The sequence below is a fragment of the Anomaloglossus baeobatrachus genome, chromosome 3, assembly GCF_048569485.1.
Source record: "Anomaloglossus baeobatrachus isolate aAnoBae1 chromosome 3, aAnoBae1.hap1, whole genome shotgun sequence".
Classification (NCBI taxonomy): domain Eukaryota; kingdom Metazoa; phylum Chordata; class Amphibia; order Anura; family Aromobatidae; genus Anomaloglossus; species Anomaloglossus baeobatrachus.
Window position 1 is genome coordinate 29,818,285 of NC_134355.1, and position 144,179 is coordinate 29,962,463.

Consider the following 144,179-nt stretch of genomic DNA (forward strand, 5'->3'; position numbering starts at 1 on the left):
CCACAAATTCCAGCTTTTTCCAATCATTTATGTAATTGTGCTATAGTGAGTGATATAACAGATACACATTTGTTTAATATCGTCACCAGGTTCAGAAGCAGATTTGTATATTTCCTTCCATTGTTGCTAATTAAGTAGAAATGATTCGACCTCCGCTCCCTCCCCCAACCTCCGCACCGATCCTCCCCCATCCTCCACACCGATTCCTCCCCCATCCTCCACACCGATTCCTCCCCCCACCTCCACACCGATTCCTCCCCCCTGCCCTGTGATCACTCACCGCTGGTGCCCTGCTTCTGCCAGCCGGCTGGTATAAGACCCCCTGCTGATTGCTCTGAGGACCATTGCTGGTGATCAATCCCCTGCCCTGGTGATAACCCCCCGCCCCAGTAGTCACCCCCCTGCTGCTGCTGCTGGCTCCGGCAACTCCGCCTCCCCGCACCTGACAGCCCCTACCTCACCTCCCTTCACCTGACAGCCCCGCCTCCCCTCCCTGCACCTGACAGCCCCCGCCTCCCCTCCCTGCACCTGCCTCCCCTCCCTGCACCTGACAGCCCCCGCCTCCCCACCCCACACCTGCACATACACACCCACACTATAATTAAGTTTGTTTTTTTTACACACGCACACAGCACACACAAAATGTCCTGCTAGTCCCAGTCACAAGGGTGTACGCAACTGAGGAGGCATATGCCTTTGTTGCCTCCGAAGCTGATAGTGAGGAAAAGGACCCCACTTTTCTCTATTCCTCCTACTCTTCCTACTCTTCCTCCTTCAGTGACTATAACGCCTGCCTGGATCCACATACTCAGATGGGCTGTAATGGACAGAATAGAGGGAAGCCACTCACCAAGCAGGACCCCCAGAACCCTGAAACCCTTAACCCCTATACAGGGATTTGGAATTACACAGGGCCCTTGTGATCACTATGTGTGGAAGGCAGCAGTCCAAGAGAGTAGTCGATAGGCAGGGTCAAACCAGGAATAGCAGAAAAGGGACAGAATCGGTAGGCAAGGACATAATCAGAAAACGTAGCAGAGGTCAAATCCGGATCGGGCAGCGAGGTACAAAAACAGCAGGCATGAGAGGTAGTCAGAACACAAGCAAAAGTCAGAACACCAGAATCACAAAACAGAACAGGAGCCAGAATATCAGAACTATCTCTGGCAGTGGTCAGCAGACAGGAGGGGAATTAAGAAGGGTGTGGTGTCTTCCCATTGGCTATAGCTGAATGATGGTAATTTCAGCTGGAAGACACACGCCACCTATAGTCAGCCAGTGGTACTGCAGATCCCAAAATAACCCAGCCCAGTGGATAAGCGGAGCCTGCGCCCACCGGTGCCGCTGAAATCGACTCCTCTCCCATCACCAGCACCATCCACGGCAGGAACACGGCGTCGCCTGGCGATCGGCGTAGATGTCGCTAAAGCGGACTCCGGTGGTGACGTAACAGTGACACCTACTCGCAACCACAAAGACATTGCAGCAAAAGAGATTGTCCGGAGGCCGTGGAAGAAGAGCCAGAGGCCATGGAAGAAGAGCCAGAGGCCATGGAAGAAGAGCCAGAGGCCGTGGAAGACCATGCGCTTATTAGATGCATTATAGCCTCTGGTCTTTAAGCAACTTAAAATTTTTAAGTCTTGAAAAGATACCATAGAATGAAAATGTCACCTCTGCAAGATTTAGATTGCAATAAGAATGTATTTCAGAGGCTGTCATTAGTCACTTTACTCTGACAAGGCTGGAAATATTGTAATAATGGGCACTATATAAAAAAATATGCAGTAAAAAACAATGTGTTAGCTTAGTTTCCTTTCAGATCTTTTAGTTGTTAATCAATTCTTGAGTTATGTAAAGAGTAAATTTTTTAAGATTTAATTATTTTTCATGTTTTAAAATCCCTCAAAATATCCATCTTTTATATCCTACCTTAACATATGCACGTTTTTCTTCAGGGGAGGGAATACATAGCATGAAAACACGGTATACTGTATATTTTTTTGGCTTCAGTGTCCCAAATATCTATCTTCTGTACTTTGCCCAAAGTTTAGAGGTGTCAGTTCTCATATTGGAATATTCTATAATGTAAGGGACGTGCAAAATCCTAGACACATCTCTAGCGACTGCAATGGGAAGCCCATCTGTGCTCACTGATGCCAAGCTCTTGATTTGATTCCATAAAGATGCTGTATAATTCTCTGATCTAATGATAACTTGTGATTGTTATATATTATCCTAACATGAAGGGAAATTTTAGATTTGTTAAAATGTCAAGATTCTTTCTATACAATTTATTTATATTTTGTGTATAAATTATCATTGTTCACATTTTTTGAACAATTATCTGGTATTGCAATAGAGAGGATAGTAAGTAGCTTTATATTTTGTCAATATCAAATGGTTCAGATAGCTTTTTATATTCCAATCCACTGTAGTTAAAGCATGTAGAAGATTGGTTGCCATTGCAGGATTTGTAGGAATTGTCTAAGCATAATGTCCATCTCTGCAAGACTTGTAATGATAGTATTGCAGAGGATAAATCTGTAGTCATTAAACTATCTGGTAAGGAGGTAATCTTGTGTTAATGGATAGAAGTATGTCATGTTCTAAGTTATCTTTTGAGATCTTTTTGTGTAGCTTATCAATCCTTCAAAAAACTTTGTATAAAGAAGTAGTTATTTAAATTTTTTTTAAAAAAATCACAAATTCTCTCTACAAAAACGTATGTAGTTGTGCTATAGGGAGTGATAGGGCACGTACACATTTGTTTAATATAATCACCATGTTCAGAACAAGATTTGTATATCTCAATCCATTGTAGCTAAACAAGTAGAAATGATTCATGTTTCATGAATACCATTGGGTGATTGCTATTCCTATCACACATAAATTGAAGGAATGGTCAAAGAAAAATCAACACTCACACATGACATCCTGACGTATTCCCCAGATCTCACACAACACACACAACAAAGCACTCACATGCCAACCTGATGTTCCCTCCCATACTTGTATAATTCTCTGATCTTCTGATAACTTGGGATTGTTGTATATTATCATAACATCAAAAAGGAAATGTTTAAATTTGTTAATTTTAAGTTTCTTTCTATATCATTTATCTTATATATTTAAAAATAATCATTCTATGAACAATTTTCTGGTATCATTATAGAGAGGTATGTAGCTGTATATTTGGTCAATGTTACCAATTGGTTCAAAAATAGGTTTGAACATTACAATCCACTGCAACTAGAATTTATAAGTTTCTGGCATGCCGATGATTTGTCATTCCTGTTACACAGGATTTGCAGGAATAGTCCAAGCATAATGTCCAATCTCTGAAAGACTTGTATTGCAAAATAACCTTGCAGAGGATAAATCAGTATTCATTAAACTATCTGATAAGGGGTAGTATTGTATTAATGGATAGTAGCAAGTCATGTTCTAAGTTACCTTTGTAGATCTTTTTGTAGCTCATCAATTGTTCAAAAAGCTTTGTATAAAGAAGTAGTTATTTAAAATGTAAAAAAATCCACCAAATTCCAGCTTTTCCAAATTTATCTGGTATGGGTAGGGAGAGAACACCTACACATTTGTTTAATATCCACCCCCTGTTTGAGCAAAAGAATTGTATATCAATCCATTGCAGCTAAATAAGTAGAAATGATTCATGTTTCTTGAATACCATTGGATATTGCTACATAAATTCAAGAAATTGTCAAAGTATGAGGACTGTTCAATCGCTGCAAGACTTGTGTTGTAAATGAGTCTTGCAGAGGATTAATTCCTTAAACTATTTGATAAGGGATATGATACTGTATTAATGGATAGGGCCCTATGGGGAGGGGGCAATTGTCAATAACAGCAGTATAGTAGCATTAGAGAGTACAAGATGTCTCCAAATGTGTAGAGTTTTGTACATTACAATCCACTGTAGTTAAAGCATGTAAAAATTGTTTCATGAATGCTGATGATTGATTGTCATTCCTGATACACATGATTTACAGTATTATCCAAGGATAATGTCCAATTTCTGCAAGACTTGAAATGTAAAATAGTCTTGCAGAGGATAAATCAGTAGTCATTAAACTATCTGATAAGGGGTAATACTGTATTAATGGATTGTAGCAAGTCATGTTCTAAGTTATCTTTGGAGATCTTTTTGTAGCTTATCAATCAACCTTTGTATGGAGAAGTAGTTAAAAAGTAGTTATTTAAAAATTCACCACAAATTCCATCTTCAGAGGAAGATTTGTATTTCTTAATACCTGGTTGCTAAAGAAGTTGAACTGATTCATATTTCATAAATACCATTGGTTTATTGCTATTCTTAACGCACATAAATTATAGGAATTACCAAACTATGATTAATGTCCAATCTCTGCAAGACGTCTCTTGTAAATTTAGTGTTGCAGAGGATAAATATTTAATCATTAAACTATTTAATAAGGGATGTAATATAGTAGTAATAGATAAAAATAAGATATACAGAGAAATTGTCCAAATATAAGGAATGTCCAATCTCTTCAAGACTTGCCCTGCAAACTAGTCTTGCGAAGGATAAATCAGTAATCATTAAACTATCTGATAATGGAGTTTATCTGGATGGTTATAAATTGTATTCTAAGTTAGTTTGTTTGGTGATCTCTTAGTAACTTATCATTCCTTCAGAAAGCTTTGTATAGCAAGGTAGTTTATGTAAAATAATAAAATTCATCCAAAGATACAATTTTTTATATACAGTTATCTGGTGTTATGGGAAGCAATATGGAACGTACACATTTGTTCAATATCACTTGGTTTGGAGAAAGATTTGTAAATATCAATCTGTTGTAAAGTAGAAATTATTCATGTTTCACGAATACTATTGGGCAATTCCTTTTCCTAATGCACAAGATTTGAACTGGTATAGAGTCAGTGAATGAAAATTTAGGTGGATGAATTGTGTTCTGCAACCACTTGTTAATCGCATACTGGGATATCTACAGAACTGGTATGATGACCGTAACATATTACTAGAAGTGAAGTGGTCAGCAAATTGGTCTTGGATGACTCGAGCTGTTATTTCTCTCTATACCAATATTCCACACCAGCAATTAATTATCACATATCTAAATATAGTCCATATCCCTCTGATCTTCAAGCATTCATCAAATCTATATTATCTTTTCTACTGACACACTATTTTATGTTTCATAATATTTTTTTCCTCTATGGAAGTGGAGTTTCCATGGGAGCTAAATTCTCACCATCCATGGCAAATCTTGTCATGGTGTGATAGAAAGAATTCTTAATTTATGCATCAATTCCTTTCTTTCAGTTAATAAAGATTTTGCCAAACACATCCACAATGTGATCCTAATAGGAGATGGTCCTGTATTTGGTACACCACTTTTCCCAAACTGTGTTAACAATAATCAATTCAATTTCCCAGTTTTTCCCATCCCAAGAATGTTACTTTTTTGGATTTAGAACTGAGAAGTTGCCCAAAGGAATTTAATTTCACAAAAAAAAAAACCTTCTGACAACCGACATCATCCAACACTATTTTGCACGCAAAAAGCTTTCATCCAGTTCACACCATTAAATAGATTCCAGTACAAGAGGCTATAAAAACAACTGTAGCTATGCACCTATGTGACCAATAAAGGTCAAGGAATTTAAAAATCTGTAGAGTGCTACCTGCCAATGTTTATCTTATTCATGGAAAGTTATCTGAAGAAACCGCAAGGTAGGAATATTGCACCCTTAAAAGTTTTTTGTTTTTTGTGCTGTTTCAATTTTTTCTTTTAATATCAAATATATATTAAAATGTCTAACTGATTCTACCTGATCATTAAATTGCCCTTTTGACATTGTGAAGAAAAAAAAACCCAGAGCCAGTTTAGTTAAGAACAAAAAGTGTAATTGCACTAAATCCTCTACCAGATATATAAATCATAAATCCACTTTAGTCTTGACATATAACTGATTTTAAAGTCATTGCAAATATTGTCACACAATCTGTCATGGTTTTAGTTGCACGGGTCTGTGGTATAAATAAAAAATTAGAAAAAATATCTGTCATGGAACTCAATCTTACAGGATGACAGAATTCAGAGAGAGGTAGAGATGGGTTTCAAAGCCGCGCCAAAGACCACTGGATCATATTAGCTTAGGATTAATGTTTCTTCATTTCATGCACAGGTCAGGTCAACGCGTTTCAGGAGATACAACTCCCTTCTTCAGGACAAACCAGCAAAGAATCATCAAATCTGCTGTATAGAGAGCCCATACAGCATTATATACCTTAGAGATGACGTCAAGGCACGCCCCCAGAGAGAAAAAAATCGGCGGGAATCAATATCTTTCAAGTCACAAATGACGTAGTACATTGTAATAAAATCATAATACAGATTATTCTGTCATAAGCTCTCTTTTATCACAAGCATATAAACAATAAAGAAATATATTAAAAATTATAAATGAGTGATTTCTTTGTGTCCTAAACAAATATATCTTTATATAAATGTGACAATGCTTATATATATACTCAAATCAGTGTGTTGCATATTGCCTAGAACGCTATTGGGAGCGTCGGGCAATCACTGAACAAGGAACCAGGCACAGTGTGTGAAGAACGTGCAGCTGTAAGCGCCACTTGTAATATATGGATCCGTCTCATGTCGGATCTAATCAGGCATATTTATCCCTCCTATATGAGAAAAAATGGAGGAGGGGAGGAGGCGGAGTGGAAAAAAACCCATGAATTTGAGTGAAAAGGGTATAGGAAGAAATGCGCAATTAGCGGTAACATAATCCCCGCTAAGATACACCATTACATCAACAGATTATTGAAGGGACAGTGATCGTGTAAGAAATTAAAGACAACAATTGCTATATAGCCGTATGCGTGCCAAAAAATCCAAGAACATAAGCATATGGTAGCAAGGGTTCAAATAAGTGGGTGCAGTGACTGTATAAAAATATATTAATAGTATGTGTGAGTATAATTCCTTATAAAAAATATAAGTGCAGAACAGACAAAAACATGGTGAACAGATATTATTTAGAACTTGCATATATCCAGCTACGGCTCACAGGCCTTTGGAAATACAGGTTCACTAAAGGCCCCGTCACACTAAGCAACATCTCTAGCAACATCGCTGCTAACGAACAACTTTTGTGACGTAGCAGCGATGTTGCTAGTGATGTCGCTGTGTGTGACATCCAGCAACAACCTGGCCCCTGCTGTGAGGTCGTTGGTTGTTGCTGAATGTCCTGGGCCATTTTTTAGTTGTTGCTTTCCCGCTGTGAAGCACAGATTGCTGTGTGTGACAGCGAGACAGTAACAACTGAATGTGCAGGCAGCAGGAGCCGGCTTCTGCGGAGGCTGGTAACCACAGTAAACATCGGGTAACCAAGAAGCCCTGTCCTTGGTTACCCGATATTTACCTTTGTTACCAGCCTCCGCCGCTCTCACTGTCAGTGCCGACTCTTGCTCTGTGCACATGTAGCTGCAGGACACATCGGGTTAATTAACCCGATGTGTGCTGTAGCTAGGAGAGCAGGGAGCCAGCACTGTGCGCTGCTCCCTGCTCTGTGCACATGTAGCTGCAGGACACATCGGGTTAATTAACCCGATGTGTGCTGTAACTAGGAGAGCAGGGAGCCAGCGCTAAGCAGTGTGCGCTGCTCCCTGCTCTCTGCACATGGACCTGCAGCACACATCGGGTAATTAACCCGATGTGTGCTGTAACTAGGAGAGCAGGGAGCCAGCGCTCAGTGTGCGCTGCTCCCTGCACGTGTAGCTGCGAAGCGCTGGTAATCAAGGTAAATATCGGGTTGGTTACTATTGAATGCGCATGCTCAATTAAGAGATACGAAGCCAGTGCTCCATTGAGAACTTCAAAGAGACGGCTGGGTCAAATAAGTTCAGGAGCGTGGGAAAAACTACAGTGCGCATGCCCTAATAGACTAATCACCTTCTGTTATGTGAAAACGGAGTAGTCATAGTGTGGACAAGAGGAAAGAACAAGAGGGACAATCCCCCAAAAACAGGCCAAAGAAAGGGAGCTTCTTAGTTATGGTTCAAGCATCCCTGGAACAACAAAATCAGTATGAATGTCATAAAACCATTAATAAATATGTGTGAAAAAGTAATAACTACATGTATGTAATAATTATTAAAAAATAGTATAAAATAGTATAAAAACAATATAATAGGCATTAATCAAGACCTGGCATATAAATTATTACTCAATATAAACAGAATTTACAATAAAAATATATATATGTAAAATATATATATATATATAAAAATATATAAAAATACATATAAAAAAAACGGAGATAAAAACACTTTATAATGTAAATATGTAAATAATATGCAAAAAAACCATATCTTAATAAAATAGATCTGTAACCTCATTGAGCCCAAAGGGTTTAAGAGTATTTAATTTGTATATCCAATATGTTTCCTTTCGCTTTAATAAATCAATGCGGTTATGAGCAAACGGGGGTATTTGCTCAATGGGAGTAATCCTAAGGTTTGATTTCCCATCGTGGCATGAAGTTACATGTCTCGAGAGGCCATGTAGCATGAATCCTATTTTTATATTATGTCTTTGAGAGTTCAATCTCTTGTGTAGTGTCTGAGTCGTTCTTCCTATATATTGTTTGTTGCACTCACAATCAATCATATATAACAAAATCTGACTGACAGGTAAGGTGGGTATTGATAGAAAAAACATCTCCTACTGAGGAATTAAAATTAACCCTTTTGTGTTGTATGGATTTGCAGCACAAACAATTTCTTACTAGACATTTAAAAACCCCCACCATATTGTTAGTGGTTTCCTTGACAGTATTATTTCTCAATCTACTTGGGGCCAGTTGATTTTTTAGACTAGGGGCCCTACGGTAGGTAATCCCCGGTCTTTTCGGTATGGCATCCTTCAAGAACGGATCACTCTGAAGGATATTCCAGTGTTTGTAAATGATGTTCTTAATCAGATCCCCATCATTACTATAGGTAATTAATAGGTTAGAGGGAAAAAGTGTGATCAGATTTCTTATATGAAATTCTATCCTGTGAGATAAGATCTGTCTGTGTCAAGGTTTTATTTTCTCTGAAAGCTTTTCTTATCAATGAGGGGGGATAGTCTTTATCCAGGAATCTTTCCTTCAGGGTATTTGCCTGTATGAGAAATAAATGTAGCTGTTGTTATGGGCTCAATGTTAGGGGCCCGACTGTTAGGATGGGGGATAGATTTTGTTTTTGGATTATTATCAATAGATGTGTTTCTAGTAAAGGAGTCAGACCTCTTTTTATGGAACTTGCTATTAAAAAAACTTTTACTATGGCTTTTACTTTTACTATTAATTCTGTGTCTGTGATTTAGGGGTTCTCTAGTATTATCCCTATGAATGGGATCCTGTGTTCTATTGGGTATTAGGTAAGACCCTATTGCGCTTCTCTTTTCCACAGTTCCTCTCCAGGATGACAGAATTATCTCACGAAAAGCACTTAAACTAGGAACCTCTTATCAACCTAGTCTTTACAAAACGCATATGCGTAATCAGTCAAAAACATGGCTATTGGTGTTTTTTTTTTTTTAAAATATGGACAATCTCCATGTAAAACTTGCAATTTTTTTCAATAACTTTAATATTAGCAAAAATTATCCTTAAGAAAGTTTTTTAAATTGTAATTTATTCTCAAATACTGGAGAAACAGGAGTATATCATGCAATCATATAATAAAGTGCATGTGCTTAGATTCATAAGGACTCCTACATGCCTTTGCCCAATGTTAGACACACTTCCCAAAATAAAGACCTTGAAGTATGTTACGCTTTTTTTATTACCTCAATGATTAGTAAATCATCTGCTTTCTCGGGGGATCTGCCTCCTGTCAATACTGAAGATTTTATAGCTGGTCCTCAGTATAATCAGTTGGTACAGCTATGTGTCCGCGGTGCCAGTGTGTGTCAGATCAATTTGCGATTGTGGTGCACACCAACGGGGCCAGCTGACAGAAGCAACAGAGATCCGAGCGCAACAGCGCAGGTGCGGGGACACATCACCAAGGCACCTGCGCATGTGCCCTCCCTCATGTGGTCTCTGGCGGCACCAGCCAGAAAGGCTTGCAATGGCAGTGACAGGGGCCCTCAGCAAGGTGATCAGTGTATCTTCTTAGCAGACAAGTCAGCCTGTGTACACCACAGTATAATGGCATCCATTCAAGGCCTTTTGGCCACCTAGTCTTTGTCAAGGTGTAATATAACCAATATCTGCCGTGTGGAGGGTGCTGCAACCATTTACATGTACAGTACGTGATACTGTGCTATGTGGCTTAACTCAAAATCGTTGGGTAACATAATTGCCTTTGAAAATAATAATAAAGGACGGTTCTCTTCAGTGTTAAAAACTGGTTTCTTCCACCTGATTTACAATTTTAAATCGGTTTAGGAAACACTAAATAATGAACAGTGGATTATGACTTCACGGGTATAATAAAGAAAATTGCCTTATTTTTTGTGGGTTAAATTAGCATTATATTTAAAAAATATTCTTATCATTATGGGATTACGAATAATCATGAAATTATTACTTTGATCCTGTGAAACAGAACCTATAATGGGTGTATATGTACATGTCAATTTAAACTCACAAAGAGATTATGAACGTTAACTTCAAGACATGTCACTTGAAGCCAGTATCACCAAGCTGCAACTTGCCTACCTTGGACACATCATATGAAAGAGAGCAATCACTGAAGAAGGAGATCATGGTCAACAAATAGAAGAAACAAGGCAAAGAGGAAGACCAGCAACCCAATGGCTTGATACTATCAAGATAACGGCAAAGTCCTTGGTGGACCTATCTAAGCTGCACACGATTGATCTTCTTACCTGTCGTTCATCCATTTAGTCGCGATGTCTTGAGATCGAGCTTAAGGCAGTTAAAGAAATTAGCCACACAACAGCAATCACTGTCACCCATTAGGGCTGGTTCGTTCACATTTGCACATTTATCCTCTGCTTGGGGAGCGTTAAGTTGTGTTTCCTAACTAGATCCTCCCCTCATCCCTTCCCCAAAAAAAGAAAGAAAAGAAAATTCTGAGAGCAAGATCCATGAACAATGTACGGATTCCTGACAGGGCCATCTATTACGACAGGCTAAGTCACTGAACTCCATTGTGACTTTGTTCCTTATTTTTCGATAGTCACATCAGCTTTGTTCATTAAATGTATTTGAAGAATCTCAAATTATATAGAGGGATATTTAGGATAGAGATACATGATCCATGGTCGACCCAAAATAACAGAGGCAAAGAGATTAGCCACTAAACAAAAAATAATTGCAGAAAAGGAAAAAAAACATTGCACTCATTAACTTAGAGTTTTGAAAACGTTGGACACAACATAGAGAGAAAAACGTCTATAGTCAAACATAGTTTTACATTATGCAACAGACATAATTCCCAAAATAAAGACCTTGAAGTATGTTACGCTTTTTTTATTACCTCAATGATTAGTAAATCATCTGCTTTCTCGGGGGATCTGCCTCCTGTCAATACTGAAGATTTTATAGCTGGTCCTCAGTATAATCAGTTGGTACAGCTATGTGTCCGCGGTGCCAGTGTGTGTCAGATCAATTTGCGATTGTGGTGCACACCAACGGGGCCAGCTGACAGAAGCAACAGAGATCCGAGCGCAACAGCGCAGGTGCGGGGACACATCACCAAGGCACCTGCGCATGTGCCCTCCCTCATGTGGTCTCTGGCGGCACCAGCCAGAAAGGCTTGCAATGGCAGTGACAGGGGCCCTCAGCAAGGTGATCAGTGTATCTTCTTAGCAGACAAGTCAGCCTGTGTACACCACAGTATAATGGCATCCATTCAAGGCCTTTTGGCCACCTAGTCTTTGTCAAGGTGTAATATAACCAATATCTGCCGTGTGGAGGGTGCTGCAACCATTTACATGTACAGTACGTGATACTGTGCTATGTGGCTTAACTCAAAATCGTTGGGTAACATAATTGCCTTTGAAAATAATAATAAAGGACGGTTCTCTTCAGTGTTAAAAACTGGTTTCTTCCACCTGATTTACAATTTTAAATCGGTTTAGGAAACACTAAATAATGAACAGTGGATTATGACTTCACGGGTATAATAAAGAAAATTGCCTTATTTTTTGTGGGTTAAATTAGCATTATATTTAAAAAATATTCTTATCATTATGGGATTACGAATAATCATGAAATTATTACTTTGATCCTGTGAAACAGAACCTATAATGGGTGTATATGTACATGTCAATTTAAACTCACAAAGAGATTATGAACGTTAACTTCAAGACATGTCACTTGAAGCCAGTATCACCAAGCTGCAACTTGCCTACCTTGGACACATCATATGAAAGAGAGCAATCACTGAAGAAGGAGATCATGGTCAACAAATAGAAGAAACAAGGCAAAGAGGAAGACCAGCAACCCAATGGCTTGATACTATCAAGATAACGGCAAAGTCCTTGGTGGACCTATCTAAGCTGCACACGATTGATCTTCTTACCTGTCGTTCATCCATTTAGTCGCGATGTCTTGAGATCGAGCTTAAGGCAGTTAAAGAAATTAGCCACACAACAGCAATCACTGTCACCCATTAGGGCTGGTTCGTTCACATTTGCACATTTATCCTCTGCTTGGGGAGCGTTAAGTTGTGTTTCCTAACTAGATCCTCCCCTCATCCCTTCCCCAAAAAAAGAAAGAAAAGAAAATTCTGAGAGCAAGATCCATGAACAATGTACGGATTCCTGACAGGGCCATCTATTACGACAGGCTAAGTCACTGAACTCCATTGTGACTTTGTTCCTTATTTTTCGATAGTCACATCAGCTTTGTTCATTAAATGTATTTGAAGAATCTCAAATTATATAGAGGGATATTTAGGATAGAGATACATGATCCATGGTCGACCCAAAATAACAGAGGCAAAGAGATTAGCCACTAAACAAAAAATAATTGCAGAAAAGGAAAAAAAACATTGCACTCATTAACTTAGAGTTTTGAAAACGTTGGACACAACATAGAGAGAAAAACGTCTATAGTCAAACATAGTTTTACATTATGCAACCCACGGACATTTTACTTCGACACACTCACCTGGATACAAAGTGGATGCTGTGGACATACTGGTAAATATTACAGACTAAAATCAAATTATAAGAAATTGTAGGTAGACATTTAATAATTAAAATGCTTATAAATTTACAATTTGTATAAAACATGAAAATCAAAATTATTGTCACAGCAGTTTAAGGGCTTGTGCAGGCAACAGTGTTTTACAAAACATCAAATTGCACTTGGACCAATGTTGTATGGGTCGTATACGTCTGATTTTCTTTCGGACCAAGTCTGTCCAAAGAAAAAAATGCATCATGCGCAATTTGCATCCGTAAATAGGATTGTACTCAGCCATGTACGTCAATGAGTTTGTGGGAAAAATCGGGCATCAGTCAAGTGCAGTACTATTTTTCCTGACTGACAGAATACAGAATTTTTTTCCCCATCTCCTCATTCCAGAAAATCGGATCCCACTGATTAAACTCTGATCATAATTTGAACTGAGTGTGGTTAGTATAATTGGACCGATTTTCTTTAATGAGAAAAAACATGGTCATGTGACCCTAGCTTAAGACTTACTTATTGACACAACAAACCAAGTGCCCTATGAATGCACAATTGTAAATTGTTTTTAAAAATTATTCAGCTCTGTGTCGTTGAAGCGGTTGTCTATTAAAGATAGCCACTGTGTCTTATATAGACATCATTGGAGGGACGTCTAGACTATTGGCCATAGAGGAAAACCAGTGAGTGTCTATGTTGGTGCCGTTATGAAGTAATCCCTAGGGAATGGTGGAAGTAGAACGAAGATGTCCAAAAAAGACAAATTAACCACAATAAGTTGTAATTATAAAATAGAACATCAAAGGCCACAGAAAGGTGAAAACCCAGTCCATATGGCACTCCTAAGGCATCAATTCCTTCTCTTTAACAAGGTTCTTTTATATTATGTTACAGTCTTTTATGATCTTTCCATCTTTTGCTCAAAATGTATCCATCCTTTGGGAAACCCCATCGGCTCATGTTTGATGCAGCAGATCTTCTCTTCAGAAAGTAAATAGTTGGATTTTGCAAATAGATTTAATTGTCTGATCGAAGGCTCTCCAAGTCCAGCTGACACTTATCCCCGGATTTTGGGAGATTGTCCTGTATGCTTCCATACTCCATGCTCTGCATCTGTAAGTGATGTCCTTCATTAGGTGTATTTTTGTCCCTTGTTTTCTTCATGTTTTCACCTTCAGTTTCATCATCAAAATCACTGTCCTGTAAAATTGAAATCTTATTTATCAACAATTTTGCTGTAGTCTATTTTTTCTCTCTTGATTTTTTTTTTTTAACACAAATGGTTACATTAAAGTGGTACAGAGATTGGCGATCTCCATCAGAGAATGAATTAAACCGCAGCACACGTAAGCCACTCACACTCCATTCACACGTTCTGGTGCGATTGTCCCAGCTGCTGTAAGTCTCCTCAATCAGCCATTTTTCAACTCTCTTTGGTGCATGTGATAACTTTAGATTTTGGGACACTTACTTTGTATGCATATTTCTCTAGAATTAATTTATAGTCTTACCTCTTCTTGTGCTCTGTGGTATTCATCAATGGCGTACTGATATTTCGAAGCATTAAGACCGAAAAGTGTTGCCAGCTTTCCCCCGAGGTAGTCACAAGCTGAAATGAGAAGATAGGACCATCTAAAAAAATACTCACAAAAAATATATTGAAGTGTATGTCATTTCAGTTGATTTTTCAGAATAAGCTGTTGTGTGTACATGAGAATAAACACTACTGTGTGCAGAATTTTAGGCTAGTTGTATTTTAGAGGATTTTGTTTATTATTGATCAACAACTATGTTCTTAATTAACCCAAAAGACTCCTAAATATCAAAGCTTAATATTTTTGAAAGTTGGAGTGTTTTTTTTTTTTAGATTTGGCTATCTTAGGAGGATATCTGTTTGTGCAGGTAACGATTACTGTGCAGAATTATTAGGCCACTTAATAAAAACCAAAAACACATCTCACTTGTTTATTTTCACCAGGTAAACCAATATAACTGCACAAAATTTAGAAATAAATATTTCTGGCATGCAAAAACAAAACCCCAAAAAATTGGTGACCAATATAGCCCCCTTTCTTTCTGATGACACTCAGCAGCCGACCATCCATAGATTCTGTCATTGCTTGATCTGTTTACGATCCACATTGCGTGCAGCAGCCACCACAGCCTCCCAGACACTGTTTTCCCTCCCTGTAGATCTCATATTTTATGAGGGACCACAGGTTCTCTATGGGGTTCAGATCAGGAGAACAAGGGGGCCATTTCATTATTTTTTCATCTTTTAGATGTTTACTGGCCAGCCATGCTGTGGAGTAGTTGGATGCATGTGATGGAGCATTGTCCTGCATGAAAATCATGTTTTTCTTGAACGATACCTACTTTGTCCTGTACCACGGCTTGAAGAAGTTGTCTTCCAGAAATTGGCAGTAGGTCTGGGAGTTGAGCTTCACTCCATCCTCCACCCAAAAAGGTCCCACAAGTTGATCTTTGATGATCCCAGCCCATACCAGTGCCCAACTCCACCTTGCTGGCGTCTGAGTCGGAGTGGAGCTCTCTGCCCTTTACTGATCCAGCCTCTGGCCCATCCATCTGGCCCATCAAGAGTCACCCTCATTTCATCAGTCCATAAAACCTTTGAAAATTCAGTCTTAAGATATTTCTTGGCCCAGTCTTGATGTTTTATCTTATGTTTCTTGTTCAGAGGTGGTGGTTTTTCAGCCTTCCTTACCATGGCCATGTCCCTGAGTATGGCACACCTTGTGCTTTTTGATACTCCAGTAACGTTGCAGCTGTGAAATATGGCCAAACTGGTGGCAAATGGCATCTTGGCAGCTTCACGCTTGATTCTCCTCAATTCATGGGCAGTTATTTTGCGTCTTTTTTGCCCATCACGCTTCTTGCGACCCTGTTGGCTATTTGCCATGAAACGCTTGATTTTTCAGTGATCACGCTTCAAAAGTTTGGCAATTTCAAGACTTCTGCATCCCTCTGCAAGACATCTCACAATTTAGAACTTTTCAGAGCCCGTCAAATCTCTCTTCTGACCCATTTTGCCAAAGGAAAGGAAGTTGCCTAATAATTAAGCACCCCTTATATAGGGTGTTGATGTCATTACACCGCACTCCTCATTACAGAGATGCACATCACCTGATTTACTTAATTGGTAGTTGGCTCTCAAGAATATACAGCTTGGAGGACAACATGTATAAAAAGTATCATGTGAACAAAATACTCATTTGCCTAATTTTCTGCACACAGTGTATTTTTGGCCATTATATGATTTGTACCTTTCATTTTCTACCAGGTTACCGCTCTGCTGGTTATAGCCCTAATTTCCAGTTGTCTCTGAGCTAATTGGTGGACACTAGCTGCTATGATGTCTCCCATACACAGCACACACTGACATGAGGGATTCCTGGTCATCTGTCTTTAAGTAGCACATGTCCAGCAGCAGTATGGAGGACATTGTACAGCAGTAATGTGCAGTGTAGATGTGAATCCAGCTCTGGAGTGAAATAGAATCCTTACTAGAAAGCAGTAGCACCATCTGTGTTTCTCTTTGCTTATTTTCTCAGTTTGCTCCTCTCTCCAGAGATGCCAATAGGCTGCTGTAATCTGGTCACTCACTAAGCTGGTAGTCCTAACGAAGACAGATTTTAGCAATTTTTCACAGTGAATGATGAGTTCAGGAGGATGGAGAAGTTGCTCATTTCTATCATTTATCACTCCCATATGTCAGTACTGTGAACCTGTGTCATCTTACACACTTGCTTGATTGCCACTTTTGGTTCTAAGTCACCAGTTCTAGCCCATCATAATAAAAATAAATATATATATTTATGGATCATTTTAGACAGTGTTTTCCCATCTAATAAAACATGTAACATGGGAACTATCCCTGCACGTGTTTAACAATGGAGTCCAGTAGAGGAAGGATGTAGCTTATGATTTCCATCATCGATGGGGCTTAATTGTAAAATGAAAAAACAGCTTTCTTTCAAAGAAGCATTAGTTTTGATCAGAAGCTGATCCCAAAGACCGCTCAGTGATCAGATTGAATCTGAGTTGGAACAAAAAGTCTTGAATTTACCTTTAGTGTAACCAGGTGGAAAACTAAGTATTTAAGACCCTTATAATGCAAGGACACGGTTGTGCCACCAAAGCAGCTGTGGTTTCATAGTGCGACATTATATCTTGCAGGGTAGCCCTGGCCTAATTTAATTTCAAAATTATTTCAATTTAATTGTGGTCTTAGAACCTTGTGATCAACAGAGGCTCCCTGTCACTGGGCACCAGACCAATTATGCCTTTCTTTTATAATCTGGAGTGTCCTCTGCGTTCGAGTGTGAAGATCCACATTTTTCTACATGTCCTTAAAGACACAATGTTACCCCCTCTTAGCTCTCTTAACAACCTCTGATGTTAGTTCCTCCATTGTTACCCTCTCTTACCTCTCTAACAATCTCTGATGTTAGTTGCTCAAATTAGAAATTGGAGTATCATAAATGAAAACTCTTCCTCTCCTCTTCGACATATCAGACATTTATTTTGAATTTGAAAATATTTTTCTGAAGGATTCTCTGCCCGCACATACTGTGTCTTTTGTATAAGCTCTCTTAAGCCAAAGTGACAAAAATAAATAGATTAAGATATATCAAGAAATCGATAAAAGAATTGGAAGTTGATATCTCAGGAAATTATTGGAAAAATTATTTTTTTTTTATAGACAAATCTATAGTTTATAGTGCAAGCTTAAAGCGAGATTCTTACTCAATATCATTGCCCTACGTCTCTGCATTCCATATTTCCTTCTCTTTCTGATTAATGTTGGCGCTGTAAGAAGGAAAGGGGTATCATGCTACATTCTGTACTGTATATGGTAGTGTTGTGATAGCCTAATCCAATTTTGGGAATCTTTTTTTTTTATAGCTTTGTGTCCATTCTCTCAGGGTCTATCAAAGCTCAGTCTGGGTCTGTTGAGATTCTTTTTAACAGTCGCGTATCTACTATTATTCTGCACTGGAAATAGCCTCAATCTACGATTTAAGTAGATTGGTTCCACAAGATGATTCATCTTTGTAAAAGTGGAGACCTTGTGTGCCATTATAGAGTCCCCGAAATTTCATTTGCTATATGCTGTAACATAAGGAATAATTAATTTTCCTCTTTGTTATGTGTTCACCCTCCACCTCATTTTTTTTTTAATTTCTACACCTTCGCTTTTTTCCCTCATCACATAACTATCTCTCTTGCTTTCCTAATATCTTAAAATACAGATCACATCCTTCCAACCTTTTTTATGCTCCAAGGTGCAATGTCAGACCTATCAGTTCTAAACTCAGTTGTGTTCTTTGATTTCATAAGAATGTATATGGGTTTTTTTCCACTGTGTTCTGTATAATAATCTTTCTCAACTCTATCTATAGATTTTGAAAATCTTTAATAAAAACATTAAATTTAAAATTACTTAATTTCTATAATCTTCCCTTACTTATTGGGTGGTTTTCACCAGTTGACAAACATCGTAGTTTACTGACAACATTTGTACCAGAACTGTAAGATAAATACCTGTGATAACTTACTGAAAAAAGTGCTTGTTGCTATTCGAAGAATCCAAAATTGCACGTATGTTCTCCAGTTCATCTGCTTCTGCCGACAAGAACATCAAAGAGTAAGTCTATAAGAGCAGGATGCTTTTGCTACATTCAATAATTGTCTTGGTCATAATAAATGAAAATAGTTCCCTTTTCATGGGAGTTTTCAGTGAGTAGAAATTAATCTTGAAATATCTCAGACTGCAAAAACAAACAAAATACCCTCACCGCAGGTCCCATTTCAATACTCACCTGGGCCCTTTCTCCCCACTGCCCCCCCCCCTTCTCGACACACTCAGGTAATATGTGGTAGGGTAATCAATGGCTAAAGAGATCACCTCTGTGACCAGTGATAGGCGAAGTGTTATATCCCAACCTTTACTTGTCTGTCTTTAATTGAACTTTGACAACACTCCTAGCCTTGGAACAGGCTGTGTATCTATAGGAAATGCCATCAATGTCTCATAAACTCAAATCATAGATTTCTGTAACCTGTATCTATCTTCAAAACGGTGAATAGAAAGGTGGCCACAAATGCGTCTTTCTTCAGTCACTTGTAAAACAGTTTGAAAAGCAACCACACAAGAGCCCTACACTTCATCAGAAACCTCATGGAAGCCATTCATAGGGGCTGTGGCACGAGTTGGCTCATGGTACCTCTTATGCTGCTTGTCCCAGAGGTAGGAACTACATTTATCACACATTTATAGGCTATTCATGGAACATGTTATAAATGTATTTGATGAGATAACTATATTAGTTCTTCCCTTGCCCAGGCATAGGTCATAGTTTTTTCTTGGACTGGCACATACCTCATTCTGGGGATAGATTCTGGTTCCAGAGAGGTTAGACCTGCATCTATCTGTCATTTTTTACATTCTTTGGGTATGTCATCACTTTTTCCTAAGCCTGCGCACAGGTTGTCCATTGGTTTTTGCATGTACAAGATGCACAAATACCAGTCAATTTGTTGTCAATCATGGGTTAAATGATGTTTTTGCAACTAGTATACACTGCTCAAAAAAATAAAGGGAACACTACAAGACTACATCCTAGATAATAATTGTATTCACTTGTATAGCACCATTAATTCCAAATCACTTTACATATGGGAAAAGTAAATCTGAAAGTTCATGATGCCATCATTGAAATGGAACGAAACCAGCAGTGCTGATGCAGCCCAATGTAAAGACACTGCCACAAACATGTTTTACTGTAACCACAGTGTATTTTCTTTCTACTACTCACTTTTGTGACACCATATTTGAAGCTATCAATTCCAAAACCATTTATCTTGGTCTCATCGCTGCAGATTATAAAGTTCCAGTAGTTTTCATATTTTGCAGAATGGACCCTGGCAAATTGTAGGCAGGCTTTTTTTGTATTTGGGTTTTTAAGAGAGGTTTCTTCATGAATGACACCCACATTCCTCTGCAGTGTACGCTGTATTATGTCATAAGAAATACTCCAGTTTAACTTTCCACTTTAGTTAACAACAGTGAACTTGAATGTTGATTTTCTTTTCAAAATACGTTCCTGTTTAGGTGTTATCTTCCGTGGTCAGCCTATGGATGTCTCTGTGAGATGGTTGCAGTTTCATCCATGTTAAATTTTTGTATCACTTTTGCTACAATATTGTGACTGATAAGAAAAGCTTTGCTGCTCTTTTTATAGCATTCATCTTTGTAATGTAAAGTTTTCTTTCTTGGGTCTTATGACATTTTTCTTACATGTGGTGCTATTGCTCACTGCTTAACACTAGAACTACTGGACTCGTGACACCTATATAGGAATGCATGGTGCAAAGTAGTCAAAATGACTACCTCAGTAGTTCTAGTGTTAAATAGGAAGGGGTTGTCTTTCTTAAGTAACACACTTTTGACACCTTATTGGTTGACTTCTCTGACTGGAAGTGTCTCACCCCATTCTTCTTCAACTGGTCCAGATGCCATGATGACTTTAGGCATTCACAGCTAGAGTCCACAGACTTCCATCTTTTTGGGTTTTCAACAACATATCCTAAAATGATGTCCGGTCACGTGTCACCATCTCCTGATGCTTCCTGCTCGGCAAAACTCTGCGACTCCTGCCACACAGTCACATGATCATGACATCATTGCAGGTCCTGGCTGCACCACTAGGATGTGTTTTCTTTATTTGGGAAGTAGCTTCTGCTCTGCCCCTACAGCATCCGCAGCTCATAAGCTCTGGGTGTGCCCCTTCAGATAAGAGGCCCTGGGCGACCACCTCCCTCTGCCCCTCGCACACCCCGTAGCTATGCTACTGTCTATAGCTCATTGTTAATAAAAGTAGACGTTACCAGTGTGATATGACGGCCGCTCTCTGCTTTCCTTATCTCACTGCAGAACGAACTGTGAGTGATAACTACAGATCTGAATAAAGGAAATATTTCAGTTTAAAATCTTTATTCATTACATAGTGGAATGCACTGAGAAAAATAAAACATAAGAAGGATCAAGGAAAGGCAAAATTTGATGTCTCATGGATGTCTGGATTTGGAATACTACTCCAAATCAAAGTAGAAAATCAAATTACAGGCTGATCCAGCTTCAGTAGAAATTCTTCAAGACAAGGAAATGAGGCTCAGTAGTGTGTGGCCTCCAGGTGCCTGTATGACCTCCTGTGATACCAATGTGATATGACTGAAGACTGAATATGATTTAGATAGGGATCATAATCAAAAGAAAGGAGTGATCCCAGATATTATTTGACCTATCAATAATTCAGTATCAAAGAGATGTCCTCTGGATAACCAATTTCACTATGATGACCAAAGAATACATGTCAAACAGATTTTAAGATAATGAGGAAGTAACATTTATAGTTCCACTTACCGGAAACTTGTGGTTGGCTTAAAGACAGGTGTAAGGAAGCTTGCATATGAAATTTACGGCTCATTGCAATATTTCACTAACACTATGGTCAACTGTGGTCGGTCAGTTGTCAACTGGCAGGATGTACAAGTAAATGTGCAGGAAGCTGCTGGTGCCCACAGCAGTTTGTGGTCAAGTTACATGAACATGACTCAGCTGTCACATTGTTACGGGGGGCTGTCTGATAATAACCGAAAGGAGTATCAGACAGTCAGGGTCCACCGTGCAAAGACTTTGCTGCAGACTATGGCAGAGTGCAATACCTCTGTTAACTCACAGTAGGATATAATAAGAAAGTAAAGCAATTCCTCCCTTACTTGGAGGGTGTGTGGAATGATCTCTGTTAATAATCACAGAGACAAAGGCAATGTGTGCGAAATGACACCTACCTAGGTCCGCTCTTCTAGTGGTGCAAAAGAGACGAACAGCAGCGTAAGCCGCACAAAGCTCCTACCTGCGTTCGCTCCACTAGTGTGCGAGGACACGAACCACTAGATATGGCACCTGCCTAGGTCCGCTCTTCTAGTGGTGCAAAAGAGACGAACAGCAGCGTAAGCCGCACAAAGCTCCTACCTCTGTTCGCTCCCCTAGTGTGCGAGGATACGAACAACTGCCAGACGCAGTATAAGGAACGTTACCCTAGCGGCAACGTCCACCTACGAGTTGAATCACAAGGCCCAGCCAGACCATGTGCCTCAGGCACCTGCCTATGTCCGCTCCCCTAAGAGGTAAGGATACGGACAGCAGCCGAAGCTGTAAGGTATAAGAACGCTACCCTGCCGGTAGCGCTCACCTAGCATAGACAGAGGAATGCCTAGAGGAACGCGCACAGAGCGTCTACTCATATGCATGAACCAAGAGGACTGAGCACCATGCGGCGTGTGTCAGGGTCTTATATAGACTCTGTGCCTCATCCAAGATGGAGGACACCAGAGCCAATCCGCTGCCAGAATGACAGGAGTGACGTCATGCTGGCCTATCACCGAGCAAGACGTCACAAGCACATGACCAGCGACCAATCGGCATAGAAGGTGTCAGAGACATGTGACCTCGTGTCAGCGATGATGTCACCCGCACATGTGCAATGGCTCCAAGATTGGACTTAGTCTCCGGCGCTCGCACATGTGCAGTAGCAAGAAATCTGGACTTAGTCTCCAGCGCTCGCACATGTGCAGTAGCAAGAAATCTGGACTTAGTCTCCAGCGCTCGCACATGTGCAGTAGCAAGAAATCTGGACTTAGTCTCCAGTGCTCGCACATGTGCAGTAGCAAGAAATCTGGACTTAGTCTCCAGTGCTCGCAGCAACCGTAACAGTACCTCCCCCTCAAGGACCTCCCTCCCGGCGACGCAGATAATCGGCAACTAAGTTGGGAGCATGGACAGCCTCCTCAGGCTCCCAAGAGCGATGTTCCGGGCCATAGCCCTCCCAATCTATCAAGAAGAACCTGCGCCCTCTAACCATCTTAGAACCAACTATGGCTCGTACCTCATAGCTAGAGCGAGAGGAATCAGAGGCAGGAGAGTGCACTTCACGAGCGTGAGGTAAAATAGCCGGCTTTAGCAGTGAGACATGGAATTTGTCATGAATCCTAAGATGGACAGGTAACTTCAATTGATAGACTACAGGATTTACCTGTCGAAGAACCTCATAAGGACCCAGGAAGCGAGGAGCAAATTTGACAGAGCTCACTCTAAGTCTCACGTGTTTTGCAGAGAGCCACACAAAGTCCCCTGGAGAAAAGACAGGAGCCGGGCGACGAAACCGATCGGACACCGTCTTCATACGGTCCTTAGCTGCTTGGATCGACTCTTGAGTCCGATCCCAAACCTCTCTGGCATTAGTTGCCCAGTCGGCCACAAGAGGAGGAGGTGCAGCAGCGGGAAACGGTACCGGTACCCTAGGGTGTTGCCCATTATTGAGTACGAACGGTGTCTGCCCAGTGGCCTCAGCCAGCGAATTGTTAAGGGCAAATTCTGCCCAGGGTAGGAGGGAGGACCAGTTATCGTGGTTCTCAGCAACAAAGTGTCGAAGGTATATAATCATAGATTGATTGGTACGTTCAACCAAACCATTGGTCTCCGGATGGTATGCCGAAGAGAGATTCAACTCAATTTGCAGAAGGCTACAAAGATCTCGCCAGAAACGGGAAGTAAATTGCGGGCCTCTATCACAAATGATACGATCTGGCATCCCGTGAAGCCTAAAGACATGCTTGAGGAATAGTTTGGCTAGTACCCTGGAAGATGGGATTCTCGATAACGGTACGAGATGAACCATCCGGGAGAAATGGTCCGTAATGACCCACACAAATCTATGTCCCTGTGAACATGGAAGATCACCCACAAAGTCCATGCCTACCACCTCCCATGGTCTATCTGGCACTGGTAAAGGATGCAAGAGCCCAGCCGGTCTCTGCCGTAATGGACGGTTGCGAGCACACGAGTAGCAGGAACCGACATATCTCTTGACGTGGCTGGCTAAGTGTGGCCACCAATACCACCTCTCCAGTAACTCTCGTGTCCGCCTAATACCAAAATGCCCACCCACCTTTGAGGTGTGGGCCCATGACAGTATATCATTCTGTCGATCAGGCGGAACAAAGGTCTTGCCCGGTGGGATTTGGTCTAACGTCACAGGGGAGAGCGTATGAAAAACCCTGGAGGGAAGGATAAGACGAGGTTCGTCAATCTCTTCCTGGGTAGAAAGCATAGAGCGAGACAGGGCGTCTGCCTTGTTATTCTTACTCCCAGACAAATAGTTGATGGAGAAGTGAAAGCGGGAGAAAAACAAGGACCAGCGGGCTTGGCGAGGATTCAGACGCTGAGCGGTTTGTAAGTACGTCAGATTCTTATGGTCTGTATAGACCTGGAAAGGATGTTTCGCTCCTTCCAGCAAGTGACGCCACTCCTCCAAGGCTAATCTCAAGGCGAGCAGTTCCCTATCCCCAATGGTATAGTTTCTCTCTGCCGGTGAAAAGGTTTTAGCAAAGAAGAAACACGGCCTTTTTCTACCTGCACCGTTCTTTTGATACAAGACTGCACCAGCACCCACTGAAGAGGCATCAACCTCTAAGAGGAAGGGCTTACTCTCATCGGGTCTTTGAAGAACGGGAGCAGTTGAAAAGTGTCTTTTTACTGCCTCAAAAGCCTGAGATGTCTCAGTAGACCAGGCTTTGGGATTAGCACCTTTCTTAGTCAAGGCCACCAAAGGGGCCACCAAAGTAGAAAAATGGGGTATGAACTGCCTGTAATAATTTATGAATCCTAAGAAGCGTTGCACCGCCTTCAAGGAATGAGGTTCGGACCATTGCAGGACAGCAGAGAGCTTCGCAGGATCCATAGCCAGACCCTCTTGTGAGATAATGTAACCCAAAAAAGGCAATGAGGACTGCTCGAATACACATTTCTCGAGTTTAGCAAACAATGAGTGCTCCCTTAAACGGGAAAGGACACGAACGACATCCTGACGATGAGTCTCCAGATCAGGAGAAAAAATCAGGATGTCGTCCAGATACACCACTACTGAGGATAACAGTAAATCCCTGAACACATCATTTACGAAGTCCTGAAATACTGCGGGTGCATTACATAACCCAAAAGGCATGACGAGGTATTCATAGTGACCGTCTCGGGTGTTAAAAGCGGTCTTCCATTCGTCACCCTTTCGAATTCGTACCAAGTTATACGCACCCCGCAGATCCAACTTCGTAAAAACTTGAGCTCCTCTCAGTCTGTCAAAGAGCTCCGAAATTAAAGGTAATGGGTATTTGTTCTTTATTGTGATTGCGTTGAGACCCCTGTAATCTATGCAGGGACGCAAATCACCCTCTTTCTTCCGAACAAAGAAAAACCCAGCTCCCGCGGGAGAGACAGACTTACGAATGAACCCCTTCTCTAAGCTCTCTCTTATATAGGTCGACATGGCCTCCGACTCAGGTATCGACAGGGGGTAAACCCTGCCTTTAGGTGGAACCGAACCTGGGATAAGGTCTATGGCACAGTCATACGGCCTATGGGGTGGAAGAACCTCAGCACCCTGTTTGGAGAACACGTCAGCGAAATCCAAATAGGGTGTAGGTATGGGAGAGAGATCAGTTGATGCAACCGCAACGACCTTAGGTGGTAAGGGAAGACATTGGGACTGACATTTCGAACCCCAACTAATAATGCTGTCAGACTCCCAGTCAATGTGAGGAGCATGAGTCCGAAGCCATGGAAGACCCAGAAGGACGTCGTCTATACCCTCAGGTAAAACAAGAAAAGAAATCTCCTCTATGTGACCCTGAGACAGGGAAAGGCGCAAGGGAACTGTCCTCAATGTAATGGAGTCAGACAACATAGTTCCATTAACAACACGGACAGGAATAGGCGCCTCTAACATGATAGAGGGAATATTGTGTCCCTTTACAAATCCTGAGGACACAAAAATCCCGTCAGCTCCGGAATCCACAAAAGCCATAATAGGCCATGTATTCTCAGATAACGAGAGCTGACCTGGGATACAACACTTAGAGGGTGCAGAAGACGTCTCTAGTAACCCCCCTCTAATGGTTACTAGACCAGGGAGTTTCCCTGACGACTAGGACACTTGTTGGCATAGTGCCCAGCCTGACGACATACGTAACATATAGGAGGACCAGACTTGCGTAGTCTGGAGAACGTATGACCTAACTCCATAGGAGTGGGAGATGTTTCAGATGCTGAGGAAGATGGTAGTGGACCCTCAACAACTGGAATAGCCCGATGCTTAGGGCGTGAGGAAGAGACCTCGAGTCTACGTTCCTTGTGGCGTATATCGATCCTCGTTGCTACTGTGATCAAGTCCTCCAGAGAAGCAGGGACCTCACGAGTAGCAAGGGCATCCTTGACATAGCCTGCCAACCCTCTCCAGAAGATAGGAATCAACACCTTCTCTGGCCAATCTAGTTCTGCCACCAGAGTTCTAAAAGCAATGGCATAAGAACTAGTGGATAATGAACCCTGAGATAGATCTAACAGTCTCAGGGCCGCATCATGGGTAACCTGCGGACCCATGAATACCGCCTTAAGAGCATCAAGAAAGTCTTGATGTCTCAGAGTAACCACATCAGAGCGCTCCCATAGGGGAGTCGCCCATTCTAAGGCTTTGTCCTGAAGTAAGGAGATGATAAAGCCTACTCTGGACCTCTCCGTAGAGAAGCGAGAAGAGTTAACCTCTAGGTGTATCTGACACTGACTAATGAAACCACGACATGATCTGGCATCGCCAGAATATCTGTTTGGTAGAGCAAGTCGAGGATCATGTGCAGATGTCACCATGGTCTGAGGTTTATCCTCTATACTCTTGAGCCGTGACTCAAGTACTTGTATGTAACGGTGTAACTGCTGATATTCTGCCATAACTGCCAGACCCTTGGCTCAGTCCTAATGTTACGGGGGGCTGTCTGATAATAACCGAAAGGAGTATTAGACAGTCAGGGTCCACCGTGCAAAGACTTTGCTGCAGACTATGGCAGAGTGCAATACCTCTGTTAACTCACAGTAGGATATAATAAGAAAGTAAAGCAATTCCTCCCTTACTTGGAGGGTGTGTGGAATGATCTCTGTTAATAATCACAGAGACAAAGGCAATGTGTGCGAAATGACACCTACCTAGGTCCGCTCTTCTAGTGGTGCAAAAGAGACGAACAGCAGCGTAAGCCGCACAAAGCTCCTACCTGCGTTCGCTCCACTAGTGTGCGAGGACACGAACCACTAGATATGGCACCTGCCTAGGTCCGCTCTTCTAGTGGTGCAAAAGAGACGAACAGCAGCGTAAGCCGCACAAAGCTCCTACCTCTGTTCGCTCCCCTAGTGTGCGAGGATACGAACAACTGCCAGACGCAGTATAAGGAACGTTACCCTAGCGGCAACGTCCACCTACGAGTAGAATCACAAGGCCCAGCCAGACCATGTGCCTCAGGCACCTGCCTATGTCCGCTCCCCTAAGAGGTAAGGATACGGACAGCAGCCGAAGCTGTAAGGTATAAGAACGCTACCCTGCCGGTAGCGCTCACCTAGCATAGACAGAGGAATGCCTAGAGGAACGCGCACAGAGCGTCTACTCATATGCATGAACCAAGAGGACTGAGCACCATGCGGCGTGTGTCAGGGTCTTATATAGACTCTGTGCCTCATCCAAGATGGAGGACACCAGAGCCAATCCGCTGCCAGAATGACAGGAGTGACGTCATGCTGGCCTATCACCGAGCAAGACGTCACAAGCACATGACCAGCGACCAATCGGCATAGAAGGTGTCAGAGACATGTGACCTCGTGTCAGCGATGATGTCACCCGCACATGTGCAATGGCTCCAAGATTGGACTTAGTCTCCGGCGCTCGCACATGTGCAGTAGCAAGAAATCTGGACTTAGTCTCCAGCGCTCGCACATGTGCAGTAGCAAGAAATCTGGACTTAGTCTCCAGCGCTCGCACATGTGCAGTAGCAAGAAATCTGGACTTAGTCTCCAGTGCTCGCACATGTGCAGTAGCAAGAAATCTGGACTTAGTCTCCAGTGCTCGCAGCAACCGTAACACACATGCTGGTGACCATTTAAACACAACCTACAAAGTTTTCCTATAAAAATACACCGGACTCGCTTAATGTAAGGGAAAACCTTCCAGGACATTGAAGTGTACGCACTGGTCCTGTGATGCAAGATGCCATGTTGTTTCCTTATCATTAAATCGAGTTCCCTCCGATGTGAAAGGATTGCTAGAACAAACGGTAATGTTGATGCATATTTCTGTTATTGTATAAGATTCTATGACTATAGTTCTAAATGCCTATGTACCATTAACTATTCATGTGCTATTAAAATAAATAGTATCTTGCTATAAAGAATATTAGTATTGGTGCCTGATTAGGATATCAGTGAGCGCTTCGTAAGTACGGGCTTTCAGCCCCCTTTTTAGTAGAATTTAGCAAGACATAAATTGGCGTAGTCGGCAGGATTACTTCTATAAGAAGTAACGAATTTTTGTAATTTAGAAATTAAAAACATATATTTGGCAAATTTCTAGATATTTTTTTTCAATCTTTTTGCATAGTGTCAAAATGTTCAGAAAACGTAAGGATAATGTTAAGGAGGTTGTTGTGGAGATCCCCAGCTGGACTGAGGCTCCCTACAATCTTATAGCACATGAATTGGTCAATTGTGCATTGGCAGAACAATGGCAGGACAAGCTTAAGGGTAGTGAAGCTACTGATGTTGTGAATGTACTCAGTAGGGCCCCTGTGAAAGCAGGTGATGTAGTGTCTTTAGCACGGCGCAAACAATGGCAGGATAAGCTTAAGGGTAGTGAAGCTACTGATGTTGTGAATGTATTCGGTAGTGTCCCTGTGAAAGCAGGTAATGTAGTGTCTTTAGGACGGCACATCTGGATTTTGGCAAGTGCATATAGTGTAATGCATGAGCGTAATCTAAAGATACAGAAGAAAAGTTCCCAGATGGAACAAAAGTTGATAGAATTAGGTTGCCTGAAAACAGTTATGGAATGTAATACCAGACTGTTGAAGGATAAATTGGAACATTATCAGAATGTGGCAGAAAAAGCTGCCATAAAAATTGCTCAAAATAAGTACAAGAAAAGAAGAGGAAAAGTAAATAAAACCAAAGTACATAAAAGTATCGTCTCAGCTGCTATAAACTGGGATCCCGATACTTGGGATGGGGATGTGTGGGATTCATCTTCATCATCTGATGAGGAGGATTACCATAAAGGGAAGATTCAGGCTAATTCAGTAAGGAGGCGCCTAGAGAGGACAGAGAATAAGATCATCCGGGAACATGTCCGGGATGGTCAGGGAAATCTGCAATATGACGAAGATGGTAATGCCATCACAAATGAGAGAACGATTCCTCATGTAAAAAAATCGAGTAACCATTGAAGATTACTCTCAGGGAGAAGTTGATAGCATTTTAACACAGTTTAGACAAAAACCAGGAGAAGGAGAAATTCCCTGGTTGGTCAGGGTGCACGATCTCGGAGGAGGTGGAGTGCACTTTGATGCCGGAGACGTGGCAAAATTTGTCACCATGTCTCAGGACCCAGTAATTCAGAGATCAATAAAAAATTATTTTGTTAATCAAAATAAGCATGGTACTCAAAACTTAATCATGATCTTAGCCCATGCTTTTCTGGACAAATACCCATCAGAAGCAGCCTTTCCTATCAATGATAAACCTTGGTATACCTTAAAAGATGGTATGGAAAGGCTGAAAAAAGAAGCCATGAGGAATTCTCTTCCTCTTTTGAGAATGGATGATGATTATCTCCAGTACCCATTGACAGCCAGCATAAGAAATAAGCTGGTTAAACATGCTCCTCCAGCATACAAAACAGTTATTTTAACCTTAACTGTAGCGCTGACTGGAGAATCAAACGGTGTAGTTCTAGGGAGGATGAGGGAGTTACAGGATATGGGACAGTGGGATAAATCGTCCCCTGGAGGCCATGTTGGTAACAGTAAGCCAAACAATCCTGATTGGAAAGAGAAATCAGTAGGGGAGGCCCCACGAGTGTCTCACAAAGACATGTTCCAGGCTTTGCTTAAAGCCGGGATCAATAAGGAAAGGATTGATGGAAAGGAGACAGGAGAATTATGGAAGTTGTACAAACAGAAAGTTAAATCCGCAAAGAATGTGACCACTACAAATGTGGAAGGGGGCTCAAAAACCCCCAAGGTAAAGAAATCAGAGGGAAAAGGGGAAAACCCAAAAAGAAAGTGTCTTGGGAAGATTTTCAGTCAGTTTATCCATGGGAAAAACTGGCTGCAGCCGTGGCCACAAAGGTCACGGAAAGAAGGGCTTATACACAGACTGAAGTCTGTGTAAATGAAAGTTCAGAAGGAAGTGATTTACCATAGGTAGCCAGCTAAGCCCCCCTATTAATAAAAAGGGACGAACGTCTCTACGTCAATCTTAGCATACATTGGAAAGGGGGAAATGTTCAAAGAGTCCCAGCTTTGATTGACACGGGGGCGGAGGCTACTTTAATTCATGGAAACCCAGAAAAAATAAAAGGACCTCGAGTAAAAATTGCTGGACTAGGTGGTCAAGTGATCACCGGGGTTCAGACACAGGTAGCTTTGAAGATAGTTAATTTACCTATCAAGCAGTATACGGTGCTGGTAGTTCCTATACCAGAATATATTTTGGGAATTGATGTCCCTATAGAGATGACTCTTAATCTAACCGAAGGAAAATTCTCTTTTGGGGTTATGTCTTGTCATAAGGAAATGCAGATCTCACATTATATCAATGATATAATGATACAAGGACAAGATGAGCAAAGTGGGAAAGATCAATTGACAAAACTGGTTGCTCATATGAGGGGTAAAGGATGGGAAATCAATGATGCCAAGGATCAAGGACCGTCTCAGGTGGTTACATGTCTAGGGATTCAGTGGAACAAGGGGCACAGAGAGATCTTGCCCAATGCCAGACAGAAAATTATTAATTTTCCGGTCCCTAAATCCAAACAGGAGACTCAGTCTTATATTGGATTGTTTGATTTTTGGAGACAACATATCTTTCATTTGGGACAAATGTTGGCTCATTTGTACAAAGTAACGAGGAAAAAATATGAGTTCCACTGGGGAGAGGAACAGCAAAATGCGTTTGAGATAGTCAAGGAAGTGTGGCAAGACAGTGAAGGGATTATTCAATCTACCAAGACCACTGTATTTCATGTCGATGCTCATGTCCCTACTAACTCACTTGAACGTTTGTTTAATTCAGAAGCAGATAAAGCAGCAGCCATCAGACAAGTCAGTCCAACAGTTGACAAGGCAAGGTACAGCTGTTTGGGCACACAAGAAAGAGCGCCACCTTATTCAGCAGGTTTAGACCTCAGTACATTGGAAACTGTCGTGGTACCCCCAGGTAAGGTAAAACCAATTTCAACAGGATTGGGTTGCCAGATACCAAAGGATCATTATGGTCAAATAGCCACTCGTTCTAGTTTAGCGTTAAAAGGAGCCATAGTGGTGGGAGGGGTAATAGATGCAGATTATCAGGGAGAAATCAAGGTACTAATGCTAAATTTGGGAAATTAACCTTTGATCTTGGTGAAACACCAGAAGGTGGCTCAGATGTTAATTCCAATAAACTTGTCTGAAATAAGAGAAGGAACTGCCCCGGCAGAATTAACAATACGGGGTACTAAAGGTTTTGGATCCTCTAATATTACAAATGTAGGAGCAAAAATATGGATTCAAAACCTCCAAGGACCGCCCTCAGAGACAGAGGTAATAGCGGTCGGAAAAGATCGTACTCTCCTGATAATGAGACCAGGAGTGGAGAAGTGGGAATATGTCCCACAAGAAAAATGTTATTTACAGGAATAATAGTGTATCTTTATTTGCAGAAGGTGTTGTAAATAAGCGGAATTCATGGTATCGGTTACTGGGAAGAGCTCGATAGTGATGAGATGGAGAAATTCCTGTGTTTGATGTTTGCCTCTTTGGTCGTTGGATGGACAAGTCTACATCAGGAGGAACCTATGGCGAATAAATTTCTGATGCACCATCACATTTTCAACACACAGATTGCTGGATCTGTACACATTCTTCGGTTAGAGCCACCAGTATCCCTTATCTGGATGTCCTGGTATCGATGGAGGAAATCTTAAAGTGGAAAAGTTGTTCTGATCATCTTGCTGATAAAGACACTTAAAATGTTCAAAGACACTTAAAATGTTCGTCTATAGAATACCACAGTACCCATTTCCGTAGTGGGATGGATCAATCTTCCATGGTGGCAAGGCAATTTGAATGCAACAGTCACCAATTTGCAATATCTGGCTTTTAAGGGAGGAATTTGGGTACCAAGAAAAAAGACTGGACTGACTAACTTGGGATTCATCCCTATGGGGAATATAAAAATAAGTTTTGGGACAGCTATAAATACTGTAGATGCTTTTAAACTCAGCTTAGTGGAAAGGACAATTCATGATATGTTATGGCCTTATGCCAATATGTTCATAAATGGGTCTAGTGAAACTTGTAATAACATATCGGGAAATGTAATGTGTAATGATTCCTTTGAATATCGAGCAAATGCCAAAACACATGATGTTCAAGGGAGCTTTTCAGATAATATTGCTTTTAGTTTTAATATACATAGTTGTGATTCAACGTTTATCCAAACAAACCAAGAAATCAAAATCTGTGGCAAAGTCAATGTTAGTGTCCTATTAAAAGCGATATTTCTTGGTCATGGTATGGTATATTCCGAGTGATCTTCCTCGAAACTTGTAGTAACATATCGGAAAATGTAATGTGTAATGATTCCTTTGAATATTGAGCAAATGCCAAAACACATGATATTCAAGGGAGCTTTTCAGATAATATTGCTTTTAGTTTTAATATACTGTACAAAGTAGTGAAAGTGATTATATTTGTGATTCAATGTTTATTTAAACAAACCAAGAAAACAAAATTTGTGGCAAACGATATTTCTTGGTCATGGTATGGTGTTTTCCGAGTGATCTTCCTCTAGTGGAATACTGATGATGGAAAATAATCCCTGGGATCAAGGACCGATTGTGATACCAATGTGATATGACTGAAGACTGAATGTGATTTAGATAGGGATCATAATCAAAAGATAAGAGTAATCCCAGATATTATTTGACCTATCAATAATTCAGTATCAAAGAGATGTCCTCTGGATAACCAATTTCACTATGATGACCAAAGAATACATGTCAAACAGATTTTAAGATAATGAGGAAGTAACATTTACAGTTCCACTTACCGGAAACTTGTGGTTGGCTTAAAGACAGGTGTAAGGAAACTTGCATATGAAATTTACGGCTCATTGCAATTTTTGCAATATTTCACTAACACTATGGTCAACTGTAGTCGGTCAGTTGTCAACTGGCAGGATGTACAAGTAAATGTGCAGGAAGCTGCTGGTGCCCACAGCAGTTTGTGGTCAAGTTACATGAACATGACTCAGCTGTCACATGCTGGTGACCATTTAAACACAACCTACAAAGTTTTCCTATAAAAATACACCGGACTCGCTTAATGTTAGGGAAACCTTCCAGGACATTGAAGTGTACGCACTGCTCCTGTGATGCAAAATGCCATGTTGTTTCCTTATCATTAAATCGAGTTCCCTCCGATGTGAAAGGATTGCTACAACAAACGGTAATGTTGATGCATATTTCTGTTATTGTATAAGATTCTATGACTATAGTTCTAAATGCCTATGTACCATTACCTATTCATGTGCTATTAAAATAAATAGTATCTTGCTATAAAGAATGTTAGTATTCGTGCCTGATTAGGATATCAGTGAGCGCTTCGTAAGTACGGGCTTTCAGCCCCCTTTTTAGTAGAATTTAGCAAGACACCTCCCTACAATGCTTGGGCATGCTTCTTGATGAGGCAGAAGATGTTCTCCTAAAAGATTTCCCAGACCTGGATTAAAGCATCTGTCTGCATTGGAATTCTCATGCGGATGTTTAATTCTGTAGGGGATTCTATGTAAAATCACTATGTGGGTCAGATTTATTTGAAACATATGTCTTCTGAATTCCCAGCTTGATAGTTTTTCAAGTTTTATATATTTATTCAACTTTGTGTTTCCATTGACTAATTGAAGGATCTGCATCAGACTTCCACAATGTTTGGACCAGAATTCTAGCTGATTCTAGTCAGTGTCTAAGTAGGGGAACTTTGTTTTCAGGGGTTATCTCCTGGGATTAGTGTGGTAGACATTTCTGGATATAGGTTCAGACTAATTTTCAAGAATTTTCTTTATGGCATTCAAATTCTCTGACCAGTAATTCTTAATTTTGGTGCAAAGCCACAACATAAAAATATGTCCCACTTTCCGATTGACATCTCCAACATACTAAATTGTAATTATTATAAAAACTATGGAGTTATAGTTGAAGTAGTTTTCCACCTTGTAAGCATTTTATATCCATTTTCATGCATACAAACATATGTAGATAAAACTTTTGGAGCTACTAATAACTTGTCTACTGCTAGTTGAGAATATCTTGTTTAGATCCTGTTCCCATTTATTAATAAATGGTAGCTTTTTTTGGTTTATGGAGAGAGGTGATTTGTTTATATACAGTAGAGATTGTCTTTTTCTATGGTTTAGACTCCGCTAATAATGTGTCAAACCAAGTCAGTTGTCTATTGACATCTCTGTAACAATGGATTTTAAAAGAACTTAGGATCTGTGGAGATAAATTGGGTTTAATAAATCAGAATTTAACATTTTTTTTAAGTTGTCTACTGTGGAGACCACAGTATTTCTGAATCTAGCAAGTTGTCTAAAGCTTTATTAGAATTTTGTAATACAGGAGGTAGTGTTTCATTCTAAAATCAATACAATGGAATACTAGACTATTGACAAAATGACGGCGGGCACAAAGTGAACCGTACCCCTGTATGGGTAATGCCGCAGGTATTCATATAAACCATGTGTGACGGCATATTTATAATACAGATAAATAGTTCAAAAAAGGGAAGAATACCGCTCTTCTTCTAAAGAATGAACCCCGAGTAAGCGGATGTGGGTATATAGATGAAACACCAACTGTGTTTGGTAGAAATCAAGTCTCTATACGATATGATAGAAGATACTCATTAATATAATAGCGTATATATAAAATATTGGTACAGTTATGTTAGCGAATACGTAATCCAGATTTGCATACATATACCCAAAAAAGAAAACCACAATTTATCGCCCAGAGTGTAAATACAAATGTAAGGAAAAATGCTGACCGGAACCGCAGGAGGCTTCTGAGCATGCGCAGTGCGCGTCAGAAGCCGACATGTAAATACCAAGATGAGGCGGCGGCGAGAATGGTAAGCGCGTGCACGCGAGATTCTGAAGGAGCACACGTGACAGTTGCTCATGTAAATCCATGGTATCACGCCCACAAGGGCCCCTGTTTTTTTTTTTTAATAATAACCCCTTTGAATTCTTATCCGAGTCCTCCTTCAGATTCTGTTATTTAAAGTAGATTGTATGGTTTAACTTATTGCAGATATATAGTATATGTTAAGTTTAATGACGTTGGCTTGACAGGTCTCAATGATACATTGGAGTGTTTGCTCCACTAACTGCTTTAGTATGTTGTTGCAATCTGTATGTATCTGAGGGTTCCCGAAGTCGCTGGCCGGGGTTTTGTACAGAAATAGACCTTTAATTCCCTCTGCTGGATATTTTTCCACTGAGGCGATTTACTAGAGATCCATAATTTCCGGAAATAGTGCTTTTTCCACTGTTTTAATTAGTTTTCTTGCTTGGTTGATTGGTGGATGGTGGAATAAGAGTATTATGTAAAAATGATTTGATGTGGTTGATGCGTTCGCCTCTCTCTAATCAGGGAAAGGAGGGTCAAGTTACCAGCATGATACAGTTTTCACAGTTAAAGTAAGGAATAAAATCAATACAATGGAATACGGGAGCTAGTGTTTCATTCTCTAGGTATATTGGAGAGAAAGTGGTTTAGTGCATAAACTTTCCTCATAACCATATTTTAAGTGTAGCTGCTGTGAATTGGTCCATAATTTGGGAGAAAAGAGTGTTTCTGTGAATGAAAATATTTAGAAAAGATAATTTGAACTCAGATCTTATAAGAAGGAGCATTTTATTCATGCCATAACACTTTGGATTTGTATTGACTGTTGGAACTGGAGTGGAGCCAATAGGTCAATGTCTCCTTTATTGTGTAGTAAGGTGAGTAAGGGGTGCACGATTCTGGGATTATTGAAATTCCTTAAAACTTGTGAGAAGATTGAATGAATGTTCTTAAAAAAGGAGCTAGGAAAATGAATTGAAAGTAATTGCAGCATATATGTACTTTGGGGCTAGATTATACACTTAAGCAGATTTTTCTTGCCTAACTATGAAATATATGAGATTGACCAGGAGATCAATTTAGATAAATGCACAATCAGGTGCAGAAAATTGTATAAATCTCTTAAAATAGGAGTTACATTAAGAGAGCGAATTTTAGACAGAGATGAATCTTCGAGCAGAGAGTTCGCTGCCACCTGTGACTTATTATGGTAAGCGACATTAATGTTCAGTACTTGTGATTTACTCTTAAAATGTTCCTGTATCTACTATTTGTTGGGAGAGTAATAGTGGGATTTATTGAATGGGAGCAAAAATGCAGCTTTATCTCTTCTCCGACATTTTATCCCCCGTTGCCTCTCATCTACTCTTAATTTATGTAATATTTTTTCCAAGGAGATGAAGAAGAGAGGCTAGAGGTGGAATCCCTGCTGACTGATATTGGTGATGTTGAAGGACATAGAAAGGTGATCGATCACTAGGACAAACGTTATTGTAATGCCATACTTCGAGAAAACAGCTTTCTTACATAAAAATCCAATAAACAGGATAGAAGGCTTCCTCTGCATCAGTGCCAAGAAATGCTAGTGACGTGGAAGTTTTTTCGGCAAAGTGTTTAAGTTGTAGGACTATATATTATACTTCCCTTCCTTTACATATAGGGTAACCCTTTTTTCATGGGGACTGCAGAGGTAAGCGCCTCCAAAGAACCTCACGATAGACATCTCAGTTGCATTATGTAGTGCCATGATTGCTGTCTTTAGTCAGGAATATGGAAAAGTTCTAGTGTACTTCATACACAGCTCTCTTATGAGTCTTGAAAAAAGGACTTTTTGGATGAGCAGATTTGGAGACTAATAGTTTTTGTTTCCTTTCCTTCTTGTGACTTCCGGGATTGAATGAGAAATTGCAAATCAAGAAGTTGAAGGACTTACATTTTGGGGGATCGATAAAAAGCTGCAGGCTTCTTTTATGGCTGTTTTTTGGGGGTTTGGTGGCTGTCCAGGTTACTCATAATGTAAAACACTATCATCTGTCTAGAATGGAGTGGCTCCTGTTTAAGGTGCCATCATGGGAAGGTGCAGAACAGTCCTCACAGCAGGAAAGCGTCATGCAAAAATAACACGTTTTCGTTCTAATGATGACTTATGCAGTGCCAAAAAAATCCTGTTTTGAAATAGAGCTTAGAAGTATTCAGTCTGTCTTTAATCGGATAATGTTATAGAACAAATGGTAAACAGAAGAATTAATAATTTATAATACGATGACTGCAGTATATTGAGGATAAAACCTCTGATGGGAGTGTTTCATTAAGTATATTACAAAAATGCAGAATTTCTAATGAATAATAATTGCTGCCAAGTCTAATACCAGAAATTTTGTGAAATTGTTCTGCTGCAGTATTTCCACCAGAGATCTGCATGTGAAGAAGCTACTGCATGGAAAGTAATGACAAAATGGAATCTGCAAACTGTTTTTTTTTTTCTATTTGTTTAGCTGTGGATTTTCTTCAGCAGAATAAAAACTTTTAGATATATCTTATATCTTATCACACAGAGGCTGCAAGAGTTTGCAGAAGGTGCTTGTGTCATTGTACGGTCACTGATGCGACCTCTGTCTCATTTAATATTATCCTCTGCTTCAGTTACAAGAAATACTAGTGGTGTGGAAGTTCTTTGGGCAGTGTATAAGTTGTATGACTGTATATGACTCGCCCGCCCCAGGGCCTTAGGTTACTCGGTGTCGGGCTGGACTAGTCTGGGGTACTCAGTGGTGGCGGGGTCCGGCTCCGTGACCCTGGCGGAGTCAATTAAATGTGGCTGATGGGGGAGATGATGATGGGAGTTGTAGTTTATTAAATTTGTGACGCCACCTGTGGAATTGGGCGGCTTTGGAACCGCGGCTGCTGGAGGGACCTCTGGGGCTGATGTGGCAGCTGAGGAGTTTCTTGCTCCCCACTGGTGGAGCCGGTACCCCGGGGCAACCTTTGGAAAAGTCTATGGTGTTTGTGGACGAGATGCAGGGCCGACAGGGCAGTGGAAAGGAACAGACACAGACAATGATTTCTTTTACCTTCTTCTTTACTTGTCCTCAGTCTGTAACCTCCAGGGAGTCTTACAGATGGTAGCGGCGATCCGGTAGCCTGGAAGCAGTCAGGGAACGCACACTGGCCAGGTGAGTAATGAGGCTGGCTCCCTACGCTCTGTCTAGGTAAACGGGGTCCCACTGTTTCAGCAATTCTGAGACCCGTTCTGTTGCTCTCTGAGGTAATTTATTACCTCCCCCGTATGGCGGGCTGCGTGGACTGTCACAGGTGCCGCTCTTTTTATCCTCGCTCCTAATCCTGGCTCTACAGCTGCGCCTCCGGGTGCGGGGTGGACGGAGATCTGCAGTCCTCTCGTCCTCCGCATGCGACCACCGGCACTCGAGTACTCGAATGGCCCCGAACTCCGGTATTCGATTTTTCAGCGATGACGTCGGGGTGAGCTGGCTGTGCTCCACTCCCCAAGGTCCTTCTCCTCTTTTGCCTCTCTGTGGACTGTGTTTTCCTGGGCTGAGCGATCCGCTCAGCTCCCAGCTCACACACCATACTACTCGAGTTCTTTTCTCACTGAACTCTCCTCACAAACTGACTAACTCCTCCCCCAGGTCAGAGCTTAGGGAATCTCCCTGGAACTCAAGGTTTAGAGCTCCCTCGCTGGCCCTGCGGAGAAACTGTGTTGAATGATGGTACTTCCTGGCCAATGGACTTCCCCAACTACCTCCAGGCTCAGCATTAACCCTATTGAGGAGGGCAACACTGCTGTTGCAACCAGACCGCTGGGGCGCCACATATATATTATACTTCCCTTCCTTTTCATACAGTGTCACTCGCTTTGCATGTATGCTGCACAGGTAGACGTCTTCAAAGAGCCACACGAGGAACATCTCAGCTGCCTCATGTAGCGCCATAATAGCTGTGCTTTGTCAGGCGTATGGGAAGACGCATGAATACTCCATGGAGATATCTCCCACTTCAGTCTGACAAATGGGGCTTTCCTGATTAGCAGATTTTTAGACTTCTAGTACTTTCTGATTTCCTTTAGTGCTTGTTTTCCAGATTGATAGTATTTTCTGTTTCCTTTCCTTCTTGTGACTGAAAGCAGACTTCTCACAGTTAAGTCTGAAAAAAGGGACTTTCTCATAAAGGTCAGAAGGAATGGGTTAACACTGCGGTGCCTTGGAGAAATTAGGAACACACAAATTATCCTTGATGGTGATCTTTTTATTGAATGCATTTTGGAGCTAGAATCTCCTTGTTCAGGAATCTGATCACAGATGTACATCGAGCAACAGTGGTACGGCATGTACAGTGCCTACAAGTAGTTTTCAACCCCCTGCAGATTTAGCAGGTTTGATAAGATGCAAATAAGTTAGAGCCTGCAAACTTCAAACAAGAGCAGGATTTATTAACAGATGCATAAATCTTACAAACCAACAAGTTATGTTGCTCAGTTAAATTTTAATAAATTTTCAACATAAAAGTGTGGGTCAATTATTATTCAACCCCTAGGTTTAATATTTTGTGGAATAACCCTTGTTTGCAATTACAGCTAATAATCGTCTTTTATAAGACCTGATCAGGCCGACACAGGTCTCTGGAGTTATCTTGGCCCACTCCTCCATGCAGATCTTCTCCAAGTTATCTAGGTTCTTTGGGTGTCTCATGTGGACTTTAATCTTGAGCTCCTTCCACAGGTTTTCAATTGGGTTAAGGTCAGGAGACTGACTAGGCCACTGCAACACCTTGATTTTTTCCCTCTTGAACCAGGCCTTGGTTTTCTTGGTTGTGTGCTTTGGGTCGTTGTCTTGTTGGAAGATGAAATGACGACCCATCTTAAGATCCTTGATGGAGGAGCGGAGGTTCTTGGCCAAAATCTCCAGGTAGGCCGTGCTATCCATCTTCCCATGGATAGGGACCAGATGGCCAGGCCCCTTGGCTGAGAAACAGCCCCACAGCATGATGCTGCCACCACCATGCTTGACTGTAGGGATGGTATTCTTGGGGTCGTATGCAGTGCCATCCAGTCTCCAAACGTCACGTGTCTGGTTGGCACCAAAGATCTCGATCTTGGTCTCATCAGACCAGAGAACCTTGAACAAGTCTGTCTCAGAGTCCTCCAAGTGATCATGAGCAGACTGTAGACGAGCCTTGACTTGACGCTTGAAAGTAAAGGTACCTTATGGGCTCGTCTGGAACGGAGACCATTGCGGTGGAGTATGTTACTTACGGTATTGGCTGAAACCAATGTCCCCACTGCCATGAGATCTTCCCGGAGCTCCTTCCTTGTTGTCCTTGGGTTAGCCTTGACTCTTCGGACAAGCCTGGCCTCGGCACGGGTGGAGACTTTCAAAGGCTGTCCAGGCCGTGGAAGGCTAACAGTAGTTCCATAAGCCTTCCACTTCCGGATGATGCTCCCAACAGTGGCGATGGGTAGGCCCAACTCCTTGGAAAGGGTTTTGTACCCCTTGCCAGCCTTGTGACCCTCCACGATCTTGTCTCTGATGGCCTTGGAATGCTCCTTTGTCTTTCCCATGTTGACCAAGTATGAGTGCTGTTCACAAGTTTGGGGAGGGTCTTAATTAGTCAGAAAAGGCTGGAAAAAGAGATAATTAATCCAAACATGTGAAGCTCATTGTTCTTTGTGCCTGAAATACTTCTTAATACTTTAGGGGAACCAAACAGAATTCTTGTGGATTGAGGGGTTGAATAATAAATGACCCTCTGAATAAACTTTTCACAATTTAAAAAAAAAAAAAAAAAAAAAAAAGAAATAACATTCTTTTTTGCTGCAGTGCATTTCACACTTCCAGGCTGATCTACAGTCCAAATGTCACAATGCCAAGTTAATTCCGAATGTGTAAACCTGCTAAATCTGCAGGGGGTTGAATACTACTTGTAGGCACTGTATATATAGAGGCAACCACAACTTGAATGTTGAACAGGTCAGATGACAGAATGTCCATTCCACAGCGGTGGACAATAGAAATGCAATTAATAAAATAAAATGTGATAATAATGTTTAATTCATTTTAACGTTTCATTCAAATTGTAAAAGTAAAAAAAGAAATAAAGAAAAGTTTATAATAAAAAGAATCGAACTCTTAAATGTCGTGAGTGGTAAAATCATTTTTTATCTGTAAGAAGAGAAGACTGATTTAGTGGGGTGAACCATCAGAAGACCAACAGGTCATTAAGTGACATTGTGTTTGACAATGTCAGAAAATAGTGAATAGAGATGGAAAAGGGATAAAGGAATAGGATTGTGCTAAAGGACGTGAACATGGCATGACCAAGAGTGCCGAAAATGTGATGACTATCATCCTACTAGGGAAGACGGAAAATACTCTATTAGAATAATAATATGGTGCAAAAAAGAATAAAAAAGGCTTAAGATGACCTCGCAGTGACAATTATAATCCACAAAAAATTGATATAAAGAAGGTCAATAAGATTTACCGACTTGAATAGGGGTGTGCTAACGAAAAGGACATCAATGTAATTAAAATACTTAATCAAAAGTGTGGAAAGTGTGATAACTCATCAAACATTGGAAGCCACCAGGGAAGATGGACAAACTTGTATTAGAATAAAAATATAAAGACTCAGAGTAACAAAAGGTGAAGAGGACGTTGTAGTAAAAATTATAAGTGAATCATTAGGATAGGAGCGAGGAGGTGGTGGATAAGTGTATTACTGTCAGTGAATCGGAAAGAAAGTGATGTAGAGGATCCGGAACGATATAGAATGAGGGGCCACAATGTCATAAAGTAAGTGAAGGACGGGGAAACCACTAACGGAACAAGAAGCATAATATATTTATATTTATCTTTACTCAATGTAAAAAGGAATAAAGTGAAAAAACAATTCTAAAATGAAATAAACAAATTATGAAAAAAATTATTACATGGAGGAAAAGCGGAACCATGAAAGAGAGATGACATAGGAGGAGAAGGGAGCCTGCGTACAAAACTTGTCGGGCAGTGTCAGCTGCGCATCGCCCCAAATGTAACATCAGGGTAAGAACGTGGGAATAGGCTCACAGCGCATGCTCCCAAAGGTAACATCAGGGTAAGAGCATGGGAAACAACTCGGCACATGCTCTCAAAGGTAAGAAGATGGTAAAGACTTGTGAAAATAGCCACCATACGTGCTTCCAAAGGTAACAAGGGCAAGAGCATAAGAATAAACTCACAGCGCATGCCCCCAAAAGTAACAAGAGGGCAAACGTGCAGGATAAAGCCACCGCGCATTCGTGGTCTACTTTTTGTCATGGAGAATGCTTCTGTAGTAAAAAAGACGTTATTGTGGCTGTTAATAAAACAAAAGAAAATAGGTGAAATGTTGCAAAGGGCTTGGTATCGTAAATCCAGAAGGAAGACAAAATCATGTATAAGGTCGAAACCAGACGATTCCATCCACTCGCTATAAAGACACATCTGCAGGTTTTTCCCTCCGCTTTCTATAAAGAGAAATCTGCAGGTTTTTCCTCCGCACTCTATACAGACAATTCTGCAGGTTTTTCCGCCGCACTTTTTAAAGACACATCTGCAGGTGTTTCCCTCTGCTCTCTATAAAGACACATCTGCAGGTTTTTCCTTCTGCTCTCTATACAGACACATCTGCAGGGTTTTCCCTCTGCTCTATAAAGACACAACTGCAAGTTTTTCCATCCGCTCTCTATAAAGACACATATGGAGGTTTTATTCTCCGCTCTCTATACAGACACATCTGCAGGATTTCCCCCTCCGCTTTCTATACAGACACATTTGCAGGTTTTTCCCTCCGCTCTCTATAAAGACACATCTGCAGGTTTTTTCCTCCACTCTCTATAAAGACACAATTGGATTTTTTTCTCACTATCTGTTGTGAATCAAAATAAACCTTTCCTATTTTACTTCTATCAGGAACCAAAATTATTTATATTTGCCAAATACCAGAATAATGAGACTGTTTTAAAGACGACCAATCACCAGGATTTTCCAATACAAATTGTAGCCAGTGCTATACTGGCGCTATGATGTTGATTCTGTACTTACCTGTAGTGCTCAGCTCGGATGTACAGGTTTTGAAATAGAAGCAAGTTAAGTTTGGGAAATGAGCAGCTTTTTAATTGGCTGGAGCTTCCGAATAGCTAATACATGGGTTGAGTTTTGGTATTGATTCCGCCTTTGCCTGTCTGTCCTCCCCCTATCTTTTATTTATGCTAATTCTATTACAGAAGAAGTAATATCTTCACTCAGATGGCATTGGGGCTGGAGCTTGTTTGCGGTATTGTGCCGCCCCGCGCCAGACACCGACGCTGCTCGGGTCCGGGCCTACAGGGGGAGGTGGCTCGAGGTCCTCCGGACCCAGGGGCCTCATGGGCACGCCGGAAATAAATAAGGACGTAGATGTACGGGCTAGGCCGTAGTAGGTTCGTGACGCCACCCACGGTGTATGGTGAAGTGGGGCACCACCGGTGCTGTTGTGGGACACCCGGGGAAGATGTTGTGCAGCAAGTTGTTAAGCCCTCCGTGGGCAGGGATGGTGGCCCCGGGACCCGTTGGGTTGGTGCAGGGGAATAGCGACCGCAGAGGATGCTGGTGTACTCACTATTAGTAAAACACACGAGTCTCTGGTAAACCAATGTGATGGTGGTCGGTGCCCGCAGCCGGTTGCGTTATGGTCCCCCACCCGGCTGGTGGTCTCTATCTTCCTCCTGCACTGTTGTTGTAAGGTGGACTGTCTGAGTCTGGAACTTCAGGAGTCCGCTCCCGGCTGGATGTGGCCTCCCATCCAGCTCCCGGCTTGATTCCGGTTTCTGGCTTCAGGGTTCGAGTACCCGCCTTTGTGCTACGGTTTCTGGGTCGATTCTCTGTGTCCGTACCGGCGGTTCTAATTACAGATACTAGATATCTCTTCCGTTTAATGAGGTTGGCTTGGCTCAATGATAAAGTGGATGCTTACTCTGAGAACCCCTTGAATATGTTGGTCCATTTTGTGTGTATCTGAGGGTTCCCGTAGTCGCTAGCCGTGGTTTTGTACTTAGTTAGACCTTTGGGTACAATTCCCTTTGCTATTTTTTTTTCCACTAAGGTGATTTCCCAGAGATCCATGACTTCCGTAAATAGCGCTTTTTCCACCGTTTTAATTAGTTTTCTTGCTTTTTATTATTGGTGGATTGTGCTAGAAGAGCATTATGTAAAAACGATTTGATGCGTTCGCCTCTTTCTCTAAGCAGAGAAAGGAGGGTCATATTACCAACTTGATACAGTATACACACAGCTAGGAGGAGGCATAAAATCCATACAATGGAATACTGGAACTAGTGATAAAGTGTTTCATTCTGTAGGTATCTTGGAGAGAAAGAGGTTTAGTTCTCAAACTTCCCTTAAAATCTGGTTATAAGTCTAGCTGCTGTGAATTGGTCCATAATTTGGGAGCAATGAATGTTTCCTGTAAATGAAAGATTTAAGAAGTATAAATTTTCTTTAAATTGAACCCAAATCTTATGAGGGGGGGAATTGATCCATGCTATAAGTCTTTGGGGGTGTATTGCTTGTTGGAACTGGAGTGGAGCCGGTAGGTCAATGTCTCCTTTATTCTGTGGTAAGGGGTGCATGATTCTGGGATTAATGCCTTAGAAATTGTGAAAAGATTAAATTAATGTTCTTAAAAAAGGACCTAAAGAAATTAATCGGAAGCAATTGCAGCATTTATGTAATTTTGGGATAGATAATATACTTCAGCAGATTTTTCTTGCCTAACCATGAAATATATGAGATTGACCAGGAGATTAAGGCTATGTGCGCATGCTGCGTTTTTTTTGACGCTGCGTTTTTGTGCGTTTTTGGCCGCTAAAAACGCACAAAAACGCACCTGGGTCAAAAAAACGCATGCGTTTTTACCGCGATTTGGTGCGTTTTTGGCTGCGTTTTGCTGCGTTTTTGATCTCTGCGTTTTGCTGCGTTTTTCCAATGCATTGCATGGGCGGAAAACGCAGAAAAACGCAGGAAAGAATTGACATGTCCATTTTTTTTTTCAAGCTCAAAAACGCAGCTTAAAAAAACAGTTGTGTGCGGACAGCAAAAATGAAAACTCATAGACTTTGCTGGGGAAGCAAAGTCATGCAGTTTTGAGGCCAAAAACGCGCAAAAACTCCGCGAAAAACGCACTTTGCGCACATAGCCTAATATAGATATATGCACATTCAGATGTGGAAGATTGTAGAAATCTGTTAAAATAAAGATTATATAAACACAAAGAGAGCGTTTTTTGGAGAAAGAACAATCTCAAGTGGAGAGTTCGCTGCCAGCTGTGACTTAGTATGATAAGAGAGATTAATGCTTAGTACTTGTGATTTACTCCTCTTTACCTTGAAGGTCGATAGGCTCCTAATATTTTTTAGAGTTTCTAATATTTGTTGGGAGAGTAATAGTGGGATTTGTTAAGCAGGAGCAAAAAGTCTGCATATGATGCCGCTTTATCCCCCCCCATCTCCCACATTTTTCCCCCATTTCCTCTCATCTACTCTTATTTATGTAACAACGTTTCCACTTGGATGATAAATAAGAGAGGCTAGAGGGGTCATCGCTGCTGACTGCCATTGGTGATAATGAAGGAAATAGAAAGGTGATCGATCACTAGGACACACATTGATGGATTGCTATACATAGAGAAAACAGCTTTATTGCATAAATATCCAATAAACAAGATTGAAGGCTTTCTCTGCGTCAGTCCCAAGAAATGCTAGTGGTGTGGAAGTTTTTTATTGATAGTATATAAGTTGTATACTTCCCTCCCTTTACATAAAGGGTAACCCTTTTTTCATGGGGACTGCAGAGGTAAACGCCTCCAAAGAACCTCACGAGTGACATCTCAGGTGCCTCATGTAGCACCATGATTGCTGTCTTTAGTCAGGAATATGGAATCGTTACTAGTGTACTTCATACACAGCTCTCCGATGAGTCTTGCAAATGGGACTCTTTGGATGAGCAGATTTGGAGACTGATAGTTTTTGTTGTTTCCTTTCCTTCTTGTGACTCTTCCGGGACTGAATGAGAAATTGCAAATCAAGAAGTTAAAGGACTTACATTTTGGGGGATCGATAAAAAGCTGCAGGCTTCTTTTGTGGCTGTTTTTTGGGGGTTTGGAGGCTGTCCAGGTTAGTTATGATGTAAAACACTATCATCATCTGTCTAGAATGGAGTGGCTCCTGTTTAAGGTGCCACCATGGGAAGGTGCAGAGCTTCAGAACAGTCCTCACAGCAGGAAAGCGTCATGCAGAAACAACACTTTTTCATTCTAATGATGATTCATGCAGTGCTAAAAAATTCCTGTTTAAAAAATGGAGCTTCGAAGTATTCAGTCTGTCTTAAATCGGATAATTTTATAGAACAAATGGTAAACAGAAGAATTAATAATTTATAATACGATGACTGCATTATATTGAGGATAAATCCTGTGGTGGGAGTGTTTCAATAAGAGTATATTAGAAAAATACAGAGGATTCAATGAATAATTTATACTGCCATATCTAACAGCAGAAGTTTTGTGAGACTGATCTGCTGCAGTATTTCCACCAGAGATCTGCATGTGAAAAATCTACTGCATGTAAAGTAATGACAAAGTAGAATCTGCAAAGTTTTTTTTTTCTATTATTTTGCTGAGGCTTTTCTGGGGCAGATTAGACCTTTAAGATATATTGTATTGTCTGCATAATCATACAGAGCCTGCAGGAGTTTGCAGAAGGTGCTTGTGTCATTGTACGGTCACTGATGCGACCTCTGTCACATTTAATATTATCATCTTCAGTTACAAGAAATGTTAGTGGTGTGGAAGTTTTTTGGGCAGTGTATAAGTTGTATGACTGTAAATATTACATTTTCCTTCCTTTTCATAGTGTTACTCGCTTTCTATGTTTGCTGCACATGTAGACGCCTCCAAAGAGCCACACGAGGAACATCTCAGCTGCCTCATGTAGTGCCATAATGGCTGTGCTTTGTCAGGAGTATGTAAAGGAGGTGGAATACTCCATGCAGACTTCTCCCACTTTAGTCTGACAAATGGGACTTTCCTGATGAAAAGATTTGTAGATCTCTAGTACTGTCTTATTTCTTTCAATGCTTGTTTTTCAGATTGTTAATTTTTGCTTTTTTCTTTCTTTCTGGTGTCTTTTCCTGGGAAGAATGAGAAATCGAAGACTTTTTGCTTTGAGGAAATCAAGAAGTTGATTCCATTTTGGGACGGATCGATTTAAATTTTCAGGCCACTTCTGTGGGTTTCTTTTGGGATTGGTGGCTGTCCAGGATACTCATAATTTAAAACTCTATCATCATCTGTCCAGAATGGAACGGGTCCTGTGTGGGATGACGTCACCAGAAGAAGCAGAACCTCCGTGCAGAGCTCAGAGCAGGAAGCAGCAGCGCAGACTCAACACTTGAGTTTTAATGATGACTCATGCAGGGAAGAGATTTTCTGTTTCTACATAGAGCTAGCCTAGATACAGCTAGTCTGTTTTTTAATCACGTTGTCAAGGAACAAATGTAAAACATAAGAATTAATCATTTAAATATGGTGACTGCAATATATTGAGCATAAATCCTTTGATAGAAGTGCTTCTTTAAAGTAACCCTGTCAGGTCCAAAATGCCTTCTAAACTAGAAGCAGCAACGTCCAGGCTTATAATCCCTCCCTAACCATTCCATTGTGATGACAGTGTGTAAAATGAAAGTATAAAAATAGGTATATAACTTAGTTTAATCCTATGCTAATTATCGCTGGGACTAGTTGCAAGAGCGTTTCGCCACATCTAGTCTGCCCTCTTTCTGTGGTATCACGCGTGACATCATGGTTTCCATGAGCCAAAGTCAACCAACTGCTCATGGAAATCTCGCACATGTGTGCGTCTCGTTCCCACAGCCTCATGAGCCGGGTGTACGCTTCACGTGTTCACAAGCGCACTGCATATGATTGAAAGCGCAGGAGACTTCAGATCGGTCACAGTAAAATCTGCAATGTTTTTTCTCAGATATTATTTATTTTGCTGTGGCTTTTCTGCAGAAGATTACAATCTTCTAGATATATCATGTATCCTTTTGCCTACATAAACATACAGAGCCTGCAGAAGTTCACAGAAGGGACTTTTGTCGTTACACGGCCACTGATGCGACCACTGTCACATTTAATATTTTTCTCTGCATGAGTCCCAAGAAATGCTGGTGGCGTGGGGCTTTTTTGGTATAGTGCATAAGTTGTGTGACTCGCTTAGCATGGGGACTGCAGATGTGGAATCCTCAAAGAGCCGAACAAGAAAGGTCTCAGCTGCCTCATGTAGCACCATAATGGCTGTGCTTTATCAGGAGTATGGAAAGGTGAGGGAATACTCCATGCAGACTTTTCACACTTCAGCCTGAGAAATGGGACTTTCTCTGACGCCTCATTGGGGGACACAGGACCATGGGTGTTATGCTGCTTATCCATAGGAGGACACTAAGTAGATGCAAAAGACATTAGCTCCTCCTCTGCAGTATACACCCCCTGGCCGAGCCAGGCAACCCCAGTTTTAGCTTAGTGTCTGTAGGAGGCTCATCTCTTCAAGGTTTTTTATTTTTAGAGGGCGACGGTTTCCCCTAGGGACCAATCTCCCAATACCATCAACAGGCGGGAATGCGGAGTGTCGCCTCCACGTACCCCCTCCTGCGACGCTGGATCCTGGGCTGCATCTCACTGGATGACGGGTCTTACAGGCACCGATTTTCCAGAGCCCAGGGCAGATGAAAACTTCCTCAGCCCCTCTTGCAGGCTCTGAGTTGATACACTGCATTGGCGTGACTGGGCACAGCAGGCTGACTCTGCCATCTCCACTAGCCTGGACTGAGGCAGTGCCAAGGTGAGATCCTCCCTGACTGGTTGTTGGCTATGCAATACCCCTGATTACAGGGCCCCCTGAAGAAACAATCCACCGGTGGCGGGGGAGGGCTTCCAGGACTCAGAGTTCACCTGCAATGAACTGACAATCTTTATTCCCAGGGTCACCATAGCTGTGTGCTGGCTGGGGGGAGGGGGAGGTCCCTTTCCCGTCGTTTTATTTATCTTATTTTCAACTGATTCCCTTCTCGGCGCTCTTTTTAGCGCTAAGCCCCGCCCCCTCTGAGGCACGATAAGCCCCACCCCTCGGGCCCGTGATAAGTCACGCCCCCTCAGAAAAGCGCACAAAGATCTCCTCAGTGTGTTCCTCAGAGTGGGCTTCCTCCTTGCTGTAGGAACAAGGAACACAGGGTCATCGGCTGAATTGGGTGAGATACACCCCTTGCTTCCCATACTCTGCTTCACTTGTAGCTCTGCAGATCATTGCTCCCTCTCTCTTGCATACTCTTTGCACAGGAACATGCTTAATTCAAAGGGTACTACAAATTCTAAGGTTCACATAGTCTATTATTCAGCCTGCACTACCTGCCACGCTAAGCTACCACAAAAACACACCTCTTCCTTCTGTGAGTCCTGTACCCCTGTAGCCCCCCAAGAACCCCCGCCACCACCGCTGCAACCGCTACCAGCCCAGAGCCTAGGGCTCCCAGCCCACCGGAATGGGCACAGTTTCTGTCCCAATCCATGGAAAAACTTTCCCAGAACCTGGTACTGGTTATGCAATGTTGTCCTCCACACCCTTCTGGGCCCTTGGCCGGAACGCAGCCTGATGACATCTCTATAGAGGGTCCTTCTGAGGAAATCCGGGCCCATGCTTCACCGGTTGCAGGGATCAGAAAAAGGGCACACGGCCAGGTGTCTCATGGCCCCTATGGCTCTCCCTCGAGGTTACACAGATCAGGTTCTCCCACACGCTTCATGGCTTCTGAGAAGCCGGAGGAGGGGAAATGCTGTTTGTACCAGGATGATTCCTTGGTTTCAACCTCCCCAGATGATCAAGCTGCGATAGACTCCCTTATTGCAGCAATCAACCAAACTTTGCATGTGGAGGATCCCCCATCCACTACTACTGACCATGCGGTCTCCTTTAAGAGGGCAAAGAAACCTCAAAAAGTTTTTGCTGACCACCCAGAGTTTCAAGATATCCTCACAAGGCAAAGGGGGAAACCTGACAGGCGCTTCGGTATCTGTAAACTCATGGAGTCCTGGTACCCCTTTGGCTTAGCTGCCCCTAAGGGCTGGGCCGATCCACCCTCGGTCGACCCCCCCGGTCTCCCGCCTTGCCGCAAAGATTCTCCTGTCTTTACCCGATGGCTCCTCCATCAAGGACCCGACAGGTGGAGCAGCTCGCTCGCTCTGCCTTTGAGGCCACGGGTTCCTCCCTCGTCATTTTCCTCTGTGTGGGTTGCAAAGGCGATCACGGTCTGGGCAGAATCTCTTAACATTTCGCTTGAGGAAACCCAGGTTCCTCATACCTTCACAGATGTAACAGCTCAAATTGCCGCGGCGGCGGAGTACCTCATGCAGGCCTCCCTTGACGCTGCTACCTGCGCAGCGTTTGCCGCCTCAAATACCATAGCCATCCGTAGAGCCCTCTGGCTCCGACAATGGCGAGCGGACTCTGCCTCCAAGAAGTCTCTCACAGGCCTCCCTTTTTTTCCAGACCGATTGTTTGGCGAACGCCTGGACAAGCTTATTTCTGACACCACGGGAGGAAAGAGTACCTCCCTCCCCCAGCTGAAACCCAGGACGATATTTGCCAGACTTCCACAGTCCTCGTTCCGCTCCTTTCGGAACTCATTTGGTTGGTTGACATCCCGCTCTCCCCTCGCCACTAGCCGCGGGCTACGCAGGGACCGACCTTCTCAGCCCTCCCCGAAGCCCACCTCGTCATGGCAGCCTAGACAGAAACAGTCCAAGACTAGGGAGTCTAGTCCTCAACGATTCACCCCCTCCTGACTCCTTCAGTGCCCCGGAAGACACACTCATTGTCGGGGGTCGACTGCGTTTCTTTCGGCACATCTGGGCTGCCGCCTCAGACGACAAATGGGTGCGAGACCTTGTGTGTTCCAGTTACCACATGGAATTCCGGACCCGACCCCCGGGTCGGTTCTTTCTCTCAAACCCCCCAAAGACTCCAAAACAATGCAAAGCCTTCTTCTAAGCAATCCATTAGCTCCAAACGGCAGGGGTGATAATACCTGTTCCGGAAGACGAGAAGTTTAGGGGCTTTTATTCCAACCTCCTTGTTGTCCCCAAAAAGGATGGGTCAGTTCGACCCATCCTGGACAAATCATCCCCGGTCCCGTCACAATCCATCACCTTCCTGGGCATGTCCCTGGACACCCGCCGGTGCTTGATATCTCTCAGGACAAGGCGATTGGTCTACGACAAGCAGTACGCTGCCTTCTACGTCCTCCGTCTCGCTCTATTCGATTCAGTATGAGGGTACTAGGCAGGATGGTGGCGGCTATGGAGGCAGTGCCCTTTGCTCACCTGCACCTCCGCCCACTGCAGCTAGCACTTCTAGCTGCCTGGGACAAGAGCCCCTTCTCCCTGGACAAACATCTTCACCTGACGCCTTCAGTCAGGTATGCACTCCGCTGGTGGCTTTGACCCTCATCCCTATCAAAGGGGAGATCTTTTCTTCCAGTGAACTGGCTGGTCCTGACCATTGACACCAGCCTCCTAGGCTGGGGAGCAGTGTACCGGCACCACACTGCTCAAGAACGTTGGACGCCCCAGGAGTCTTCCCTACCCATAAACATCCTGGAAATCCGCGCGATCTTCCTTGCGCTCAGGGCGTTCCACCCTCTGCTAGCGGATCGTCAGATTCGAGTCCAATCAGACAATGCGACAGTTGTAGCCTAGATCAATCGGCAGGGGGGCACCCGCAGCAAAGCAGCTTATCTCGAGGCCCACAGGATCCTAAGCTGGGCCGAATCGACAGGGTCAGTGATATCAGCAGTACACATACCGGGAGTAGGGAACTGGGCGGCGGACTTTCTAAGTCGCCAAGGCCTGGCCGCCGGAGAGTGGTCTCTCCACCCAGAAGTGTTCCTACACATCTGCACTCGCTGGGGTACACCAGACGTGGATCTAATGGCCTCACGGTTGAACGCAAAGGTACCCGCGTTCATAGCCAGGTCACGCGACCCGCAGTCCTATCGGCGCGGACGCTCTAGTCTGCTCCCGCGACCCGCAGTCCTATCGGCGCGGACGCTCTAGTCTGCTCCTGGCGCCACTTCCGCCTGCCTTACATATTTCCACCTGCCTTACATATTTCCACCTCTGCCCCTGCTGCCACGAGTAATCAGGAAGATCAAGGCAGAGGGAGTCCAGGTGATACTGATATTACCGGACTGGCCCAGGCGCGCCTGGTACGCCGAATTATTACAAAGGCTCACAGACGCACCGTGGCGCCTTCCAGACATTCCAGACTTGCTGACCCAAGGGCCCATTTCCCATCAGAACTCCAGAGCCCTGAAGCTGACGGCATGGCCATTGAGACCTGGGTATTAACAAGAGCGGGATTCTCCCCCGCGTTTTTTTCCACCATGATCAGCGCCCGAAAGCCTGCTTCAGCCCGTATTTACCACCGTACGTGGAAGACCTTCCTTTCATGGTGCAGGAAAACTAACGTCCAGCCTATGCCTCTGGCGATCCCCAGAATTCTCGATTTTCTGCAGTCAGGCTTGCAAGCGGGGTTGGCTCTCAGCTCCCTTAAGGGGCAGGTCTCAGTGCTCTCAATCTATCAATGCCGCCTAGCTTGAAAACCGCAAGTCAAGACTTTCCTCCAGGGCGTTTCCCATCTACAGTCAGGGCCAGAAATATTTGGACAGTGACACAAGTTTTGTTATTTTAGCTGTTTACAAAAACATGTTCAGAAATACAATTATATATATAATATGGGCTGAAAGTGCACACTCCCAGCTGCAATATGAGAGTTTTCACATCCAAATCGGAGAAAGGGTTCAGGAATCATAGCTCTGTAATGCATTGCCTCCTCTTTTTCAAGGGACCAAAAATAATTGGACAAGTGACTCTAAGGGCTGCAATTAACTCTGAAGGTGTCTCCCTCGTTAACCTGTAATCAATGAAGTAGTTAAAAGGTCTGGGGTTGATTACAGGTGTGTGGTTTTGCATTTGGAAGCTGTTGCTGTGACCAGACAACATGCGGTCTATGGAACTCTCAATTGAGGTGAAGCAGAACATCCTGAGGCTGAAAAAAAAGAAAAAATCCATCAGAGAGATAGCAGACATGCTTGGAGTAGCAAAATCAACAGTCGGGTACATTCTGAGAAAAAAGGAATTGACTGGTGAGCTTGGGAACTCAAAAAGGCCTGGGCGTCCACGAATGACAACAGTGGTGGATGATCGCCGCATACTTTCTTTGGTGAAGAAGAACCCGTTCACAACATCAACTGAAGTCCAGAACACTCAGTGAAGTAGGTGTATCTGTCTCTAAGTCAACAGTAAAGAGAAGACTCCATGAAAGTAAATACAAAGGGTTCACATCTAGATGCAAACCATTCATCAATTCCAAAAATAAACAGGCCAGAATTAAATTTGCTGAAAAACACCTCATGAAGCCAGCTCAGTTCTGGAAAAGTATTCTATGGACAGATGAGACAAAGATCAACCTGTACCAGAATGATGGGAAGAAAAAAGTTTGGAGAAGAAAGGGAACGGCACATGATCCAAGGCACACCACATCCTCTGTAAAACATGGTGGATGCAACGTGATGGCATGGGCATGCATGGCTTTCAATGGCACTGGGTCACTTGTGTTTATTGATGACATAACAGCAGACAAGAGTAGCCGGATGAATTCTGAAATGTACCGGGATATACTTTCACCCCAGATTCAGCCAAATGCCGCAAAGTTGATCGGACGGCGCTTCATAGTACAGATGGACAATGACCCCAAGCATACAGCCAAAGCTACCCAGGAGTTCATGAGTGCAAAAAAGTGGAACCTTCTGCAATGGCCAAGTCAATAACCAGATCTTAACCCAATTGAGCATGCATTTCACTTGCTCAAATCCAGACTTAAGACGGAAAGACCCACAAACAAGCAAGACCTGAAGGCTGCGGCTGTAAAGGCCTGGCAAAGCATTAAGGAGGAAACCCAGCGTTTGGTGATGTCCATGGGTTCCAGACTTAAGGCAGTGATTGCCTCCAAAGGATTCGCAACAAAATATTGAAAATATAAATATTTTGTTTGGGTTTGGTTTATTTGTCCAATTACTTTTGACCTCCTAAAATGTGGAGTGTTTGTAAAGAAATGTGTACAATTCCTACAATTTCTATCAGATATTTTTGTTCAAACCTTCAAATTAAACGTTACAATCTGCACTTGAATTCTGTTGTAGAGGTTTCATTTCAAATCCAATGTGGTGGCATGCAGAGCCCAACTCACGAAAATTGTGTCACTGTCCAAATATTTCTGGACCTAACTGTAGTTCCCCCGTACAAACGGCCGCTGGACCCATGGGACCTCAATCTCGTTCTGGACTGTCTCCAGAGGTCCCCCTTTGAACCTCTTAAGGAATCCTCTCTTGGTCTTCTGTCCTGGAAGGTAACATTCCTGGTGGCGATTACGTCCATCAGACGGGTTTTGGAATTGGCAACACTCTCCTGCCGTGAGCCTTTTTTGATCTTTCACCAGGACAAGGTGGTTCTACGCCCCCTTCTGGATTTTCTTCCGAAGGTTCTTTACCCGTTAAATTTGAACGAGGACATTGTTCTGCCTTCCTTTTGTCCACACCCAGTTCATAGGGTGGAAAGGTGTCTGCATTCGTTAGACCTCGTGAGGGCCCTCCGGTATTACGTATCTAGGACAGCCCCCTTTAGGAAAACTGACTCTTTGTTCGTCATTCCTGAGGGGTATAGGAAGGGACAGGCAGCTCCAAAGGCAACTCTGGCTTGCTGGATTCGTTCTGCGATCCAGGAAGTCTACCGCTTGCAACTCAAGCCCATTCCTAGTGGGCTGCGGGCTCATTCCACGCGAGCAGTTGGCGCTTCTTGGGCCATTAGGCATCAGGTTTCAGTGGAACAGGTGTGTAAGGCTGTAACCTGGTCTAGCCTACATACTTTTTTAAAGCATTACAGAGTCCATACCCAGGCTTCAGCTGAGGCAAACCTGGGTAGAAAAATTCTGCAAACGGCAGTAGAGCACCTCTCTCAGTAGGCGCTCCGGGCTGTCTGGGACTGGTTCCTAGTCCTTGGGTTGTGTTGTCTTTCTTTTATTTTGCCCACCCATGGACTGCTTTAGGACGTCCCATGGTCCTGTGTCCCCCAATGAGGCGTCAAGAGAAAAACGGATTTTTATGTACTCACCGTAAAATCGTTTTCTCTTAGCCATCATTGGGGGACACAGGACCCTCCCTGTTGCCCTGTTGGACCTTGGTTCTCTCAGTACCTTATTTTGTTATGATTCTTTTACTCATGTTCCTCCGTTAGGATACGTTCTTACTACTTTTTCTCCTACTGTTTGTGCACTATAAAACTGAGGTTGCCTGGTTCGGCCAGGGGGTGTATACTGCAGAGGAGTCTTTTGCATCTACTTAGTGTCCTCTTATGGATAAGCAGCATAACACCCAAGGTCCTGTGTCCCCCAATGATGGCTAAGAGAAAACGATTTTATGGTGAGTACACAAAAATCCGTTTTTCCTGATGAACACATTTGTAGATCTCTAGTACTGTATTATTTCTTTCAATGCTTGTTTTTCAGACTGTTAATTTTTGCTGTTTTCTTTCTTTCTGGTGTCTTTTCTGGGAAAACTGAGAAATTGAAGACTTTTTGCTTTGTGGAAATCAAGAAGTTGATTCCATTTTGGGAGGGATTGATTTATACCTTCAGGCCACTTCTGTGGGTTTCTTTTGGGATTGGTGGCTGTCCGAGATACACATGTTTTATAACGCTATCATCATCTGTCCAGAATGGAGCGGCTCGTGTGGGATGACGTCACCGGGAGTAAAACCTCCATGCAGAGCTCAGAGCAGGAAGCAGCACCGCAGACTCAACACTTGAGTTCTAATGATGACTCATACAGGGAAGAGATTTTCTGTTTCTACATAGAGCTAGCCTACATACAGCTAGTCTGTTTTTAAATACAATATCAAGGAACAAATGTAAAACACAAGCATTAATAATTTATAATTTGGTGACTGCAATATATTGAGGATAAATCCTTTGATGGGAGTGCTTCTTTAAAGTAAACCTGTCAGGTCCAAAATGACTTCTAAACTAGAAGCAGCAACGTGTGGGCTTAAAATCCCTCCCTAACCATTCCAGTGTGATGACTGTGTAAAATGAAAGTGTAAAAATAGGTATATAACTTATATTATTCCTATCCTAATTATCGCTGGGACTAGTTGTAATGGCGTTGTTTCGCCCCATCTAGTCTGCCCTCTTTCTGTGGTATCACGCATGATATCATGGTTTCCATGAGCCGAAATCACCACCTGCTCATGTGTGTGTCTCATGCCCGCAGCTTCCTGAGGCGGGTGTAGGCTTCACATCTTCACAAGCGCACTGCACATGATTGAAAGCGCAGGAGACTTCAGATCAGTCACAGTGAAATCTGCAAAGTTTTTTCTCAGCTATTATTTATTTTGCTGTGGCTTTAAAGCAGAAGATTACAGTCTTCTAGATATATCATATATCATTCTGCCTACATAAACATACAAAGCCTGCAGAAGTTCACAGAAGTGACTTTTGTCATTACACGGCCACTGATGCAACCAGTGTCACATTTAATATTTTTCTCTGCATGAGTCCCAAGAAATGCTGGTGGTGTGTTTTTTTTTTTTGGCATAGTGCATAAGTTGTGTGACTTTCTTAGCATGGGGGCTTGCAGATGTAGACGCCTCAAAGAGCTGAACCAGAAATGTCTCAGCTTCCTCATGTAGCACTATAATGGCTGTGCTTTGTCAGGAGTATGAAAAGGTGCGGGAATACTCCATGCAGACTTCTCACACTTCAGTCTGACAAAAGGGACTTTCCTGATGAACAGATTTGTAGATCTCTAGTGTCTTTCAGTGTTTGCTTTCCAGACCGATAGTTTTTGCTGTTTTCTTTCTTTCTGATGACTTTCTCTAGAAAGAATGAAAAATTGCAGACTTTTGGCTTTGGGAAAATCAAGAAGTTGATTCCATTTTGGGGGATTGAATTAAACCTGCAGGCTACTTCTATGGGTTTCCTTTGGGACTGGTAGCTGTCCAAGTTACTCATGATTTAAAACGCCATCATCGTCTATCCAGAATAGAGCGGCCCATGTGTGGGATGACGTCACCAGAAGGAACAGAGCTCACAGTAGGAAGCAGCAGTCCACCCTCTTTTCAGTTCTAATGACGACTCATGCAGAGTAAAGAGACTTCCTGTTTTTATATAGAGCTTAAAATGATTCATCTAGTCCATTTTTAATCATGTGATGTCAGAGAACCAATAGAAAACGGAAGAATTTATAATATGGTGTCTGCATATATTGAGGATAAATCCTTTGATGGGAGTGCTTCTTTAAAGTGAACCTGTCAGGTCCGAAATGCTTTCTAAACTAGAAGCAGCAACATGTGGGCTACAAAATAAACCATCCCTGTGTGATTTTAGTGTGTAGAATCAGAGTATTAAAAAAGAGTTTATAACTTACATTATTCCTATGCTAATTAGCGCTGGGACTAGTCACAAGGGGGTTGTTTCGCCCCGACTAGTCTGACCTTTTTCTGTGGTATCACGCCCCTGTGGCGTGATACCATGGTTTCCATGAGCCAAAGTGTTACGGTTGCTGCGAGCACTGGAGACTATGTCCAGATTTCTTGCTACTGCACATGTGCGAGCGCTGGAGACTAAGTCCAGATTTCTTGCTACTGCACATGTGCGAGCGCTGGAGACTAAGTCCAGATTTCTTGCTACTGCACATGTGCGAGCGCTGGAGACTAAGTCCAGATTTCTTGCTACTGCACATGTGCGAGCGCCGGAGACTAAGTCCAATCTTGGAGCCATTGCACATGTGCGGGTGACATCATCGCTGACACGAGGTCACATGTCTCTGACACCTTCTATGCCGATTGGTCGCTGGTCATGTGCTTGTGACGTCTTGCTCGGTGATAGGCCAGCATGACGTCACTCCTGTCGTTCTGGCAGCGGATTGGCTCTGGTGTCCTCCATCTTGGATGAGGCACAGAGTCTATATAAGACCCTGACACACGCCGCATGGTGCTCAGTCCTCTTGGTTCATGCATATGAGTAGACGCTCTGTGCGCGTTCCTCTAGGCATTCCTCTGTCTATGCTAGGTGAGCGCTACCGGCAGGGTAGCGTTCTTATACCTTACAGCTTCGGCTGCTGTCCGTATCCTTACCTCTTAGGGGAGCGGACATAGGCAGGTGCCTGAGGCACATGGTCTGGCTGGGCCTTGTGATTCTACTCGTAGGTGGACGTTGCCGCTAGGGTAACGTTCCTTATACTGCGTCTGGCAGTTGTTCGTATCCTCGCACACTAGGGGAGCGAACAGAGGTAGGAGCTTTGTGCGGCTTACGCTGCTGTTCGTCTCTTTTGCACCACTAGAAGAGCGGACCTAGGCAGGTGCCATATCTAGTGGTTCGTGTCCTCGCACACTAGTGGAGCGAACGCAGGTAGGAGCTTTGTGCGGCTTATGCTGCTGTTCGTCTCTTTTGCACCACTAGAAGAGCGGACCTAGGTAGGTGCCATTTCGCACACATTGCCTTTGTCTCTGTGATTATTAACAGAGATCATTCCACACACCCTCCAAGTAAGGGAGGAATTGCTTTACTTACTTATTATATTTACTTACTTATTATATCCTTCTGTGAGTTAACAGAGGTATTGCACTCTGCCATAGTCTGCAGCAAAGTCTTTGCACGGTGGACCCTGACTGTCTGATACTCCTTTCGGTTATTATCAGACAGCCCCCCGTAACATTAGGACTGAGCCAAGGGTCTGGCAGTTATGGCAGAATATCAGCAGTTACACCGTTACATACAAGTACTTGAGTCACGGCTCAAGAGTATAGAGGATAAACCTCAGACCATGGTGACATCTGCACATGATCCTCGACTTGCTCTGCCAAACAGATATTCTGGCGATGCCAGATCATGTCGTGGTTTCATTAGTCAGTGTCAGATACACCTAGAGGTCAACTCTTCTCGCTTCTCTACGGAGAGGTCCAGAGTAGGCTTTATCATCTCCTTACTTCAGGACAAAGCCTTAGAATGGGCGACTCCCCTATGGGAGCGCTCTGATGTGGTTACTCTGAGACATCAAGACTTTCTTGATGCTCTTAAGGCGGTATTCATGGGTCCGCAGGTTACCCATGATGCGGCCCTGAGACTGTTAGATCTATCTCAGGGTTCGTTATCCACTAGTTCTTATGCCATTGCTTTTAGAACTCTGGTGGCAGAACTAGATTGGCCAGAGAAGGTGTTGATTCCTATCTTCTGGAGAGGGTTGGCAGGCTATGTCAAGGATGCCCTTGCTACTCGTGAGGTCCCTGCTTCTCTGGAGGACTTGATCACAGTAGCAACGAGGATCGATGTACGCCATAAGGAACGTAGACTCGAGGTCTCTTCCTCACGCCCTAAGCATCGGGCTATTCCAGTTGTTGAGGGTCCACTACCATCTTCCTCAGCATCTGAAACATCTCCCACTCCTATGGAGTTAGGTCATACGTTCTCCAGACTACGCAAGTCTGGTCCTCCTATATGTTACGTATGTCGTCAGGCTGGGCACTATGCCAACAAGTGTCCTAGTCGTCAGGGAAACTCCCTGGCCTAGTAACCATTAGAGGGGGGTTACTAGAGACGTCTTCTGCACCCTCTAAGTGTTGTATCCCAGGTCAGCTCTCGTTATCTGAGAATACATGGCCTATTATGGCTTTTGTGGATTCCGGAGCTGACGGGATTTTTGTGTCCTCAGGATTTGTAAAGGGACACAATATTCCCTCTATCATGTTAGAGGCGCCTATTCCTGTCCGTGTTGTTAATGGAACTATGTTGTCTGACTCCATTACATTGAGGACAGTTCCCTTGCGCCTTTCCCTGTCTCAGGGTCACATAGAGGAGATTTCTTTTCTTGTTTTGCCTGAGGGTATAGACGACGTCCTTCTGGGTCTTCCATGGCTTCGGACTCATGCTCCTCACATTGACTGGGAGTCTGACAGTATTATTAGTTGGGGTTCGAAATGTCAGTCCCGATGTCTTCCCTTACCACCTAAGGTCGTTGCGGTTGCATCAACTGATCTCTCTCCCATACCTACACCCTATTTGGATTTCGCTGATGTGTTCTCCAAACAGGGTGCTGAGGTTCTTCCACCCCATAGGCCGTATGACTGTGCCATAGACCTTATCCCAGGTTCGGTTCCACCTAAAGGCAGGGTTTACCCCCTGTCGATACCTGAGTCGTAGGCCATGTCGACCTATATAAGAGAGAGTTTAGAGAAGGGGTTCATTCGTAAGTCTGTCTCTCCCGCGGGAGCTGGGTTTTTCTTTGTTCGGAAGAAAGAGGGTGATTTGCGTCCCTGCATAGATTACAGGGGTCTCAACGCAATCACAATAAAGAACAAATACCCATTACCTTTAATTTCGGAGCTCTTTGACAGACTGAGAGGAGCTCAAGTTTTTACGAAGTTGGATCTGCGGGGTGCGTATAACTTGGTACGAATTCGAAAGGGTGACGAATGGAAGACCGCTTTTAACACCCGAGACGGTCACTATGAATACCTCGTCATGCCTTTTGGGTTATGTAATGCACCCGCAGTATTTCAGGACTTCGTAAACGATGTGTTCAGGGATTTACTGTTATCCTCAGTAGTGGTGTATCTAGACGACATCCTGATTTTTTCTCCTGATCTGGAGACTCATCGTCAGGATGTCGTTCGTGTCCTTTCCCGTTTAAGGGAGCACTCATTGTTTGCTAAACTCGAGAAATGTGTATTCGAGCAGTCCTCATTGCCTTTTTTGGGTTACATTATCTCACAAGAGGGTCTGGCTATGGATCCTGCGAAGCTCTCTGCTGTCCTGCAATGGTCCGAACCCCATTTTTCTACTTTTGTGGCCCCTTTGGTGGCCTTGACTAAGAAAGGTGCTAATCCCAAAGCCTGGTCTACTGAGACATCTCAGGCTTTTGAGGCAGTAAAAAGACACTTTTCAACTGCTCCCGTTCTTCAAAGACCCGATGAGAATAAGCCCTTCCTCTTAGAGGTTGATGCCTCTTCAGTGGGTGCTGGTGCGGTCTTGTATCAAAAGAACGGTGCAGGTAGAAAAAGGCCGTGTTTCTTCTTTGCTAAAACCTTTTCACCGGCAGAGAGAAACTATACCATTGGGGATAGGGAACTGCTCGCCTTGAGATTAGCCTTGGAGGAGTGGCGTCACTTGCTGGAAGGAGCGAAACATCCTTTCCAGGTCTATACAGACCATAAGAATCTGACGTACTTACAAACCGCTCAGCGTCTGAATCCTCGCCAAGCCCGCTGGTCCTTGTTTTTCTCCCGCTTTAACTTCTCCATCAACTATCTGTCTGGGAGTAAGAATAATAAGGCAGACGCCCTGTCTCGCTCTATGCTTTCTACCCAGGAAGAGATTGACGAACCTCGTCTTATCCTTCCCTCCAGGGTTTTTCATACGCTCTCCCCTGTGACGTTAGACCAAATCCCACCGGGCAAGACCTTTGTTCCGCCTGATCGACAGAATGATATACTGTCATGGGCCCACACCTCAAAGGTGGGTGGGCATTTTGGTATTAGGCGGACACGAGAGTTACTGGAGAGGTGGTATTGGTGGCCACACTTAGCCAGCCACGTCAAGAGATATGTCGGTTCCTGCTACTCGTGTGCTCGCAACCGTCCATTACGGCAGAGACCGGCTGGGCTCTTGCATCCTTTACCAGTGCCAGATAGACCATGGGAGGTGGTAGGCATGGACTTTGTGGGTGATCTTCCATGTTCACAGGGACATAGATTTGTGTGGGTCATTACGGACCATTTCTCCCGGATGGTTCATCTCGTACCGTTATCGAGAATCCCATCTTCCAGGGTACTAGCCAAACTATTCCTCAAGCATGTCTTTAGGCTTCACGGGATGCCAGATCGTATCATTTGTGATAGAGGCCCGCAATTTACTTCCCGTTTCTGGCGAGATCTTTGTAGCCTTCTGCAAATTGAGTTGAATCTCTCTTCGGCATACCATCCGGAGACCAATGGTTTGGTTGAACGTACCAATCAATCTATGATTATATACCTTCGACACTTTGTTGCTGAGAACCACGATAACTGGTCCTCCCTCCTACCCTGGGCAGAATTTGCCCTTAACAATTCGCTGGCTGAGGCCACTGGGCAGACACCGTTCGTACTCAATAATGGGCAACACCCTAGGGTACCGGTACCGTTTCCCGCTGCTGCACCTCCTCCTCTTGTGGCCGACTGGGCAACTAATGCCAGAGAGGTTTGGGATCGGACTCAAGAGTCGATCCAAGCAGCTAAGGACCGTATGAAGACGGTGTCCGATCGGTTTCGTCGCCCGGCTCCTGTCTTTTCTCCAGGGGACTTTGTGTGGCTCTCTGCAAAACACGTGAGACTTAGAGTGAGCTCTGTCAAATTTGCTCCTCGCTTCCTTGGTCCTTATGAGGTTCTTCGACAGGTAAATCCTGTAGTCTATCAATTGAAGTTACCTGTCCATCTTAGGATTCATGACAAATTCCATGTCTCACTGCTAAAGCCGGCTATTTTACCTCACGCTCGTGAAGTGCACTCTCCTGCCTCTGATTCCTCTTGCTCTAGCTATGAGGTCCGAGCCATAGTTGGTTCTAAGATGGTTAGAGGGCGCAGGTTCTTCTTGATAGATTGGGAGGGCTATGGCCCGGAACATCGCTCTTGGGAGCCTGAGGAGGCTGTCCATGCTCCCGACTTAGTTGCCGATTACCTGCGTCGCCGGGAGGGGGGCCCTTGAGGGGGAGGTACTGTTACGGTTGCTGCGAGCACTGGAGACTATGTCCAGATTTCTTGCTACTGCACATGTGCGAGTGCTGGAGACTAAGTCCAGATTTCTTGCTACTGCACATGTGCGAGCGCTGGAGACTAAGTCCAGATTTCTTGCTACTGCACATGTGCGAGCGCTGGAGACTAAGTCCAGATTTCTTGCTACTGCACATGTGCGAGCGCCGGAGACTAAGTCCAATCTTGGAGCCATTGCACATGTGCGGGTGACATCATCGCTGACACGAGGTCACATGTCTCTGACACCTTCTATGCCGATTGGTCGCTGGTCATGTGCTTGTGACGTCTTGCTCGGTGATAGGCCAGCATGACGTCACTCCTGTCGTTCTGGCAGCGGATTGGCTCTGGTGTCCTCCATCTTGGATGAGGCACAGAGTCTATATAAGACCCTGACACACGCCGCATGGTGCTCAGTCCTCTTGGTTCATGCATATGAGTAGACGCTCTGTGCGCGTTCCTCTAGGCATTCCTCTGTCTATGCTAGGTGAGCGCTACCGGCAGGGTAGCGTTCTTATACCTTACAGCTTCGGCTGCTGTCCGTATCCTTACCTCTTAGGGGAGCGGACATAGGCAGGTGCCTGAGGCACATGGTCTGGCTGGGCCTTGTGATTCTACTCGTAGGTGGACGTTGCCGCTAGGGTAACGTTCCTTATACTGCGTCTGGCAGTTGTTCGTATCCTCGCACACTAGGGGAGCGAACAGAGGTAGGAGCTTTGTGCGGCTTACGCTGCTGTTCGTCTCTTTTGCACCACTAGAAGAGCGGACCTAGGCAGGTGCCATATCTAGTGGTTCGTGTCCTCGCACACTAGTGGAGCGAACGCAGGTAGGAGCTTTGTGCGGCTTATGCTGCTGTTCGTCTCTTTTGCACCACTAGAAGAGCGGACCTAGGTAGGTGCCATTTCGCACACATTGCCTTTGTCTCTGTGATTATTAACAGAGATCATTCCACACACCCTCCAAGTAAGGGAGGAATTGCTTTACTTACTTATTATATTTACTTACTTATTATATCCTTCTGTGAGTTAACAGAGGTATTGCACTCTGCCATAGTCTGCAGCAAAGTCTTTGCACGGTGGACCCTGACTGTCTGATACTCCTTTCGGTTATTATCAGACAGCCCCCCGTAACACAAAGTCACCGCCGGCTTGTGGAAATCTCGTTTATGCATGCGTCTCATTTCTGCAGCCTCTTGAGCCAGATGTACTCTTCAAGTCTTCCCTATGTCTTGTGTCATTGTACAGTCACTGGGTCACTGTCACATTTAATATTTAGCTTCACGGGAAAGAGGTAGAAGGGATTCCTACCGTGTCAACATTATGAAAGTCCACTCTATGGTCGTCTTCTTCATCCTCTTCTTCTGTACTGTACTCCTCCATGGTTTCTCCACTGACAAAGTGGATTATCTTTCTGGGGACCTTCTTCTCCACTTCCCCGAGCTCAACTTCTTTCTGGAGGGATGATAGATGTGTAAAAAAAACTTTACATAATCCTCATATTTAGAATCTCCTGCTCTGGAAAACTGAAGACCTTTACATTTAGTCTATGATGTGAAATGTGTGTTTGACTTTTGTGTATTATATTCCATCTACTACTGACATCTCATGGCTGGAGTGAGTGTGAGATTGGAATATTCAGCGTAACTCATCCACCTCTTGATAATAAAAACTAATCGAATAACCAAACAGGACGAACAATCGGAGATCAGATTTCGGGACATTTCTGTCCAGGACTTAAGCCTCAATCTGATAAAATCACATTAAACATTGTTTTATAGACAATTTATTCACAAGTCCCGTAGCAGATTTTCTTTAGAAGACAAGTCGTTGAGATTTTAAAAATGGTATACACGTATTGCAGATTATTGATCAACTAAATGTCTTCAACTAAAATGCAATTTTTTTCACATCACTAAACTCTGGGAATTACCATTGGGCTCTCATATAACTTTGCTGTCCTAACTACAGAATACATATAAACATATAAAGTGCATTTGCAACAAGCTCATAAACATAGAAAGTGCATCAGTGTATATATAAATGTAGAGATCACTGTTTAAATACAATAGATACTATCACAGACTAATATAGAAAGTGCCGGCAGCATTTTTAATGCAATTACTTTATTATACTCTCATCCATCATCGTCAGTTTTTGTCTCTGGAATGATATCGGACAAGTTCCCTGTCACAAATGGGACGAAACAAGGGTGTCCGCTATCGCCACTCATATTTGCCTTGGCGATTGAACCTTTAGCGGAAAAAATCAGATCTCACCCAGTAATATCAGGAATCCAGGTGGACAGGACAGAGCACAAAATAGGTCTGTTTGCGGACAACATCATTCTAGCGATAACAAACCCCACAGAGTCATTACCGGCAGCAATGCAAATAATTGATCTGTTCTCTAGAATCTCATATTATAAACTAAACACGTCTAAATGTCAGGTATTAAACCTAACCCCATCCACAACATCCCCCAAAAAATTCAAGAACAAGTACCCCTTCAATTGGAATAACGATAGTATTGAGTATTTAGGTATCCGGCTAACACTCTCGGCAGATAAAATGTTATCTCTGAATTATGAGTCCCTGAGGAGGAAAATCCAAGCTGACATATTAAGAATGAAGAAACACGAGCTATCGTGGATGGGCAGGATAGTATCAGTAAAGATGTTCATTCTCCCGCAGATATTGTATCTGTTCCGTAATCTCCCCATCATATTCCCAATGAAAATACTAAAAGAGATACAAGCGATCCTTTCCAAACATATTTGGCAGGGAAAACAGCCCAGAGTCCAGGCGGACACACTCTACACCCCTATGAGTAAGGGAGGCCTGGGATATCCCTCAGTGGTCCACTACTACAGAGCCGCATTATTCAAGCAGCTACGTTTCATGTGGAACAATGACGATGACCGGCACTGGATAACCATTGAGAAATATTTGATTGGAGCCACCAGTGTCTCAGCCTTTTTCCATGCACACCACACTTTAATCCCTGGTAGGAATTTTAACATATCCCCAACCATAGATGCGATCCTGGAGCTATGTAAGATGTTAACTAATAAATTAGGCCTTATACAAATTGCACTCCTTAAGGCCCCCATAGAGACACTGGAGTATTGTATCCCTGACCTAAAGCTTAAAAACTGGAAAATATGCCAAATCACATGTATTGGGAATCTGTATGAGGGGAGGAATTAATCACCTTCTCATCATTGCGAGATAGATACAATATACCACAAAGAGACTTCTACAAATATCTGCAGATCCGACATTTCCTATATGGAGGGAAGGAGCAGATGACTGCACCGCCATCTAAGCTGTACTCTTATGTTACTGAACCCGACCTCACAGATTAAAGCATTGTCTATAAGCTATGATTGTATGCTAGAGAATACCCTGCCCTCGCTAACCACGTACCTACAAAAATGGGAAAGAGACTTTAACTGTACGTTCACACCGGATCAATGGCGAGCATCCTTCTTAATTATTGGAAGCCAATCTAAATGCACTAACCACATAGAAAACGCAAGGAAACTATTATATAGGTGGTATCTCACCCCCCATAGACTATCTAAGATGTCCCGCAATTCCCCGGACACGTGCTGGAGATGTGGAGACCCCAGCGCAGACATATTACACATATGGTGGAAATGTAGTAATGTCAGACGTCTGTGGGAAGCAATAAATCATTTAATATTTCAGATTTGTGGTGTACGAATAACGCTATCTGCACAGCAGGCGCTGCTCACGATCGATCTGGACTCACTCCCCTACGAGATCCACACAGTGATTGTACATATCATTGTGGCAACAAGACTCAAAATCGCAAGTTATTGGAAAACCCCCCCAATGCCCCGCACTAACCGAAGTCATCTCCCTGATCAATGAGAACTGCCTATCCGAGAAGATACTCGCTTCATCTAACAATAACATAGCGCTATTTTATAATAAATGGAACTGGTTATCTTTCCGTTTAAATACTGTTATCAAATAAATCTACAGATGTATATATGGAGAATGTGACCCGGAAATTGATGTGATATCACCATTCCCCCATTCCCTTCTCCCCCTCCCCCCTCTCCCTTGTTTATTTTCCTTTCTAATACCCATATTATTGTGATTTTTGTTGATAATGTGATGACAATATGATGTATGATGTAACATCTGACATTATTACTAATAAAAAGTTATGGTTTAAAAAAAAAAAAAAAAAAAGAAAGTGCCTAAGTGTTACGAGGGGGACCCGGGGAAGCGTGCCAAGATGGGAAATGGACTGCTTCCGCCGGTCAAGGTCCACTGTGCGGTGTAAGGGACCGCCGCTATGGTGGGTGAAGAGTGAGCGGGTTGCTGCTAGCGATCGTCTGGAATGTCACAGACTATCTATGTACACCGATCTGCCCTAACCCCTGAGGGTTGTATGGCACAGATCTCACGGCTCGGTGTACCTGTTGCACAGGGAAGCACAGAGGTGCCCACGCACGTGTGCCAGTGGAAGTCACGAGAATATGGCACGAGGGTAGCACAGAGGTGCCCACGCACGTGTGCTTTCAATAACCAGGTGAGTCCAATGGAGACTTGAGGAGCTCACCTGGGACAGGAACACGGCCTGTTGACGGGGGTACTGCTGGAGCAGCAAGGCAGGAACACGGCCTGCAAACGAGGTACTGCCGGAGCAGCAAGGGCCAAGCCCACAAGAGACAGAAATGCCTGAGCAGTGGCGTGGCAGCACGCTGCCAGACATCCAAACATAGAAGGACGGTCGCGCGCTGCCATGATGGCAGGGGGAGCTTTTAAGGAGGTGCAGCTCCACCCGAGGGCGGGCGCGAGGCGGAGATGACGGACTTGACCCAATCAGGGTCCACGACGTCCCAGCCTGGCCAGTCAGGATTCACCACGTCACCAGCCTTGTCATCAAGCCGTGTGACGTCAGTGAGCGAATCAGGACCCACCACGCATTGCACATGCTCACCCTCCTGCCTCTGGGAAATAGAGGCGGGATCCTCGGTCTCACAATGTGCAGAGATAACTGGAATCTCACTGCTTCCCTGAGCAGTAAACCTCTGCACATTGCGCAGCCTCGCAGACCTTCGGGGCCGCTGAGCAGGAGAGTCTGCGGCAGGCCAGGAATGGGAGACCGCTTCACTCCTTGTAACAGGAGAACCACTAGGTGTCACCCTTCTGCTGCCTCTCTGAGAAGGTATCTCCTGCACACTGCGACGTCTGGCAGACCTTCGGCGCTGCTGAGCAGGAGTGCTCGTGGCAGGCAAGGAATGGGAGACTGCCTCAGTCCTTGCCTCAGGAGAGCCACGAGATGTAACATTACCCCCCCGTCTAGGCCCCCCCCCCGTCCGTGCTCGAAGGCCGCTATCAAACCCGGGGCGCGGATATGATCCTCCAACTCCCAGGATCTATGCTCCGGACCACGACCGGCCCCCTCCACGAGGTAGTACCTCTTGCCCTGTATGACTTTTGTCTCCACAAGTTTTGCCACCTCAGGGTCGTCGGACGGGGAGTCGGTTTGAGCCGGCAGGGACCCCGAGAATTTATTAAGTCGTACGGGTTTCAGGAGGGACACGTGAAAGGTGTTGGCTATAGCCCAGCGTGGAGGGAGCTGGAGTCAATATGCCACTGGGTTTACCTGCTGTAGTACTTTAAACGGACCCAGATACCTAGGGGCGAATTTGGCTGCCTGTACCCGTAGGTTAACATTCTTAGAGGACAGCCATACTAGGTCACCAGGGGCGAAGGATGGTGCAGAGCGGCGGCGAACATCAGCCGTTGTCACCATCCGGTCTTTGGCCCTTTTAAGAGCCTCTTGGGTGTCATCCCAGATCTCCCGGGCCTTGGTCGCCCAATCCTCCACTCTAGTATCGGGTGACGTAATGGGCATCGGAACCGGGATTCTGGGATGTTGTCCGTTATTGAGTAGGAACGGAGTCTGGCCAGAGGATTCATGGACCGAATTGTTAATGGCAAATTCGGCCCAAGGAAGGAGGTTAGCCCATTTGTCGTGGTGCGCGGATATAAAATGGCGGAGGTAAGTTACCAAGGTCTGATTAGTCCTCTCCACTAGTCCATTGGTCTCGGGATGGTATGCGGAGGAGATGTTCAGCTCTATCTGCAGGAGCTTACAGAGCTCTCTCCAGAAGCGAGACGCGAACTGGGGACCCCGGTCGCTCACCACCTTGTCAGGCATGCCATGCAACCTAAATACATGCCGAATGAACAAGGTGGCGAGAGCACGTGACGTCGGGAGTCGTGGGAGAGGCACCAAGTGGACCATTTTAGAGAAGTGGTCCGTGATGACCCATACGACCCTGTGCCCTGCTGACTTGGGCAGATCTCCCAGGAAGTCCATCCCTACCACTTCCCAGGGACGATCCGGCACTGGCAGTGGGTGAAGAAGACCTGCCGGTCTCTGCCGGGACGGCTTATTCCGAGCACACGACATACAGGCTCCCACATATTCCTGTATGTCCTGGGGTAGTCTCGGCCACCAATAATGCCTGGTCACCAGGTCTCTGGTCCTTTTGACCCCGAAGTGACCCCCGACCTTGGAGGAATGGGCCCACGATAGCACCTCGTTCCGTAGTTCAGGGGGAACGAGGGTTTTGCCAGGTGGCACCTGGTCCAAAGAAGTGGGAGTGACCATCCTCAAGCTGTCCGGGGGTAGTATAAGACGAGGCTCCTCCTCGTCCTCCTCCAACACAACCATACAACGTGACAAGGCATCGGCCCGTACGTTCTTCTCACCGGCCAGGTGGCGGATAATAAAGCGGAACCGGGAGAAGAATAAAGACCAACGGGCCTGCCTTGGGTTCAGGCGTTGTGCTGTCTGGAGGTATGTGAGGTTTTTGTGGTCAGAAAAAACCTCAAATGGATGCTTCGCACCCTCCAGGAGATGCCGCCATTCCTGGAATGCTAGTTTCATCGCCAGTAACTCCCTATCCCCTATGGAGTAGTTCCTCTCGGCCGGAGAAAAGGTCTTGGAGAAAAAGAAACACGGATGTTTCCTTCCTCGTTCGTTTTTCTGGTACAGGACTGCACCTGCACCGACCGAAGAGGCGTCTACCTCCAGTAGGAAGGGTTTGGAGATGTCTGGACGATGAAGGATGGGAGCTCTGGAGAAGTGAGTTTTGAGGGTGTGAAATGCCTCTACCGTTTCCCGTGTCCATGCTTTGGGATTAGCGCCCTTGCGGGTAAGGGCAATGATGGGTGCTGCCACCGTCGAGAAGTTGGGAATGAACTGGCGATAATAATTGATAAACCCCAAGAATCGCTGGATCGCCTTCAGCGAGCGGGGCTCAGGCTAGTTCATCACTGTCTCCAACTTCCCCGGATCCATTGCTAACCCCTGACTGGACACTATGTACCCCAGGAACGGCAAGGATTCCTGTTCAAAAACGCACTTTTCCAGCTTAGCATATAACGAATGGGTGCGGAGCCTCTTAAGTACTCGGATGACATCCCTCCGATGGGTGGTAAGATCGGGGGAGAAGATAAGAATGTCATCCAGGTATGCAACCACGGAAAGATACAAATCCCGGAAAATGTCATTCACAAAGTCTTGAAATACGGCGGGGGCATTGCAGAGTCCGAAGGGCATTACTAGATACTCGTAGTGACCGTCCCTGGTGTTAAAGGCGGTCTTCCACTCATCGCCCTTTCGGACTCGCACTAGATTATACGCCCCGCGTAGATCCAGCTTTGTGAAGACCTTTGCCCCGCGGAATCGATCAAATAGCTCAGTAATGAGGGGCAAAGGGTATTTGTTCTTGATTGTGATTGCATTTAATCCCCTGTAATCGATACAGGGGCGCAGATCCCCTTCCTTCTTCTGCACAAAAAAGAACCCTGCACCAGCCGGTGAAATAGACTTGCGAATGAACCCCTTCGCCAGGCTGTCCTGAATATATTTGGACATAGCCTCCGTCTCTGGAGCAGAGAGTGGATACACTCTGCCCCTAGGGGGCTCGGAGCCTGGCTTCAGGTCTATTCGGCAATCATATGGCCGGTGGGGAGGAAGAGTATCTGCGGCCCTTTTGGAAAAGACATCCCTGTAGGCCTCATAAGGTGTCGGTAAACCCGGCCCCTCAGTATTCCCTGAGGACCCAACCGACCTAATGGTAGCGGGTGGTTCGGTAGTCACGAGGTGCTCTCTACAGGATCCTGCCCAGGATGAGATCTCCCCTGTTGCCCAGTTGAGTATAGGAGCATGCTGTCTCAACCAGGGAAGACCCAGTAGGATCTCATCCGTCCCCCCTGGAAGCACCAGGAAGGACACCTGCTCATGGTGTCCCGGTGGTACATCCATCCTGAGAGGGATGGTGATCTGGGTGATAGGATCGAGTAGTATGGACCCGTCGACTACCCGGACCCTGACTGGCTTGGGCAACAGAACCAGGGGAACTGAGTATCGGGTTGCCAGGGAGGTCGAGATGAAATTGCCTTCAGCGCCTGAGTCCAAGCAAGCCAGGGCAGAGAAGAGAGTAGTGCCGAACTGCAACTGGGCGCTGATAGTCAACCTAGAGGGAGAAGTAGCGTCTAGAGTCCCCCCTCTGATAGAAACTAGACGCTGTCTTTTCCCGACGGTTTGGGACATAGGGTAGCTATGTGTCCCCTCTGCCCACAGGAAGAGCAGATGACACAAGACCGAGAACCTGGGGCAGAGGAGACCACCTTGGACACTTCCATTGACTCCACGGAGTCGCCTACAGGACTGGCTGGGGGACCTGTCTGATGGAAGACGGGAGTCAGACGCTTTTTAGGCCGAGAAGACGTGGGTGCTGAAGAGACCTCGAGCCTTCGCTCCGCCTGGCGGATGTCTATGCGAGAGGCAACCTGAATCAAGGACTCTAAAGTGGCAGGCACCTCACGTGTGGCCAGTGCGTCTTTGACAAACCCTGCCAGGCCCTCCCAAAACACAGGGACAAGGACCTTATCCGGCCAGTCCAGCTCTGCGGCCAGTGTCCTAAAGTGTACAGCAAAGTCCCCGACTGAAGCAGACCCTTGCCGAAGTCGTAGGAGGTGCAGCGCGGAATCGTGGGTGACTTGAGGCCCGAGGAACACCATTCTCATGGCCCCAAGATAAGCTGCTAAGTTATTCACCACACGATCTCCGCGCTCCCACAACGGCGTGGACCACTTCAGCGCTCTCCCTGTGAGCAGGGACTGGACGAAGGCTACCTTCGCCTTCTTGGTAGCGTAAAGAGTCGCGGACAGCTCTAAGTAGGTGGTAACCTGGTTTATAAACCCACGGCACTCAGAGCTGTTGCCGCTAAAGCGCTCTGGAAGCGCAAGGCGAGGAGACCTTCCGCCCAATAGCACAGCCTGGGTAGCCGCCTGGGTGGCGACTGTCGTCAGAGTAGTCTTATCGGAGGAAGACTGCTCCACTGCTGCCAATCGTGACTCCAACTGCTGCACATAACGCAGCAACTGCTGCTGCTCTTCAGCCATAGCCAGACCTTTGGCGCGACCGTAATGTTACGAGGTGGACCCGGGGAAGCGTGCCAAGATGGGAAATGGACTGCTTCCGCCGGTCAAGGTCCACTGTGCGATGTAAGGGACCGCCGCTATGGTGGGTGAAGAGTGAGCGGGTTGCTGCTAGCGATCGTCTGGAATGTCACAGACGATCTATGTACACCGATCTGCCCTAACCCCTGAGGGTTGTATGGCACAGATCTCACGGCTCGGTGTACCTGTTGCACGGGGAAGCACAGAGGTGCCCACGCACGTGTGCCAGTGGAAGTCACGAGAATATGGCACGAGGGTAGCACAGAGGTGCCCACGCACGTGTGCTTTCAATAACCAGGTGAGTCCAATGGAGACTTGAGGAGCTCACCTGGGACAGGAACACGGCCTGTTGACGGGGGTACTGCTGGAGCAGCAAGGCAGGAACACGGCCTGCAAACGAGGTACTGCCGGAGCAGCAAGGGCCAAGCCCACAAGAGACAGAAATGCCTGAGCAGTGGCGTGGCAGCACGCTGCCAGACATCCAAACATAGAAGGACGGTCGCGCGCTGCCATGATGGCAGGGGGAGCTTTTAAGGAGGTGCAGCTCCACCCGAGGGCGGGCGCGAGGCGGAGATGACGGACTTGACCCAATCAGGGTCCACGACGTCCCAGCCTGGCCAGTCAGGATTCACCACGTCACCAGCCTTGTCATCAAGCCGTGTGACGTCAGTGAGCGAATCAGGACCCACCACGCATTGCACATGCTCACCCTCCTGCCTCTGGGAAATAGAGGCGGGATCCTCGGTCTCACAATGTGCAGAGATAACGGGAATCTCACTGCTTCCCTGAGCAGTAAACCTCTGCACATTGCGCAGCCTCGCAGACCTTCGGGGCCGCTGAGCAGGAGAGTCTGCGGCAGGCCAGGAATGGGAGACCGCTTCACTCCTTGTAACAGGAGAACCACTAGGTGTCACCCTTCTGCTGCCTCTCTGAGAAGGTATCTCCTGCACACTGCGCAGTCTGGCAGACCTTCGGCGCTGATGAGCAGGAGTGCTCGTGGCAGGCAAGGAATGGGAGACTGCCTCAGTCCTTGCCTCAGGAGAGCCACGAGATGTAACACTAAGTACATAGAATTAACTGTATTTCATTAAATTGTGCTTGGCGTTCTCCTGAAAACAGCCCAGGGACCGTAGAATATATCACCGCCTCTGCTGACAGCGAGTGGGCCCCCCGGCAGTCCAGAGCCCTAGCATTTGACTTTTCATTTTTTTTATGTTAAGGTAAGACCTATGTAATAGATTTTTAGATGTTCCACAAAATTTTCAAAGGAGGCACGACCCCGTGACCAAAAGATGAGGATGTCATTACTGTAGCATCCCCACAAAGTAATATGAGGGGTCCAGATGACATTGTTGTCCCTGAAAACCACTCTATTCTCCTACCAGCCCAGGAGCAAATTAGCATAAGTGGAAGCACAGGGGCTCCCCATTGCTGCCCCAGAGCTGGTGGAAAACCTTGTAATTAAACTAGAAAAAATTGTGTTGTAAGATAAAATTTAACAATTTGAGGGTAAAGTGGTTATGTGGTCTCAGGTGAGTACCAATGTTGTACCGCTCTTAGGCCAGATTGATGGAACATACTGCTATAGAGCAATGCATCGTCTATTATTGAGGTTAGTATCAGAATGAATAGTGAGTGCCCCTAATTTATTCAACAAATTTGTAGTGTCTTTGATAAATGAGCGTAGGGCTAAAACAAAGGGCCTCAGGATTTTATCAACGTAAATGATGGAGTTTTGGCAATGCGCTTTGATCCCAGAGACTATTGGTCAGACCTTAAGGGGGTTAAGTCCTTTATGAATCTTTGGAAGAGTGTAAAATGTGGCTAGATATTTAATTAGCATGAAATCATATTTATTTTTTAAAATTAAGCTATCAACCAGTGACCTTATTAGGATGTTCATCAGGTTATTATAATGGTCACTTGAAGGGTCCGTTGCCAACACCTCATTTGTATGTTTTTTCTGATAACATGGATAGACACATAGACGTACTTGTCTGTCCATTTTGACTATTTCGTCCCTTGTCTAATTGTTTAATCACTATTAAGAGATTTTTTTTCCAAGATCCTCCAGGGCCATTTGGTCTTAATGTACCCACTTTGAGTACAAATTTTAGAACAATATCGATATTACCTATTTCCACCCCCTTTGGTGGCATCTTGGTACTCTTCGCTTTTAGATATGACAAACGCCTTAGCCAATATTTCTCTATCCCTCTTCATAGAGGTCATTAGTCTAAGATCAGAGAGATCCTCAGGTGAGATTCTCATTTGTTTTGATTTTTCTGTCAGTAATGCTAAAGAACCTTTTCAATTTAAGATTTCTTGAGAACAGGTTCAGATCTTTTATCCAAGTTAAATGATGAAATCTTGTTGTTGGAGCAAATAATAGGCTCGCAAGTAGTACAGACCTTTTGACATTTGTTAGTATATTTGAGTATTAATTAATAATCTGATTATCATCCTCATTACTGCTGCTTCTACTGTATGTCCCCCAGTTAATATTTTGACCGACTATGATGTGGGATATCTCGGCCTCCTTGATTGTAAACAAAATGTTCCTGATTCTCTCAACAAGAAGAGGAGGCAGAAGTTGCAGTACAGTTGTCTGATGCTGCATTTTTGATCGACTGTCTTAGGCTACTTTCACACATCAGTTTTTTGCCATCAGGTACAATCCGGAAAAAAAAGGATAAACCGGATCCGGTATCGCATCCGGTTTATCCCCATAGACTTGCATTGTAACCGGATTGTACCTGATTGCTTTGCGGTGCATCCGGTTTTTTACGGATGCGGCAAAATAATTAAATGCGGCGGCCGGATAGAACGTGTCATGTAACGTTTTTTTGCCCCTTAAAAAAACCGCATTCTGCCGAATCCGGTACAATGCGGCATTGTATACAATGGTTGTCTATGCATGCCGGATCCGGCGCAATGCGGTTTAAACCGGATGCGGTGACCGCATCCGGTTTGGTAAACAGAGCATGCGCAAATTTTTTTTTCATCATCACAAAACTTATAAAAGGATCCAGCACATTCTACACACCTCCTGCTGTTCGTTCCTGACTTCAAGTTCTGCTGTCCTCCAGTCCAGTGCTCCAGGGAAGAGGTAATGTCCACAGTACTGTCCACAGATCACTGTTCTGAGCTGCGTACATGTACTTAGACATTTTTTTTTTTTTTTTTTTACAGGTGCAGTGTTGCTGTCAGCAAATAGTTTGGTCCAGCCAGTTGCTGTGTACGTTCTGTTCTGTCCTGGTGTGCGTTTCTGGGGAGTACATCGTTCCTGAGGTAATGTCCACAGTACTGTCCACAGATCACTGTTCGGAGCTGCATACATGTACTTAGACATTTTTTTTTTTTTTTTTTTACAGGTGCAGTGTTGCGGTCAGCAAATAGTTTGGTCCAGCCAGTTGCTGTGTACGTTCTGTTCTGTCCTGGTGTGCGTTTCTGGGGAGTACATCGTTCCTGAGGTAATGTCCACAGTACTGTCCACAGATCACTGTTCGGAGCTGCGTACATGTACTTAGACATTTTTTTTTTTTTTACAGGTACTCGAGCGCATGGAAAAGCTATCTCCTGACCAGCAGATGCATGTAATGCAAGCCACACAGCAGGCTCTGGCGCAGGTTTCCTCCCAACCACCTCCACCCACCCCTCCTCCAGCACCTGCCCCCCCCTCCAGCCATTGTCCCTACTCCCCCTGCTGCCCAGTACCAGCCTGCTGCCCAGTACCAGCCTGCTGCCCAGTACCAGCCTGCTGCCCAGTACCAGCCTTCTGCCCAGTACCAGCCTGCTGCCCAGTACCAGCTCCCAACCACATCTGCCCCTACACTTCCTACCCACTACCACATCTCGCCTTCCACACCCATCATGACCCCAACTCAAGCCACTAATTCACCCGCCACCTCTTCTGTCTCCCAATCCCTCCACTCCACCCCTCAATCCTTACCAAATCCCATCCCATCTCCTGGTTTCCCTCTTGGTTTCTCAACCACACCTTCACCTTCTGTTACTTCCCCACCACCACCACCAACACCACTTTCCACCCTCCATACTCCCACTGTGCGTGTGTTCCCATCTGTCAGCCCCTCCAGTACTATCTCCACCCCAAGCCCAAGATATACAAATTTATAATTTATTTATCTATGTAATAAAAAATAAAAGATTTTTGTTGAAAAGTATTTATTTGTTCTTGTTTTTTTTGGGGGGGGAATATTATTTTGCAAGTTAAGTTAATAATAAGGTAATACAAAAACATAACATGTTCTAATTTGACGGTGTAAAAATTACAAATTTTTAAAGAGATTCAAAGATTAAAATTAACAAGGTTAACAAGATATTTTTTAATTTATTTTTAACTATTTTTATTTGTTATAAAACTAAAGAAAAATCTTATACTATTTGATCTTGCCAATCTACTCTACCTTCTGGGGACACAAAATAGTCAGCATATTTGTCACGTATTGTTGAACAGGCAACACTACTCCTAAATCCAGGACTGGTGTAGTCAGTCAAAGAGGTGGATTCCAAACTCTGGTCATCCAAGGACAAAGGTTCCTTTGTTAAAACAAAATTGTGTAGTACCACACATGCTTTCACTATTTCATCAACAGTTTCAATGTTTAAATTAATCGCTGTTAACAACACTCGCCATTTGCTGGTTAGTATCCCAAAGGAGCATTCCACCATTCTTCTGGCTCTGGATAATCGGTAATTATATATTTTTTGTGTTTGCGTCAATCCACGGCTTGCATATGGCTTTAATAGATGTTGGGAGAGTTGAAAGGCTTCGTCGGCCACAAAAACAAAGGGCATTGGGGGCTCACATGTGCCAGGAAGAGGTCTTGCAGGAGGGAAATCAAAAGTATTTCCATAGATTCGCCGCCCCATTGGGGACATTTTAAAGACCTGAGAGTCATTGGATCTCCCATATGCGCCAATGTCCACTGAGATAAATTTGTAGTCCGCATCCGTTATTGCCATTAGGACAATTGAGAAATACTTTTTATAATTGTAGTATTCAGACCCCGAAGCTGCAGGTTTCACAATTCTTATATGTTTGCCGTCCACTGAGCCAAGGCAATTTGGAAACTGACAAATGTTGTAGTATTGTTCGGCAATTGCAAGCCATCTGTCCCTGGTGGGCTGGGGGATGAAATCCTCATGGAGGCAATCCCACAAGGCTTGGCAAGTGTCTCTAATGATTCCCGAGATGGTGGAAATTCCTAGTCGAAACTGGTAGTGAAGGGACGAAAGCGACTCTCCAGTTGCAAGGAATCTGTAAAGGAAAGACAATAATTATAAAAAAATAATAGCAAACACATTACAGTTAAAAGTCAATTTAACAGGAGGATACAATTAAAAAAAAAAACTTACCTAAGCGTAACCAGCAAACGCTCCTCGGGTGTTATAGAGAACCGGCTGTAGGTGTCCGTTTTACGTATGTTGTCCGCAACAAGGCCAAGGAGGACGTCAAAATTATTCACTGCCATCCGGACATAGCTTGTGAATTTTTCATTGTTTCCACGGAGCTCCAGATATAGGGTTGAAAACACCCCACGTGTCAGTCTCTGGGCAGTCAGGGGATGGATCCAAAAGCGTCGATGTCGCTGACGCCTCAGTCGCTGTCGCTCCTTTTCTCTGACGATGATAGCCAAGCGATTTGCCTCAAATATAAAATCTGCAGTGATCTTTGTGATATTTGCAAGAATAACATCCATGGTTTCTGCTTGTCTCTGTCTTCATTCTGTAATATATGCTTCAAAATACTGTATATATACCATATTTTCCCAATAGCCAATCAGAATACGGAACGCGTTAATTGTTTTAGTGTTTAAAAAACGGATCCGTAAAAAAACGGACAGAACGGATGCAAAACGGATGCAAACCGGACCCACCGGATCCGTTTTATTCCGGATCCGTTCCCAACGGATCCGCTTAAAACCGGATCCGGTCGGTCCGGTTTGCACAACAAAACCGGAAACGTTGGATACGGAAAAAAAAAGGACTGTACCTGAATACAGAAAACTGATGTGTGAAAGTAGCCTTAGATCCATTTTATGTGGTTCCTGCCATGCTTTTTTGTACTTTCTCTTACCATGTCCCCTAGCTCTACCAGAGTTTGTTTCCCTATAATCCCGTGGGGTTTCAAAGTTTGAAGCCTCAGGATCTGATGAGAAAACGTTTGTCACTGGAGTCTTGTCCTGACAAAGGTGGAAGGTAGGCTGTTTTTCCCTAAATTCAGACAGATTCCTTTGGAATCTTTTGTGTTGCCTAGCCTTCATGTTTCCTATCCTTCATGTTAACCTGATATTTTTCCACTGCAGATTTTATGTAACTTCACCACAGCTAGGGGGAAACGCCAGCAAGCCGCCCTTAAACTCATCTGTCTGGGGTACAAATCTCACACCGCACAGGAGCTGTGGGCAGGGATCAAACAGACAGACAAATGATTGTTGCTACTGAACCCGAGGCCCGGCCTGGTGGTGTGATAATGGTCGAAATCTGGTAGCAGCTCTGGGTGTAGCCGGTTTGACGCACATCCCTTGCATGGCACATGCCCTTAATTTGGTGGTGCAGAGCTTCCTTAAAAATTGTCTAGATATGTCCGATCTGTTGGTGAAAGTGCACAGTTAAAAGGGATAACAGATGGAAGTTCAATAATATGTAAAAGGCCACTCAATATAGCAATACAAAAATAGAAAGGACTGAGTTTCATATGGCCGTACATAATAATGAAGAAATAAATGGTGCACCCAATAATGTATATAAATATTTATTGTAAACAGTAATCATACAAATAGGGGCACTGTCATATGGATGAATTATAAAAATATAACAGTGGTTGGAGTACAGAACATCAGAGATATCCCATCCAAGGACCTCAACAGCACATATATTATAGAGTGTTTACGCAGTATTAATGCACAGTACAAAGGGTTAATTCAAAAGTAGAATTCTACAAGGTATGTCAAGGACAAAATCCATTCCCTGTGTACAAATTAGAACAAGTGCTTACCCATATTAGATGCTAGTGCAGTCGCCGTATCAACGGTCCGGTGAGAAAGAGGGGGAAGCCCCGACGCGTTTCGCTAGAGTGCTTCCTCAGGGGGCAGTGTGACCCAGCATAGCGGACCCCATATATATATATACCCACAGTAATCATTTGTAATTGCCGCTGTTTGAGTGCCGCATGCACTGTGACAGTACCTGCGTCCCGCGTCACTTCAGGGTCTCCCGGCGGAAGTGACGCTCACAAAGGGAACGTCATCTCCCGTCGGTCGGAGCTCCTCAGCGCGCGCGAGACCACAAGCAGCACAGGGCATGCGAGACACGCGCGGCCATCTTAGATGCTGGCAAAAGTCCTATAGGTAAGTACTAGGTTGCCCATAACACAGAGTCCAACGCACCGGGACCAATGAAAACACAGCCCGGCCATCTTAAATGCTGGCAGATCGATCATTAAACATAAAGCTGCCCATAGTAGAATATCCAAGGGATGAAGGTAAAAGGGAAAGTCCCCAAATTATAGCGCCAATCCAGGGACAATATAAAGATCAAAAAGGATCGCCAAATAGGTGGTGTGTATTCATCATGGTCACAGACATCATTTTCAAGGGGACGGGTAATCATAGATTTAACGCCATAAAGGCATTTGGACCTACAGTCACCCCCATATAGATTACGTAGGGCAATAAATAGTCCATAACCATAGGGAAAATGCCAATAGTCCCATTTTAAGACCAGGATGAAGGCAGACCACCAAAAGGACATACACAATCTCCTCATATAAAGCAGGAATTAATGCATAATCAGCCATGCAAAAGAACGGGAAGGGGAAAAAGGAGGTAATAGTAAAAAGCTGCATTGCTTAAACAATGATTCAATGCAGAGTCCAGGGTATCCCCCCACCACGATGTGTACCATATATTTAATATAAGCACAAGACATATGATGTAACAATAATAAACAACGCGGTTTGGGAGAATACATCCAAAAGCTTGATAGCAGATGATGCTGACGAGTGTATTAGTGCATCCATGTCGGGCTTGACAGATATAACAAAAGTATCCGGCATATTCAGTCAATAGGAATCCAAAGTGCGGGTCACATCTCAGAAAAAAGAGAAAAGGAAAGGGATTAAAATGACAAACAAATCATTAAAAACAAGCGGGACACAAAAAAGGTGAACCGCCACCAGAGAGACAGATGCTAGTTTATAAAAATGAGGAAAAACTCATTTTCTCGTTTAGACCAGTTGGTGTCAAAGTACCCAAACGTACTATCCAACTACATTCGCGCTGAGATAGCATCTTGGTGTAGTCACCACCCCTTGTCCCCAGATGAACAACATCAATGCCTCTCACTCTGAATTTTTTTGGATCACATCCATGTTCTAATTTATGATGTCGGGGCAGAGTCTTCATCTGGGGATCATCGAGGTCAATGTCCACTGCAGCCAAGATCCCCCTCACATGTTCACGTGTGCGGAGCCTTAATTCGCGAGTGGTGAGGGCAATATATAGTTTGCCACAACCGCATGTGGCAGAACATATGACGTTATTTGTACGGCAGGTGATATGATGTTGAATCAAAAATGCGATATTACCGTCTGCCGACAAAAAAGAAGTTGCCTTGACCATATTGTGACAGGCAATACAGGAGCCGCATGGGAAGAACCCTTTTAGGGGTTCACCCCCACCAAAAATGCGGGGCACCTTGGCCACATAATGGCTCTGAACCAGTGTATCACGCAAGTTGGATGCACGGCGAGATGTCATCAAGTGACTTAGGGGGTAACAGAGCCCCAATGGATGGATCCATTTTCAGGAAACCCCAATGACATCTTAAAATTGTGCACATCTCCTGCCAGTGATCATTAAAAGTAAAGATGAAACGCACAGGCAGAAAAGATTCTTCCCTCAGTTTGGACTTGTGAACCAAAAGATCGGTTCCCACTGTCCTTCAAGCACGTCCAAAACCGCGGCGCACACTCCTCCCACTATAACCCCTTGACATAGACCTCTCCCGGAGGTCCTGGGCTTGTTCTTTAAAGAGGGTTTCGGTAGAACATACCCTCCTTGCCCTTAAATATTGTCCTACCGGGATTGCAGAGATCGTAGAGGGAGTGTGCGCCGAGGAGGCGTGAAAGAGACTGTTTACTGATGTCTCTTTTCGACATGCAGTCGGGATGCACCATGATACGAATATCCAGAAAATCAATTAACTTTTTATCACATTTGAAAGTAAGTTTAATATTGAAATCATTCAAATTTAAATCATGTATGAACAAAGAAAATTCAGAAAAAGTGCCCTTCCAAAAAATCAAAATATCATCAATAAAACGGAGCCAGATCTGTTGGTGAAAGTATGTGTAGTCTCTTCTCATTTTCGGCGTTAACAACCTGCTGCTGCTCACCTGTCTGCTGCAGCGTCGCTTCGGCCTTCCCACTCACCGCCTGATGTGATGTGCCTACAAGATGGAACTCCAGCTTCCATTTGCTGCAGAGACTGTTCGAGCAGCAGCAGACAAAAGTGGAGTTTCAGCTGCAGCACACACGGCAGAATCGCTCCTTGGATCAACAACACTTTACCACCAACGAGTGGGCTTCCATGCGGGACTTGTGTGCTGTGTTGCACTGCTTTGAATACTGCACCAAGATGGTCAGGGCAGAAGATGCCATCATCAGCCTGACTATACCAATTAACTGCCTGTTTGAACAAACGCTTCAGCAAATGATGCATTACGTGCTGCCACGGGAGGAAGAGAACCACGAGGCACCAATACCATTTACACCAATTTTAGGCCTGTCGTCAACACATGGCTCACAGGTTTTCTTCATGTACCAACAGCAAATACATACACAAGTGTCCAGTCAGTAAACAGGATGGGAGGAGGATGATGAGGAACCGTGTGAACTGCAGAGTGGCACTCAAAGCAGCTCACGGGCACATCAGCACAGCGTGGCTGGGGGGATTCAGAGGACACAAACAATACACCCTCTAGCAAGGACAGTTTGTTGCCTGTGGGCAGGCTGCCACACATAAGCCAATATATGCTGCAGTGCCTGTGTGCTGCCCCCGTGCCAGCAACTAAGCTGCTCGGATCCGGATCCGCGGTGGCTCGAGGGTCTCCGGACCCGGGGGTCGTGCGGCCACTCAAATGAAAGGGGATTTTTACTGAGGATTATAGAGTTCGTGATGCCACCAGTGGTGCGCGGTAACTTGGGTGAATACCGCCGCTGCCGTTGGGGACTACCTCGGGTGATGACGGGGGCAGCCAGGTGTTGTGACCCTCTACAGGTAAGGGGGAATGCCCCGGAACTCAGTGTAGGGGTATGCCGTGAGATGTAGGTTTGTGAGGTTAGAAGGCAGGGAGCAGGGAACTCACGGTTGGTAGTCGTGGTGCTGGATGAGGTTGGTCGGGTTTTGGAAGACCATTACACACACAGACTGTAGTTAAACCAAAAGTCCTGGAGTACCACTGCCGCTCAGGAGGGGAGCCCATCCAGGTGTCCGCTCCCAATGATATTGCTTTGCTGTGTTCCACTCTAGTCCGCCTTACCGGGAGTTTCTACCCCTCAGCCCCTCACACTATGAGGGCTGCTGCTTCGCTGTCCTGGGAGCTCCAACTCCCCAGCTTTCTATCCCCCTGAGAGCTACTACTTGTCTCCTCTTTTTTTGCTCCCCTGAAGCTGACTGCCCTGTCACCTCCCACCAGTCTGCCTGACTCTTAGGTGGGCGGCCCTTTCTCCACTAGACCTACCCACTGGTGTGTGTGTGACTAGGATTTACATGCTGATGTTAGCAATATCATTAGGTGGCACCTGGAACCAAGGAGGGTGGGTTCTGCACTATAAGGACCGTAGTGCCGTTCCCTATGACACCCTGATTAGTGCAGTGGCGTAACACCTGCACAATGACTGCCGAGTCACCCAGATTCATACTAGTGAGTATTACTGGATGGCCACCATGCTGGATCCTCTTTACAAGGACAGCGTACCATTGCTTCTTCTGCCCTTGCAGGAGAATAACAGAAGGCATCAATACAAGCACACCCTGGTAAAAGCACTAATGACGGCGTTTCCACCTGAGACTAAAGGCTCAGTGGAAGCACAAGGCAGAGGAAGAGGAGCAAGTCACCAACGTAGCTGGGTCACAAACACCACGTCGCCAAGGATGGTTAACATTTACTCAGTTTGGAGGTTTTTTTAATCCGCCGGTCCCGGTTTTGGCCAGTTCGATAGCTTTAGTCACAACATTTAGGACAAAAAAGGCTAAAATTAGCCACAGGGACGCAGTGTTAATGCAGGCCCCCTCCACAAACTTTCACACCCTCGCAGAAATATCAAACACCTTGATTTACACGCACTTTCTCAGTTCCTTGTCCCTCTTGCAGACATTGCTTCTTTACAAGATGCAGATGCTGCTGCCACTTTATACACCACCATCTCAGCAGCTCTCAAATCATGTGCCCCCTCACACATACCAAAACTCGTACAATCAACAGGCAACCCTGGCACACGAAACAGATTAAAGAATTGAGACGGCGTTCTAGAATCGCTGAGCACAGGTGGAAGAGGTCTCATTCCGCCAGGCACTTCGTCGCATACAAACAGCCCTCACCACTTTCAAGTCTGCACTTACTGCTGCAAAACAAACCTACTTCTCATCTCTCATAGCCTCTCTATCCCACAAACCTAAACAGCTATTCAACACTTTCAATTCTCGACTCACCACCTCTCATCTCAGCTGAAGACTTTGCCTCTTTTTTCCAAGCAGAAGATTGACAACATCAGAGCAAGCTTTGGCCCACAATCACCACAGCCCCTTCTCACAACTACTCTTCCTCTAAATCCAGCTTCCCTACCATAACCGATCATCTTTCCACTCTACTCTCAAGATCACATCTCACAACCTGCCTGCTTGATCCACTCTCATCCCATTTCATCCCCAATCTCGCCACAGTCTTCATCCCAACCCTAACCCATCTCCAACCTATCACTATCAACTGGTTTATTCCCTTCATGCTTTAAACATGCCTCAATTACACCCATCCCCAAAAACCGCTCCCTTGTCCCTTTCTCTGTGTCAAACTATCGCCCCATATTACTTCTCCCCTATGCCTCAAAACTACTAGAACAGCATGTCCATATTGAACTTTCCTCGCACCTCTCTTCCTGCTCCCTCTTTGTTTATAATCTGGCTTCCGACCGCATCACTCTACTGAAACTGCCCTAACTAAAGTCACTAATGACCTACTAACCGCCAAAGCCAAGCGACACTACTCTGTCCTCCTCCTCCTGGACCTGTCCTCTGCCTTTGACACAGTAGACCATTCCCTTCTACTACAAATTCTCTCATCTCTTGGCATCACAGACTTGGCCCTATTCTGGATCTCCTCATACTTAACCAACCGAACTTTCAGCGTCTCTTACTCTCACACCACTTCCTCATCTCGCCCCCTATCTGTCGGTGTCCCCCAAGGTTCAGTTCTAGGACCTCTGCTGTTCGCCATCTACACCTTCAGCCTAGGACAGCTCATAGAGTCCCTCGGCTTTCGGTATCACCTCTAAACTGATGATACGCAGATCTACCTCTCTTGCCCTGACATCACCTCCCTACTAACCAGAATCCCACAATGCCTGTCTGCTATTTCATCTTTTTTCTCTGTTCGATTCCTAAAACTGAACATGGACAAAACATAATTCATCATATTTCCTCTTCCTCACTCAACCCCCCCACCTAACATATCCATCAATGTCAATGGCTGCTCTTTTTCCCCAGTACCATGTCCTCGCTGCCTGGGAGTAACTCTAGACTCTGATCTCTCTTTCAAGCCACACATCCAAGCCCTCTTCACCTCCTGCCGCCTCCAACTCAAAAATATTTCCCGGATCCATTCATTCCTTTCCCAAGAAGCTTGCAAAAACCCTAGTGCATGCTCTTATTATCTCCTGCCTAGATTATTGCAACCTCCTGCTCTGTGGCCTTCGTCCTAACAGTTTCACAACCCTACAATGTATTCCAAACTATGCTGCCCGGCTAATCCACCTGTCTCCCGCTACTCCCCGACCTCTCCTCTCTGCCAATCCCTTCACTGGCTTCCCATTGCCCAACGACTCTAGTTCAAAACCCTAACCATGACCTACAAAGCCATCCACAACCTGTCTCCGCCCTACATCTGTGACCTAGTCTCCCGGTACTTACCTGCACGTAACCTTCGATCCTCACAACATCTTCTCTACGCCACTCTCATCTCCTATTCCCACCATCACTTCCAAGATGTCTCACGTGGCTCCCCCATACTTTGGAATACTCTGCCACAACATATCAGACTCTCGCCTACCTTGACAAGCTTCAAAAGGAACCTGAAGACCCACCTCTTCCGACAAGCCTACAAGCTGCCGTAACCCTGATGTCTGAAGCAGCTCAGCACGACCAGCTCTACCCTAACCTACTGTATCCTCACCTATCCCTTGTAGACTGTGAGCCATCACGGGCAGGGACCTCTCTCCTCTTGTACCACTCTGTGCCTTGTATTGTTTATGATTATTGTATTTGTCCCTATTATGTATACCTTTTTCACATGTAAAGCGCCATGGAATAAATGGCGCTATAATAATAATAAATTATAATAACCCGTACTACTTCTTCCCTCACAAGGACCCAGAATGAATATAGAGGTGGGAAGGGACAACGGAACATATACATAACTGCTAGAGGACAACAACTATAAATGCAGCCGGACAATTCAATTAACTCCAAACCTATATGCTGAGCTGCCCCAAAATAGATGTTTCAAGAGTCCTTATATAAGGGTCTCATCCTGAGCTGGTATATTCAGGGAGCCGCTTGGAGCAATCTCTGCTGCTGTAATATAGATAGAGATGTGCAATAGTCCTCCAGATGAAGAGCAGTCAATATATGTCCCACACAGGACGCGCGGTCTGCTAACGCTGCACCAGAGGCACATGCCTGGTATTTTCCCCGGACTTCACTAGCCACACTTAATGGACCTTTCCTTAGGCTAATCCTTTGAAGTTACTGCTCATTAAGCCACCTGGATTTACATGGATACTCTGCCAGGCTAGTTTCCTGCAGTCTCTGATTACCTGCTTTACCTTTGGACTACATAGCGTCTCCTCCATTCTTTGTTTATGGAGCAACTTTAGCCGTATTTTCTACTGCGACCTATATACGTTATGCAGTGTTAGTTTGTACTTGGACCGTACATGCTGTTTGAGTTACTACTATCCTGGGATCCCCCACCCGCTTGCGCTTCAGTCACAGCGTACAGAAATTTACGTTTGATCTCATGTCCTGATACCCTCCCTCACAAGCCCAGAGCTTAATCCACTACATCCCCATATGAGGTGTTTATACATGCCATCATTCACTTTGTCTGTGGCTGTATACTTTATGGTCGATAGCGCATACGGGTATCCTATATCTTCACCTACCAGTGTTTCCTGTTGATTCTAGTCTGTCCGACCTGAAGAAGGCCTTTGCCTGAAACGTTGCGACCTGTCGGATTTACTGTTTTGTACAGCACGTTTTTGCTCACCTTTTTGCACATTGAATAAAAGACAAGGATTTGAAATCAACTACTTTTGTGTTTACTTTAACCCCCTTGGGAAACATATAGTGTGCCGGAGTTATCTTTCTTCATTGACTCTATTTTTCTCCTGAGCACATATGAAAGGTGATGCGAGGTCTTTTCTTTTATTGTAGCTTGGAGCAATCTCTGCTGCTGTAATATAGATAGAGATGTGCAATAGTCTTCCAGATGAAGAGCAGTCAATATATGTCCCAACACATGCCTCGACGAGTTTCAAAAAATTGATTACGGATCATTAGTAGGTTACAGATTTAAGAGAAAATATATACCCCATAAGATATTATAACAGAGTTACCTAGTCATGAAAAAAGCTATACCTCAATCTACCCTCCATACTAATAAAGATAGTGGTAATACTTGGTCCTATAAAAGTAATAGTCCAACTTGATCAGAAGTGCCATAGATGGAGGCCCTCAGAGATCCCCCACACCACAAATTCAGGGCAGCACACTGGAGATCCAGAAATCCTGGTACCGTACGGTGCATCAGGGAGCCAAAAGATAATATGGAGAGTGCCCCCGCCCCTATCTGACTAAATACCCACATGGCAGGTGAAGTAATTAATTATGCTGATAAAAAAAATCCACCTACCACAGTAAAACACAGCGCTGCACATGGATACAACAAAAGACAAGCCAGTTCCATGATGGCACGTGCGCAGATGCATACACTCCAGCTTGGAACGCTAACAGAGACTGCATCCGAACTTAACGCCATAGTTGACGTACGGTGCTTGCGCATTGGGTGCGTTCCACAATGTAATGTATACCCATGCACAGAAAAGTGTGCCTAACAGAGGGGCTCTACACACATGAAGTTAAAACAGCACTTGCGCAGTAAATGCACCATGCAATAGGAAACGCCTAACATGCTGTTACCAATGCAGAGGTGCCAGAACGAAATGCCAGATACACACAGTAAGATTATCATAGATAGATATAATACATGGACAACAATATTTGGACATAATAGTTTTGGGGCAAAGACACTAAATATGATGCATAGATGAAAATGTATCAAGAAAATCAGTTTGATCAATTACTTGTTAATAAAAAAATATAGTATCAAAGTATATTATAACGAATGATAATATCCAGTGCAGATGATATACAGAAGTACAGCATAACAGATAATACACCATGTGCAGAATTATTAGACAAGTTGTATTTTAGAGGATTTTTTTTTATTATTGATCAACAACAATGTTCTCAATCAACCCAAAAGACTCATAAATATCAAAGCTTAATATTTTTGGAAGTTGGAGTGTTTTTGTTTTTTTTTAGATTTGGCTATCTTCGGAGGCTATCTGTTTGTGCAGGTAACTACTACTGTGCAGAATTATTAGGCAACTTAATAAAAACCAAATATATTCCCATCTCACTTATTTTTTTTTCACCAGGTAAACCAATATAACTGCACAAAATATAGAAATAAACATTTCTGACATGCAAAAACAAAACCCCAAAAAATTAGTGACTAATATAGCCACCTTTCTTTCTGATGACACTCAGCAGCCTACCATACATAGATTTTGTCATTGCTTGATCTGTTTACGATCAACATTGCATGCAGCAGCCACCACAGCCTCCAGACACTGTTCCGAGAGGTGTACTGTTTTCCCTTCCTATAGTTCTTACATTTTATGAGGGACCACAGGTTCTCTATGGGGTTCACATTAGGTGAACAAGGGGGCCATATCATTATTTTTTCATCTTTTAGACCTTTACTGGCCAGCCACGCTATGGAGTAGTTGGATGCATGTGATGGAGAATTGTTCTGCATGAAAATCATGTTTTTCTTGAACGATACTGATTTCTTCCTGTACCACTGCTTGAAGAAGTTGTCTTCCAGAAACTGGCAGTAGGTCTGGGAGTTGAGCTTCACTCCATCCTCAACCCGAAAAGGTCCCACAAGTTCATTTTTGATGATAGCCCATACCAGTACCCCACCTCCACCTTGCAGGTGTCTGAGTGGAGCTCTCTGCCCTTTACTGATCCAGCCTCTGGCCCATCCATCTGGCCCATCAAGAGTCACTCTCATTTCATCTGTCCATAAAACCTTTGAAAAATCAGTCTTAAGATATTTCTTGGCCCAGTCTTGACGTTTTATCTAATGTTTCTTGTTCAGAGGTGGTGGTTTTTCAGCCTTCCTTACCTTGGCCATGTCCCTGAGTATGGCACACCTTGTGCTTTTTGATACTCCAGTAACGTTGCAGCTCTGAAATATGGCCAAACTGGTGGCAAATGGCATCTTGGCAGCTTCACGCTTGATTTTCCTCAATTCATAGGCAGTTATTTTGCGCCTTTTTTGCCCAACACGCTTCTTGCGACCCTGTTGGCTATTTGCCATGAAAAGCTTGATTGTTCGGTGATCACGCTTCAAAGGTTTGGCAATTGCATCCCTCTGCAAGACATCTCACAATTTTGGACTTTTCAGAGCCCGTCAAATCTCTCGTCTGACCCATTTTGCCAAAGGAAAGGAAGTTGCCTAATAATTAAGCACACCTTATATAGGGTGTTGATGTCATTACACCGCACCCCTCCTCATTACAGAGATGCACATCACCTGATTTACTTACTTGATAGTTGGCTCTCAAGCCTATACAGCTTGGAGTAGGACAACATGTATAAAAAGTATCATGTGATCAAAATACTAATTTGCCTAATAATTCTGCACACAGTGTAATATCCAATGCAGACATTGTATCAGAACTGACTATGAAACAAATTACATGCATCCAGAAGATATATACATAAATACAGCATAGGTGATACACAAAAATTACAGAAATGAAGGGTACAAACAAAGGTAATGTCTATGCAAATACAGTAATACAGAGAATAAACATAATAATAATAATACACCTCATATGGGTAAATCTCGAAACAGTGGAAGTAGCTATGAGTATATCAGGTATTATGGTACAGGGTTTTTTTTTTACACACTAAATGGGGAGAAAGCAGGCAAAATAAAGTTGCACATTTAATCCAGCTGGATTCACAGATGCCATTCTATAAATCCTTCCTGCCTCTTTTTGAAGCAAGGTCCTATCAACATCTCCTCTCAAACTTGGTTTGACCAGCTGTATCATAGATAAACGAATGTCTCTGATGTCACCGTTATGTACAGTATTCATATTGCCTGCAATGGGGGTTTCCCTACCATTGTGAATATGTGAAAGGTGTTCTCCCACCCGTCTCTTAAGTTCATGCAGAGTCTTACCTTTGTAATCCATAGGGTATTAGCATGTTACTCTATAGATCACACCAGAAGATCTGAAATTCCCAAAGTCCCTAAGGTAAAAGATTTTAGCCGTAGCAGAACTAACAAAGGTGTTATATTGATCCATAGCTGCACATATATAGAAATCCCCGCATCTGGAAAAACCACAGGTCCTCTTATCAAGCCATGTACCAATAAGTCGTGGTCCCTAATAGATGCTATGAACCAATCTATCTCCTATGGTTTGCCCTCGCCTGTAAATGATGCTAGGTTTATCTGGGATAATCTTAGAGAAGTCAGGATCCCCCAGTGTTTTTTTATAATGCAATTGACTCGCTCTGATTGTGAATCAAAGGTGTCAATGATACGCATGACACCCTGCTCCAATTCCCTTCTGTCTTGAAGCCAATAAGGATTGCCTAGTTCTACTTCTAGCAAGCCCAATAGATTCATCAAGAACTCATTTAGGGTAACCCCTATCCAGGAATCTCCCAAGGAGGTCTGTGGCCTGATTTCTAAAATCACATTTCCTGGTACAGTTCCTCCGTAACCAGAGGAACTGCCCCTTCGGAATACCTTTTTTCAGGAGTAGGGGATGATGGCTATCCCATTAAAGTAGCGAGTTGGTTGGCGTTGTTTTCCGGAAGGTATGGGATTGAAGCCTAGCATTTTCACCTTCGCTGATAGTTAAATCCAAGAAAGAGATGAAATGTGGGTCACAAGTATATGTTAACCTGAGGCCCAAATGTTACAGTTAAGGGACTCAACAAAATGACCAAACTCAGATGCAGAACCAGACCAGAGCATGAGGATGTCATCAAAGTATCGGACTCAAAGTCTGACACATTGATGACAGCACTTGGGCTCCCCATAGCTGTACCCCATAGCAGGTGGAAGTACTTAGTTTTAAAGAGGAAGTAGTTATAATTTAGCACAAAATGCAATATGTCCTCAACAAAAACATTATGCTTAATGCATTCTCTAGATCGCAAAAAATGTCAAACCGCCATGATCCCATGTTTGTGGAGGATAGAACTATATAACGCCTCCACCTCAATGGCGGCAAGTATAGTATTCAGTTCAATAAATATATCCCCCAGAATTTGAAGGAGATTGAGTATATCTCGCACATAAGATGGTAATATCCTATCAATATAGATGCCGCATTTTTGTGAGATGGAATCAATACCTGCTACTGTGGGCCTCCCTCTAACAAAGTATGCAACAGAGCAGGCAGGGAGACCTGGCCGATGAACAATCCAAAAAGTTTTATTGAGGCAGGGAGAATAGAACATCCAATATCAAAATGGTTCTTTAGAGTCCACACAAAGGAAACAGATTCGGGGGCGCCACCCGGTAATCCAACGCCAAGGAAAATGCAACAACAGTCCTTAGATGAGTTCCTTAAATTCAGCAGCGTGACCGAGACCACACAATCCCACGAACCAGCCGATCTTCACTATTCAATAGTTCATACATGGGCACCAGGACCTAGCCTCAGCAACAGATCCCAGCCCTTTACCAGGAAGAGCATTAACTAACTAACAAAACATGTGGCTGATTCTACAACCTCTCCTTAGATTCACCCCGTGAGGGGGAAGGGTTCACGCCCACTTTTGAGTATGTGGCTATATATGAAGTTTCCAGAAACTACAGGCTTGTATTGGATGAGTCCCACGATAAGAACAATGACACAGTCGCCCACTAGATGTTGACCTAGGCCTGATTTCATTAAAGTCCAGACACATAGGCCAGGGAGGGACACACTGTTAATGGTGCTTTACACGCTGAGAAATCGCTAGCGATTGCTAGCGATGTCGTGCGCGATAGCACCTGCCCCCGTCGTTCCTGCAAAATTTGGTGATCGCTGCCGTAGCGAACATTATCGCTACGGCAGCGTCACATGCACAAACCTTTTCAGCGACGTCGCTGTGACCACCGAACAATCCCTCCTTCAAGGGGAGGTGCGTTTGGCGTCATAGCGACGTCACTGCGGTGTCATTAAGCTGCCGCCCAATAGCACAGAAGGGGCGGAGATGAGTGGCCGGAACATGCCGCCCACCTCCTTCCTTCCTCATTGCCGGTGGACGCAGGCAAGGAGATTTTCGTCGTTCCTGCGGTGTCACACATAACGATGTGTGACGTCGCAGGAACGATGAACAACCAGCGGCATGCCCCACCAACGATATTTTGAAAAGGAGCGACGTGTGAACGATCATCGATTTTTGCCGTTTTTGCGATCGTTGATCGTCGCTCCTTGATGTCACATGCTGCGTTGTCGCTAATGGCGCCGGATGTGCATCACTAACGACGTGACCTTGACAATATATCGTTAGCGATGTCGCAGCGTGTAAAGCACCCTTTACACTCCCCTTAAGTGGTTGTAGGCCCTTATGCACTTATGCACTTTGGGACGTGCATAGAACACAGCGATGACGGGTGAATGAGGGACGAAAAATTCATGTTCATGTTTAGATAAAAGCCTATCTAATTTAGCCTTTTCCAAGATTGAGAGGAGGACATCTGTATAGGCTTTGGTTGGGTCAGCCAGTATGACCTCATAAGGGTCAGGGTCCAACAGAATCACATATTCAGATATCTAGGGTGGTCCAAGATGACAAGGTTATGTCAGAGGGTTTTATGATGATATTTTTCTCACACTCCAGACAGTTAAGAGCCAATCTTTCTTCCCTGGATAGATTAGATATAACCTCCAGGTTAGAAAGTGGAATCCTAGTTAAATCACTTTCAACTAATTTTAGAAAAATGTCGACACTGGTACATCCTTGATTTGGGGGGGGGGGGACTTTTTACTTGGTGTTTTAAATCTGTAAACAGGTTCAAACCCCTATCCTAAAGCTGGGTTCACACTAAGCGACAGCGACAACGACGTCGCTGTTACGTCACCATTTTCTGTGACGTAACAGCGACCTTGTAAGTCGCTGTTATGATCGCTGCTTAGCTGTCAAACACAGCAGAAGCAGCGATCATAACGTCGCTGTGCTACATGTGCAGAGAGCAGGGAGCCGCGCTTAGCGCTGGCTCCTTGCTCTCCTAGGTACAGTACACATCGGGTTAATTAACCCGATGTGTACTGCAGCTACATGTCACAGTGCAGGGAGCCGCTCACACTGCTTAGCGCTGGCTCCTTGCTCTCCTTGCTACAGTACACATCGGGTTAATTACCCGATGTGTACTGCAGCCACATGTGCACAGTGCAGGAGCCGGCACTAGCAGCAAGGGCGGAGGCTGGTAACGAAGGTAAATATCGGGTAACCAGGGAAAGGTCTTCCCTTGGTTATCCGATGTTTACGCTGGTTACAGCTTACCGCAGCTGCCAGACGCCGGCTCCTGCTCCCTGCTCGCTTCATTTCTTCGCTCTCTCGCTGTCACACACAGCGATGTGTGTGTCACAGCGGGAGAGTGACGACCAAAAAATGAAGCTGGACATTCAGCAACGACCGGCGACCTCACAGCAGGGGCCAGGTCGTTGCTGGATGTCACACACAGCGACAGCGACGGGACGTCGCTGCAACGTCACAGAAAATGGTGACGTAGCAGCGACGTCGTCGTTGTCGCTGTGTGTGACACCAGCTTTAGCATTTTGTTTGATAAGTTCAGTGGGGGTTTGATAACACTCAATGTCTTACACTGTTCTACATTATGTTGTTGGAAGAATAATTTCCATTTGAGTTTGCACCCAAATAAATGGATATCTTTAGTCCATCTAAGCCGATCAAAGTGAGTAGTTGGTACAAAGTCCAAGCCCTTTAGTAAAATATCATACTTGTCCCGTGAGGGAACCCCATCCTGATAGGTTTAGAACCTGCCTCTGAACTGTGGAGTTCGTTTCCGTAGGATGTTATTTCCCATGGTTCTCGTTTCTTAAAAAAAAAAGTAGAAGAATCCAAGAAGGAGAAAGAGGGTCTTTGTTGGTTTTGATTTGCTTCCCTATGTCTGCCCTGCTTTCTTTAACCCCGCCATAATTTCGGCATATGAGTAAGATAACCAGTAGAATTTCCACTGGCCCCTTATGGTCTTTCTGAATCAGAAGTATCAACCTCAGATGATGACGCCTCTGATTGGCGTTTTTAAAAAAATTGGTATGCCTTGTTATTTTTAAATTCAGTTAGATCCCTGACAAACTGAGAATGTTTGCGCTCTTTAAGTGTAGCTTGATAACATTCAATACATGTCCGGAAACCACTCTCTCGTTTGATAAAGTCAGGATCACCCTTAAACTTAATAACACTTTCAATACTATTATTGTGAGTTTTGGTAGATTCACTAAATTGCTTTTATGTTACTACTAGGATCATTCCCATATTATTATCAATTAGTTGATTGTCGGTGACAACAGGAACCTAAATCCTTAGGGACAATATTAAGTGACTGTACCTGCCACCAGGACTTTATAAGTTTCCAATAATTTTGAAGATAACAGTCTCAGAGGGTGCTCAGTCACTGATGGGCACTCACTTTGTCTCCCAAAAAACGTTTTTGGCATCATCCAGCCATTTGCTTGTTTCAACCAGTCCAAACAAGAAGCCAGGCATAACATTAGATCAAAGACTAACCTGTTTACAAATGTCAAAAACATTGGTTGAAATAGTGTATGAATACCCAGAGTAAAAAAACCCTTAATAAAATTACCTTTTAATATGTGTATTAAAAAGCACATAGAAATACAAACCCAAACCTAGTAAAAAATGAGAGGCAAGATCAAATGTAGACAATGGTTGGGAGAGTGGTAGGGATCTAGCCCTAATAAACCCTTATAACTCCCTACCTAGCAGTGGATGGTATAATGCCTTAAGATTTCTGGTGCCCCCACTCAACGTCAGGAATCTCTAAGAGACCCTTAAATCTAGGTAATACACCAAAAAGTGATACATACACAAAATAACAATAATATAAAATAGCAACTTTGCTCAAGTATGAATCATTCCCAGGTGTTGGTCCCATCGCATTTCCCCCCATAGTTTTTGGGGTTTCATCAGGGGATAATCTTAAGGGAAATCCAGAAAGAAGGACACCACATCTCAGGCCTGAAATACTTGAGGACAATACCTGAATGTAAACCTAGATAGCCTCTAATTAAAGCCAGGCATAGATTCAGAAAGAGTCTTAATTAGCCCATCTGAGACATCTGTTAAAGTTACCCAAAATTAGCTGAAAGCACCAGTATAGTCGCCATGGTATCCTGTAGTGGTGACCCATGTTATCCCAAGCCTGCAGTGGAAAGCAGATTGCGTTCCACATAGTCTGTGCAGGCGCTGGCCAGGTTCTGGGGACTGGAGCCAAAAAAGGCCTCCAGCATAATTAGCCCTTGTGTATGCAGGCGAGGAAGTCACTCGGATTTGGCATGAGCTTCAAATGTGCTGCAAACGAGTTCAGCAGCAAAATACTGTGCAAGTGCGGTACGAGGGTAAGAGCCCGATATATACTGGAAAGGCTAATGACCTCAAAGCAAGGAGCTGGTGCTAAACATTATAGTAGGAATGAAGCGTGCTCCCAAAATGGTGTAGCCCCGGCATCAGAAGTTCTCTACAAAGTAACGGCACCATTTATATAAAAATTAACACCTGGGGTCTGAAGCTGAAAATAAACAATAATTGTGAAGGCCCACAAAGCAAGGAAAGGTTCGAAGAAGACATCAAAGTGTTTTCAAATTGCACTTTTCTCAGTTCGAAATGTAATTCAGAAATGGCAGTTACCTGGAACAGAGGAGGTCAAGATAAGTTCTAATACACCAAGCAAAATTTCTGTGAGCTTGCTTGTAGGATTGCTAGAGATCAGAACCCCTGTTTGACTGCAAAAGAGCTTCAGGAAGATTTAGTGGACTCTGGAGTTGTGGTACATTGTTCTACTGTTTAGAGACAACTGCACAAATTTGGCCTTCATAGAAGTGTCATCGGAAGAAAATCCTTCTTGCGCCCTCACCCAAAAAAATTCATCATCTGAAGTCTGCAATACTTCAGAACATCTAAACAAGCCTGATGCAGTTTGGAAACAAGTCCTGTGTACCGATGAGGTTAAGATAGAACTCTAGCCACAATGTTCAAAGGTATGTGTGGAGAAAAAAAAGAGCACAGAATTTTATAAAAAAAAGAACATCCGCCAACCATTAAGCATTGAGGTGGATCAATCATGCTTTGAGGTTATTGCATCCAATGGCACGGGTAACATTTCTCGGGTAGAGGTAAGATTAGATTCAATTACATTTCTACAATTCTTGCTAGAAACATATCATCTGTAAAAAAAAAAACCCTGAAGTTGAAAAGAGGATGGCTTCTACAATTAAATAATGAGTGTAAACACACTTCAAATTCCACAATAGATGAACTCTTAATGGTGCAAGCTGAACATTTTACAATGGCTTTCACAGTCCCCTGATGTGAACATCATTGAAAATCTGTGGCCAGACCTCAAAAGAGCAGCGCATGCAAAATGAGTCAGGAATCTCACAGAACTTGAAGACAACCCAGGAATCTCACAAAACTAGTAGACGAGCCTAGAATCTCATAGAACTAGAAGACGAGCCAGGAATCTCAAAACTGGAAGACAAGCCAGGAATCTCACAGAACTGGAAGATGAGCCAGGAATCTCACAGAACTGGAAGACGAGCCAGGAATCTCACAGAACTGGAAGACGAGCCATGAATCTCACAGAACTGGAAGACGAGCCAGGAATCTCACAGAACTGGAAGACGAACCAGAAATCTCACAGAACCTGAAGACGAGCCAGGAATCTCACAGAACTGGAAGACGAGCCAGGAATCTCACAGAACCGGAAGACAAGCCAGGAATCTCACAGAACTGGAAGACGAGCCAGGAATCTCACAGAACTGGAAGACGAGACAGGAATCTCACAGAACTGGAAGACGAGACAGGAATCTCACAGAACTGGAAGACAAGCCAGGAATCTCACAGAACTGGAAGACGAGCCAGGAATCTCACAGAACTGGAAGGCTTTTGCAAGGAAGATGGATAAAAATCCTTTAAATAAGAATATAAAGACTCACGGTTGCTACTAGAAGTGTTTACAACCTGTAATACTTGCCAAGGTGCTACAAGATACTAATCATGCAGGGTACACAAACTTTTGCATCTGACCATTTTCCTTTTTTGTTAATTTTCAAATGTGAAAGATGAAAATATTTTTTTTTTGTAATACAAAAGGAAATGTATCATCTTTAACTTTGTCTTTTATAGATCATTTCCTCTTCAACTTGCTTAACTGCTCACAATAACAGTAGTTTTGACCAAGGGTACCCAAACTTTTTTACATGCCACTGTACCTCTCATCTGGCTGCAACCTTACATGGGTTAACAACTTCTGTTTTTTTGTCTTTATTCTTAAATGTACATATTGAGAGTAAAAAAATCATTTTTGCAATTTAATTTTTTATTAAAAAATTTACACCGATTGTCCTTTACAGTTTTTCTTGTTTCGCTGCACATTCACGATTTTAAGGTGGCCTATGGTTATGAATCTGAAAGGAGTTTTTAAAAAAGACAGAAAGAGTTAGACACTCTTCAGAATTAGATCACTGACAGATTTGCAGTTAGCTCATTTTGCCACCAAGCAATAGAAAGTGTAATTCAAAGGCTATTGGGGACAAACAGTGGAAATTTTTTAAGAAAACATAATTAAAAAAATAAATAAATAATGGCCCCTAAAGGAGGACAACCACTTTAAGGATAGTTTTTTTTACTTGATGTGAAAATTGCAGTAGCTCATTGTGACAGAGCATCTATTGATTAAGAAAAGGGCGACTTCCACAGATTGTATGTGAAATGGAAAAATTTACATGTGCATTGTTGTGCTCTGTATTGAATTTTTCCCTTGCAAACTAGAACGAGATCATATTGCATGAGATCAGGTCTGATCATTTGCCTTGAAGTTCCTGATAGAGCAAGGGAGTGGTAGCAAATCCCAATTGCAAAAGAATCTATCGTCTCACCTGAAGTCAGTACCATCCTAATACTACATGTTGTGCACATAAAATATCCCATCATTCTACTTAAATGTAAAATATCAGGGAGGCCAGTGTAACTCACCAGAGCTGTGTCCCCGTCTGCCATGTCCTGTGCCACCTTCTTTAAGGAAAACAAGAAAATCAAGAGTCACAAGTCACACAGTTCCTGTGCCGTCCTCCCCGAGGGTGGGAACAGGAGGGACTGGTTATTATCAGGACACGGCTGCTCGGTAAATACAAGTCATTGAGCGAAGTTTAGTGGAGACCGGCAGGTTGCAGACTTCAACTGTTTACTTTTAAAGGGCCAGTATCGCCCAGTCCATGGATGCACATGTGAAGAATGTGCATCCGAAAACGGTGTGTTATGTTTCAAAGTGCAAAGCTTCTTTATTTCCAGTCCATTGATCGTGGTGATAAAAACTGAATGAGAATCTGACCCATTATCAAATATTGAGGCAACCCTCAAAAGGCATTGATCATTATTAAAAATGCATAGTCTATGTGGCAGATCAATTCCATGATGTAAAGATATTACCTTAAATGTGAAGCATTAAAATGCTTCAGTGTTGCACAATGGATGTTAGTTTTGTCAGGTTTCAAAATGCTAAAGTCTGGCTCACTGGTCAAGTAGGTGCACCGAGAAAAATCAGCATATAGTAAGGTGAGCTCGGGCACACAGAATGAAAGTCTGAGACAAAATGATGCTGGTGAAACAATCCGCTTATTTTTTATTTTTTGGTGCAAAGGTCAAAAAAATAGATGCAATTTTTTCTAACGTTTCGGCCCCTATCTATAGGCCTTCGTCAGAGACATCTACAATGAAACAATACAGAAAGAAAAATAATGTTCACAAAAGAATTATCATAATGTCACACATCTGCAGCATGAAAAATAAGTGAGAACGATTCACATGATATGCACCGGAAAATACATCTGGATATTTGAACACGCCATGAAATAAAGAATGTACATATTCCATAAAATACATGTTAGTTTTTCTTGATTATATAATACATATCATAGGAGAAACAGACCGCCTAAAGGAAGATGCAAGAACGTACCTATATGGTAAAAGGATAAATATGCAAGGTTCCCACACAGAGGAGATCCAAATATAACAAATGAAATGCCTAAAAAAATAGACATGAATTTTATTATAATGTAACCCAGCATATAATACAAAGAGACATTTATTTGCGAAGAAGAGTGTATACCTCTGCACAGTGTGGCCGCGACGGGGAACCAGAGAAATAGCAGCAGAGATACAAGAACGAGGTCAAAAAATTGTACCAGATGGTTAGAGAAAGATAAGTAAGGTAAAAAATGAAGAAAGTAGAAAGAGAGAAAAAATAGAAAAAAATAAACAGAGATAAAATGTTCCAAAAAAGAAAGAATCAAAATAAAAATAAAAATAAAACTACCTTTGCTGTTGATCAGATATCAATATATCGGAAAACGGAGATAAGGACTCCTGTTCCAGAGGTAGGTATGTATATTATGATATCCACTAGTCAATGCTGTGATAGAAAGTATATAACAAAAGCAGTTATGTAATCCGATCCCATTCCAAAGACCATCAATAATAGCATCAAGTAATGTACGTACCCACAGGGTATCTCATACCATGAGGTCGATAACCACCTCCAATTACAGGGGTAACCCAATATCCTTGTACTGAAGCCTAGCAGTATAAACAAATACCAATATATAAGTATATATCTGCAAAGATGGACAACCCTGTAATAATGTAAAAAACCACAAACCGCATAAGGGTGGAATGGATCTATGTAGGTCTGCTGGTGGTACTGCAATCCTAATAACCCAATCAACGAGAAAGGCTTGATATGGCTGATGAATACACTATGAAACAATGTACCGAAAAAAGTATATATATCAAATGTATACATCCAACGATCAAAAATAAGGAGTCGTAGGTATTCAAAAGATAATACATACCGCCTAGAGAAAGAGCTAATTGCACATAGGTATCTACAAGAGTAGTCACCTGAGGGGTTACAATACCACCTTATACCACAATGTTTTACCTGCAAGATGTATGGAAAGAGATCTATCACAGATTGGCAGCATAAGAAAAAAGAAAGTGCAAAATCAATTCAACACACCTGATCAGCTGTTGAAACATAAAGGTGAAAGATTTAAATAGGGCTCGTCACATGCCTGAAAGTAAAGGATAGTTGAGAGATGGGAATCAACAAACATGCATGGAAAGATAGTCAGAGGCCATGGACGTAACTATACCTGAGGAGCGTGAGAATCTCAAAAGTATGGGTTGTGACCGCTGTCTCCCAGTGGATCGCCGTAGTGTACTAAGGCTGTGGGAAGCCCGCCTTTTTATACAGACCAAATCAGCTGTGAACAAGGATTGGTGATGTCAGGACTTGCCGTGGTGCGGGATGCCCATGCGCGGAGGAGCCAAAGGGGCTCATCGGCGCATGCGCCTGCCGCATCCACAGACAGCCCATGTGCATGACAGGATGTGACGATAATGGTGGGGCGGGACATCCTGTTAGTGAACCGCACCGTGAAACGCTCCTTCGCCCATGCGCAGACGGGCCCACAGGCCGATCGGCGCATGCGCAAATGGCGATTATCCGAAACATAAGGAAAAGGAGAAACGGGCCGGGCGCACGCGCAGACTGGCCGTGGTATAGGACATGACCGCGCATGAGCGGGCTCACTTCTCCCCAGTGCATGAGGCCGGCAGGGCATTCCGTGTAGTCCCTATAACATCTGTGATGCGTGATCGTGCAACCGTCACAGCGCCTATAAAAAAAGAAGAGAAGAATATTAGATTTAGTCACTAAAAGGTGGTGAAATGACCAGATTAACAGTAGTGAAAGATATGAAGAAGACTTATAGGGTAAAAGGAGGAGGACAAGGAGCAGGAATAAAAAGGTCATGGAATAAAAAGTAAACGAGAAAAGAGAAAATAAACAAAAATAAAGAATAACAATAAATAAAAAGCGAATTAAATTAATGGAAACAAAAATAGAATTAAATCAAAAAATCAGAACCAAAACAACAAATGAATTATAGAAAGTAAATCTAGGTAACGAAAAAATAAAAAATAAATAAAATACAAAAATAATAAAATAAAACAAAAAGTAAAAAAGGAAAAAAGAAAAAAAGGGGAGAAAAGAGGAAATAACAAAAAGGAAAAGGAAAACAAATAAAAGAAAAAATAGGAAAAAGAAAGAGAGAACAAGAAGAAGAAATATTCAGACCATAATGTCATATAGGATAAATCCCCGGTTGAAAAATTATTCACTCTAGACAAAGACCTCGTATTCACGATTAAGACCCAATGGTTCTAATGTTTGTAGGGTATATATCCAAAAGGCCTCCCGTTCTTTTAATTTCTGTATCCTGTTGCTACCTCTCCTAGGTTGTGCCACATGTTCAAGAACTTGGTATCTCAATTGTGCTACCGTGTGACCCATCTGATGGAAATGTGCTGGAATAGGTAAGAGAGTCTGCTTACACCTAATGGTTGATTTATGTTTACTAATGCGGTCCCGGATATGCTGGGTAGTCTCCCCAACATATCCGAGACCGCATGGACATTTAATTAGATATACAACATATGACGAATCACATGTAAAGAAGCCTTTGATGTGGAAAATCCTGCCAGTTCGGGGATGAGAAAAAGTATTCCCTTTAGTAATGTTGGAGCATTGGATACAATGCAGACATGGGTAATTACCAGTACGAGTCGTCAATAAAGTAGTTTGTCGCGCTGTTCTAATCTGTGACCCAATGTCTGCTCGCACCAGTGTGTCTCTCAAGTTCTTAGGGCGTTTATTGCAAAAGAGGGGTTTATTCTGGAATTCAGGAATGCCAGGATAGGCCCTTGTCAGTAATGACCAGTGTTTAAGGATGGCACCCCTAATGTGTGCCTGAAAAGGATGATATGTCGCAACAAAAGTTGCTCGTGGGCCTTGTACTGCATCTGTTCGTCTATGTGAAACCCCTGTAGTAGCAATCTGCCGTGGATACCCCCTTGCCATAAATTTCTCACCCATTTCCGTTGTACGTTTTCCACGGATCTCCGGATCCGATACTATGCGATTGACCCGCATCATTTGTGAAAGTGGTAGTGCTTTTTTAATATGAGCAGGATGTGCACTGGTGTAATGCAGCAAACTATTCCTGTCAGTGGGTTTAATGTATAGGTCCGTAGAGATGACACCAGTGGTAGATTTCAAGATGAGAACATCTAAGAAATTCATTTTATGTTGGTCACAGTTCAGGGTAAACTTCAATTTAGGTAAACATTCATTGAGGTCAGAATAGAATGTCTCTAATTGGGATCTATCACCATGCCAAATCATAAAAATATCATCAATGTATCTGCGCCATGTAATCACATGTGCAGAATACATTGGGTGAGTATAGACAAAAGTTTCCTCAAAGTGGGACATAAATATGTTGGCATAAGGTGGTGCTACATTTGATCCCATGGCAGTACCCTGTATCTGTACATAAAATTGGTCCTGGAAAAGGAAAAAGTTATTATGTAACACTATTGTCAGGAGATCTATCACAAACTTTCTGATGGGGGGATATATTCCCATGCCTATCCAGAAAAGAGGAAACTGCCTCGATCCCCTGTTGATGATTAATGCTTGTGTAGAGGTTACTGACATCAAGTGTCACCAAGATATCGTCAGCAGAGACATTGTTAGTGGTTCTCAGAAAGTGCAGAAAGTCATTAGTGTCCTTAATGTATGAGACAATGGACGGTATCAGAGGGTTAAGAATTCTCTCCAATGTAATAGCCAAAGGTGATAGCACTGACTCAGTAGAGGCCACGATAGGGCGTCCTGGGGGACGGTTAAGATTCTTGTGAATTTTTGGCAATGTGTAAAATACTGGGGTAATTGGAAAATCTTTCACAAGAAATTCTGATAGTTTTTTATCGATAGTACCAAGTCCCAAATGTTCGTCAATAAGATGTCTAATGAGTTCCTTAATCTTACTCGTAGGATCTCTTGGGATTGGTCTATATGTAGTGTCATCCTCCAATTGACCCAGTATCTCAGTGATATAATATTCTTTATCCATCACAACGATGGCTCCGCCCTTATCAGCAGGTTTGATTACCAATTTCTGATTCATTCTTAGACTATTAAGAGCCTGGGACTCTTCAGGTGTAAGGTTATTACGGATGTGCAAATCCCCATTCTTAATTTCACTAATGACTTTCTTTGTATCTGTTGTGACAAAGCCAATAAATGTCTCTACCGGATGGTGCGTCTTAGGGGGCTGGAAAGTACTCGGAACTGTTAATTTAAGATCCTTAAGTCTGAATACATCTGGGCTCATGGTAAGAGAGGTAGACTCACTAAGGGTTAGAGTAGAAAAGTGCGTCTTCAATCTAAGGGACCGGAAGAAACGTCTGAGTTCCTGGTCAAGAGTGAACTCATTGAAGGCTGGGGTGGGGCAAAAGGAGAGACCCTTCTGTAATATGTTCGATTCTGTGGGTGAGAGGTGGTAGGATGAAATGTTGTATAGTATGTTGGTCCTACCTTAGAGCGAGTTGTCACCTTGTGGGGGGCCCCTTGATTTCCTTTTGCCCCTCCTCGTCTTTCTCTTTGAGGGCGGCGAGGTCCTAAAAAAGAAGACGATGACCCACGAGATAGACTATGGTCGCTATCAGAGCTATTAGAACCAGAGTACGGTCCATAATACGGCTGTCTGCGATCCTGAGGATCCTGGAAACGCCATTTATAAATACGGTTCTTGGAGTAATCCTCCTGGTCCCGCATGAACTTAGATCTCTTACGATCCTGTAATGTTTTCCTAAAGTCCGCAATAGAATCCTGTGTTCGTGTCTTCATGTTATTCCATTCGGTAGCCGGAAGAGTGTTACTTAGTTGGTCCTCAATACTACGGATCCTTTCTTCCACATCTCGTAGTTCCTGTTGCAAAAAATCAATAGTCAGAATAATAATATCCATGGAACACTTGTTCAGTATTCCCTCAAATTTGTCACAATATGTAGCGTTATCGGCGAATAATGTAGGACGAAGGGGGACCCGTAAGCCGCGGGGTATTCTCTTAGTTTTATGATATTCTGCCAAAGTCGTAGAATGCAGTTCAAACGCCGTTTGCTTGCGGAGAATCTTCTCATAATCCCTGGATTTCGTCTCTTCTGCCGGGATAGATAAAAAGGTATTGGGAGTAGTGACTTTCGCCAATATGGTCGAAGTCTCTTCCTCATTGAATGAGAGTGTTGAAAAAGACATCATGAACGTAATATGGAAAAAAATTTTTTTAGGAGCCCAGACTAAAATTGTCCAAATTTCAAAATGCTAAAGTCTGGCTCACTGGTCAAGTAGGTGCACCGAGAAAAATCAGCATATAGTAAGGTGAGCTCGGGCACACAGAATGAAAGTCTGAGACAAAATGATGCTGGTGAAACAATCCGCTTATTTTTTATTTTTTGGTGCAAAGGTCAAAAAAATAGATGCAATTTTTTCTAACGTTTCGGCCCCTATCTATAGGCCTTCGTCAGAGACATCTACAATGAAACAATACAGAAAGAAAAATAATGTTCACAAAAGAATTATCATAATGTCACACATCTGCAGCATGAAAAATAAGTGAGAACGATTCACATGATATGCACCGGAAAATACATCTGGATATTTGAACACGCCATGAAATAAAGAATGTACATATTCCATAAAATACATGTTAGTTTTTCTTGATTATATAATACATATCATAGGAGAAACAGACCGCCTAAAGGAAGATGCAAGAACGTACCTATATGGTAAAAGGATAAATATGCAAGGTTCCCACACAGAGGAGATCCAAATATAACAAATGAAATGCCTAAAAAAATAGACATGAATTTTATTATAATGTAACCCAGCATATAATACAAAGAGACATTTATTTGCGAAGAAGAGTGTATACCTCTGCACAGTGTGGCCGCGACGGGGAACCAGAGAAATAGCAGCAGAGATACAAGAACGAGGTCAAAAAATTGTACCAGATGGTTAGAGAAAGATAAGTAAGGTAAAAAATGAAGAAAGTTTTGTCAGGTTGTCTTGCTCTTTTGCCGCTATTATTGAAAGAACGTATTCTCTTGCTCTTTTCCAGCATTCCCGGGAGGTTAAGCCAACATATTTTGACAATGAGCATCAAATCTGGAGAGAATAGGACATCCCCCAAAAGGGTTACATTTTTTATGGATCTTCGTAAGGTCATAAAATGTTGCAATCAATGGATGCTTAAGAAATAAAAAATGAAAGCCGTCCTGAAATGTGTTAAGGGGGGGAGGAACTGATGGTACTAAGCTCCTAGGCTGACCCTGCGACTAGGGACCCTGCGCTGTCCCTTATCCCGACGGTAGACTTAGAGGTAGTCAGGGTCAAGCCTCCAACGTGGCCCTGTCTCCTGTCCAGACCGTAACAACTAAGTCCCCATCACCAAGGGGATTGACCCGGATGAAGCCCAACAACCCACCAACACAGAACAAAAGACAAGGTAACAAAAACATACACGCCAAATCCTGCACGAGGGGATAACCATAGGTGTTTGGGTAAGAGTATGAAAAAAATGAGGGTAGTAGAAACAACTTACAGCACCAGCTATACAGCAGATCGCAGCAGCAGAAGCGACAAGTCCTCACTGCTGCTTGGCTAGCTCCTAAATGAATAGAATAACCAGCAACCTCTCCAGGAAGCTGAGGGATTATATACAAAGAGGGATTATATACAGGCTGGAAATGAGAGCTGAGCAAGTCTGCTGCTGCACAGAGAAGTTGTTAACCCTTAAATGCACAAAGTAAAAAGCAACATTTAAATGTGCATGGTCTCAGATGGTAAATAAGGTAAAACCTGAACCTGTCCTTATACACGTGACAAAATGCATCTGTCAAGATATTCAATAGTCTAGAGGAGTATGCCACAATCCTTATGAAGAATTTCATACATTGCATGGTCACTCAGGGTGTAATGACGTATTCAGATGCTTACAAATATCTATAATCACTGAGCTTCCACCCTTGTCAGACAGTTTGATAGTAATCTTTACATTATTGGTCAAACGAGAGAGTGCCTCCCGTTATTGAAAAGAAAAATTGGAGTCATAGGTGCATATTTTGTATTAATTTTCCATATCCTCTCAGTTTCTAGTTTGGAAAAAATGTCAATAGTACTGTGAGGCTGCGCTCACTGAATGTATTGGGGGACACTCACATGGCTGCTAGACTGAGGCGCACAAGAACACAGTACATTAAAAATCCAAATGGTTTATTACATCTTCTATAAACCACAGTTCAAAACATAAGATGAGCCTCTTCTGGCTTTACTGGCAAAATAAACAGAACAATCACGTTATACAGTCCGTTACCTTCACGGTTCACCCGCACGGGTTTTGGATACAATCCTCCAGTATCCTAATGAGTCCAGTCGTCACATACACGGCTTTCAATCCGTCTAACTGTGAACTCATCCAGTGATCACACTGACCCTGGTCAGGATTAATGTAGAGTTTCTCAGTCCATTCAGGAGATTTAGCATTTTCTGCACACATTCTCTAAAGTGAATCCACACACACCTCTCCGTGAGTGTTCTTCAACAGCCTTCCACAATCCTTGCTTTCTGCAGTCTCTTTCAGTTTGGCTTCTGTCAGTCTCTCAGTACAGCCTGACGTCCCTCAGCTGTGTTCAAACCAGAGGCTCCTGCCTCTCAGAGATTAGCAACCTCTCAGTCTCAGAGGCTGCTTCTCCTGCAGTGCTGTTCCTCACACTGCTCACAGACTCCACACTGTCTGCCATGTGTCAAACAACAGACTCCATAAAAGAACCATTTGGCCTGTCAGACATGTCACACACACCCATGGGCGGGGTATGTAGGTGGCCAGAAAAACCAACCTCCCTAGCCACCTGTGAACCTGCCCTGAGAATACCTTAACAGAAACATGTGGTACTACAAGTACCAGCATGGAACTCCAGGTTCACACCACTTATGTGGTACATACCGGCCATTAGCAATGCTGCCAGTCGCCATCTCTCAGTACTGAAATTATTAGGGGGAGGCATCCTTTCATTCTTTGGTTTAACCTCTTCCCTATTGTCCACTGTAGATAAACGTCAGTGCCTGCTGGTCTTTGAGCAGCGCCAACATTTGTCTACGATCAGCGATCAAGCTGGGACCTGAAAACGAAGGACGCCCTACATGTGTTTCGGCACACGCCTTCGCCCCTGGACGAACGCGTCTGCCGAAACACGTGTAGGGCGTCCTGCGTACCTGGCTGCTTTCATTACCACAACAGGTAGTTATAATATGAGTATTTACCCATATCTACACGGGTAACTGTTCCTTTGCTCCCTCTCTCTCCCTCCGTTCATGCTTGAGAATACCTGGGAATCCCTGAGTTATATAGTGACAATTGTATTGATAGCTCCTCACATTGGGACTCATGATAGCTAGTGAGCCTTCACATACGAGAAGGGTTATACTAAGGCAGGAGAAGCAGCAAGTAATCACTACCTAATATATATATATTTTTGTGCAATATTTACATCAGATGATCAGCTGAGTACTTTATATGTTTTTATTATCACTGTGAGTTGTTCCTATTTTATTTGATCAATAAACTTTTTGCATATTATATGGACCTTTTGATCGTATTTCTTCTTCCTCTCCCTGTTCACTACCTAACGATTGTCCATTATGTAGTCCCTATATTCCATACAAAAAACTAATATGATAATTATCGTATCATGATACTGATTAATTATGATTAATATGTGGAAGCACCTCTTGTCATCAGTTTGTGTGTATATAGTACACATACTGTATGTTGTGGAACATTGTGTGGATGATCTACTAGGTGCCTTCATATTATTTGTAAAGTTACGGATAAACCGGTCTCTCATCGACCTCCATCTTCTTTGTATAGCTTTTGCTAGAAAAGAGTAATGTTTTTAAAGTTATAGTTAATTTTTCAGTTTTCTACATGCAAAAACACTTATAATTATGATTTTAATATTACATTTTTTTTAACATTTATTTTCACCAAAAAATTTTCAATTGTTTATTTCATGTGAAATCTTGTTTTTATAAACTTAACAATTTTTTTTTTTTTTTTTGCTCTTTGTGGTTACATTAAAGCAGATAAGAGGCTAAAACATAATCTTTAATATCAAAGTTATTAAAAAAAACCTATTTTAATAAGTCGAAGTAACCAAAAAGCATCTCCGGACCCTAAGATAAAATGTCAGGCATGAATTTCCCTCCACATAGTAGTAACAGCTCAGAGATGCCACTAGTATAACAAACATAACAAAACAAAAAAATGTGTTTCCAAGTGCTAAAAGGACACAACAAAATAGAAAAACACAATATACATAAATCATACAGAGTGTTGACAGTGGTCAGAAGTTCAAATGCACCCAAGTATAGTAGTAGTATAATTGATATATACAAAATGGAATAATCTCACCGAATGGGTGGTATGCAGGGTGAATCAGTCTCTCCCTCCTATAGGTCTTGACGTTGCTATGGCGTTGTTGATCCTATTTCTCACTGGTAGATCACCATATACTGTCACCCCAAACTTCCGCCCTAACAAAGGCAGACCACAGCTAGCTATTATGGACCCCCTGTGCTCTCCTAATAGCATCCCGACGCCTTTCGTCATTACAGACTCATCAGGGGATATCGTCCTACAAAGAGGCAGAGGTCCTGCATCCCAGCTCACAAACAATCTGTGGAACCAGATCAGCTAACACACAGAGTTATATAAACCCAAATAAACCAATCACCATTCACATCACATAACAGGACTCACCTGGTGACTAATGAATCTTCACTTGTTTACTTGCAAGTATTACAAAAAGCAGCATCAGTGGGGAGGAGATTAGCATGCTAATCGATCAAACACAGCATGGCTGTGGACCGCACGCTGAATGTGCTCTACAGATAGTAACACCTACCTAAGGTCACATGTTTTACTCTCAACTTCCGGGATGAGTCACATGACCACGACGTAGGACATCCCAAGGGTAGTGTCATGAAGTGGGCGGAGTCCAGAATGCATCATCATTCAGATGGCATGGAATATGCCTCTCAAGTGAAAAACAAACACTGTGCTTCACAGGCACATCATTTCATTGATTTTTTTCCAATGAATATAAAAACAGTTGCCTATTTGTGCATATCACAGAGCTAAATACACATTCAATGGAGAGATGACTATACCCGCACACCATAAAACATCTTCTTACATAATGAGCCTGGCTAACAAAGTCAGCATCTAAGGAGCAGATGCGGCAGTCTCAGGAATTGTCCAAGTGGTACGGCTTTGACGGTTGAACAGGGGTGTGATGATGAGGCATGGAGAAGAGAGATTGTAGATGATAGTTTCCTAAACAAACTGGTTTGAAGGTAATTATTGGCATCTTGACTGACAACCATATTAAAAAAAAAATAATTAGATTGTGAGTCAGTGGTACTTGATGGCTTTTGGAGTTCTTAGAATTAAGGATAGTCATGAAGTTCTTCAGCTGTAGGATGCCAGATTAAGAAGATGCCATCAATGTACTATGCCCAAAAAAGATGCAGTCCTTTGATGGCAGCCCATCTGACAAGAAGTGGCCTCTATCCCACAGCCCCAGGAACAGGTTGGCATATGATGGTGCAAAGAAAGCAACCATGGCTGTCCCCTGCAGCTGCAAATAGAAAGACCCCTTGAAGATAACAAAAATGATGGCAAAGTGAACATTCCAATAGTTGTAGAAGAAATTCAGTCATCGCAGGTGATGAGTTAGATGTCTTGGAAAGAACTTGGTGGATCTCAGACCGTCTCTATGTCTAATGTTGTTGTAAAGTGACTCAACATCACATTACGAACAATGACTCGCCATCAATGTGTAGGCCATCAATTCTTTTTAGAAAATCCCTTGTATCTTTTATGAAAAATGGTAGAAATTCAACCAGTGGTTGTAACTTAAGATCAATGAATTTGTTGCGTCTTCCTGAAATAATAGGTCTGCCGGGTTGTATGTCCTAGTTTTTGTGCACCTTAGGCAGACGATAGGTAGAGGTGAATGTTGGTATTGTGGGTTTGTATTCATTGGGTTATGTCATCATCTTTTGTCAATTATAAAATATTTTTTAATTGGGAGGTAAATGCTCCTAAGGGATTTTATGCAAGTTTTTTTATAACAATCCCCGTTATGTAATTGTCTGAACGCCTCTGCCTCATAGATCGTCTTTCACCAAGGAATATTTCCGCCTGTCTACGGGTTTGATTACAATGATTTTTGCAGATTATTCAGACAGATTCAATCCTCCCTATTCAAGTTATCATTGATTTTATTGGAAACGTTTTTAAGGTCTTGACTGATGACCACCTGATCTATCAACATTTGTGCATGTAGCAAGTGATGGAAATTGTTTGGAATGGAGAGTGATGGATGGAGGTATCTTACCTGCTTGACTGTTGAATGGTCACAGGCCAATTCCTGTGAAGCTAACACTTCCTGTTCCACCTCTATGGGAAATAAGTCAAAAATGTTGTTTTTTTTTTTTCCTATCAATTAGCGACCTTACGAACTAATGTAAGTCTTTGTTGGCAATAAAAGGGTAATATCTCATTTTTGGACAAAAAGTAAGACCATGGATAAGCACAGATATTTCCAATGAAGATAATGTATGAAGACAGAGATTAGTTACCGTCAGACCAATTCTGTAACGCTCAGTAGAATAAATACAGTATGTTTATTGGGATTGGGTCAAAGATTGTTAACGTTTGGTGCCAGCGTAAAAATGAGAAAATGTTGAGGCCAAAGACCCATCAGATTGCTCCCCAGTGAATGTGAATAATGATGTCGAAGGTGCACGAACCCTTTTTATATTTCTAGCAGGTGGTTTTCTCCATCGGTAGATCTTATTAATTTGGAAATCTTTTTATTCTCTTGCCAATTTTGTTATTTGTCTCTCCTGGATATTTTTGATGTTTTTCTATTCGTATGTTGATTTTTCTTGATCATCTGCAAGTTCTTTCTTCATCAGATCATAAATTTCACCAATTTGTTTGTCGATGACTCAAGCATTTAAACCTATAAGTAATTCCATAACTTTCACTGGTTTTATTGCATACTTCCTCCCACTGCGTAATGAATTTTGAGTCTTCAGTCGGAAAAGAGGGTATGATCTTGACCCTTAGTCTCCTAAGAATCAATTTTTTGGTGATATAGTTTTCTAAGAAAACCTTATTCCACTATATTTTGTTCTTCTAAAAAGGTTTATGATATCAAAGGTAATATTTTTACAAGCAGACTAGTAAATATTATCTTTTCCTAGCCTCCTTATGAATCAGCACACAGCAGGTCGACGCCTGAGTCTGCTTGTGTTGATCCCACACACCAGAGAATTTCTCAGGCGGAGTGTCAGAATCTGAACAGAACCTGACAAAACCATGACAGTCGGAAACGTTTGTGAAAATCTATTACTTTAACAATGTAGACTCAACAGCAGCATTGTAAGATGAACCATGATTGTGAATAACATGTGAGGAGAAACTTGAATTCTTTGGTACTGCACTCTTTCAGCTGTCCGGTAACCCCAGGAATTTATCACTACTGTCAGCATCTAGGAAGCTCAGCTGTTCAATCACTGTCATCATATAGCATGCCATCTTCTGTGCCATCTAAGACATTGCTAATTCAACATTTTTAATGACTTTATAACAGTTTCATTCTTCACTGATTGCCATGATGTTTTCACCCACTCACAACTTCACTCGTCTAGGCGGTGTGAGATCATGATTGCCAGCAGCCATCTATTTGTTCCATTCTTCTCGCATGAAGACTTTAAATGGTTTGTTGATTGAAACATTGAGGGGTTGCAGTAGCTGGTAAGACCTTTTTTGTGGTTTCGCTAATGCATGGACTAAACTGGTCCAGCACTAACAGGGAAGGTTTTTTAGATGCCCACCAGGATGTTTGTACCTTACTTTGTCAACCCACACTCACTTTCCATTCTCATCCATCCTTTCTCATGGACATACACAAAAACTCCTCGTGGAATAGATTCTTTTGGCATGTTTTTCCTTTTGAATATTAACAATGGTGACACTTTCGTGCCATCGGCAACGCAGGACAACACAACTGCATAATGTTTTTTTTCATTACTGCGGTTTTTACCGTTATGGTTTTGGTACCCTTTACCTTAACAGTCTTGTTGGGTCGCTCATCAATATTTAGAGGGTTCATATTTGTAGACTTTAAATAATCATTATTTCTGTGGTGTGCTATCTATTCTGAAAATTACCTATTACAGGAAAATGAATATGGATATATAAACTGAAAAATCAAAAAATCCCTCTAAAATCAATCATTTTTATTAATATTAAAAACCTTCACAGTCGACAAACACGACACACAAGGCAAAGAATGGTGTTGTGCACAGTGATCACGCAGATACCTGTTTTGTGGAGATCAGTTGGTGGAAGTATCTGGATAATGTGAGCCCAGGATTAGAATTAATACCCGCCAGGACTACGGGAAGCAAAATTAATATCACTGCTCTGTAAACTACCCACCAGCTGAGGTTCAACACCCTAAATTTTTTTGGTGCCTTCACTCCACGCAGGCTCTCCCTCAATGCCCCTACCTATCTCACAATAGGGTATCCAACCTAAGTTGTGACCACGCAATCTAGCACTTTAATGTGCTAATGTACTGTACAACATAAATTAGACCAAATCAAAGTCCACCCCCCCAAAAAAATAATAATTCTATAACTACAAAAAATGCTCGTATATTATAATACAGTTATTATAGAGATGGTATAAAAAAATATCCAAAAAATACAAAAAAAGGCAGTTTGAACTCTGATAATGCTAAAGTATGGTAACCGTGAATGTGAGAACATGGACCTGCATTACTGCTAAGGAAAATCTAAGAAAAATGAGATATTTAGCATATATAAATAGCCATTTGTATATCTGTCCATTTGCCACTTCACGTCATATCTCGTAACTGGGTAACTACTCTATGCTGAAGCCTTTCTCTGGTTTAAAAACCACCTGTGTAAGGGCAAATGGGAACCTACTATATAGGATAAGATTACCTGTGGAAAATGGGGGAAGGGTGCACGGTCAGACGGTATGACCCTCTTAATATAGACAAAAAGCCTGATTGCATTCACCAAACTGAGGTGTAAACAGGTGCATAACTGAACATGACAAAATACAAAAAAAGACAGTTTGCACTCTGATAATGCTAAAGTATGGAAACCATGAATGTGTGAACATGGACCTGCATTACTGCTAAGGAAAATCTAAGAAAAATTAGATATTTAGCATATCTAAATAGCCATTTGTATATCTGCCCAGTTGCCACTTCACAGCATATCTCAACCTCCATCCCTGTTTATAGATATATATGAATCCAAGAATGCAAGATTATTTCCCCTACTTCATGCGTGAACTTGGAGTCCATAATCATTGGCATTGAGATATCCACTGAATGCTTCAAACGTCAAGACATCCCCTGTCCACAGGATGAGGAACATGTTGGTGTTATAATCCGGAACCATGGAAGACCACCACAAATCATTAACAAAAGGTGACAAGAGCATTGGCAACTAATCTGGCCGCCATCCCCTTACTAACCATCACAACTAGAAGTAGCCGAGGGGTGAACTAACATCCTGTGCATTGCGAACCCAGCCGGAGAACTAACTATCCTAAAGGTAGGAAAGATGAATAACTCTCTGCCTCAGAAAATAGACAAGAATAGCAAGCCCCCCACATTCAAAGACTGCGGTGATATTGGAAAAACATAATACACAGATGACAGGATTAGCAAAAGGTGAGGCCCCCGCTGACTAAAATAGGAAAGAACAGGAAAGGGACTGATGGTGGCCAGAGAAAAACCCTGCAAAATATCAACTTCCTGATAGTACAAAAAGGCCCTCAGATCGCACGATCTGAACTCCGTCCTATACCAGGTGCCCTTGTCATACCATTGAACAGAAAACAAGAATCATAACTAATTCAACAAGCCACAAACATGGACTCAAAGGAGCTATACTCCACACAGAACTGCAGGGAGTTCCCCAACAAACCACTTAGGGGGAAAATCCCTGCATGCAAATAAACAGAAAACAACCACAGCAAATGACAAACCCAGATAAGCAAAAGAAGCAGACAATAAATAAAGAGCAAGCACTTATCTGGGATAGATGTGGTGTAGAGCAGGATGAAGCAGGCTGGAGATACAAAGAACAACTGACATCCGGCAACAGCCTGCAATCGGGCCAGGATTTAAATAAGCAGAGAGTTAGCAAAGGAAACACCCATTGCACAACACACCTGGTCCAAGTCCAAACCATTCCTGGCCACCAGGGGGAGCCTCCCAGCAGCCAAAACATAACTAACATTCACAACATGTTGGCATGAGTGAGGGAACATGGGCTCCCCATTTCAGTGCCCTTGAGTTAGTGGTAGAACTTATTATTAAAGACAAAGTAGTTGTGGTTCAGGACATATTGAAGTAAATTCATAATGAAAAAATGATGCTGTTGCATATGGTTGCCCCGTGTGGCAAACTAGTGTTACACAGCCTTTAGACCTCTTGTTTGTGGTGTACTACTCTAGAGGTGTTCTACATCTATGGAAGCTAGTATGGTATCGGGTCCCACATTAATGCCATCAACTTTGGTGAGTAGGTCAGTAGTGTCTCTAATATACAATCGTAGATTGGTGACTAAAAAGCGAAGTACTGTGTCAAGGCAAATACTTGAATTTTGGCTTAAAGCATCCACCCCTGACACTATTGGGAGACCTTTCAGGGGTGCCAAACCCTTATGAATTTTTGGTATTGCATAAAAACTGGCAAGGACTGAATATTCAGGGTAGAGAAAATCAAATGCGTTCCTGAATACAAGGCATGTTTCAAGTGCTCGGCCCAGTATGTCTAAAAGGATATCAGCATATTTTTGTGTACATGCAGAAAAAAGAGGATGTCCAGCTCTTCAGGCAAAGAATCACGTCTTTATTTCATCATGCAGACACAGAGAATGACATGACCAGCACTACGCGTTTCAGGTGAAAACACTCACCCTTAATCATGATGCTGGAGAGACGGCGCTACAGAGTTTATATGCAAATGCTAATTAGCAGAACAGATGTTTAAATCACTTAAGCACTTTACATATTCAAAAATAAAGTTACCATGAAAGTTATTACATGTAAAATAAAATGCAAATACAAATACAAAATAGGTATCAATAGTTTTCTGGACTAAGTTAGGAATGTATATAAATTCTGACATTAATTGTAATGCACAAATATACATATGCAGATATAACATCTACAAGTAAGTGCACATAAAATATATGCAAATGCATGACTATATATATGAATGAATCTGCACATATATGAGGATGCACACAAGAATTTTTTATGTGCATAGCTACAATATTTTTTTAAAAATGTATTTATCTCCCCCTCATGTGCTATTGAAAAATCATGCTACCTTTAATTACAATTTTGGGTGCAAAATGACCAGAGTAGAGGTATATAAACCGAAAAATCAAAAAATCCCTCCAAAATCCATCATTTTTATTAATAATAATAATTGTTAAAAACTAACACATAGTCGACAAATGTGACACACAAAACAAAGAATGGTGAGCACGCAGATACCTGTTTTGTAGGGAGCAAAGGGTGGAAGCATCGGGATAATGCGAGCCCAGAGTTAGATCAATATCCGCCAGGACTAAGGGAAGCAAAATTACTATGCCTGGTCTGTAATTTACCTACCAGTGGAGGTTTAACACCCTAAATTTTTTGGTGCCCCCAATCCATGTAGGCTCTCCCTCAATGCCCCTCCCTATCTCACAATAGGGTAGCCATCACCAAATGCGGCCTCTAAAGTGCTAGATTGCGTGGTGACAACAGTCAATGCCCCCAGAAAAAAATCATTTTGAATAAGAACAAAAATGCTATTACATTTACAGGTTTGCAGATTTGAAAAAATTGTTTAGTTATGGAGATGTTGTTTGTCTAATCTATGTTGCACATCAGCACTTTGTTGTGATCACTCAATCTAGTACCGCAAGACAGATGCCACCTACTTTTCTCACTCAGAGGTTCGCGGTGACGTGGCAGTGGCTTTATAAAGTCTGATCAGAATGTTAAACCAAGAACCTCATGTTCAGTTTTAATCATTTTTGCCTAGCGGCACTAGATCAACTTATGATTTTAGATGTGCAGTGAATGTGTTTTTCTACAGCTATGATGCATGATTAACATTGAGGATCTGTGATCAACGTACTTTTATGGGCAATCTGTGAATAATGCTTTTATGGGGGATTTGGGATTACGCACTGTTATTGGGGATCTGTGAATGATGCTCTGTTATAAGGGCTATGTGGATGATGCTCTGTTATTGGGGATCTGTGCATGACTCACTTCTATGGGGAGCTGTCGATGATGCTCTGTTATGGAGGATCTACGAATGACGCACTGTTATGGCGGATCTATGGATGATGCACCATTATGGGGAATCTGTGGATGACATTCTGTTATGGGGATCTGTGGATGACACACCATTATGGTGGATCTTTGAATGACGCACCGTTATTTCATCTGTGGATGACATTCTGTTATGGGGATATGTGGATGACGCACCATTATGGGGGATCTATGCATGACACAGTGTTATGGGCAATTTGTGGATAGCACACCGTTATGGGGGATCTATGGATGACACACTGTTATGGGCAATCTGGATAGCACACTTCTGGGGGATCTGTGGATGACGCTCTTATGGGGGATCTGTGGATGACACAGTGTTATGGAGGATCTGTAGTCAAACAAGAGAGGCAGTAGTGGGCAAAAAAGAGGCATACACCTATATCAGGTAGCAAAAGTAGGTCTTTATTACACATAGGGCATAAGAACACACTTTTTTTTAAAAACACTTAAAAAGGCCAATAGCCACAATAAACAAAAATTTTGTCTTTATAGGAGACAAAAATTGTTTCCTCCTTCCTAAAGGCAAAGTTTACGGCAATAGATGATTAGGGCAAACAATTACGTAGGCATAAGTAATAATATATACAAATATCCAGGATAATGACATACAGCCTCAATCAACTCTCTCTTGGTCCTTGGCTGTTTTTTAGATATCTCTATTGATACCATGTGCCACATATTTTCCATTGGATTGAGGTCTGGGGACTGGGCTGGCCAGTCAATAGTAGCCAACTTGTTCTTTTTTTTCATTCCGTTACTGTCTTAGCTCTGTGACAAGGAGCAATATCATCCTGGAAGATATAATCCCCTGAAAACAGATGTTGAGCAGAAGGCAGCATTTTCTTATTAAGGATGTCTATGTATTTTTTTTTAATTAACCATACCCTCCACAATATGACGCCTTCCAACACCATTGGCTGCCATACAGCCCCAGACCATTACTTTCATCAGATGTTTCACAGAAAAGCTCAAACACTCTGGCTTGTACTCTTCATGTGGAAACCTTCTCACATAAGACTTGCCATCATTTCCTAAAATGCAAAAAGTGCTGTCATCACTAAATAGCCTTTCTTCCCACTCCTCCTTCCTCCATTTTGAATATTTCAATGCCCACAGCTTTCGCCTTTGTCTTTGTATGGCTTTGTATGGCTTTCATCAGTGAGCCTTCTTTCGGGCCTTGCACCCTCTCAATCCTGCTTCCAAACATCTCTTCCTAACAGTTGATGTTCCTACCTCAATATTGCACTTTTCTTGCCATTCTCGCAGAAGCTGAGGATAGGTGAGCTTTCGATTGGCAAGGGATGTTCTTATCAGTACTCTATCCTCCCTTTTAGTTGACTTTCTGGGCCGACCAGATCTGGGCCTGTCCTGGGTAATTACAAGCTGCTTATGTTTCTGCAAAATTCTTACAACTGTACTCTGATTACAGCCGACCTTCCTTGCGATCTGGGGGCCAGTATAACCCTCCTCATGTAGCACCACAACTCGCACACGATCCTCCGCTGACAAAAATCTGAAGGCTCCCATCATAAAGCTCTACAGTATGATTCACTAGATAGACCTACAGATAAAACAAACAAACTAAGCAGCAGATGTGATGCAATGTAATGGAATGTGATTGGCTGCCATATCCAGGTTATGATTGGTCACAAGAACCTCATCTGTGATTGGCTAATTTTGGATCTGAAGCTGTACAATATTTAGTTGTGCTTTCAATCCCCATATTGTTATATAATTTCAGGCAAAACTGCTTCAAAAGCTAAAAATAATACAGGGAGAGAATGCAAAATTGTTTTCTGAACAAAACCATATATAATATGTCATATTAGCATCGAAGATGTTCGACAGAAAACGTTTAAAACCTGAAAAATCAATTTATCCTATGCCTATGCAGGACTTATGAACACCACTGTATGTTTGAAATACAATGGATACAAATAGTCATATAACCAACTATCATAGGTATACAGTCAGTATAAGCCTTGTTAATAAACATTCAATTTGAGTGTATATCAACTAAATCCCCATAGATGGATAAGATGTCCAGAAGAAAGGGGTTAAGAAAAACATAAGGCAATATACATATGAACGATCATTGATACAGATGTCATAACCCTGCAATCAGTATAAATCCTGATCGATGGGAAAACGAACTATAACATATAACAAAGTAATCCCCATAGAATATTGAGGTAAATGTCCTGGCCAGAAACCAGAATAGAAATGCCAAAGTTAATAAATTCCCTTAGGGAGATAGTAAATGCCAAGGCCATATAAGTTACCAGCAAGAGCTGGATTTACCCAGTAAAGGAGTCCTAAGATAAGGCAGGAGGACAACGATCCCCACGCGTATCGTTGTCAGCAAGGACAACTTCATCAGGGCTGGGTTCCCCGTGTCCCAAAAACCGTGTTTTTAAATACCTGCAGTAAACGTTATCAGCTGTGGAATGTTTTGATTTTTTCGCCACGCATGTCCCCGGCGTCCCGGAAGTGACATGTGCGCATGCGCCTGCTTGTCAGAGAAGAGGGTATGTATCAGAGTACCGCGCATGCACGGGACTCCGAGAACATGGTGGCCGCCACGTAAGGAGACAAATTTAAAACTCAGAGGTTTATTAAGGCAAGAAAAAAGATATCAGCAATTTCCTTAAAGGGAATAATAGAACATGATGGGACAAATCGCAATGAGAAGTAAGATGGTAAAATTCCCCAAAATAAGTGCAAGGAATATAGTATATATCTCACTAAATATATATATATATATATATATATATATATATATATAGGAAGTTTATCCAAATGAGGATAGAGAAATGAATCAATCCCAATACTATACTAATACTACTATAATGTATTTATAGAGAAGGAAAGTAATTCAGCTCACCCAGGTCTGCGAGGACTCCAATGAAGAACAGGTGCACGGATAGAAGGCCGGCCACGCCAGGAAACTCCACAAAAACAAGGAAATCCAGCATCCACGTCCAGATATATAAAACTTGATTTTATTCACATTCGTTAAAAGGAATGCATGTCACATCCAAAACATAAAATCCCACAAGGGGGAATCAAAATACAGATGGTACGCATTTCGAGCTGAACACTCTTAGTCCCAATCCATGATTTCATCCTTTGATGAAACAATTATCCCCATATATCTCCCTTGCGGCGGATCCAAAAGATATCAAAATGTCCCAAGTCAAATTGCCATAACAACTATCCAAATGCACAAAAAAGGAATTGGTCAAGACCTCTCAATCAAGAAATTATCATCTCTGCTTATAATATCCTGTAAATAATAATTCCTCATTTAGTCCCATGGGGGCCAGACTGTTCAGATTATAAATCCATACTGACTCTCCTCTGAGTAAGTCCAAAGTGGAACTCCCCCCTCTGATGTTGGCTTTTAACCCCTCCAGTCCAAGAATTTTGATGTCGGATGCTCTTCCATTTTGTTTCTCCAAAAAATGCGCTGCCACTGAGGAGAGCGTCTTGCCCTTATTCAGATCTGCTTTAGCCGTATTTATTGTAGAAATGTGTTGTGTAATTCTTTTTCTGAATTCTTGCCCTGTTTGCCCCACATAGATCTTGGGCCAACCGTAGATTAAACCGTAGATCAAATTCTTTGTCCGACAGTTAAAATATCCCTTCGGTTTCTGCAAAGATCGAAACAAGTTAGGGAAAGTGGTATCCCTCGCTATCATCAATGGGCATACATTACAGTTACCACAGGGTTAAGATCCCTCCAAAGTGTTGCCCCCATAAGTTTTTTTAGAGGGTCTACAGAAATGGCTGGTGGAAAGAACATCCTTGAAGTTCTTTGCTCTCATAGCAATAATCCTAGGAACCTCAGAGATGTGACGTGTTAGAGTTGGTTCACTCTGCAAGATCCCCCAGTTCCTCCGTAAGATCTGTCGCAGGTCCGACCACTGATTGTTAAAGTTTGTAATCACATTAACACCGCCATCTGGTATTTTCTTATCCCTGTTTTTAACCGGTATCTCCCTCCTTTCTCTGGAAGCTGAAAACTGGTAAGCCCGAGAGATTCTTGGGATATCCCCTTGCAAAGAATCTCCTCGTCAAGTCCTTCGATTGTATACGGAAATCCTCATCATTACTGCAGTTTCTACGAGGCGAAAGAAATTGACCCTTCGGGATCCCATTACGCAGATGTTCCAGGTGGAAACTGCTGTAATGCAAGAAATTATTCGTCGAAGTCAGCTTTCGAAATAAATCCGTCACAATCCCAGAGTTCACCAAGGATAGCTTGACGTCCAGGAATTCCACTGTGGTGACTGATAGATGAGATGTTAAAAAGATGTTAAGTATGTTATTTAATTCAGAAATAAATTCCTCACATTCCCTCCATGAACCTGTTCACTGCATCAGGATGTCATCCAGGTATCTGAACCAATGAAAAACATATCTATCATAGTTGGCCATTTTCTTCATCTTGGTCTACTCCCACCATCCAAGATAGATATTTGCATACGAGGGGGCCCAATCGCGGTCCCGGACACCTGTTTATAGAAGGTCGTATCAAAAACAAAATAATTCAAATTGAGGACCAGTGAGAGCATGTTCAATAAAAATTCATCATGCTCCCTGGAACCAGTACTCTCTGTGGACAAAAAATATGAGACCGCCCCAATACCCAAATCATGTGATATATTGGTATAGAGCGACTCCACGTCCGTTGTAACTAAGATAGTACCTTCAGGGACAGCAAGTTCCTCCAGTTGTAGAATGAGGTCAGCAGAATCTTTAACATAAGATTAAAGTAGAAGGGCGATTGGTTGTAGATAAAAATCCAAATATGAGCATCGTTGTTCAAAGATGCTACCAATCCCAGCCACAATTGGTCTCCCAGGTGGAATAATAAGGGATTTGTGCGCCTTTGGGAGCATATAGAAAGTAGGCACCAGTTCCTTGATCCCTCCTCAGTTCCCTGATCCCTCCCTTCTCAGTCCCCTGTCCCTCCACCCTCAGCCCCCTGATCCCTCCACCGCTGATCCTTCTACCCTCAGTTCCCTGATCCCTCCATCGGCGTCATAAACAGCAGCCACAACACACCGGCCCAGCTGGAGTAGTCCCCGCTTTGTGACATCATCCCCTCAGTCCAGCGGCAGACTGTTCCGTCATGACCCCGGCTGTGACGTCACTCGTGGCTCTAGGAGAGGGATCTGGGATTGTCCATGGCACTGTGCCGCTGGAGATGAGGCTGGAGGAGTGGCTGTAAAGAAATATGTCTAAAAAAACCAAGACTCAGTGCCATATGGTCTAAAAACACTGCTGGAGAGCCTGAGCCGAGCTGTCGTGACCACCCAACCCAAAGACATTGTCCAATTTGCCTCACACTATTTTGTGCAATTACTACAATACAAACAAGAAAACCCTTCAATGGACTTTAAGGACCTTGTTGAAGAATTTCAGCGCAGACAAGAGAATACACAGATACAATCTAGTCCAACTCAGATCACAATAAAATCAGAAATCTCATTCACTCAACCTATAAATGATAAGGCAGGATCCGAAGTGGTAGAAACTGAGAAAGAGCAATGGACTGTGAGACGAGATTCAATTTCTTGTAATTTGTCAGTGACTGAAGACATGCCCGCTGAAAGGAATACAGAAGAGGTAAAGGACCATCCGCAGGAGGAGATACAGTTAGGGGCAGAAGCTCCTTCAGATCAAGGTGCTGACAGAGCTGAGAGATCAGATAAAGTGTCACAACCAACACAGTCACAACCAACAAAAAACCTGGATAAGAAAGCCTGTTATGTTGGAACAGTCCGTAAAATGTCAATTGACCAAGATGTTCACCCAACCACAAAAAGGCAAGATCACCATGGACAGTATTCACTACCCGGAGATGTCCCACCAAATGAGAGACAAACAGATCATGCTCCAGTCATCCCTGTAAGAAACATTTCAAAGCCATACCTCCCTAGAAACAAAACAATTTCCAGTGAGTCCCAGTGTACTCCAGACCAAGCATTAGCATCCGCTCCAGGGTCAGCTATGTACTTGGCTAAGCAGACTGTAGTATCATGGAAATCAGCGACTGATCTTCCACTTCATGAAGAATCACAGTACAAGGTTATGTCTGGAGCCACAGAAAACCTGCAAAGAACATCAGAATTGCCATCATCCAACCCTTACAAAAAACACAATTCTGTGGATAAACCAGTAAACGAAACATATTATGATCCCGCTTATATCCCTGGTAGAGAAACATCTACGATTCGCATCCATACATCCATACCTATCAGTCTCACTATGCCTGCAATGATCTCTACTGAAACATCACTTGCACATTACATGCCACCACCAAGCCACCTTTTACCTGAGAATATCCAAACTCCAACAGTGCAGAGTAGACATCCAACCCAGGACCCTGGACAACATGGATGGGCACCTAGCATAGACATCGACTTCAGATTTAAATCAAGATGGTTCTGACTTGAAGCAGCTGAAGATCCATCCAACTGGATGGGAAATTCAGGTGAGATGGACCAAGAAATCCTGTGGACATTTCATGAACATACAGATTTTATTTATTCGCACCCAACAGTGAATTCATGGCATAAAAAAGAAATATCACTAAGCCAAAGCCCAGAAGACAGGCAATCATGTATGGGGGATCCGCCATCATGCAATATGCAGCCCATATCTCCAAATAATGTGCTTCTAGATGAAGACCAGCTCGTTACCAGTTCTCCATATGCCAGCGATGGTTCTAGTAACCATAAAACCAAGCACTCTTGGAATGAGCATGATGGGATAACCACAACGCCCATCCCCTGTGGTAGAACCAAGTCAAACACTGAAAATCCCATGCAGAGCTTGCGCTTACAAGAAGATCCCATGTGTTTCTCACAGTTCACTCGAGAGGGGAATGAGCAGATGAGTGACTCGCCATCGATAACTTACCTTGCTGTGACAAAGACTATTCCTTCCTTTGCTGCAAATAGAAATGCAAAAAATAACATCACTGTAGAAGATCCAGAGGAAAAGGAAATGATTGATGCACCATCTATTACTCATCTTGCTATGGCAAAGTCTATATGTCGCGGGCGGAGGAGGGGACGCTGCGCTCTCCACTGCTCGGGTCCGGCTGCCGCTGCTGTCTCTGCTGCTCGGTGGCTCGAGCGATGGGCCGGATCCCGGGGACTCGAGCGGCGCTCCTCGCCCGTGAGTGAAAAGGGGTTTGGTTTTGGGGATTTATTGTCCGTGATGCCACCCACGGTTGTGATTTTTGGTAACACCACCGCTGCTCTGTATGGGGATCCCGGGAGCGGTGACAGGGAGCAGCAGAGTTGTTAGTTTCCCCCTCCGTGGGTAGGGGTTGGTTGTCCCGGGGCCCAGTGATGAGTTGGAGGATGAGGGATGGCAGGCCAGGTGCGGGGCCTGGTGAGGTGCAGGGTCGCGGGGGCAGCGCTGTGCCTCACGGCACGGTGGTACTCACTCAGCCTGAGACGGTGACACAGTTCTCGGTAAAACACACGGCTGGAAAGACGGTTCCCACGGACGGCTGCTGTTGCTTTTCCCCGGTAGTTAACGGTGACTATCTCTTTTCCTGCACCTAAGTTCAATGTTGGTAGCGATGGATTCCCACCGGTTACCCGCTCCCCGACTTGGATATGGGCCGGAGGAGCCCCTCTTTGCCCGCAGGCGCTGGCCCTGAGAAACTGGTGCCTTGGCGGTGGCGGTGTCTCTCTCATACGGTTGGACTGTTGCCTTCAATCGGGACTTAGATGTTTGGAGACCCGGAGGTCCCCTTCACTGACGGATTTGGCAAATTCACGGCGACTCCTAGCCTTGCCGGGATCCGAAAGGCCCCTGCCAATGGTGCTGGCTTCTCCTTGTGTACCGGTCCGGTACCGCCGGGCCACCACCCGTCCGCGGTCCTCACGGTAACTCCGATAGGCCACTCTTGCAGACGGTCACCGCCGTCTGCTAACCTTGCTGTCTCCGTCCGGGGCACACACCCGGACTCACTTCAGGCTCTTTCTCTGTCACTTCTCTCCTCACACTTCAACTACTCTCCTACACTCAAGCTCTGCCTGAGCTGAGCTCCTCTCTCTCACTGCCTGTGTTTCCCTCCTCCAGGACTGTGTACTCCTTGGTAGGTGGAGACCAACCGCCTGGCTCCACCCCCTGGTGTGGACATCAACCCCTGGGGAAGGCAACAAGGATTTCTGGTCTAGCTTTGATGTACCTAACCGGGGTGTAGGGTGTGGTGATGTCATTACCTGTGACCCCTGGCTTGTCCAGGGCGTCACATTCCCCCTTAGCAAAATGCAGACCGTCCGCGGGTTGCCCGTCCAACACCGGTTTTATTTTTCTGAAAAATGATAAGAAAACACAATACAAATAGAAGAACATCATCCTACAGCGGGAGGCACTTTTCTTAAACGTTGCAAACGGTTAACGGTTACGGCTTCCGCTCTCACCCAACCAAATAACCTGGCCCTGATGCTGCCCCTAAGAAAACAGGCAGCACCCCTTGACCCCAGTCCTGCACCAAGTTACCCGACCGGGATCTGTCCTTTCCAGGGGACCCACGTCCATGGGGAACCCCCAGAGGGTAGCCACCGGTTCCGGTGGTGGCTGGGCCCCAGCCTGCTCCACTGCGGGCCCTCCCTCCAATCTGCCTCTCCGGAGGCCGTAACGGTGGAAGCTGCAACAACAACATTTTATTTACATTCCACTAACGTTTGTGGTTGCACTGCAAGTTCACGGGCTTGTCCGTAAGGAGTCCCTTACGCAACTTTAAACTGTCCCCTCGGGGACAACGGTGCCGGCAACGGCCGGTTCAATCACGGTTAATCAGATGACTTCCTCAGTTGATCACTTATTTTCTCATTTTCAAAACTTTTAACACTTTAAACACACACACTGATGGTCCCAACGGGGACTGTGACAACGGTGCTCGGCTGCCTTACTCAGAGTCCTCGGCATCACTTTGGGGAAGGGGCGCGGCGCTCACACGGGCCTCCTGGCTGCCCCTTAGCTTTGCATCCAGCGCAAACCACCCCCTCTCCCCACAGTGCCGGGTGTACTGAACCAAGTCGCCCGGCATCAGGTTACGACCTGGGTGCTCTTCTGGGAGATGGGCATTCACATCCCGTCAGGCTATGAACACTTCAGCCTCTAGGCCCGGTTCATAAATGAATCCATAGCCCCGGCGGACATCAAACCGCCTCACCTGCCCTTCATACAACGGGCCCCGGACACAGAAGGTAGCTTGCCTCAGACTCTCCTTCTCCCGGATTGTACGGGCCACCATCTCTGCCTTCTTTCTTTCCCTCTCCTCGATTTCCGGGCCCAGCGGTACAGGCTCCCTGTCCCAGTATGGCGCTGCTGCGAGCTCCGGCGCACGGGTCAGGCCCCGCAAGACCTTCTGGACACTGCCCACTACTGGTGATCTGGGCTGCAAGTTCCGCGGTGACTTGGCGTTGGACGCCGCCTTGCAGCGACAACCCGGCGCAACCTCAGCCGAGGTATGAGGGATGGGCACAGGGGCTTTCCGCTGCTGGGGCTTCTTCACGGAGCGGTCCACCGGCTCTGGCTCAGGGGATTTCTCGGGGGACGCCTCCGGTTCGGGCTTCGGGGCTTTCCACGGCAGCACCTCCTGTCGGCTACCGGCTCCGGCTGCAGGTCGGCCCGCCGGGGCGGGCATGCGGGGTATCGCTACCGGTGGGGGTGGCAGCGGGCCTAGTGGCGGGGTCACAGCTTCCGGGACGGGTGGCGAGGGAGGCAGCAGGGTGAGAGGGTTTAGACCGGGTCCCGCAGCCGCGATGACCGGCCCTTCAAGGGCATCGGGGCGTGGGTCACTCACCCTCCCTTCCGCAGCTTCATCCTCGCGTCTCCGCACGGTCGCTTTGACATCCGCCATGTCGGTCTCCCACTCCTCCATGAGGAGCTGCATTTTGACCTGCAGCCTCTGGTAGAGCTGCGCGGTCCGGATCTCCACCCACGCCGCGGTTCCAGGCGCGGGGTCTACGGTGCTTCGGGACGGCATCCACATGTTGCTAGCGGCCTCTCCCAGGAACAAGATGGCTGCAGAGTCCTGGCGCCCCTGCTTTTATAGCCGCGGCTACATGCGACCAGTCGCCATTTCGTCCCCCTTAGCCTCTTTTCGGCTCATCCTCCATCGGGGCGGGATTTTGGCCTTCGCGCCTCCACTACTCGAGGGGACGCTCGAGCGGGAACTTTTCGCGCCAAAGATGGCGGCTTCTCAAATTTTCTGGCCGGACACCTCCGGCGGTAACAAGGCACACCTCTACCCAACGGCAGAGCGGTAAGATCCTGTTCGTGACGCCAAGTTGTCGCGGGCGGAGGAGGGGACGCTGCGCTCTCCCACTGCTCGGGTCTGGCTGCTGCTGCGGCCTCTGCTGCTCGGTGGCTCGAGCCGGATCCCGGGGACTCGAGCGGCGCTCCTCGCCCGTGAGTGAAAAGGGGTTTGGTTTTGGGGATTTATTGTCCGTGACGCCACCCACGGTTGTGGTGATTTTTGGTAACACCACCGCTGCTCTGTATGGGGATCCCGGGAGCGGTGACAGGGAGCAGCAGAGTTGTTAGTTCCCCCCTCCGTGGGTAGGGGTTGGTTGTCCCGGGGCCCAGTGATGAGGTGGAGGATGATGGATGGCAGGCCAGGTGCGGGGCCTGGTGAGGTGCAGGGTCGCGGGGGCAGCGCTGTGCCTCACGGCACGGTGGTACTCACTCAGCCTGAGACGGTGACACAGTTCTCGGTAAAACACACGGCTGGAAAGACGGTTCCCACGGACGGCTGCTGTTGCTTTTCCCCGGTAGTTAACGGTGACTGTCTCTTTTCCTGCACCTAAGTTCAATGTTGGTAGCGATGGATTCCCACCGGTTACCCGCTCCCCGACTTGGATATGGGCCGGAGGAGCCCCTCTTTGCCCGCAGGCGCTGGCCCTGAGAAACTGGTGCCTTGGCGGTGTCTCTCTCATGCGGTTGGACTGTTGCCTTCAATTGGGACTTAGTTGTTTGGAGACCCGGAGGTCCCCTTCACTGACGGATTTGGCAAATTCACGGCGACTCCTAACCTTGCCGGGATCCGAAAGGCCCCTGCCAATGGTGCTGGCTTCTCCTTGTGTACCGGTCCGGTACCGCCGGGCCACCACCCGTCCGCGGTCCTCACGGTAACTCCGATAGGCCACTCCTGCAGACGGTCACCGCCGTCTGCTAACCTTGCTGTCTCCGTCCGGGGCACCCGGACTCACTTCAGGCTCTTTCTCTGTCACTTCTCTCCTCACACTTCAACTACTCTCCTGCACTCAAGCTCTGCCTGAGCTGAACTCCTCTCTCTCACTGCCTGTGTTTCCCTCCTCCAGGACTGTGTACTCCTTGGTGGGTGGAGACCAACCGCCTGGCTCCACCCCCTGGTGTGGACATCAGCCCCTGGGGAAGGCAACAAGAATTTCTGGTCTAGCTTTGATGTACCTAACCGGGGTGTAGGGTGTGGTGATGTCATTACCTGTGACCCCTGGCTTGTCCAGGGCATCACATATACCCTCATTTGCTCATAGAAAGACCAAAAATTACATTCCTACAGATGTTCCAGAGGAAGAGAAGACTCTGAAGGTATCTTTGCCTCTGCAAAATGAGTGATATTTTCTGCATCATTCAGTTACTGCACATAGAAATGAGAGAGATGGAAATCCTGTTGACATTCCAAAGAAAGAACAGTGGAAAATGTGTGATCCACTATCTAGAACTCACCTTGCTCAGGCAAAGTCTATAGTAACCTTTGCTGAACTTAGAAAGGTCACCGGTGAAGCAACTGCAACCTCAAAATCTTCATCTGTTATGGGCGGGTTGAATCAGAGAAAGTATTCTTGGGTTAAGACAGCTCAGGATGAAGAACGTCAGACCATCCAAGATTGATCGTACAACGCCATGCTAGGTTCAAGCATCTGCTAGAAAATAAACGTACCTGAATGCAACAAATACTTCTGGTTTATGGTGTCAGTTGTTAATTACACATATGTTGAAATCCTAAAAAAAAAAAAAAAAAAAAAAAAAAAGAAAGTAGGCACCACCGGATTCCGCACAGAGAGAAATTCCAAATCCTTTTTGGTGATAGTTCCTTGATGATATGTATTCATCAACAAACGATTCACCTTTGATTTGAAGATATTGGTTGGATCAGAGGGAAGAGGTTGGTAAGTCTCCCTATTTGACAATTGAGGTCTTGCTTCCTCCATATAAAGTTCCACTGGCCAAAGGACAATATTCCCCCCCTTGTCCGCTTCCTCTATCACCAGGTCCCTATTTTCCCTCAATCGCTGTAATGCCCTTCTCTCATCCACAGAGATGTTATTCTGCTTATTACCATCCAATTTTAGGGCTCAAACATCTCTACATACAGCATCGAAGAACATTTGGACCACCGTAAAAAGTGAAAGACAAGGGGTGGCTTGTGAAGGTAATCCACCAGGTCCACCAGGGAATTTTTGCTTACCCGGGGGAGCAGCTTGATCATCCATCAAATCAAGCAAAGTCTGAAAAGCCAGTCTCATCTTGAGGAAGAGTATCGATCAGTTGGGGTTTTTGATATAACAATTTGAAGGTAACCTGTCTACAAAAAAGATACACGTCTTTAATGAATGTAAATTTGTTCAAAACATTCATGGGAGAAAAGGACAGACCCCTAGATAAGACTCTCCTCCATCTCATTTAGTTTGTAATTTTATAGATTAATAATTCTCAGGTTACCTTCATACCCATGGTCTCCATTTACTTCCTCCTCCGGTTTCCCCCTTTGCGATGGGGTGACTATCCTGTTTTCCTCAGTCCGCTTCTGAGGTACAGGCCGCTTCCTTCTGCCCCTCCTACATCGCTTTCTTGGTCGCTCGGATCTGAGAATAAAAAATCCTCGCTGGAGGATGCCTGATTTTCCCTACCACGCTTTGAGGGTGAGGTTACCTGCGGCTTGTTTTTAGTTTTTTGTTTTGGTCTGGCATTACCCCTATGGTTCCACTTAAAAATATCCCCCATTTGGAAGTCTTTCTTATCCCTAAGAAGTTTGTTCCTCTTATGCTAAATCACCTCTTTCTCAAAAAGGTCAATAATCTCTTTGAGTTTAGTTTGAAAGGGTGCCACAACGGAGGACTGATCAAAGTTTTTTAATTTTGTTTCCCTATCCTTTATTTCCACCTTAATGGAGAAGTAATATGTCTAAGATAATAGATGAACACTTTAACAAACCAAACTCCCAAGTTTTTTTAAAAACCGGGTCCGCCTCCCACGCCAGGAAGATTTGTACTCTCAATCCCCTTGGCACAATTCCCAATTTTTTATATTGTACCATACCTTTGTCAAGTTTTTATGATATTTAATTAAATCAGAACCAATTTTATCAAAACCATTATCTTCCTCCACACGCCCATCTGTCGGATCAGTATTAGGGAAATCAAAAATATCAACCTCCTGATTAATCCAGGCATTCTCCTCTCCTCCAAATTAATTTCAGCTGATAACAAGACCTTCACAGATTAATCAAGCCAAATTTCAATTCATCAATTAGATTCCTATAAAAGTATATATCAATGTTTTGCCACAAATCCAGAAAAGTACCCCATAAGAGGAGCACTATAGACAAGCAATTGAAAGGCCAAATAGAAGGGCACCACCCACAGGATCCAGTTCACCAATTCATTAAGAAAGGGATCACCTCAGCACACAGGAGGATCTGTAGATGACACTCTGTTATGTGGGATTTGTGGATGACGCTCTTACGTGGCATCTGTGGATGACGCTCTTACATGGGATCTGTGGATGATGCTCTGTTATGGGGGATCTGTGGATGACATCCTGTTATAAGGGATCTATGGATGATGCACTGTTATTAGGTTTCTGTTGATGACGCTCTGTTATGGGGATCTGTGGATGATATTCTGTAATGGGGATCTGTGGATGATACTGTTACGTGGGATATGTGGATGATGCTCTTACGTGGGATATGTAGATGACGCTCTGTTACGGGGGATCTGTGGATGACGCACTGTTACGTGGGATATGTAGATGACGCTCTGTTACGGGGGATCTGTGGATGATGCACTGTTATGGAGGATCTGTGGATGACGCTCTGTTACGTGGGATATTTGGATGATGCTCTTACGTGGGATATGTAGATGACGCGCTGTTGCGTGGGATATGTAGATAACGCTCTGTTACGGGGGATCTGTGAATGATGCACTGTTATGGAGGATCTGTGGATGACATTCTGTTATGTGGGATCTGTAGATGACATGGTAGCATAGAACCCACGTACAATCTACATATAGCTATAATAAATAAATACACCAGACAAGAGATTAGAATAAAAATGGCCAAGGTGTTTTATTAATGGTTACATGAATGAAATTAAATAAAATCACCTTTTATTTAATATTACCATAAACCAAGATAACAAAATCAGATTCCATATTAAAAGATCAAAATCCACCCAACGAAGTCGGGCGACGTTCCCCAAACGGTCACGTATCACAAATACACGGGTCCCTCCAAAAACCGCAGCCAATGCTGAATCATGTTTTGTAACCCTAAATTAAAGATTTCCAAATCCACATCAGATAAATGGACACCATCATTTTTATATAAACCACTAGTAAACCCTTCCAAGTCAATGTGTCTGTAATAAAAGTCACCCGAAGCAAGAAATAATTTGCTCATACAACGATTCCTGCATAGATGACCCAAAAAGTCTAATATCTTAATTTTCCCCAAGTCATTACCACCAATATGAATAATTATCAGATCCGGATAAGAGTAAATTTCAAACCAAATTTAGTTTCATGCCCCTTATGCCGAAACAAAAAAATATTCATAACTCAAAACTAAAAGAAAAATTTTCTGAATAATTCCTACTGGCTGCTCTCCTCTTTGCCCAATGAATGAAAGAGTGACCTATTATTATTATTATTTATTATTATAGTGCCATTTATGTATGTAAAGCGCTGTGGAATTAATAACGCTATATAAATGAATAAAATTATTATTATTTATTCCATAGCGCTTTACAAGTGAAAAGAGTATACATGAAATCAAGTACAATTGTCATGAATAATAGAAGGCGCAGACTAGTAGAGGAGGAGAGAGGACCCTGCCCGCAAGTCTCCCAGTCTACAGGAGGCAAGAGGACCCTGCCCGCAAGGGCTCACAGTCTTACAGGAGGCGAGAGGACCCTGCTCGCGAGGGCTCACAATCTACAATGGATGGGTGAGGATACAGTAGGTGAGGGTAGAGCTGGTTGCGCAGTGGTGTGCTGCTCAGAGGGCTATTGTAGGTTGTAAGCTTGTCAGAAGAGGTGGATTTTCAGGTTCCTTTTGAAGCTGAGAGTCTGATATGCTGGGGTAGAGCGTTCTAGAGTATGGGGACGCACGGGAGAAATCTTGTATGCGATTGTGGTAAGAGGAGATAAGAGAGGGGTGGAGGAGATCTTGTGAAGATGTGAAGTTGCGTGTGGGTCAGTACCAAGAGACTAGGGTCACAGATGTGTGGAGGAGACAAGTTGTGGATGGCTTTGTGTGTCATAGTTAGTGTTTTGAACTGGAGTGGCACGGCTGGGGAATAGCAGGGAGAGAGGTGGATTAGTGGGACTGCAGAGTTTAGGGTAGATTGGAATAGTGTAAGAAGGGAGGCCACAGAGCAGAAGGTTGCAGTAGTCGAGATGGGAGATAATGAGGGCATGCACTAATGTTTTTGCTGACCAATCAGCCTAACGACCATTGGGCCTAGAATTGGAGAAAAACAAATACATTACAACAAATTAGGACAAATATAAAGTTTATATCTATTTGAAGCTCATCTTCCAATCTTGCAACTTTTATTACCTTTCATACCAGCCCCAGCAGCCTCAGTTGCAGCCCTTATTCGAAAAGAGTGGGATGAAAATTTTTCTTTATCTAGTTTCAGCTTAACAAAACATTTATTTAAAATCGAGTTAAACTGAAACTTAGTCACAGGAGAACTGTCTTCATGTAAAAATAACAAACCGGACACATCCGGACGGACCAATAACCAATTTTAAAGATTCAACACTGAGCATACAGGAGACCCAGGTATAGATCTCAACTTTACCGAGGTTTACCTGCCGAGCTGATCAGTTGGACTTTCTTATAAAAAGAAAAACAAAGTACTCAAAACTAGATACATCCTCCCTTAATAGTCCCAAAACCCTCGATTTACTAATAGCTCACCAATCCTAAGAGCAGCGAAAAAGAAAAAAACAAAAGCCGCTCTAAATAAACACAACTCAAATAAATTGAAACAGACATCCTTCGGAATAGTCCATAACTTACTGTACACAGTAATTGAAATGAGATAGGATGTCGAGTATCAGGCCATAAAAAACCTTCTTCACACCCTTTAAAACGGGCCTAACTTTAAAAAGATTAATCAACGACCCCATACCATATAATTTCAGAAAAAATGAAATCCCCGACAGCGTTTTATACAAAAAAGCATGGCTATAACCCAAGGCAATATAAAAATTTAAAAACTGTAATGCTGAATTTACATCACACTTATCAAACGGTAAATTCCTAGCATCACAAAATTGTACCCATGTAACCCATGACGCAGAACACTATGTCCAGGTAGATGGTGCAAGGGAATTGCTAATGTAAACCGGGACTAACTCCAAATTGCCTCCCATAAATGGGGCGGGCAAGCAGCTGAAGCAAAATCTTCTTCCGGTAAGATCCTTCGGAACTCTTCCAACTGCTGAGAAGAAAGATAATCAACTGCTTTGGTTTAAAACAAGCCTTAAGCCAGATGTTAAAGCACTAGCTTCCTAAGCAAGCCTCCTAACCAGAAACACTTAGAGGATAAAGAGTTAACAACAAAAGCCATACCCTGACTAGCACTAACAATACTTTTATTAGCCAACAATTCACCCCAGATAGTCAACGAAACCACAACCGGAATGAGCTCCAACACCAATTTATTTTTTACCACCCCTTGTACCATCCAAGATAAAGGCCAAGAGTCAAAGCACCAGTGTGACTCCACTAGCAGAACTAGTAAACCAAGAAAAATCCTCCAATAGAACAAAAACCCTTTCTAAATGCAACTGCTACTATTAAAAGCATCTAAAAATTCCATCAATACCGGCAGATCAGCTTTCATTTCCACAGAAATCCTAATGTGCAAACTAGCAGACTCAACCCCTTTAGTGGCATCAGACAATCTCCTAGAAAAAAAACTCTCCCCATCGGCATTATTCTTAAAGCAAAATTCAGACTACCAAGCAGAGATTGAAGCTCACGCAAAGTAGTCTTTTTCTTAACCAACAAACCAGAGACAATCATCTTTAATTTATTGATTTTCTGCAAAGGAAGACTCACCTCATCTTAATTGAATCTATTACGATACCCAAAAACTCCAATTGATTGCAGGGAAAAGCAGTTTTAAAGCCAGAGGAACCCAAAAAAAATCCATAAGGCTAACGACATTATACAACAACCGAAGACAATGATCCGAACATCCACTACCAATAAACAAAAAAATCATCCAAATAATGTAAATCACCTCCTTCCTGAAATGAATCCTGAACTGCCCAATGCAAAAAAATGTAGAAAATTACTCAAAAAAAAAAACAGGACAGAGAAAAACCCATGGGGAGAAATTTATCAAAATAAAATACAAAATGAAAACCCAAAGGACTACCTTAACAAACGAAAGTCTGATTTGATATCTGATTTAGCAAGCAATGAATTAGCACCAAACCTCCTCAATATATCAATTGTTAAGTCAAAAGACTATGCATCTTTTGTGCAATTGGGTCTCTGGTTGTAAAAATGTTTTTTTACTAAATAGAACATTTTATTTCTATATATAATTATATATTTTTTTGTTTTTTACTAATTAGATTATACAAAAAAATATATAATTATATATAGAAATCAAATCGGTAGCATCAAAATGCACAATGACTTATTTAGTCAAAGATATAAACAAGATAAGGATCCAGTATATGCATCGGCTATGGAAAAACAAAATGCTCCAAAAAGTGGCAATAGCTATAATAGGTTTTTTTATCTGATGGGTGTGATATACAAATCTCAAACAAGTGAAGAACCTAATGGAAGGTCCAACTATAAATGTAAAAGCAGGTGGGTTATAGGCCATAATGATAACCCTTTTGTATGCTTTGAAAAGATCAAAATGACATGTCATAACTGTAATCTATATATATAATTGCCTTATTCTGTCTGTCTGTCTGTCTGTCATGCTTCAAAATTGTGTCCTTCCGGTGACATTGTGTCCTTATGGTGACACAAAGCTGATTGGCCGCTGGGCTCGCCATGGCCCCGCCCCCCCACACCGATTGGCCGCTCGCCCAGGCTGCGCCCCCAAACGGATTGGCCAGCCGCTCGCCCAGGCTCCGCCCCCCCACAGATTGGCCTCTCGCCCCGGCACCCTGCAGGCATTGGCAATTCGGCCCCGCCCCGCCCCGCCCCCCTCACGCCCCGCACGTTAGCTCTGGCCCCGCCCACCTCCCCGAACTGACACGGCTGTCACGGAGGTGAGTACTGTACTCCCCCCCCCTCTCCCCCCCCGCGCATTCCCCGAACTGACACGGCTGTTAAGGGGGGTGAGTACTGTACTCCCTCCCCCCCCCCCACCCCCCGCTCGCACGGGAGTGGTGCGGGCTCCCGTGCGAGCGGGGGACGGGATACGTTGGCATGGTTACAAGCGCATCAAGGTCCTGCAGCAGAAGATCCACACGCACACACACACACATACACACACATCAGCTCACACTCACTCTCACACTCACTCTCACACACATCTCACACACACCTCACACACACCTCACACACACATCGCATCCACACACTCACAGCATCCGGCGATATCGCTTGCTTCTCGGCCTCGATACTGTGCTGTTGTGACCTTCCAGGACCTGACGGAGGATCACATGGCCAGAAGCATGTGGTATCTCCGGATGTTGTGACTGTGAGCGCGTATGTGCGATATCGTCAGTGTCTGTGTGTGTGAGTGTATGCGATCGGGTGTGTGTGAGTGTCGGGATCGGGTGTGTGTGAGTGTCGGGATCAGGTGTGTGTGAGTGTATGCGATCGTGTGTGTGAGTGTCGCCAGAGGAGCACGGCGTGCTGGAGGAGGCTGGGAGCAGAGAGGCTGATCTTGGGGAAGGCTGGGAGGGGGAGGCTGATGCTGGGGGAGACTGGGAGGGGAAGGCTGATGCTGAAGGAGGCTGGGAGGAGGAGGCTGGGAGGAAGGAGGCTGGGAGGAGAGAGGCTGATCCTGGGGAAGGCTGGGAAGGGGAGGCTGATGCTGAGGGAGGCTGGAAGGAGAGAGGCTGATGCTGGGGGAGGCTGGAAGGAGAGAGGCTGAGGCTGGGAGGAGAGAGGCTGATGCTGGGGAAGGCTGATGCTGAGGGAGGCTGGGAGGGGAAAGCTGATGCTGGGGAAGGCTGGGAGGACGGAGGCTGGGAGGAGAGAGGCTGATCCTGGGGAAGGCTGGGAGAGGGAGGCTGATGCTGGGGGAGGCTGGAAGGAGAGAGGCTGATGCTGGGGGAGGCTGGAAGAAGAGAGGCTGATGCTGGGGAAGGCTGGGAGGAGAGAGGCTGATGCTGGGGACAGAGAGGAGAGGCTGATGCTGGGGACAAAGAGGCTGATGCTGGGGACAGAGAGGCTGATGCTGGGGGCAGAGAGGCTGATGCTGCGGGTAGAGAGGCTGATGCTGGCGCAGCATGGCGGATGGAGCACGTTTGGGAGTGCGCAGCATGGCGGATGGAGCACGTTTGGAAGTGCGCAGCATGGCGGATGGAGCACGTTTGGGAGTGCGCAGCATGGCGGATGGAGCACGTTTGGGAGTGGGCAGCATGGCGGATGGAGCACGTTTGGGAGTGCGCAGCATGGCGGATGGAGCACGTTTGGGAGTGCGCAGCATGGCGGATGGAGCACGTTTGGGAGTGCGCAGCATGGGGGATTCAGCACAATGGGGAGTGCGGAGCATGGCGGATGGAGCACGTTTGGGAGTGCGCAGCATGGCGGATGGACCACGTTTGGGAGTGCGCAGCATGGCGGATGGAGCACGTTTGGGAGTGCGCAGCATGGGAGATGGAGCACGATGGGGGGTGCGCAGCATAGGGGATGGAGCACGATGGGGAGTGCGCTGCATGGGGGATGGAGCACGATGGGGAGTGCGGAGTATGGCGGATGAAGCACGTTTGGGAGTGCGTAGCATGGCGGATGGAGCACGTTTGGGAGTGCGCAGGATGGGAGATGGAGCACGATGGAGGGTGCGCAGCATAGGGGATGGAGCACGTTTGGGAGTGCGCAGCATGGCGGATGGAGCACGTTTGGGAGTGCGCAGCATGGGAGATGGAGCACGATGGGGAGTGCGCAGCATGGCGGATGGAGCACGTTTGGGAGTGCGCAGCATGGGGGATGGAGCACGATGGGGAGTGCGCAGCATGGCGGATGGAGCACGTTTGGGAGTGCGCAGCATGGCGGATGGAGCACGTTTGGGAGTGCGCAGCATGGCGGATGGAGCACGTTTCGGAGTGCGCAGCATGGCGGATGGAGCACGTTTGGGAGTGCGCAGGATGGGAGATGGAGCATGATAGGGAGTGCGCTGCATGGGGGATGGAGCACGATGGGAAGTGCACACCTCCCCCCAACACACACACACACGCGCGCACTGCACAACACACCACACACACACACTGGGAACCACAAACAACTGCCCTACACAGACACCCACACACAGACAACGCTGCACACACAAATATACGCACATACCGCACAACACACACATTGCACAAAACATACCTCCCCCCAAAACACACCACACACACACAAACCGCGCAACACACACACACACAACGCTACACACACAGCGCTCCACAAACAACGCAACACACAAACAACACTGCTCTCACCCCCCATCACACCCAGACAACACCCAGAACATGTACAGCGCCCTACACAAACACTTGGTAACTACACACAACAACATCTATATATATATATATATATATATATATATATATAACAAAAATCATACATGAACTACACAATACGTAAATTCTAGAATACCCGATGCGTAGAATCGGGCCACCTTATCGTGGATAGATAAGTGCTTAGAGAGGAAGCCGGTCTGTCTTATAATATGGTGGTGTCTTACCAGGGGGGCGGCAGAGGGGCAATGGTGGAGTAGGGCTATGTGGGCATCCCAGATGCTCCCTGCGGATGCTAGGCAGGAACATTGAGAAACTGTCGGCAGTGCGGTCTTCAAAGAAATGATGCCTGGAGACGGCACTTGCACAAATTGAGTTTTCAGCTCAATATCAAGCTGAGATCTCATCTGTGCACGTGCCACCTCTGGGCTCCATTTTCTTGAAGTCCGCTGCTTGGAGATCAGTGGGTTGGAGGCAGCTTGTGTGCAGATGAGATCTTGAGCCAAGAGCTCAATCTGCGCACACACAGACCCTAGGCGCCATTATTTGAAGCCTGCACCGCCAACATTTTCAGGATGGCCCCTGCCTCACAGCCTGCAGCATCGTCTCTGCCTCCTGCTACCCCTTCTCCACCACCCCAGTAACCTACGTTCGAACTTTGAGACGCACCCCTCATTTTTTCTCTCACATTTTTTTGATGAAAAGGTGCATCTTATAAACTGAAAAAAATGGTACATTTGGTATCACCAATAGCGGTAGTGACCCAGTGTCAGGTCATTTTTACCAAACAATACTTGCCGTAAAAATGGAACCCTATAACGATAGTGAAATTGTTTTTTTTTTCACTACAATTGTTTTTTCTTTTTTTTCACTACAATGTTTCCCACTGTTCAGTACATTATTTGGTAAAAAGAACGGCGACACTCAAAAAAGCAGCTTGTCCTGCATCAGCTGTCAGTGGAAAAGTAAAATAGTTATGGATCAGTGTTTATTTTCAGGGCAGGTCCGCAGATCTCCACTTATCAGCATCCTGGCCCAGAGACGTGGGAGTTGTACACTCAGTATATGCGCTCTGTTTACTCAGCTTCATAGAGTAATTCTGTAAGATTAAATTTCAGCATCGTATTAAATGGCTGCAGGATGAAGCTGAGCAGCTGAGCAGCTGCCTATTGTTCTCGGTTATCAACCATTTTATATACAGTACTGTGTTAAAGTTTTAGGCAAGTGTGGAATTAATGCTGATTGGCTGCAGGTCTCATGTGAAATAATGTCTTCCAAAAGACCAGAGGCATACATTGCTAGATCATTCATGGCAGTATAGTCAGAAGGCAAAAACATCCTTCTAAGCCAGGGATGTCAAATTCACAATACAGAGAGGGCCAAAGTTAAAAACTTTGACAAAGTCACAAGTCCCATGTAGTCCTCCATACAGAATAATGGGACCCACATAGTCTTCGATACAGAATAATGGGCCTCACATAGCCCCCCTTACAGAATAGTGGGCCCCACATAGCCCTCCATACAGAATAATGGGCCCCACATAGCCCCCCCATACAGAATAATGAGCCCCACATAGCCCCGCCATACAGAATAATGGGCCCCACATAGCCTACCCATACAGAATAATGGACCTCACATAGCCTCCCCATACAGAATAATGGGCCCCACATAGCCCACTATACAGAATATTGGGCCCCACATAGCCCCCCCATACAGAATGAGCCCCACATAGTCCCGCGATACAGAATAATTGGCCCCACATAGCCTACCCATACAGAATAAAGGGCCTCACATAGCCTCCCCATACAGAATAATGAGCCCCACATAGCCCCCCCATACAGAATAATGGGCCCCACATAGCCCCTCCATACAGAATAATGGGCCCCACATAGCCCCCCCATACAGAATAATGGGCCCCACATAGCCCCTCCATACAGAATAATGGGCCCCACATAGCCCCTCCATACAGAATAATGGGCCCCACATAGCCCCCTCATACAGAATAATGGGCCCCACATAGCCCCCTCATACAGAATAATGGACCCCACATAGCCCTCCATACAGAATAATGGGCTCCACATAGTCCTCCATACAGAATAATGGGCCCGACATAGCCCTCCATACAGAATAATGGGGCCCTCATAGTCCTCCATACAGAATAATGGGCCCCACATAGTCCTCCATACTGAATAATGTGCCCGACATAGCCCTCCATACAGAATAATGGGCCCCACATAGTCCTCCATACTGAATAATGTGCCCGACATAGCCCTCCATACAGAATAATGGGGCCCTCATAGTCCTCTATACAGAATAATATGCCTTACATAGTCCTCGATACAGCATAATGTGCCCCACATAGTCCTCCATAAGAATAATGGACCCCACACAGCCCTCTATACGAAATAATGGACCCCACATAGCCCTCTATACGGAATAATAGACCCCACATAGTCCTCCATACAGAATAATGTGCCCCACATAGTCCTCTGTACAGAATAATGGGCCCCACATTGTCCTCCATACAGAATGAGGGCCCCACATAGTCCTCCATACTGAATAATGTGCCCGGCATAGCCCTCCATACAGAATAATGGGGCCCTCATAGTCCTCCATACAGAATAAATTCGCTACAGCAGCGATCACCACATGTCGCACAAACGACGGGGGTCGGGTGCTATCGCTGACGACATCGCTAGCGATGTCGCAGCGTGTAAAGCACCCTTTAGTGAGGTTTGTGGCTGTGTACAGATGGAACAATATGTCCATGATTTCACTGCAACCACAGATCTGCCAAAGATTTATCTCCGTGTGTGACGGGGCCTTTAGATTCAGCAAAACAATCCTGCTATAGGGCTATACCATTAACAGCATCCAGCACTTCTAACCACACTTCCAAATCCTCCTTAACCTCTTGAGTAAGGCGCACATTACAAACCCGGTTTCTAACACCCGCAATCTGCAAAGACGATCCCCTACAAAAGAACCTTGCCCATTGGCATGACCGTAGATGCAAAGGCAAGAAACTCAATAAAGATTCAATATCCTTAACAGTAGCTTTCTACTTGACCCGCATCCTAGCAAGTGCTTCTTTACATTTACCAATTTTAGCTATTGGTAACCAATATTCACCCTTAACCCCTTAACGACCCATGACGTACTAGATACGTCATGGATCGTTTCCCGGTAAGCCCCGCCCCCTGCCGGCGGGCGGCGGCGAGACGCGCACATATCAGCTGTTATCAACAGCTGATATGTGTGCCTGCTAGCCGCGGGTGGAATCGCTTCCACCCGCGGCCATTAACCCCTTACATTTCGCTGCCAAAGTCTTGGCAGCGATATGTATATGGGCGCCGCCATGACAGTGACTTACCCCGCCCCCGCCGGAAGTCACGTGACATGATCACGTGACTTTCGGCGGTTGCCATGGTAGCACAGGGTCATGTGATGACGCCTGTGGCTAACATGAGTCACTTCCTCTCAATGCCGGAATACAGCCGGCATTGAAAGTGAAGCAGCAAATCTGCAGTTCTCAGCTCTGTAGCTGAGATCTGCAGATTGTGCAAAGCGATCGGATTGCTGATCGCTATAGCCCCCTAGGGGGACTAGTAAAATAAAAAAAAAAAGTAAAAAAAAAAGTTTTAAAAAATTAAAAAAAATAAAAAAACCTAAAAGTTCAAATCACCCCCCTTTCACCCAATTGAAAATTAAAGGGTTAAAAAAATAAAAAATACACACATATTTGGTATCGCCGCGTTCAGAAATGCCCGATCTATCAAAATATAAAATCAATGAATCTGATCAGTAAACGGTGTAGCGGCAAAAAAATTCCAAACGCCAAAATTACGTTTTTTGGTCGCCGCAAATTTTGCGCAAAATGCAATAACAGGCGATCAAAACGTAGCATCTGCGCAAAAATGGTACCGTTAAGAACGTCAGGTCAAGACGCAAAAAATAAGCCATCACTGAGCCTCAGATCCTGAAAAATGAGAACGCTACGGGTTTTGGAAAATGGCGCAAAACGTGCGCCACGTTTTTCGGACACGCTTGTGAATTTTTTTTAACCCCTTAGATACAAGTAAACCTATACATGTTTGGTGTCTATAAACTCGCACCGACCTGAGGCATCATACCCACACATCAGTTTTACCATATAGTGAACACGGTGAATAAAATATCCCAAAAACTATTGTACAATCCCACTTTTTTCCAATTTTTCCGCACTTGGAATTTTTTTGCCGTTTTCCAGTACACTATATGGTAAAACTTATGGTTTCATTTAAAAGTACAACTCGTCCCGCAAAAAACAAGCCCTCATATGGCAAGATTGATGGAAAAATAAAAAAGTTACGCCTCTCGGAAGAAGGGGAGCAAAAAACAAAAACGCAAAAACGGAAAGTGCCCGGGGGCTGAAGGGGTTAACTGTATCTATCACAATCCCCAAATATTCACTGTAGAAATTAGGTAATACAGTCTGATATTTTGCCAAAGGAATACCAAAATGCTGACAAACAACCTTAAACGTTGTTAAATGTTGACTACGTATAACCAAATCTTTAAGATCCACAAACAGGACATCATCTAAATAGTGGGCTATACCACCTTTCATTAATTCCACTGCAACAACCCACTCAACAAAAGAAGAGAAGGCTTCAAAATAAAAACAAGAAAGGGAACAACCCATTGGTAGGCATTTGTCTACATAGAAAAAAACATCAAACTGAAAGCCCAAAGAAATAAACCCCTTTGGATGGATCGGTAGCAACCTAAACTCTGATTCTATACCTGCTTTGGCCATTAGTGCTCCAGGCCCAAAAGTCCTGACAATCTCAGATGCCTAGTCAAACGATGTATAACAAACCGAGGCTAAGCTAAGATCAATAGAATCGTTTAAAGAAGCACCATAGGGATTAGACAGATGGTGAATCAGACGGAAAGCATTAGGTTCCTTTCTTGAGACCACACCCAGAGGGGATAACCGAAAATGATCAAAAGGTGGAGATAAAAAAGGACCGGCAAGTCTCCCAAAAAAGGGGGAACAGCAAAGCCAAATGTAAAACCTTCAGTTACCAGATTGGCCATCTTGTGGTTTGGGTACCGCTCTAGCCGGGCTCGCATGTTCTCCACCTTTACCGTCGATGTTCTTGTTGAAATATTCCTTTTTTCAACATTTGGTCCTAAATGGAACTGCACTTCAGTGTAATATAAACAACAACCTTGAACATGTGTACATGTTCAAAAAAGAAGTGACAATATGAGACGATTAAAAACAGTTTTTATTAAGATGTAAATTAAAATCATACAAAAAAAATACTAAAAAGACAGCAAGGAAGAAGTGCTAGATAATAAATGTAATGTTAAGGGTCATGGACCGAACATTAAGCTATATTATTTTGTGATAATCTCATATGCAGAAATTTCATGGGAATTTTGATAAATAGTCACCACCTATATTAAATATATATAAATAAATATACCAAGCAAAATTGCTTCAAGAATGATTTTCTAGTTACTGCAATTAAAGTGCCAATGTGCTAGGGAACATGGGAGCCACCGAGGTGGATGGAAATAAATAGTTATATAAATAATTAATTAAATTGTATCCAAAATATCCAAGAATAACTTAACCAATCATCCCATACAGTGCAGCCCTCCAACACCTCACTGCACAGACCCACAACAGCAGTTAAAAAGGCATACTATTCTGGAAAGTATATTTACCAGTACATACAGGTGGTATCACAAGCAGTCCACGGCCCCTCACTTCGACACGTGTTTCGCTCTATTGCTTTATCAAGGAGCGTGACCGGAGTGGGAGACATCGCAGTTTAAGTACCCCCATTGACCAATGAATTGATGCCATACAA

At 43.9% G+C, this 144,179-nt stretch overlaps 1 protein-coding gene across 1 annotated transcript; it reads right to left on the minus strand.

Annotated features, from left to right (window-relative positions):
• Positions 1-13,235: 13,235 nt before the first annotated feature.
• FAM177B (family with sequence similarity 177 member B) lies at positions 13,236-98,928 on the minus strand. Its single transcript, XM_075337972.1, has 5 exons — positions 98,902-98,928; positions 64,781-64,924; positions 18,750-18,816; positions 14,682-14,779; positions 13,236-14,370 (listed from the first exon to the last, which is right to left on the minus strand). The coding sequence occupies exons 1-5, from the start codon at positions 98,923-98,925 to the stop codon at positions 14,188-14,190; spliced, it is 516 nt and encodes a 171-aa protein (XP_075194087.1). The 5' UTR covers positions 98,926-98,928; the 3' UTR covers positions 13,236-14,187.
• Positions 98,929-144,179: the final 45,251 nt, after the last annotated feature.

Bases quoted from the DNA above. Each gene is read 5' to 3' on its own strand.
- FAM177B (XM_075337972.1), bottom strand. From the start codon at position 98,925: ATGGCAGACGGGGACACAGCTCTG. The intron at 64,925-98,901 runs GTGAGTTACACT...TCATCCCTCCAG, and splicing joins CAGACGGGGACACAGCTCTG to AAAGAAGTTGAGCTCGGGGA. The intron at 18,817-64,780 runs GTAGGAATCCCT...TCTTGTCGGCAG, and splicing joins ACTTTCATAATGTTGACACG to AAGCAGATGAACTGGAGAAC.